The 144,179-nt window shown below is 33.1% G+C and overlaps 6 protein-coding genes and 3 long non-coding RNA genes across 17 annotated transcripts; 5 read left to right on the top strand and 4 right to left on the bottom strand.

Annotated features, from left to right (window-relative positions):
• Positions 1 to 16,965: 16,965 nt before the first annotated feature.
• LOC140056856 (uncharacterized) lies at positions 16,966 to 27,797 on the bottom strand. Of its 3 annotated transcripts, none has more exons than XM_072102360.1 (14): positions 27,698 to 27,797; positions 24,722 to 25,227; positions 23,987 to 24,198; positions 23,440 to 23,611; positions 23,207 to 23,316; positions 22,931 to 23,047; positions 22,399 to 22,677; positions 21,767 to 21,950; positions 21,238 to 21,363; positions 20,725 to 20,831; positions 19,647 to 20,252; positions 19,067 to 19,139; positions 18,812 to 18,883; positions 16,966 to 18,451 (listed from the first exon to the last, which is right to left on the bottom strand). In XM_072102360.1, the coding sequence occupies exons 2-14, from the start codon at positions 25,209 to 25,211 to the stop codon at positions 18,225 to 18,227; spliced, it is 2,775 nt and encodes a 924-aa protein (XP_071958461.1). In that variant the 5' UTR covers positions 25,212 to 25,227; positions 27,698 to 27,797; the 3' UTR covers positions 16,966 to 18,224. The 3 variants fall into 3 exon arrangements, with proteins under 3 accessions (XP_071958461.1, XP_071958462.1, XP_071958463.1); XM_072102361.1 differs by lacking the exon at positions 27,698 to 27,797 and adding an exon at positions 26,408 to 26,432; XM_072102362.1 differs by lacking the exon at positions 19,647 to 20,252.
• An 11,174-nt stretch (positions 27,798 to 38,971) lies between these two features.
• On the top strand, positions 38,972 to 40,621 carry LOC140057810 (uncharacterized). Its single transcript, XR_011846975.1, has 3 exons — positions 38,972 to 39,281; positions 39,891 to 39,995; positions 40,266 to 40,621. It is a non-coding gene; the product is annotated as an uncharacterized lncRNA (long non-coding RNA).
• A 10,172-nt stretch (positions 40,622 to 50,793) lies between these two features.
• LOC140056980 (uncharacterized) lies at positions 50,794 to 52,569 on the top strand. Its single transcript, XM_072102509.1, has 2 exons — positions 50,794 to 50,818; positions 51,289 to 52,569. The coding sequence occupies exon 2, from the start codon at positions 51,301 to 51,303 to the stop codon at positions 52,171 to 52,173; it is 873 nt and encodes a 290-aa protein (XP_071958610.1). The 5' UTR covers positions 50,794 to 50,818; positions 51,289 to 51,300; the 3' UTR covers positions 52,174 to 52,569.
• Positions 52,570 to 56,186: 3,617 nt separating this feature from the next.
• Positions 56,187 to 56,861, top strand: LOC140057658 (uncharacterized). The gene has a single exon (XM_072103377.1). The coding sequence runs from the start codon at positions 56,187 to 56,189 to the stop codon at positions 56,859 to 56,861; it is 675 nt and encodes a 224-aa protein (XP_071959478.1).
• A 3,973-nt stretch (positions 56,862 to 60,834) lies between these two features.
• LOC140056532 (uncharacterized) lies at positions 60,835 to 65,925 on the bottom strand. The gene is made up of 9 exons (XM_072101932.1): positions 65,645 to 65,925; positions 65,048 to 65,154; positions 64,596 to 64,766; positions 64,131 to 64,242; positions 63,457 to 63,620; positions 63,210 to 63,348; positions 62,610 to 62,730; positions 62,058 to 62,195; positions 60,835 to 61,504 (listed from the first exon to the last, which is right to left on the bottom strand). Exons 1-9 carry the CDS (start codon positions 65,840 to 65,842, stop codon positions 61,368 to 61,370), a joined length of 1,287 nt encoding a protein of 428 aa, XP_071958033.1. The 5' UTR covers positions 65,843 to 65,925; the 3' UTR covers positions 60,835 to 61,367.
• A 624-nt stretch (positions 65,926 to 66,549) lies between these two features.
• On the bottom strand, positions 66,550 to 92,128 carry LOC140056614 (omega-amidase NIT2-like). 2 transcript variants are annotated; one of them, XM_072102043.1, is made up of 9 exons: positions 92,041 to 92,128; positions 90,632 to 90,750; positions 90,077 to 90,197; positions 85,017 to 85,105; positions 82,450 to 82,543; positions 81,322 to 81,396; positions 70,333 to 70,411; positions 69,506 to 69,604; positions 66,550 to 68,226 (listed from the first exon to the last, which is right to left on the bottom strand). In XM_072102043.1, exons 1-9 carry the CDS (start codon positions 92,075 to 92,077, stop codon positions 68,079 to 68,081), a joined length of 861 nt encoding a protein of 286 aa, XP_071958144.1. In that variant the 5' UTR covers positions 92,078 to 92,128; the 3' UTR covers positions 66,550 to 68,078. The 2 variants fall into 2 exon arrangements, with proteins under 2 accessions (XP_071958144.1, XP_071958143.1); XM_072102042.1 differs by lacking the exon at positions 92,041 to 92,128 and adding an exon at positions 91,077 to 92,029.
• Positions 92,129 to 93,001: 873 nt separating this feature from the next.
• LOC140056396 (uncharacterized) lies at positions 93,002 to 93,916 on the top strand. Its single transcript, XR_011846750.1, has 3 exons — positions 93,002 to 93,013; positions 93,352 to 93,416; positions 93,808 to 93,916. It is a non-coding gene; the product is annotated as an uncharacterized lncRNA (long non-coding RNA).
• Positions 93,917 to 95,634: 1,718 nt separating this feature from the next.
• Positions 95,635 to 141,533, bottom strand: LOC140056393 (uncharacterized). The gene is made up of 9 exons (XM_072101756.1): positions 141,516 to 141,533; positions 133,625 to 133,696; positions 104,673 to 104,903; positions 103,460 to 103,616; positions 99,423 to 99,544; positions 98,503 to 98,739; positions 96,894 to 97,022; positions 96,470 to 96,551; positions 95,635 to 96,352 (listed from the first exon to the last, which is right to left on the bottom strand). The coding sequence occupies exons 2-8, from the start codon at positions 133,680 to 133,682 to the stop codon at positions 96,508 to 96,510; spliced, it is 978 nt and encodes a 325-aa protein (XP_071957857.1). The 5' UTR covers positions 133,683 to 133,696; positions 141,516 to 141,533; the 3' UTR covers positions 95,635 to 96,352; positions 96,470 to 96,507.
• Positions 106,529 to 126,522, top strand: LOC140056613 (uncharacterized). Of its 6 annotated transcripts, none has more exons than XR_011846785.1 (8): positions 106,529 to 107,357; positions 108,173 to 108,244; positions 108,430 to 108,510; positions 108,822 to 108,885; positions 110,000 to 110,076; positions 110,311 to 110,711; positions 111,074 to 111,542; positions 126,177 to 126,522. It is a non-coding gene; the product is annotated as an uncharacterized lncRNA (long non-coding RNA). The 6 variants fall into 6 exon arrangements; XR_011846787.1 differs by lacking the exon at positions 108,173 to 108,244 and having other exon boundaries at positions 106,529 to 107,364; positions 111,074 to 111,278; positions 111,479 to 111,542; XR_011846784.1 differs by having other exon boundaries at positions 106,529 to 107,364.
• Positions 141,534 to 144,179: the final 2,646 nt, after the last annotated feature.

Raw genomic sequence — 144,179 nt, 5'->3', positions numbered from 1 at the left:
TTTAACCAGTAACTTGAAATGTGTCCCATTTCTGCTTAGCACTAGAAATTGGCCCCAAGCTTGCAGGTACAATTTTATTTGGACAAAATGAGAAGGCTCTAGAATAAAATAAATGTGCAGATATTGCTTTACAGTATGTGAAATATATCTCCAAAAAAATTAATTGATTCATGATTAAAAAATTAATACATTCCATTTTCTAAAGAACAATAGAAATACAGTTTTCTATCAAATGTGTTCATGCAATAGTTCATTACACTTTATTACACAATAATTCTAAACAATGACACCTATTGTATATTTAATTGATATGTTCCACTCCTGCTAGGTTTCTAAACAACAGGAAGTGCCTTTGTTTTCTTTACAGAACTTAACTATCATTATCTTATATTGTCTATTGTTGGTCTAATGGAAAAATAAGAAACAAAACTCATGCAAACTCGCATTCATCAAATCATTGGCAGTAATGCACTTTCATATCTAAACAAAATTACCGAAGGTCAGGCAGGTAAAAATCTGAAATTGCAATTGATAGTGTGCAATTGTAAAAATGAACCTACTGTACAGTATATTATTCACATTAGAATTGTCAAGGGTTGCCATTTTGCCATGTAATACCCAACCATGTCATTTCTGTGTTTTACATATTTATAAGGCCTACAGCTCCCTCATCTGGATAAGGTATCATAACGCAGAAATACATTTTTACATTGCTTTACAAATGGAAAAAATTTACTAATAGTATACTGTACATAAAATTGGTACTGATCAAAAACTGTTAACAGAGAATCTAAAAAAAAATTACATCTATAAAAACAACTCCGGAAATAAAGTAGTTTACTGTGGCCTAGTAGTTCATTAGACTATTAGGCCTACTTTATTTAATTCCAGTTCATTTGAATATTAATTTGTCACCTTAATTTTAAATGGAAATAAATCTTAATTTGAAATTATGTTATAAATATGTAAATTTTAATTGGCTATTTTTAAATTGTCTCAAATCATAAGAAATATTATAGTGAACTATAACATCTTAATAACGTCAAATGTAAATTATAGTAAAAATTTAAAGACATGTTTTGGACATGCAGCCCATCATACTATTAAATTAGATGATATATTTCTTTCTTTACAGTATAAATTTTATGCTTGTCATGTTTTACGTGGTTCTGCATGAAGTATATTTTTTTGTGTTTCTTTGCAAACATCAACTTTATAAAATATTGTAAATTCTAATTTCATCCACCATGCATTTACCCATAACTGATGGCCATCTTGGATAGGGTCATCTTCTATCAATGTAAATTTGGTGTGGTCTAGTTCATCCACTTTTTATTATTGATTGTATCTCTATGGTCTGTAATTGATCAATTATACAACACTCCAAAAATTCCTCATTCTGAATTATACTTTTGCAAAGTGTATATTTTGATAATGTGGTCCTTGATTAGAATCTAAAATTGGCTTAAATTCTGAGACACAGTGGTTTGAACTAGACTGTAAACTGGAGAACCTAATGATCTAAAATAGTTCAATCAAAAGAATGATTTTTTTCAAAGTGAACAGTTTTATTTCATATGTTGGTTTGAATTTTCCATTTCACCAGTTAATTAAGTTGATGTGATTCAATTCATATTGATTAATCTCTAGAAGCACTCATTATTTAATTAATCAATTATGCAAATGTATTAATTTCCATAATTCAGCTTAATTTGTCTACAAACACCCTGCTTGTCATAAACCCATACAATTGAAAACCATATGAATATTAATTATAGAGGATATAAATTCACAGACATACAATTTTTAAATTCTATCTTGTATTTTGTACATTAGCTTTATGTCTCTTTTAAATAATTTTTTAGCATTTTAAACTCTTTTAGAGCTTCTTTTTGTCAATTTTTCATTCTTATCAATTATTGTTTTCATCCGATAATTTGTAATTTTATAGAAAACTTGAATTTATAACTTGGTTTGGTAAGAATCATGTGAAAAGGTGAGGGATGGGAAAGAATCATCAACATCACCATCAGCATAGACTAGCCTACGGTAACTCATATAAAATTAAGGTTTATTATGGCAGGGGGACGGCAGAATTTCTGCTATGGAATATCGAAGTGGAAGTATAGGCAGTTAAATATACAGCAGGAAGCTTATTAAGTTAAGAATCAAAATTTTCGCAGAAAAAAAAAATAGAGCTACCATTTCCATGACAAACCAGATTGAATAGCTACGTATAAGCTGACGCTTCTGATTTTCACGAACAAACTTGTGGAAAATAGGCTTTAAATGTAAAAATCAGCGACTACCTGATAATGACAATAAAATAATAGCATTGCTAGGCTCTGGAGGTAGGACATAGTACTTTTTCAAAACCATCTATACCACTACAAAACAAACATATCAATTAAAGTATTTAACGTTTGACATGACCACAACAACACTATTTCAGCATGTTTACATTCATTAACCACTAATACTCTAAAAAGATAGACAATTGCTCATTTCACGTTTCCAATAACAAAATCATACTTTCAATATCACAGGAAGGTTAGACCTCTGATTTTGTATTATCTTTATAGTTCTTTTCTTTTTTATTAGATTTTAATTGACTACTTTTAGAAGCTTGTTAAGAAATATACATCCTGTCTGTGGTTTTGAATCCACAAAACTTTTTACCTTGTGCACTCGCTTAATTAAAGTGTACATTAGAGTATGTTACAGTAATTTATGTTAATAACAAAAGAGCTCACTGATTCATCCGTTTAAATTTTTATCCGGTATGACATGACTACTACTTTATTTAATTCCATGACTGTTTGTAAAAAAAACTTTTCTCTAAAATTGATATTTGTAGGCCTACCCTATGGTTCATCAACAAAGAGTTTGAATTCAATAATTAAGAGAGTTTACAAAATAACCTAAGCAAATGTTTCTATATTTCATTTTCCAAAAGCCTCAGTTTTTCAATTAAGCAAATTATCTTGAATTAAGACAATCAGACCATGAGAATAGAATTTAGAATTTCGATGTAATGTATGCTTGCATTTTAATGCTCAATTCTTTAACTTTAGTCAAACCCAGTTTAAAATGCTTGTTTTTTCAATACATATAGCTCAATATGTGGTAACATGTCCTCTACATAGTCGCGATTCATTACACATCGCTACAGAGAATCGTCCACTGGGACCAGAGATGTGTAGTCAGTCAAGCGTATTATGGGTTGAATGATCGGGGTGATTACACCAAGTGCTATGATTGTGCAACGTGGTAAATTGCAAGATAATTAACGAAAATAACTCTTTGATGTTGCCTATGAACGAGCCCAGGTAACACACCTGAGATCTGAGAATTGACTCAATGTGTAATGTAGTTTTTTTCAATGTTATTGTCAGTGTCAATTCAATCAATTATCATTTCTCTTTTATAACTGATGTGTCAAAATATAAAATGATTCACATTGGTCATCTCAACAATGACAATGAAAGATACATAGAATGAAATATTGTTACAGTATTTACCATCAAACCTTGGTTTGATGTTATATAACTTACCATATACCATAAATATGTTATGGTTACTGTAGGCCTTATTTTTTTGGCATTTCAGCAACAATTTTATGTTACTTAATTTGTGACCATAATTAATGTATACAGTACGATTTAATCAAAAACTATGGGCCAGAGGCCTAATTGGCCAAAAAAGTTGGGCAATGCACCTGAATTGATGTAGGCTTTATAGTTTTTATTTTAAGCTTTAGTGGCTCTACAGGCATAACATAATTTTTATATTGTTTGATACATTCAACCAACAAAACCATATGCTACAGTATTCAGTATAAATTTCTTGGCATCTCATTTCAAGATTCAATAAATAAACCTGTGACCGCCCCCAGTTACATTGCAACGCATGAATTAATTTACATTCATTCGTCAAAGCTTACCTATTACACAGTGTTTGTATTTAATCTTCAATCAGGTGCTGCTATGTCGCCATATGAAATAAGGACATTGATCCTTCTTCATCATCCCTTCGTAGGATTGGAAGATTACATCAATCATTCGGGACACAGTACATTGGCCTGAGTGCAATGAGTTGGTTCATTGAGATTTTCTGCATTCTGTGAACATTTAAACATAATTTTGTCATTCATTAATGGACCTGCCTAATCACAAAAACACAATATCATTTTAATATTCTGTATTTGAAAAGCATGAGGTGTGGGAAAACAAGATACAGCCTACCTATATCAAAGGGACGCCTTCAGTACCCCAAGTGTCCTCTTATAGGAGTGTACTGAATTAGGGGTTTGCCATAGTGTTAAAACATAATATTGTCTCTTGTGCTTTGATTCAAAAGAAAGTCTATTAAGGGCACGCTAAGTGTGCCCTTAACAGGGTACTGTCCCCTTAATAAGGATGCTAAAAAGGAGATGTTCCTCTATAGTTAGGTAATTTAAAAGGTTTGACCTTAAAGGCATCTAATTTTCTGTTCAAATGTCTTGATTTAATAAGAGAAAATGTATTATAACACCACTGTATCAGGAAACTTCGATTCTAAATTGTGACGTTACCTTGCCGCTGGAGGATGAATGATATTTTTTTAAAGCAAGTATAATGCATTTTGACTCCTGCAGGGTAAGTTTTAACGTATAAAGTACATGATTAACCTACATGATGATAGCCACATTTAGTAGATATTACTTAAGTGAAACCTATGCAATACGAAAGAAATTGCCACAGGGTTTCATAGTACAGTACTGTTTAAAAAAGAGAAATACAAAAATATGGATTGTAATTTGACGCATTTTGTTGTGGTCTTGTGCTAAGCCTAGCATACTTTCTAAGCCATACTAGACGCAACTACTACATGCCTACAACATACAGTATTAAGCCGGTGAACTGTATTGTTTAACCAGGCCTACTGAGATTATCTTTAGGGATAGGTTCAGGTTTCAACCACTATTTAGCTTTGCCAAGACCGTAACCTAAATATAATCTCAGTAGGTGCCAAAATATTATAGCAAGCCTATTTATTTGCCTAGGCCTAATCTAGTGTTTATGTGCTTATATAGAACTGCTGTAGTTAGACTATAGATAGATTATTATTATAAACCTGCCAATCCTAGCTTAGTATTATTAATTAAGCCTAGGCCCTCACTAGGCTAGTCTAGTATTTTTTTTTAGTTAGGCCTAGGCTAGATAGTTACCTTTACTTTAGTAAAGTTAAGAGTAGGCCCTAAAATGAGTTTTAAACTCTTATCTTAGGGTGCCTCTTCTCTCATGTGTGTGCGTTTGTCAAGTTTGTTTATGTTTACACTCATGCTATTGAAAACCAATTCAGGCAGTGAGTTCCACTTTTTAATTACTCTTGTATCAAAAAATGTATTTGAATCAGTTTAGTTGAGTTTCATCTAGGCCTAGGTTTCTTTAATTTGAAAGTTGAGCCTCGAGTGGGTAAAGCAAAGCAAATTGCTTACCTAGGCCTAGGTTGGGCGGAACGGCTAGCTAGGCATAATTTGCCCTAGTAGGTAGGCCTAGGCCCGGATTATTAATTGATTTGTGGAATTACTCCTTGATCTCTTCTAATCTATCCTAGGGCCAAGCTACACTGTGACCTACCTGCTTTATTAGCCTTTTTTAGACTGGGATTAGGCCTAGGGGCTAGGCTAGGCTATGTGTTTTTTTTCACGTAAGTGGAGGTACAGAATTCATCTAACGGCTACTATCCTAGGCTACTACACAGATCATCAGACTACTAGCCTAGCAGCAGCAGTGCAGGCTAGTAGTAGTCTGATGATCTGACTGATGTGAAACGGCACGTGTGTTCTTCAAGAATCAAAACAAAACTAATGAGACGACCACGTGTGATCAAACTTTCGCTTAAAAATGGAAATTGGCGGCAGAATTCTTATGCGTACACTTGAGCCCCTTTCTCACAGATGTGCCTGCAATATACCGGTACAGTGCTGGCGTCGTGCCGGTATCGTTACCGGCATATACCCATTCTCATCGGACTATCGTGCCGGAAATATAACCGGTATATACCGGCTTTCTGTGAGAAAGGAATCGGGCATATTCGGCCAATAAAAAGTCTCTGACAAAATAATTATTGAGGGCGTCCTTTATTGTTATTATTTTTGTCTAGCGATGATATGGCGGCGAATGTTTAGTTACAGATTATTATCTTCCTTTATAGCATATTTATGCAATACATGCTATGTACAGTATATTGTGCATATATTATACAGGTATAGCAATTAATTTGCCGTCATCGGCAATCTGTAAAACACCTTAGAAGGCTGTAGGCCTACAATTTACAAGGCGACGAAAGGTCAGGCACCAACAAACAAAGAGCTAATTAATGGCCTAGCCTAGCGGCCTATATAGATTATGCTACAAATTTCTTCTGGTCCCCTTATTTTAAGCAGCTCTCTTATCTCATTATCCCTCCAGTTCGACATTATTATTGTTAATTGAATTGAATAGGCGCCAAAGTGATACACTTCACTGCGCAAGGTGTCAAAGCCTCGACGGGGAACCCCGGAATATAACGGCGATACGTTCTCACAGAATGCCCGTCTGGCATTGCGGGGAATATCCCTAGAATATTACTAGGTCTAAAGCAGGTCATGTCGATGCCGGCATGGTGCCGGCATGATGCCAAGACGACCCGTTCTCACAGAAAACCATACCGGCATGGTAATGGTATATTCCCGCAATATTCCTGGCACACAACTCTGTGAGAAAGGGGCTAAGCTGAGGTATATATTCTGACGACTCATTCTCTACTTCTCTACGGAGCGCCATTTATGCCTTTATTAACTTCAATAATAGAAATATTGTTTCTATCTGTCCATCTCCATCTTATCGCGTGCTCGGTCATTTCATTAATAACACATCCATACTCCTCTATAACACTATAATCCTCCCACACATTGACTATTGATGTAGTGTTTGGGGAATCAGATCGAATATTGACCGAATACAACCATTCAAAATAGAGCACTTCGCATTATCCTCTCACACCACGAACTAACATTTTTACAACACCTTAAATCTTCATACAGTCCAAGATCGCATGCATCTACAACTGGGCTGCCTTGCCTACAGGTCTGACAAATGGTCTTGCTCCGGAATACCTTGCCCTGCGTCTTGCCAGAATTCCAAATCATCGATGTACCCGAAGTGTCAGTGAGAGGAAATTTGTCGTCCCTTTCCCTAAAACTGAAACTTTTAAGAACAGCTTCATCTATAGAGCACCAACATACCTGAATTTGCTACCCACCAAACTAAGGAATGCGGTAACAATAAATCATTTTAAGTCTGCTCTAAAAAAATATTTAATCCCAAAAGAAAAAACTCAACGTTTTGTATAGTATTAGGTTATATTATATATATTATATATTTTTATATTTTTGGAACATAGTTCATCCATTTTTCATATATGTTTTTTGCATATGCTGTTTAGGGTCATCCTTACAAAATAAGGTTTAATAAAAAAATTAAATAGAAATAAAGTCACTAAATTTTAATATCTTTTCGTATGTTAATACAATGTGCTCAAGTGGACCCAATTTGGCCCCAGTGGAGCACAGTGATATAAAATAGAAATAAAGTCAATAGATTTTAATATCTTTTCGTATAGCCCAAAACACTGTGCTCAAGTGGACACAATTTTGGTACCAGGGGAGCAGTGATATAAAATAGAAATAAAGTCACTCAAGTTTCAATCTTTTCGTATGTTAATACACTGTGCTCAAGTGGACCCAATTTGGCGCCAGTGGATTTTTTTTTTAATAGAAAATAATGAATATTGTTTTTCTTTTATTTTGAAAGAGAGATATTTTGAAGATTGTGAATGTCAAGTGGACCTTTTTTTAAAATCAGAAACAAAGTTGCATGGCATTATTTTCCATTAAATAGACTGCCATAAAACCTCGAAAAGAAGCCCATGTGCTCCTTCATTTTTAGTACTCTTGGGTGGGCTTCTTTTTCACATGGAGTTCTTTTCGAGATTACTTTTGCAAACTAAACGAGAGGAACTGCTTCCCGCCCGGAAAATATTTTATTTACATGATTTGAAAAATCTTCTAATGTAAATAATTAACAGGATCAAAATTTAACGGTGTGGCGTGTTGACCACGAATGACTAACATACCATCTTTACCATAATACACCTGCACAGACTCATTTGCATAACAACGCACGCACATACCAAACTGTTTAAAATAGAGCTACAAGGTACCCGAAAATTACATCTTTTATGTTTTCAAACAACATGCATAAGAATCTTGAGTACCCCACCATGCTTGGGGCTGAGCAAAGACAATTTTGAAAAAAGAGAGCTGTATACAGTAGATTCCCGCCCGAAAAAATGGCGTTACATGATTTGAATGAAACAAACTATATAAGACTCACCAGGACAATATATGAGCTTGTCCCCGGAAAGTGCACCTATTAATTGAAATATAAAATTAAATATTAAGTCATCCATGGTTCAGGCAGAGCAATGAAAATAGAGCCCAGAAAGGCACTTACTTATACTTATTACTATACATAGTCACCTATTATAATTATGATAATGTTAAAATTTCAACTATCCCGATGCGACTTCAACATTTTAGGTGGGGTTTTCTACTTTAAAAACTCGACTTCGGATATGCCTCTGGCCTAGCCCGGCGGCGGATTAAGTCTAAGCTTCGAAATTGGTCTTGAAATCGGCATCATTGCAAATACAGATACAGATACAGATTCATTTATTGTCCAAAATATTAATGGAAATTAAAGTGCTCATAAACTTTGGCTTGCCTAAAATAAATAAATACAAATAAAAAGGGGGACTATATTTGATCTTAATTCACTCTCCATTAACCCCATATAAAAACCATCGGAGACAAACTATCTGTTTAAAACATGTTTATTCTGGGAAGGTGTGGCCATACACACCAGCTACTATGAAGAATCGGACATTTCGCTACCAATGTTGCAACATTGATTAATAAAATCAAAATTTAACAGTGGGGCGCGTTGACCGCGAATGACTAACAATACCATCATTCCCACTACACCTGCACAAACTCATTTGAACGGCATACCAAACTATGATGAGAGATATATTCTCTTCTCAGCACGTAACGCGTAACGAAGATAATTAATTCCTTTTTTACATTAAAATTGAGGCCGCTAAACATAAAATTTACGAGATCAAATACATGTAGCGAAAGCCAAAAAAAAGAGTAAAAATTGTGCTCTCCTTGCCTCAGCACTAAGGCCCTGCAGCAGCATTGGGTTCTTTTCCACCACATCATTACCAGATGCATTGCTAGTGCCTTCTCAAGATGTGTGGTGGAAAGGGGGACGTATAATTCTATGAACCCCAAAACAAAGTGGTCGCATACCTTTAACTCTATTCCACCGACCAGCGTGGGAATTGAACCCACGACCAGCGTGGGAATTGAACCCACGACGTACGTGTTGTCAACACGACGCTCAGGCGACTGAGCTAACTGATCATTTTGGTTTTATCAAGGTTAATAGGATGTTTATGATGTAATGATGAATTACGTAATACACGTATAAATAGACAATTATCAGCTGATCAGTCATGTTTCAGTTTGTGGTGCAACGGGTAATACTCAGTTTTTAGTCATAGTCATATATACTTTATTGTCCATTTAAAAAACAGAAATGTGATTTGAAAACTGGCAAAATACAAAAATATAAAATACAATTTACAAAAACACACACAAAAAGTTAAGAGGCTAAAAATTGTTAAAATTAGATAAAAATTATCGGTTACATTTTACCTTTGTACTCTGGAGTTATATAAGTGTAGAGCATTAGGTACAAACGAGCACCTAAACCGTTTTGTTTTGGTATTAAGTGCATGTAGTCTTATGCCAGAATTCATGAGAGCAAATTGTTTGTGAAGAGGATGTGTTTCATCATCAATGATACTTTTTACTTTTTTTAACACATTTTCTTTATACAAGGATTCAACATCAGGTAAGTGCTCTCCTACTAGTCTAATTGCTCTATTTCCTATTCGATTAAGTTTAATTTTATCTTTTTGCATTGTATTACCATAAAAACAAACATTACAAAAAAGTATTACACTGAGAATTACAGAGTTATAAAACAATTTAAGTATAGTTTTGTCAATTTGTAGGTACTTCATTTTTCTTAAAATAAACATCCTTTGGTTGGCTTTGCATGTGGCTTTATTTACATTATTTATCCAATTTAGCTTATTGTCAATTATACAACCCAGATATTTGTACTCATTTACTACTTCAATCTCATTTTCATTTATAATCAGAGGTTCTAAGGGTTCTTTAATTTTCCTAAAATCAATTTGCATTTCTTTTGTTTTCTTTATGTTTAGTTTCAGGTTGTTATTGCAGCACCAGTGATAAAAATCACATCCTAGTTGTCTATAGCTTGTTTCATCATTGCCAGTAATGTATCCAGTGATGACTGTGTCATCTGCATATTTTACAATACAACATTCATTTGAATTGGCTCTGAAACTGCTGGTGAACAGTGAAAACAACATTGGGGAGATAACAGACCCTTGTGGCGTGCCAATGCTAACAGTTCTTTTATCAGATAAAATACCGTTTAGTTTAACATACTGGAACCTTTTTGTTAAGAAATTATATATCCATGAAGTCAATGTGTCGTTTACGTTCATTTCTTTAAGTTTGCGTACTAATGAACCAGGTTCAACGGTATTAAAAGCACTAGAAAAATCTATATACAAACATCTTACATACGATTTAGGCACATCTAAATGTTGGTAAATATTATGTAAGTGGAAGAGCACAGCATCTTCAACACTTCTATTACTCTGATAGGCAAATTGGAGAGGATCGAGAAACAATTTGGTCTGATCAAGCAACTGCCTAAGTACAATCTTTTCTAGGCACTTACCAACATTGGATGTGATAGCTATTGGCCTATAGTCATTAAGTTCCTTGGGATTTTTTATCTTAGGAATGGGTGAGATACAGGCCGTTTTCCATTGATTGGGCACTGTACCACTTGCTAAACTCTCATTAAAAAGTTTGGTATATATCGGTGCCAACTCTTGGTTGCAGTAATTAATAACACGATTTCCAATTCCATCAGGGCCAGTACTTTTACCAGGCTTTACTTTGGCGAATACATTACGCACATCAACTACATTTATGACTGCATTGTTTACTAATGAAGTCTCATTTTCGCGGATTTCTGTGTCTTCATTTTCATTTTTGGTAACTAATATCTCGGATTCAAAACGACAGAAAAAGTTGTTTAAGTCATTAGCGAAGTTCTCACTTCCATGTACACGCAATATGGTTTCTTTGTAGCCGGTTAGTGTTTTAATTGCTTTCCATGCTGCTTTAGGATTTTTGTCTTTAAATTTATTTTCTAGTGTTTTTTTGTATTTCAGTTTACTATTTCTTATACACTTGTTTATTTCCTTTTGAATTTCCTTGACTTTAGGAGTATCTTTTCCTCTATGCGCTATACGCTTATCTTGTAACAGTTTCCTTAGTTGGTTAGAGATCCATGGTTTTTCATTTGCATATATCTTTTTTGTTACTTTAGGTATAACCATATCAACACAAAAGGATATGTATGCTGAGATTGTAGATACTCTTACATCAAGAGTATCATCAACATCAAGCATAATATCCCAATCAGTACATGCTAGACAGCCACGTAACTTTTCAACCACCTCTGTACTCCACAACTGCTGTTGTATAACTACTGGTTTTGACTGTTTTAATTTTATCTTGTATTTTGGCATAATATGTATATTGTTATGATCAGAATTTCCAAGTTTTGAACAGATTTTGCTTGTATATGCATTTTTCACATTGCAGTAGCATAAGTCCAGTGTAGCACTGCCTCTTGTTTCTACAGAGATTGCTTGTTCATAAGTAGGTAGCACATCCTTCAAAGTGCATTTGTTGAAGTCTCCTAGAATTATTTGTGGAGCATTATTAGTGGTATCAACTGGGATTTGAACCTCTACGGATATTTTTTTTAATGAATATTGTTTTTTTTTTAAAGAGAGATATTTGGAGGGTTAAAAGTGTCAGGCCTAAGCAAGTGGACCTTAAATCCTAAACAAAAGTGTATGGCATTCATTTTTCCATTAAATAGACACCATAACACCCCGAATGTTCCTCATTTTTTAGTACTTTTGGGTACGATGGCTTCTTTTCAACGGGTAAGCTTCTTTTCCGCATGGGGTTCTTTTCAAGATTACTTTTGCAAACTAAAGGAGGGGAGCTTCTAGGTTCCCGCCCGGAAAACTGTATCTTTACATGATTTGAATTTCTAATAAAGATTAACAAATTCAAAATTAAACTCATTTTGTGGCGTGTTCACCGCGAATGACTAACAATGCCATATTCCCCATTACACCTGCACAAACTCATTTGCATAACAACGCACGGCATACCAAACTGTTTAAAATAACTACAAGGTTCCCAGAAATGACACCTATAGTATTTTGAAACATGATATATAAGAGTCTTCACTACCCCACCGTGGTTGGGGCTGAGCAAAGACAATTTTGAAAAAATATTTATTGAAATATGAAATTAAATATTAAGTCTCCTGTTAAGCTCACCATGGTTGGGGCAGAGCTAAGAATGAAAGCTTAGTCCCCGGAAATTATGAAACGAAATATAAAAGTCTTCAGGACCAGCCATACAATGGTGATTGTTTCCCAACTGTGAGACATGCAATGCACGCGGCGTGATGGTAATTCAACAACAAAAAATTATGAAATACAAACAGAGCTAGCACACAAAAGCCTACTTAGTAATTTTAATATTTCTATAATGTAGAAAACAATTAGATTTATCATATCACCTTTGATAATTATAATTTTAAATTTCAACTATCCAGATGCGAATTTTAGGTTTGGTTTTAAAAAACTCGAATTCATATATGCTTCAATTTCGAAGATCTGCTTAAAACATATTTATTTATTTATTTATTTATTCTGCCATAAACTTTTATTCACAACATATAAGTAGGCATACAATATCTTGCATGGAACGGATATTTAAAAATACACTATAATGTGTAATGGTAGAATTACAATTCTAATGTAAAAGATTTACAAAATAAAAATTGAACAGTGTTGTGTGTTGATCGCGAAACTAACAATACCATCTTTCCTAAAGCACATGTGCACACTCATTTGCATAACAAACGGACGGCATACCAAACTACGATAAGATAAAATTAATTCTCTTCTAAACACGTAACGAAGAGAATAAATTCCCTTTTTTAACATTAAAATAAATTGAGGGCGCTAAACATAAAATTTATACAATCAAAACAGTTGGCGAAAGCCAAAAAAAGATGGTAAATGTGCTCTCCCTGCCTCAGCACTAAGGCCCTGCCACAGCCTTTTGGGGTCGTTTCCACCACATCACCAGATGCATTGATGTTGTCGCCTCATGATGTGTGGTGGAAAGGGGGACGTATGATCTGTGAACCCCAAACACAGTGGCTCGCATAGCCTTAACTCTATTCCACCGACCAGCGTGGGAATCGAACCCACGACATACGTGTGTTAACACGACGCTCAGACGACTGAGCTAACTGATCATTTTGGTTTTAGCAAGGTTAATAGGATATTTATGACGTAATGATGAATTACGTAATACATGTATAAATAGACTATTATCAGCTGTTTAGTCATGTTTCAGTTTGTGGTGCAACGGGTAATGCTCAGTTTTGAGTGCTATCAGCTAGGGTTCGAACCTCGACGGATACTTTTTTTATTGTTTTTTTTTTTAAATTTTGTATGGCATTCACTTTTCCATAAAATAGACACCATAAAACCCCAAAAAGAGTCCATGTGTTGCTCATTTTTTTAGTACTCTTGGGTACGGTGGGCTTCTTTTCAACGGGTAAGCTTCTTTTCCGCATGGGGTTCTTTTCAAGATTACTTTTGCAAACTAAAGGAGGGGAACTTCTAGGTTCCCGCCCGTAAAAATTGTATCTTTACATGATTTGAATTTCTAATAAAGATTAACAAAATCAAAATTTAACTTTTAAATTTCATTTTGTGGCGTGTTCCCCGCGAATGACTAACAATGCCATATTCCCCATTACACCTGCACAAACTAATTTGCATAACAACGCACGGCATACCAAACTGTTTAAAATAACTACAAGGTCCCCAGAAATGACACCTATAGTAGTCTGAAACATGATATATAAGTGTCTTCACTACCCCACCGTGATTGGGGCTGAGCAAAGACAATTTTGAAAAAATATTTATTGAAATATGAAATTAAATATTAAGTCTCCTGTTAAGCTCACCAGGGTTGGGGCAGAGCTAAGAATGAAAGCTTATTCCCCAGAAATTATGAAACGAAATATATAAGTCTTCAGGACCAGCCATACAATGGTGATTGTTTCCAAAGTGTGAGACATGCAATGCACGCGGTCGTGACGGTAATTCAACAAAACAAAATTATGAAATACAAACAGAGCTAGCACACAAAAGCCTACTTACTAATTTTAATATTTCTACAATTTAGAAAACAATTACAATTATCACCTTTGATAATTATAATGTTAAATTTCAACTATCCAGATGCGAATTTTAGGTTGGGTTTTAAACAAGGCCAACAGCCATAAGTCGCGTGCTCTCAGAAAAAAAAAATGAACTTTCAAAAAGTAATGTACTTTAAAACTTTTCTGTACAAACAGTTCAAAAGGTACAGAAAAGCGATAAAACGCATAGTGATACCGGACCGACAGACCGACAGACCGACCGACCGACCGACATAGTGAACTATAGAGTCGCGTCCACGTGACTAAAAATATACTATAAAAATGTATTTCTTATTTTATTAAAAAAATCATGAGTCTCCTCTCCTTAATTGCAAATACAAAAAATGATCTGAGCATGTGCAAATGTATATAAAAGCACTCAGATAATGTACAGAGGGCAGTATAATGATATAAGCAGTGAGTTAGGCAGATCATAAGTCAGCTCTCCTTAATTGCCTAAGTCACATAGCTGACTTAGGCAGAAACACAAAAAATATAGTATACTGATATAAGCAGTGAGTTAGGCAGATGATAAGTCAGCTCTCCTTAATTGCCTAAGTCACACAGCTGACTTAGGCAGAAACACAAAAAATATAGTATATTGATATAAGCAGTGAGTTAGGCAGAAAAACAAAACAAAAATTATGAATTATTAGACACTTTTGTTATGAGGCTGTCGATATCATCTATATACAAAAAATGCTACCTTTAAGTAACAAAATTTAATAGCATCAGCTCTTCAGATTAAAATTAACACTGATGATTTTAGAAAAGGAAAGTAGCAATAAAAGAGAAAGAATTTGTAACAAATGGGTTAAAAAATATACTATAAAAATGTATTTCTTATTTTATTTAAAAAATCATGAGTCTCCTCTCCTTAATTGCCTAAGTCACACAGCTGACTTAGGCAGAAACACAAAAAAAAAACGATCTGAGCATGTGCAAATGTATATAAAAGCACTCAGATAATGTACAGAGGGCAGTATAAAGATATAAGCAGTGAGTTAGGCAGATCATAAGTCAGCTCTCCTTAATTGCCTAAGTCACACAGCTGACTTGGGCAGAAACACAACAAATATAGTATATTGATATAAGCAGTGAGTTAGGCAGATCAGAAGTCAGCTCTCCTTAATTGCCTAAGTCACACAGCTGACTTGGGCAGAAACACAACAAATATAGTATATTGATATAAGCAGTGAGTTAGGCAGAAAAACAAAAACAAAAATATGACTTAGACACTTTTGTTAGGAGGCTGTCGATATCATCTATATACAAAAAATGCTACCTTTAAGTAACAAAATTTAATAGCATTAGCTCTTCAGATTAAAATTAACACTGATGATTTTAGAAAAGGAAAGTAGCAATAAAAGAGAAAGAATTTGTAACAAATGGGTTAAAAAATATACTATAAAACTGTATTTCTTATTTTATTTAAAAAATCATGAGTCTCCTCTCCTTAATTGCCTAAGTCCCACAGCTGACTTAGGCAGAAACACAAACAACGATCTGAGCATGTGCAAATGTATATAAAAGCACTCAGATAATGTATAGAGGGCAGTATAATGATATAAGCAGTGAGTTAGGCAGATCATAAGTCAGCTCTCCTTAATTGCCTAAGTCACACAGCTGACTTAGGCAGAAACACAAAAAATATAGTATATTGATATAAGCAGTGAGTTAGGCAGAAAAACAAAAGAAAAATTATGACTTAGACACTTTTGTTATGAGGCTGTCGATATCATCTGTATACAAAAAATGCTACCCTTAAGTAACAAAATTTAATAGCATCAGCTCTTCAGATTAAAATTAACACTGATGGTTTTAGAAAAGGAAAGTAGCAATAAAAGCGAAAGAATTTGTAACAAATGGGTTAAAAAATATACTATAAAAATGTATTTCTTATTTTATTTTAAAAATCATCAGTCTCCTCTCCTTAATTGCCTAAGTCACACAGCTGACTTAGGCACAAACACAAAAAACGATCTGAGCATGTGCAGTGAGTTAGGCAGATCATAAGTCAGCTCTCCTTAATTGCCTAAGTCACACAGCTGACTTAGGCAGAAACACAAAAAATATAGTATATTGATATAAGCAGTGAGTTAGGCAGAAAAACAAAACACAAATTATGACTTAGACACTTTTGTTATGAGGCTGTCGATATCATCTATATACAAAAAATGTTACCTTTATGTAACAAAATTTAATAGCATTAGCTCTTCAGATTAAAATTAACACTGATGATTTTAGAAAAGGAAAGTAGCAATAAAAGAGAAAAAATTTGTAACAAATGGGTTAAAAAATATACTATAAAAATGTATTTCTTATATTATTTAAAAAATCACGAGTCTCCTCTCCCTAATTGCGTAAGTCAAATAGCTTACTTAGGCAGAAACACAAAAAACGATCTGAGCATGTGCAAATGTATATAAAAGCACTCAGATAATGTACAGAGGGCAGTATAATGATATAAGCAGTGAGTTAGGCAGAAAAAAAATTATGACTTAGACACTATACAAAATCATTTTATTTTAATTTTATTCATTTTGCATGCCGGCTCGCACAAAAGTTGAAACCCCACTTGTCGCCCGAAGGACGTGTAGCTTTTTAAAACAAACAAGTAGACTATAAGGTCTACAGTAAAAAGCTTTCAAAGCAAATAAAACAAACATACTATATGTTTCATTCAAAAGGGAAACAAAATTATTATTATGGAACAAATTCTTGAGTTTTCACTGAAATAATCTAAACACTCATCGCAAACAAGAGAACATTCATGTTGCAGCGAATTAGGCCTACATAGTCTAACAAAACGGGTGAGAATTTTGACATATCATTCTTTGAAATTAAATGTTTAAAAGTAAGAGATTCGGGATGACGGTTATAAGACGATGAAATAATATACAGAGCTGATTGTAAATGTTCAGCTGGTTTGTAATTAACAATGTGTACAAAATTCAAGTTATTTTAATAACTTAACTTAAAAATAAGTTACAAACAAGAACATTTAAATCTCTTAAAGATTTAAAATGACTTGTCTCTTCCCATTGGACTGTTTCAGCTGCTTATGCTAAACAATTCAAAACCCTATTTCATTATTTATATGAAATGTACTAAACTTTGATGTTTCATAATGAAACACCAAGTCATTATTTCAATTTTTGAAACACATCATATTTTCATATTATTTTTTTATTATTAACTGCTTCGGTGTTTTATTATTGTTATATTCCTTATAGTTGGGAAAAATCCATTATTTCATTCCGTAGGCCTACATAATGACTTTTGTCATTATGTAAGTATCAGACACTAAATATATGCATCAGAAAAGTAATTTTAATTCATAAGCGTCTATTTTATCGGTGACTTTTTTCTTCAGAATATGTACTGATTTTTTGGCTAAAATGTGACACTGTTCTAGCAATTTAAAATAATATGTATATACATTTCTACAAAAGTATATTGAGGTGAGTAGTAGTATTTGTAGGCCTATAGTCTTGTTTATTTTTTTAATTCATTTATATGTAATTTTACTTTCTATGGATCAGACCAGAGATTCCGAAATAAAAGATTAAATGAATTACCGCTGAAAACAACCCATCGAGGTTTTGCATCATCACATACATGTTGAATTATTTGGATTCTTACTCATCAAATTTTCTTTCCCCATTTTCTGTGAACGTATAGACTATTTGCACGTGCCCCAAGATATGACGGCCATGCTTGTTGTCTGAATGGAAGTACACGCGCACATGGTGGTTGTGCGCATGCACATGTTAAGTGTAACCGGTAAACCGTCATCTCACCCATATGAAGATTAAATGGGTACATTTTAAGTGGATCTGTAAGTAATATCTCCTCTGCCTTTTTCAAAGAATCTAGAAAAAAAAAGATCATTGGTAAATAAGCTTTTTATAGCCAATAGCCATTTGGTATCGTGTCTAACGACAGCAAACAGACTGCAGTATCGTGCCTGGAAGTTCGGTCTACTGCTCTTTGAAATTAGTAGCCTAGTAATACATTTTTCATTAAATAATATTTCGTTTACAATCGGCTCGATTAGTACCGTTCATATTTGACGACAACTTAAATGTTGTGGAAGCAGGAAGCTGATAAAAGACATGAGCAAGTTGGAAATCATTCAGAAATTAACATTTTGAGAATTTCGATAATCTAAAACATTTTCACAAACAAAAACTTTATTTAAATTATTAGTTTTAAAGCATTGATATAATTACCAGAATTATTTCCTTTGCATTCGTCTTCTACAACTTGCTCATATGCGTCGTGATCCATCCCATAATATTTACCTTGAAAACAAATGAGGGTAGATGCAGTTCAGAGATTAAACTAAATTGATTAATATCATCTTTGCTTTAAATTCCATTTTTTTCAGGTAAAACTTTTGTTTCGATTTAATTTTTGGTCAAAGTGGGTAACAATTATGTGACATTAAAATGGAAGGTAGAGTTAACATTAAAATGAATACTTACTGTCAATGTTCATTCTATCACCTTCTACCTCCATCTTGCGATCTACACAGTTCTGTTCGTCTTCGGTTAGAATCTGAAGTAAATCAAGGCCAAAATAATATTATAGTTTAATGTATCAGCACCTTTTTATCATAGGCAAATGTTGCTCTTTTCTGAACTTTATTATAATCTATATTCCCTTACGTCATAACCTAATTGTACACAATATGATTTAAGGGGGAGATGACCTAAGTTTTTCTTGTTGTTTCCTCCTTAGCTTTTCCTACACTTTGTTGACAAGAAGAAAATATGTACTTTATTATGTTATGTTATAAAATGTTGTTCAACATAATCAACAATCAATGCGAAATTATATCGTATGTGTAATACATATCTATGTTTTGTATGTATGTACTTTTTCAATTAGAAATAAGGAACTCCTTATATGTTTATCATTTAAAGTTGTTCTTTGCAAAACTATTTCATTTATAAAAATATACACTATATTATTGGAAACATGTGTATTTAACAACTATATCATAATGCCATGAGCGTATTTTATGACGACCTAATGCCTTACTAATCGAAAGCATAAAACTACCTCCGTTTCTGATGGATAGAACCAGTAAACTGGAAATATCAAATCAATGCCATCACTACCACGATGGAGGCGTGGAACTAATGTACCAGTTGCGATCAAGCGTTGAAGACCACCAGAATCGTGAGGGCCTGCATGTCGCTTTCCCCGATTTCGATAATCATTGCCATTGAGGTTATCTGGCGTTATGACATTCTCAATCCCAGGGTTAGAAACCCCAGAATCTTGCATCATTTCTTCAACTAATTGCAACAATTTGTGTTTCTTTGAATGTTTTGATTGCTTATTTGATTCTTGACTTTGTGTATGTTTTTCTAATTCTTTGGCCTTTTGAGTAACAGTTTTAATTTCGTTATAAGAATCTAAACTATCTGACGCGTGTTCTTTATTATATAAAAAGTTTCCGAGATATGAATCATCACTGGGGTATGTAACAAACATATGTCGGGTTTCCTCTGTTTTTGAAAGTGATGACGCGTCACCGATTCTAGATTCTGTGGGTCTGAGATGTGATGTAGTAGTTGGAACGTAGTCCACAAACTGGTGACCTTTATGCCCATGGTTATTCGTCTCTTTATAGTTTGTAGGTTTTTTTTGGTGTTGTTGTCTCTGTCACAAAATAAACGAATGATACAAGTTAGGAGTATATTCTTTACTACTGTTGATATTTGATAAAATACCATTGCATCGCGTGTGGCACACGGAAAATGCGTGAGACACGCGATTACCAGGTACAGATTGTTATGACACACATCAGCAAAATCATACATCGGATGTAAATGTAGACATATAGAAAAGACCATAACATGTTTATCTATGCCTACGTCATCCTTTGACAAAACAAATAGGTTTAACAACTCTTTTATTCCCTTCTCAATTCGTCTCTTTAACAAACAATTACTTTTAATGAACTGTACATAGGCCTACAATGTATTTGACTTATATCGAATTGTATTGATGTTTTTACATGGTGTTTTTTATTACGAATGTAACGGGGAGCTGAGTCTCACATTTTACAATTATTATGTGACAATAAAGTATATCTATGTCTATAAAGAAGCTATGAATATTTTTATTTTACCCGTCTATTGATCACATATTCTGCTGTACCAGGAAACTTTTTGAGAAAGTTATCAGCTAATACACTTGTATTGACGCTGTGTCTGTACTCATCAGAAGTATGACTTACTAAAAAATAATAAATGTAGGATTTGTTATATAATTTTAGTCTAGTTTTTTAGTCTATAGCTCACCATGTCGGACGGTTGGTCGGTCAGTCGGTTGGTCGGTCGGTAAACAATAACTTGAGCACGCGACTGCAGCCATGTATATGGCCTTGTTAATTGCTGTTTGTGATACAGTGGTGTTGTTTTAATTGTGTAAAATTGTGATTTTCAAGAGATTTCTTTTACTGGATTGGTCACAACAACCTATAGTTGGTTGGCGATCTATCAAATATCTCAAAATCACATTCGTTCGTTCTCGTTTGGTAATGGGAAACGTAAGTCATCTATTTCGATATTATTTTCATGTGACAAAATAAACAATTCTGTTTATAAAGCCTACTGCATTTTATAAAACAAATACAACTTACAAGAGTTATACACGATAGAACCAGGGCTGCCGGTCGAATAGCTCATTGCATAGAGACGTGAATATGAACTAGTGTTGAAACGAACTTTGCAAAAATCCGCCCTACTTTTTGATGACTGGAACGTAGCTACAGTGTAAAGAAAGAACTTGTAACTGATACAATATATATAGAGTTGGGCTGTGGTTAGGGAGACTTATACTCATACAGAAATCCTGTGTTAAATTTCAATTACGAACTATTCACAGTCCGCTGTAGGCCTAATTTAAACGACGAGTACCCGGTTGAAGGGATGAGTGGTGGAAAGAAAGCTGCCTCTTCCTAACATTGCCTTCCTTATCTTCAAACAGGGAAATTTGTAAAATTGTAACTTACTCGTGAAATTCACAAATAATTCCAAGGATTATCACAACAGCTTATTGCTTATTTTACTCAGAATTCGCCATACCACCATTTTACAAAAAAAGTTTTTTAAAGTTACTATATTTAAAGATACTATTTAGTCTTTGGTTAAAAACAATAAAGTACTTACATTTAGTGAATGAGAATTTAGTACTTTTTCCTTCATGATTGAGGCAATCCGAGGCGAAATATAAAAACATATCCTGCCCTGTTCCTTCAATGCTAACTGTGAGTGGAGAACTCTGAATACTTCCCGAATGACGGATAAATGGTTGAATTAGAGGTTCACCTGTCTTGCCATCCAAAACAGTAACCTAGAAAAATAATTTAGAAAAACAAATGATACCAATCGTTATAATAATGTATAGAGCCATCTGTTTGTAGTTTATCTACGGTAATTATCATCACAATATGTCAAAGAATAGATAATGATGAATGGGTTAAAATGGCGGTTAACCCGGACATACAACTCAGTAATCTAGAATTAGGCCTACAATAATATTAATTATAATAATGACAATAAAAGATCTTGATATAACGAATAAGTAGACACATTTCTATTTGCGTAATTGTTTCGTCGTGGTTCCCTAGCGGTACGGTACATTTTCTCGAGACGATCGTTAATCATACCCAACACCTGAACCAGTCACTCCTGAACCGAGAATCGACGGAATTGCGTCTGATGACTTTGATGAAAAAAGACGACGTCATATGCCATACAGATTTATATTTTTGAACTTCGAAGAATGAAGATGAACTTACCTCTGAGTAATAGTAAACTGGAAATGTTGGTCCATGATTGAATATTACTAAAAAATCCGGAACATCGTCATCGTTGAAGAATCCCGGTGCAGGAGTTGCATACGTTTCTGACATTGGCATAGAAAAGTTCCATATCCTTTCATAATTATCACCGTTTATAGCCAATACGGTTGAATTAAAAGTTGCAATAACTATATCCAGTACACTGTCACCTGTTAAATCAAGCAAGACAGGCGGAGTCATGACGCCCTTATATACATCCTTGTACAAGCACCTTGCCTAATTGAAAAGAACTAGCAGTTAGGTTACTATTAAATACATAAACATTGACAAGGATCGTTATGATGTTCATTAGTTTAGTCCAACTGTCTGTCATGGAACCCATGGTACTCTGAAAAGACCCAGTTCATCCTAGGGCGTTTACACATAGCTTAGCATATCCACTCATTTTCTCTAACTATCTAAGGTAATGTGTGGGTGATTTTTAACACACAAAATATTTTTAATAACCAGTCTATAAAAATCCACATACCTCTTGTATCTTGCCGTTAATAACGTCTTGCAGTTTGATTATCCAAAGTGAACCTCCATGTGTTTCACCACCTGTCCCAAAGAGTACAACTTCTTCCCCTTGACTGTTGTAATAGACCTGGGAAATTAAAGAAATAGCAGTACGTACGTGTTAGAATGATTCGTGATAATTAAGTAACAGGCCTACTTGAACTAACCGTAGTATGAGCAAAATGAATAACAACAATAGATATGCATAAACAAATAATAAGCATTATAGGTCAGTTTGTAAACACACCTGAGGTGAATAATACGATTCCATTCCATCAGGAACCTTAGACCACGTGATGAGCTGACCAGTCGCACCACTAAACAGCATTACTCGCCCAGCATAACTGACATTAGCACCTAAAATGTAAAATGTTGCAAATTTTCTAAGAGACTACACCGGTGTTAATTGTCCGGTTTTCAGAGTTTACATCTTCTACAATAGTAGGCCTAATCTTTGGTTGGCATGATTCCTGCCTTTACCTGGTTTCCTTAACGGATCACCTCCATGCACTGTTAGGATGTCTTGAACATCATCACCATCGATGTCGTGGAGGAACTGTGCTGTATAGAAGTTACTGATAGACACCTTAGATGCATGATTGTCGAAAACCCATAATCTCACTCCGTCACTACCGCTTATTAATTCAAACATCTATAAGATTGATATTTAAACACTTTGTATAAATATGCTTGAGTACCACATATTTTGGTTTATTCATTCAATATCGTGAATTAATCTGACTATCAACTTTCTTTGTCCAATAAGTATCGCTGATACTATTTGTCATGGTTTTATAGAAACACTCAACATAAGTAGCCCTAATCTAATTAATAATAATCACAACATAATAAAACTATATATTGCCAATTCCTCTTAAAGTCTGAAGAAGTATTTTGGTATGTTTTGAATAGTGATAAGCCATTTTACTACTTTGGCCAAATTGTTGTGAAAATGCATTTAGAAACACGAATCATTTCCCAATCACTAGCTAGTTTTTAGAAGGGAACTCAATTTCAAACCACTTACCCCCATTCTACCTGAACATACACAGTCGGAGACACCATCTCCAGTGATGTCAGCGTTACAATTCAGAGCAAATACCTCTTGCTCAGACCAGTGTCGCCAAATCTCATTTCCTGTGATACCATCTAATGCAAGCACTCCACCAAAACAGGGTACTTGCCCGTCAAAATAGATTCTACATACGAGGTCTGGATCAGCAAACGGACTACCGGCACCTAAGAGAAGATAAGTTAACTTATACTATACTGAATAAGAAAGATAGTACTCATTTCATTTCAAAAGACATTTATTTTCCTCCATAGCAATACAATACAAAATAATAAACAGAAATGGTAAGGTATATTAAAAATGAAAAAGATGATTGTTGGATATACAAAAGAAAAGTGAATTAAAGAAAATTGGCTATGGAGGAAGGCATAATCCCGAGAAGATGAGGACATCTTGTGCTGGGTATGCCTATGCAAATAAAATGGAAAACAAAATAAGAGTAATTACTGTTAGTTAGCCTCGAACAAGACGACACGCCTGTAACATTCGAGTACAATTTAATATTAAATGAAACATCGAGACGCAGTATACTCGATATTTTACCCTTCGAATTGCATTGCGAATATTTTTATAGTGTCGTTTCAAACGAACTTCATGACGTTTATATCACACATTTTTTGACACAATAGTTGTTTTATATTTGAATCGTGGATTCGTTCATATATTTTTTTCTAATGTCAGAGATCTCACCTGTTGCAAAACCAAGTATAGCATCTAATATACCGTCTTTGTTTACATCTACCAAACGCACTGCAGTTTCTGTAAGAAGCTGTGGAAAATTCTGAACCCATACTTGATGTACCTCTAATTTTGAGCAAACCGGAAAATCAGATGATATACCAGAGTTGGTGTCATTTATAACTTGAATAACTGGCTTTCTATCACTTCCAACATTTGAGTTTCCTCCTGATGAAGAATTATGTTTGATTATGTTTAATATTATAAGAAATCCAGCCAGCATTACAAGCCCGACGACAAATAAGTAAAGACATTTTACACATAGTTCATTTAGACAGCAGCATCGCATCGGTGGTTGCTGTGTTCTAACGGCATGCTTTTTTCTTTCTGGAAACGGATGAGGTGGACTCCTCACAACTGGTGAGGCTGGTCTGTATTCTTCCTCTGAACTAACTTCTTCCAATTGAACTCTATCGTAGGCATACCTTCCCTTGTTGAACATTCTTCATTAGACAATCCTAAAATAAAACAAAATCATAATTTGTAGTTCATATTCCGTTGTATTTGTCCAATAGTAAATGCATGTTGACAAATTTTAAACAACTGTTGAAGGTTAGAAGACCACAATAGGAAAAGATAACAATCTTAAAATATGCAAGAGAGTTACTACAGTATGGTGAATGATTGAATTAACTGAGCTGATTATAGTTTCGTTGGAGGATATAACGGTCTGTTCATTATGACATCTTTTCTTTGAAGCTAAACATTCTTTGGTTACTGTGTAAAATGCACTTCACAGATACATTAACGCCAGACGGCAAAGATCATTTGCATTTACCGCGCGATAACAATAATGAACTTCATCATTATACAATGAGCACTTCCTGTGGTTTACTAGATCCTAAGTAGAGCGTTTATAGGTTATCCTTATTGGGCAGCTGGTAAAGTTCATCATGGTTATAGATTCGACTTTTAAGATCAAAGGTAAATGAACTCATTATTCCGGTATTTAATAATCAATGACTGTTTTATTTATTTAACGGTATAGTATATAAATATATATGCTAGATAGATTAAAATAATTATAATAATATTCTAAAGAAAAACGGTAATAAATAAACAATGATGAATGAAGACGTCAAATATATGATCAAATGACAGATAACATAAAGATAGGGAGGTTCAGTAATAGTACACCAGCTATCATTTCATATTCTAAAATTCAATGGAACGCTCTTTGGCCACTTATTATAATTTAATATTTTTAGTCGCGTGCAGATGCAACTCTACAGCTCACTATGTCGGTCGGTTGGTCGGTCGGTAAACACTAACTCAAATTTGAGCACGCGACTGCAGCCATGTATATGGCCTTGTTTTAAATTTAATTAAATGCTGCATCAAAACAAAGACCAGCATTTCAGAGTAGGCTGATCGCAAGATTCACTGGCACTATTCACTTACACACGGTAAAATGTGTGTTAGAGGAAGGGTGTCACGAAACCTAAGACCACGAAAGCTAAGAGCCCCTAAGACCTAAGATCACGAAAGCTAAGACCCAAGACCTAAGATTACAAATTCTAAGATATACTACAGCTTAAAAACAATACTTGTTTATCCATACACAATTTTAAACACAGTAGGTTTCATTTATTACCATAAATATAATTTAATACTACCGCAAAACATAGATAAACTCACATTATTTTCGCCCGTTGAGTAAATGTATATTTTTTCTTTACAACAAACAAACTTGACGGGTTGTTTGTTGGTATATATTTACTCCAAAGCGTTGGTTCAGAGGATGTTTTTCTTACGCACCTGCCTTTCTTGTATTTTGACTCCAAATTTGTTGACTAACTTTATCCTGAATACCACACTTTAAAATTAGGACTTTGTATAAGTACTTTCAGAAGGAGAAACACATAATAACAAATAAATAAATCCTTTCCCATCCTGATTTTACAGACGTGTTTCTTTGTATACTGTAATGTAACTCCTCGAGCTCCCCATGCTCAATGTTTTTGTTTCTATGGAGCGCCAAAAGAGCAACAATAATAGTACAAGTATAGAAACAGAAAGAAAACGAAACAAAAAAACTTATCATAATTTTTAAGTTAAAATTTATTTGCCAGTATTTATTTCTTCGTACTTGCATGATTATACTATTATCATTACAATTTTAATTTTACATTGTTCCATCCACACTGTAGATGTAATGAACTCCACAGAGTTTTCAGCCCTCTATATAATTTTTGCTCTTTTGACGTTCCATAGAAACAAAAACATTGAACATGGGGTAGGCCTACTTCTAGTGTGCTGTAGGCTAGTCATTTTGTGTGCGAGAAAAACGTCTGTAAAATCATCAATTTAAAAATGTATTTGTTACTTTTTATGTGATTCTTTTTCATGAAAGTGCCAATTCTAAGGTGTGGTATTCAGAATAAATGTTGGGAGTTAAAATACAAGATAAATATTTGTAATCTTAGGTCTTGGGTCTTAGCTTTCATGATCTTAGGTCTTAGGGGGTCTTAGCTTTCGTGGTCTTAGGTTTCGTGACACCCGTTAGAGGAAAGACAGTTTGGTATGAATTTGAGTAACCGTAGGCCTCGTTGGTTTAAGGCTCAATGACATTTTAAACGACTATTGTTATACTAATAAATACTTTCGGATTGTTGAGCGGATCATGTTGAGTAGATTGGCCTATTATGATATTGTTAAACTAAAACTACTGATCTTTTTAAACTAAGGGTAACCTTGGTTTAACTACGAACTTGACGAATGTTCCTTAATCCTAGTATATACGTTTCCAAATTCCAAACTCTCAGCTCTAAGAATCCAAACATGTCACTTCCCTTTACATACTGTTTTAATTTTAACCCTAATATACCAGATAATTGAATTCAGATAAACTTTACACATAATTTATAATAACAATCATTATTTATATAGGCCTAATAGACAAACATTATAGCAAATATTATTACTTACTTTAGTAAGGTGATATATAGGCATCAGCTCTGTGGAACTTCCTTTAGTTGTCGATACTTCCTTCAATTGAACGAATTTAACGACATAAGATGCAGGAATATTATTATAGGCTAAGCATTTCCTTACCTGTTAAATATGGTGGTTGTGGTACACTTACATTTCATAAACTATGGGTGTAGTGAACTGTGACTTTTGTTTATTCGCATTGTTGGAGCATTGTTATTCTTGTCGTAGCCTAAACCACACATGCGTGACGTAGCACGGTAAATAAACATGATACTCTCGGTAGATTGCGCATGCCTACTACTTGAAAAATGGAGGAAACCCCTTCATGCTAGAACCCATCAGATTTTGTAAGTGTCAGTATAAAATTGATTTGATTTAATATGTTGAGATAGACAATGTTGAGCCATGAAATGTGCAAAAAGTCACATTAGTGGATTATAAATTTTTAAAGATGCATATTTGAAGATGGCATGTTTGCACAAATGTGGTTTTGTTTGCACAAATGTGACTTTTTGCGCATTTCACGGCTCAACAGATGACTTTCAAGTTGGCCTGATGATAAAAAAAAAAACGGTACAGGTACAATACAGTAACTACACGTTGACTGAAAATGCAGCCATTGTCTAAACTAATGCTCTGCCCTCCAGAATATTTGAATGACTATATCAAAACGTCGGGGCTGCTACAGAAAAAAAGACCTGGCTGGCATTGTACACAAACCATGGATTAACAATTGGGTAGCTGAAATGTCATGATTAAGCAGCAGTCTTTTTTTCATTTTCAAAACTCCATTATTCTTCAGGCCACTGTAATCTGTTGAAAAGATGTTGAAATGTGTTAATAATAAGCACAGTAGCATAAAACCTAATCAACATTATCACAAAAGTATATTCTTGCCACTTGATTAGTTGATTTCGTATGACGTAGAACTGGTTATTTCGTTCTATTCAATGGTCAGCCCATTTTAACATTTAAGATTGTGGCACTTAAATACAATACACTCTACAGTGGTGTAATTATTTCAGTTTTTAAACACTGAAGCTCAAGTTTGACCAATCACAAGCGACAGTTCAGATGAGGCATCGCTTGTGATTGGTCAAATTACTCGCATTGGACGTACATGACCGTGAGACCTTAATGGGAGCTAAATAATGATATAAACTCATACAGCCAGTTGTCTTCACTAGTTCCAGCCGTCATGAAGTTTGGCAAACTTTTTGTCAAATAGTCCCATACGTCTTTACTGATAAACTCCCACGTTGCACCATGATCCTAAGTGCGCATGTAACTGCGCATGTCCATGTGTATGCCATAGATAAGTCCTGTGAGTTGGTCAGATCCAATGACATTGTGTAGGTTCCTTGGTAGAGGTATTGAAGAATATTTATATTTTTATACATATTATAATGATAATAATATAGGAATATATTTTTCATTTTAACATACGAAAAATATTAATATAGGCCTACGCAATGTGCCTTAAAAAAATCCTTTTTTAAAAATCGAAAGTGAGAAAAAGAGAAAGGCATTGTTGTGTGGGCGCTAAGCATTCAAGGAAGGATGTTTTCACAAAAGAAATGTAGGGGGGGGGGAGTGTAAATGAGTGGTCCAGAGTATCTAATGCTATGTTGAAAATAGTTGGTGTTAGGGGTGTATATGTTATTGCTGGTTCTGGTGTCTTATTTATGAACGATATTATTGGGAGCGAAAAGGTCGTTAAGATGGCAAGGGAGAAGGGAGTGAGTTGCCAAAAGAAACAAAAACACCTTGCTGGGGTGATAATCGCTAATAATCGTTATTTCCGATGCTGTATGCAAGTATTATACAGTACCACCAAAAAACGAAGTGGAAAACATTACTGCCAAATAATCACCCGATAGCCGTCGACTTAAATTGAGAATAACCAAAAAACTGAGAAAAAAGAAGTATTATAATATAGACATTTGATATATAAACTATTGACATGGTCAGAAACACTGTATACAATATATGAGTTCCTGTTAGTTAATTACCTCCATATTCTCAGTGTAAGGGTGACTTTAAACCAAATCCGGATGTCAATCCAGTAGTGTTCACCAAGAAGTCCGTCTTCACTTCATCTCCAATTCCGTAGTAGGTTGTCGAATCTTCTACGTTTTAAAATTACTTTTTATAGCGTTTTTTAATACCGTAGTTAAATGCCTCATCTACTAAAGGACATTAATTATTTTGTTTGCGTAATTATTTCGTTGTGTCCAACCTAATAGTTTGTTGGCAATAATGTGTAAATACAGTTGTTTGAATCTGAATCATATTGTTTTAAACAATTATTCATTATTAATTTAAAGCTTAGTTCGCATTAGAAAAAATACATCCTCGCGTTGTCTTTCATTTACAGAACAGGGAAGATCCGGTAAATTTATTAACAGTCGCCTCTATTTTGAAGCAAAATGAAATAATCTGCGCGCAATGCATGCCGGTATTTAATACTAGCCGCTTAGATTATTATAATCGACTTCTTTTTCAGATTTTTACCCGTTTAAAGACAACGCAAAGATCGCAATATAGGCCCATTTAGGGTTCATTTTTACAAAAAAAAATGACGTAGTCTATACACAATATGTAGGGAATGCGTCTTTTGTAAAGTGTACTCGATGGAACTCTTGTTCGCCAAAAAAACTTTTGCCCATTAATATTATAATAACGTAAATATATCTTATTTCTATCAGCTCATAGTTTAATATGTTACACTCGTGGGCAGAATTTTCTTTTTACTCGAATGAAAGACGCGTGGCGCGTCGTGTGAACGCAAAGTTTCCTCAATTTCTTCAGTACATGCATCATACTACATCTTTACTTTCTTGAAAATAGTATATCAACACAGTAAGGAAGAGAGTATGAATTTTTTGGCCAGCCTGTGGTCCGAAGCCGCTAGACTTTTGGCCAGCCTGTGGTCCCGAGGGCGCTAGAAATATAGCATTAAAATAATTCTTATAGGCCTATAAAAGCTAATTACGATTGACAATTTTTATTGAAACATTGATACTAATCGTTATTTATAAAAAATAATCAGTCCATAAACTGATGCCAATTTTGGATGGGATCGCCGGACGAAATAAAACTGTGTCAATAAACATATATATTTTAAATTCGGCTTGGTTAAGAACTAGCAATCTAAAATCATAAAAATATCCTCTATAAACATTTATTAGTAATTACTTCAGTTCAGTTTTATTGACATTTTGTTTTTGCATATTAATAAAAATGTTATATTTGAATCGTCATCTTTGGTTATTAGTTTAGAGATGTAAGCAGCCAGTTTGTAGTTTAAACGGAACAGCACGTACAAACAAGCAATTATTTTGAAGTAAATCTAACGTGGTATATGATATAGCAGCCAAGAACACAAACACAATTTATTAATTCATTTTAAACTTTATTATCCTTCTTTGTAGTTTAAGTTAGCTTTTACTCTAGAAGAATGAACAATCAATTACTAAGAATATATGCAAATCATTGTAATAAATGTTGAATTGACATAGGCCTATGCTCTAAAGCTAGCTTTTACTCTAGAAGAATGAACAATCAATTATTAAGAATATAGGCAAACAATTGTAATAAACGTCGAATTAACATATTATAATGTTCTAACGTAAGCTTTCACTTTAGAAAAGCATGGAAAAGTTATCTCTAGCGCCCTCACCGAGCGCCGATATGTCTAGCGCCCTCGGACCACAGGCTGGCCAAAAGAAGAACCACAGACTGGCCGTGCGTTTCATGCTAGCGCCCTCGGGACCACAGGCTGGCCAAAAAAGAACCACAGACTGGCTTTTTTATGCAGGATCCTTGTTATCATTTGTATTGCTATTATGATGTAATTGATGACTAAATAAATGTGGAATAAATGAAATTAAGTGTTTCCCGACCCCTTTAGGCCTGAGTGACTCCATTGTCACCAATGGTTTGGAATAGGCTTAACGAAGTAGTCATTTTAAAAATTAATAATTTTAAATAAAAAGAAAATAAAATTTAAAAAGATCACTAAATATTTGTTTTTAAAAATCTATTTATTCTTCAACTACAGTTTAAGTTTAAAAAAAAATCAAGCTAAGATACATAATTTGATAGAAACACAGATCTATAGTGTTTATCAACATAGTAGCGTTGAACGCATTTTTGGTTGCGCTAACAACCACGCAGCGCCATCTATCGTTGTGACGTCACACCGCATAACCCTATACTTGAGCTTGGATATTTTCAGACAAAAATCTAAAAAAAAAGACAGTAAATACAAACTTGGGGCAAGTCTACAGAAAGTACTGTATTGCGATAAATTATTCAAAATTCAATTTTGTTTTCACATGAGTGAATAATTGTTTATTGTTCTTAAATAATATGTTGAATGTCTCGACATGACCCAACGTGCATTTTTGGGCTACTGTCTGGAGCAACTTAAAGTTGCTGTCGTTAGTATGTTCGTATATCCCAAAGATGAAAACAATATGAATTTGAGTTAGTGTGTACCGACATTTAGTGTTTACCGACCGACCAACCGACCGAAATTGCTGAAAATGTCAAACAAGACCGGCCAAAATAATCAGCTTTCGTTATTCGAGTTTTGGCCTTTAACGTCAAATGCATTAATTATTAATACAATTGATTGTAAAGTTAAATTAAATAAGTAATTTATAAATATAATACTGTATTGTATTATGTATATTGTATATAACGATCAATGTTTATGAGTGTAATGGTACAAATAATGGCATGAGGTGAAATATAACCTTTCATCATTCACCAAATGCCATTATTTGTACCATTAAACGAATATAAAACATTCATTATTTGTTTTATATAACATCTAAAATAGATTCCTGTGATTCGAATCAAATAAAAGGTAGGCCTACCAAGGCCTACATTTTCATTCACATTGATTAAAACAGTAACATTTGGTTTTTAATAATGATATTAAATATTATTATTTATATGGATTTTATAAACTTAATTATGTCAACAAACTGCCAAACAATCCTAGGCATGGCAAGGCTAAACAGGCCCATAGCCAGAATGCATCAGAGGGTCCAGGGGGCGAAGGCCCCTGGAAGCTTTGGCTCTCAGAGCAATTTCGGTTGTTTTAATAAGCTTACAGAGACATTTTTTACCTACTAAAATCTGAGTTATGCAGAGAAATTATATAGTACAGTATTATGGAAGTTAGTAGTACAGGCTGATTATGAAATACAGCTTTATTGTTGCAAAAAAGTATATTATATTAGGCCCTTAAATAATTTCTTATCCTATAAACTTAAAAAACAAATACTGTAGTACCGTATATTTCGGTGTACAACTTTCGCACCTGTGTATAAGACGCACCCATAACAGAGACTGAAATATTAGTATTTTTTATGTAGTCGATGCATAAGGCGCACTTATTTCTAGGCCGAAATTTAAACATTTTACAATCAAAACAATGGTATTTTAATAATAAAACAACGATATTTTAGACATATTTATTAGAATCAAATGATTTAATTTTGTTTGATTGCCTTTATTACATTGTAATCAGTCTCTACTTCAACTGAACGTTCAATGAAAAGGGAAATCCCCATATTGTTTCAGTTACGATGCACTGTGTGGGTAGGGCTATCCTATGTCTATTTAAGTAACTTTAATTTCATATTATTTAAATATATACCTTCTTATTGTGTGTATAAAATCAATCCAAATAATGTTCAGTTTTTTGGGCTGATAATGAACCAGGAATATCATGTTGGGTAGGCCTATAGGAAAATCTTTCCTATTTCCATGCATGCATTACAGCAATATGAGGAGAGGAGAGCACTAACCATGTGCTCCTTGCCTGGTGGCCAGCACTGTTGGCCATATACACTATGAGATTAGGAGAAGCTACTTAACACAATAACAACACACTCTTTTAGATATCGCTTGACATACGAACTATTGCCTATACATGATTATAAAATTATGTGATTGTTGACATAGAGATGTAAAAATAATAATAATAATTGTGTTGTTTGTCCAACAATTCTACGTCTTTTAGGGATGCCCATTAATTAATCAAAATCCTAAAAACGATCTAAAGCTATTTTAATGCCTTTTTGAATGAAATTAGTACATATCTCCAAATCGTACACAAAATCTGCTGCTGCATATTGGTGCTTACAAGGAAAACAGGCAAGACAACAGGTGGCGCTGTTGTATTTCACAGTAATTTGTACACTAGATTTTTTTTCATCCGCGAAACGTTTTTTTTTTTCGTACACAAAAATGCTTAAAAAGTACTATTAAACGATCAAATGAATTTATTTAGGTGTTATATAATAATGCGTTATTATAATCTTAAACGTATTTCAAAATAAAATACTAATTATGTTCTAGCCACGTTTTTACTTTTAGTTTACCGGTGAGTCATTTGGTCTACTTTCAAATCGTTTTGCCCTGTTAGAGTATGCAAGACTTTAAATTGTATTTATTAGTACATTAGCCGTAAATAAACTACGCGGATAACTTAGTCATATCATCCTGGACAAAATACATCAAGCTTCGAATTATGAAGGATTTACCGGTATTGATTTTATAACCCGGATGGATAAGATCACCCAATGAAAGGATGCTTTACGTGAACAATATCTAGATTATAGTTAGTTAAATTTCTTACACGCAAGGGCGTTTCAAGGTCAATTATTATAGACAATAAAAAGACAACACAAACAAAATACCATAACACAACTTAACAAGCTAAAAGGGGAAAAAACCGATTAACAAAACAATTCGTAGATAAACAAGATATATAACATGCAAATGGCTAAAATTTCATTTCACGTTAGTTATGTCTTGTATGATGTTCGGTAAGAATGTGCACAATCCAGCGTATGGTTGAATTGAGTGAATACTTTAGCCTTACGTATAGTAGATATAAAGCATATCTTTGATCAACGTAACAATCTGTCGAAACAAGAGAGGCAGGCCATTGCAAAATTGCGTCAGCATAATGAAATCATCATTACACCCGCTGATAAAGGTTCTGCCACTGTCTCTATGGACATCAAATTTTACGAAGAGGAGTCCTTAAGACAGCTAAACAATCCTCTTCATTATAAACTTGCAACAGATCCCACCCCGGAAATTGCGAATATGTGGATGATTTTACATATTATGTGACTGATCTCCCTTCATACATTCAGGACTCCACGGACTTTATCCGCAAAATTAACCAAATTCAAAATTTACCTAATAGTTCTGTTCTACCTTAGATGTTTCATCGTTGTATACTAATATCCCTCACAAATTACAAACAAATTCCAGCAAAAGCGCCTACTAAGAGCTGATTTACGAGAACTGTTCATGTTGATTTAACCAAAAACAATTGTATTATTGGCAATGACCATTACCTCCAAATTCATGGCACAGCGATGGGCACAAAAATGGCTCCATCTTTTGCAAATTTATTTATGGGACAATCTGAGGCCAATTTTATGCCCCTCCAACCTAATAAACCACTTGTTTGGTTTAGATACATTGACGACATCTTCATGATCTTGACACATGCTGAAGATAATCTGGATTCATTTCTTCTGAATATTAATTCAGTCCACCCAACTATCAAACTTACAGCTACTAAATCCACTAGTAGCGTTGACAATAGAAAATGGTACACTCAAAACTGACCTATTCCGTAAACCCACAGACACATCCCCGACACTGTACCAAAAACATACCGTACAGTCAAGCATTATGTATCAGACGTATCTGTTCTTCAGATTTAGATTTTCAGAATCGTACAGAAGAACTAACCGGACATCTCCGGAATAGAAATTACAAGAAGGAATACATTGGAACTGCTATAAAGAAAGCAAAAGATATTCCTCGTGGTCAGACACTGACGTACAAACCACGTCAGCCAAATTCGACCATCATTCAGCCATTGGTCACACCCTCGGTTGCCTTCATTACGAGCTATTATTGAGAAACATATTATTGAGAACATGTCAGAACTGTTTTTCCGGAACCACCCATTATTGGATTTCGTAGACCTCCCAACCTTCGTGATATATTAGTAAGATACACATTTAAGAGTGAAATTAACTCTCATGACAGCCAAAATTTGGGCAGTCACCTTTGCGGCAAATATTGTACAACTTTTTATTGGTTGGCTCTACTGAAAAATTTAATAGTAACCAAACTGGCCGCATTTTTTGGATAAGACAATAAATTAATAAACAAAAAATACGCTCCGTATGAGAATGAAACAACACAGATCAGCTACCAAAACATTAAAGGAGTGGAGCTGTGGCTTGGTGGTTATGATGCTTGGCTACCAATCTAAGGGTCCTGGGTTCAAGTCCTGTCATATGTCAGGGTTTTTTCTCATGACAATTTACAACTCCACTCCCAAAGACTCAATAATAAGTCTTTGTTTATGTAGAGCATCTTGTGTATATGTTTGTCTTGTGAAATTATTAAATAGTTTATCCATCCTGTAATTGGCGGGTTACTCGCTGTTGGATGAGTATGAAATGAAATAAAGATCAACCTGTAGCCAAAAATATTAATTTAGCTGGTCATCACTCGATTGCAAATTTCAGAGTTATTGCAATAGACCACAATGTCAAATGAGCGACAAAAAAAAGTTTGGTTACTCTTACTATATATAACCTAACCCTAACCCATATAATATATAATAGGCAAACAACATTAATTCTAAACCACCCGGTGATATACTGAAATTTAATGAATTAATTTGAAGCTCTCCCCAACCGAGACTCGAACTCTGCTTGATATGCCGTTGTCCTAACCATTAGACCACTGGGCTTTTCAAGGTATAGTTTAAACTCGATTGAATAGCGACTCTTTAACATTCTCGGCGTCGTACGGCGGAACAGCACTAGTCCCACAATTGTACGCACGCGCACCAGAGATCAAATTGATACGCCCTCATCAATAAACACAACAGGCAAACACATTAAATCTAAACCGCCCAGTGATAAACCGAAAATGTATTAATTAATTTGAAACGATACGATGAGGAAATCTGTGTGAATGAGAAATAGTCGCCCCAACCGAGATTCGAACGCGGACCTCCTGCTTGATATGCAGATTTCCTAACCATTAGACCACGGGGCTTTCATGGTGTAGTTCAAACCCAATTGGATTGCGACTCTTTCACATTCATTCATTATGAAACTTAATCCTAGCAAATGTTTAGTTATGAGTGTAAATTTCTCTAGAGAAAATTTTAATCATGTTGTCAACATTGATGGACAGCCGTTACACATTGTGAATAATACTACAATCTTAGGCGTTAACATTAGTTCTGATCTTAAATGGAGCTCTCATATCACTAAAGTGCTTAGCAAAGCTAATGGTAGATTATAATTATATGTTGAAAGTACTTAAGCGATTCAAAATGCCAATTGTTGACTTATTAACTATTTACACTGGGTATGTCAGACCCTTAACTGAATACGCTGATCCTGTTTGGCATTCTGGTCTTACTTAAATTGTGTGGTAATCGAGGAATTGTTTATGTGAATTGATGCATAGGCGTCCATCATATATATTTTAACAGTTTTCTCTTTACGGACACTTTGTAACTACAACTATATAGCTATCCATGTTTGTAGTAGGCTTTTATTACCTCAACAAACACGACGAAAATATTGCATATAAAATTATAAACTTGAAAACATCATGGACAAGTTATTATTTGTTGGATTAGTTTTCACCTGCCTTTGGGCAAATTGCAAATGCCAGACTACTGCTATTCCAGGTGAGTCAGTGATAAATGTTATATATTTTTATATATTATTGTGGTTAATTAAATCTATAGTTTAAAAAATAATTAAGCTGTTTTACCACTTTCATAATTCTTTCATAATGTATGACGCTCTCTCCATATCTCCCCATACTTTACAATATCTTGATTCACAAAAATACCATATTTCAGGATCAGTTTCGACTATAAACAATCTGAGCATTAATGTTGTATATGACAATCAGAAAAACAACATTACATTTTAGGTGAATTATTATTACTAGAGGATGAGCTCGCTTCGCTCTAGGAAGTGTAGACGATGGTTCTCGGAATGATAATGACTCGGGACGCAAAAAGTTTAGAAGGGCATTCTGGCCTGGACAATTTCGGGCGGTTACCATTATTTATTTGTAGTGTTCATACGAATTTTAATATGGCATTCAAACTCAAGGATTACGTGTAAGAATCGTCTTCCTTGTTTCTGGCAACATTTTAAAACGTTACTGTTTGTACACAACTCCGATTTGCTCCAACTTTGGTCAGTATGACTGCTATCCCCCCTCCTTTTTATGTGGTGCATTTTTAGTAAAACATTATGTTAATATTAAAGTTCGTCAATATCTTGTAAGAATCCAAGACAATTCTGGTATTATTGTCCTTGATCTGACCATTTGACAATGTTTTAAATAATTTATGATAAATGTTATCATTTATAAACTGAAGGAACCCTACTTTTGTAAGATAGATGTCAAAGAGCAAACCTGGATATCAAAAATTGATTTGAAATACAAGAGGATACTAATTATGCTGTTATTTTTCTTTGAAATGTGAAGAATAGGTGATGAGATGTCTACAGGGTCGTTTTACAACTGTTTTGCTAAAGCCCTGTCTACACTATCAAACTTTATGTGACAAAAAAATGTGATGTGGCCATATATGGACATGATGATGCCATACTACTACTACTGCTACTGCTACTGCTACTGCTACTGCTACTGCTACTGCTACTGCTACTGCTACTGCTACTGCTACTGCTACTGCTACTACTACTACTACTACTACTACTACTACTACTACTACTACTACTACTACTATTATAATACTATAATACTATGATACTTGGGTACCGGTATATCACTACCATATTTGAGCACATCACACTTTTTTTGTCAAACTAGTTTGATAGTGTAGATAGGCTTTTAGAGTTCATTGCGAGTCATTGCGAGTGTGTTTTTCCAAATATTATTAAACCCAATAATCGAGGATCTCATCATCGTGTCGCGATTATTATAATCTTTATATTATTTATATTACTTATGATAGTGAGTCATTTGTTATTATTATGATTTATTATTACAGGTAACATGCCTGCCAATTGCAGTACAGGTTGGCCAATACTTGATTACAGTAATGTTGACAGTTTTCATGGTTGGACAATGGTATCACCAGATACATCCTTTACCTGTAGTGGTCAGATTACGAGCTGGACATACAGAAGCAGAAATATAAATGGATTTCGAGCTATAGTATTCAGACAGATAGATGATACGCAATATAGAATCGTTGGTGTAAATGATATACCAGCTCCAGCATCTGCAACAGAAGTTACTTATACAGTACCTATATACGAGCGCATTGAAGTTGAGGCAGGGGATGTGATCGGATGGGCAAATGGAGATCCCCCCGTATTAACATATAGTCAAGGAGGATCTACCCTTGTCAGATGGATTGCTGGCAATACAGGCTTGGTTGGTGATGTAATTGTCACTAGCAGATCTGGTTTCCGAAGATACTCCATCAAAGCAGATGTTATCGGTCCACAAGGTACATGATCCATCAATGATTCTTAATGAAATCCTTACTTTCTGTAGTATTCTTATTAAGAATACTACAGAAAGTAAGGATTTCATTAAGAATCATTGATGGATTATAATTGTCTAACGTTCTTTCGAATCAAAATTTGAAGATGTTTCTCATTTCATCAGTTTTCCTTAAGTAGTTTAACATAATGAATGAAAGCAGTGGGAAACTTAACTTATTAACCAGAGTTTATTTTTTATTTCTAATTAATTAATCAATTTGCATGGAAACTTCTCGAGATAATTTCATCAAGCAATCGATCGTTCTTCCTACTCAAAATTTACGCATCCATGGGAATTTTATGAAACGCTTAAAACAATTTGAATTAAAAATTATTATAAGCGTAAGTCATATGCGTGGTTATGAAAAATATATCAAACAAACGAGATAAAATATGACTTTTATGAGCCCTCGATTTTGTTTCACGAAGGCAGCGGTTGTGGAGATATAATTATAATTGTGATTTTGCAATTTTCACTGTAATAATTGTTAACAGCATATTATCACTTTATATACATTGTAAATTAGCAACAATAGATATTTCAAAATTAAAATTGTATGGTACATTTTTAGGTGGATGCGGTTATGGATGCTTAAATGGCGGTACATGTGTTGATACAGACGAGTCTAGTGCATGCGAGTGTCCTCATGGCTTCCTTGGCCCGACTTGTAAGAGAGGTAATTAAAATTCTGTTTATATTTTATTTATTATTTAAATATTGTTTATTTTCATTTTTTAAAACAGAATACACATTATTAATGTTCGTTTTTTGTTTGTTTTTTGACATGCTGGATAATTTAGTTGACTTCTTTAATTGAAAGTGTAGAGTCATGTCTAATACTAGGCCTACATACCGTATAATAATCTATATTAGCGTCTATGTGTAAATGGCCATGCTTAATATAAATTAAGTTTCATTTATGAAATCATCAATGTTTTATTTTCAGTTGTTGGATACTGTGAATGTACCCAGTCACCATAACTCAAGTTCATCAATCAAACCATTTGATTTTACATCTATTCTATTCGAATTGCTCTACTGGAAAATGGATTGATAATTTGTTTTGGTTTATTTTTCCCACCCGAGAATTACTTACTTAAGTATTCTCAAATGTACTTTGTATGAAGTACACATTACGTCAGATTAGGGTAAAACATCTGACCAATTGTTTTTTTTTTTATTGTAAAGCGCTTCAAAAGACATGAATTGAATTTTTAACCACACTAGGCAAATGAAAGAAATGTTGCATTCTATAATTAGCTGTTAAGTAAATTAATAGATATTTTATTGGGTGGCCCAGAATGCACCAGGACGCGATATTTTTAACACGCTAGCTTAGAGAATTTTGTCAAATACACGAAAATATAGTCTGGCGAAATGAGACTAATAATGGCTGACGTCACACAAAGATTCCGGATTTTCACAGCAAATGTTTATTTTGGATGATAAAGAGTAAAACCGTTATTTAACTATTAATATGAAAGCATGGAGTAATAAGATATATATAGGCCTATAAATAACTAAAAGTAATATCTTAATATGGTGGATGTACGTTTGTATTTACTCTATATAGCACCCTCTATAATACTCTATAATATATGTATGTTAAAAGTACAGCATTTATGCAGACAGCATACACTTGCTGATAGTTATACAGATACATACCTATTGACAGTAGCAGAATCGGGTGGGCACTCGTACGTGTTAGTAGACCTACTGATACTCAATAGATGGGTTAAACTCATTAACTGATTTTATATTATTCTGATATACCTTACAAATATTGATCTATTGTTCTTTCTATGGATACCATTACCTGAATTACAGAATTATCCTCTATATTATGGCTTACTTGTTTCAGATATTTTAGAAAATGAAACTGAATACCGTTTAAGATATTTAAAGTACGAAAATAGTGAAGCAGTTTGTGTATAACTTTTTCTATAATATACAAATAAATTAAAAATTATTAAAATGTAGTCATACTTTTCAGAGAACAAGAGAGAAATGTGTGTTTGCAATCATCAGTCAATCACCGATTGAATATATAATTTATATTAGGCCTAATGATCTTTTTTGATTAGTTTGTGAAATAAAAAAAAAGCCGATCGATGTTATTAACATTAATGTAAATTTCACACTATCATTCAGTAAGCTATAGCATAGATAAAAATGTCAGCATTCACATCTTAGTCCCAGTCTTTGAGTTCATCATTTTGAAGGTAAGTTGACGGGTGATTTTTGCATTTGTTTAAATTTACATTTTATATAGATTCATTCATTTATGTTCAGATCGTATACAATGCCTCAAGTACGTATTTGTCTTTGGGCCATCCATTTTAGCGTTTGCTATATGTATGGGCTATCTAGAAGATGTACAAAATATCAACCAGCCGTATATCAGTACCTTACTTATAGTCCCTGATAATGAGCGTACGCAGTGTGGCTTGGACGTTCGACTACTGATCGTGAGATCGAGGTTCGAATCCAACTATCAACGGATTGCTTGTATCCTTAGGCAAGATACTTTACTTACGTTTGCCTCTCAACCCATGTGTATAAATGGGAACCCGGTTAGATCAAGACTTTTGCGCCCAAAAAAATATTGGGGTAATAATGTTCAGTGCTTGGAGGTTTAACAACATTAGGCGCTATATAAATCCAGGATATTATTATTAATAAAAGAACTTAAAAGAAACAACAGGCGATTTAGCTATATATTGTGAGGAGACATGAGATTCAGAACCCTGTTTCTATAAATATATTAAAGAAAACATATTGGAAGGAGAATATCCATACAAAAAAGTGGCTTTAGTAAAAGATATGTCTCATGCAATTATCAAGCAACTAGACATGCTACAAATGGCTATCGACAATCATTTGTAATTCGCAGGTCAGAGAGAGTTTTCAGTTCAATAAAGAATGCACATGTAAGGATGAATAGAATGGAAGACCCTAGGCTGAATATCGGAATCTTTACGCATTCCGAGAAAGTCTGTTATTATGGAGGACCTCCACTATGCGCCTATTCATAATTCCATTAATTCGACCTTAATTTTACATTTTACAAAATGACAAAATCCGGGTCGTGACCCGTACCATCATTAATGTGTACCACCAGTAATTTTGGCGTGGAATGATCCAATGGCACAATATACAATTGTAATAAACTTAAATGAGGTTTCGGACAATTCTTAAAAATTATTTCTCTGTTTTCCCTATTATTATTGTTTTTGTTTTTGTTTTTTTATTAACTGCAAGTTATCAATTTATTACAAGTGAAAAGAGTGTTTTAAAATATTTAATTTAATGCCGTTTGATTACAAACACTTCATTTCAGATCGTATTTATAGGCATACAATGTCGCAAGTACGTATTTGTCTTTGGGCTGTTCCACGTAGTTTCTATGAGCAATCTAGAAGATGTACAATTAACAACCAGCCGTATCTCAGTGCTGCTTTCCTTGTAGGCCCTGACAGTAAAGGGCTGATTGTCACAAGAGTGGAAAGGAACATAAAAGAGACAACATGCGATTTATATACTAATTGTGAGAAAACATGGGAATCACATGTCTGTTCTTATAAGTATATTAAAGAAAATATACTGGAGGCAGAATATCCAGATAAAAAAGCAGTTTTTGTAAAAGATATCTGTTTTGCAGTTACTAAAAAATTAGATATGCACCAAAAGACTATCGACGTGCATTTTTAATTCGCAAGCCAGAAAGAGTATTCGTATCTATGAAAGATGCACATTCTAGGATGAACATAGAAGAGTGTAGGCTAGATATCGAAAACAGTTCAGATATTTTTACGCCTATTTACGCATTTCGAGAAAGTTTGTTGTTGTATGAGCATCTGATAAAAACAGGAATCGAGCCGAAGCCTTTTATTATGGATGCTGATGATCTGCTTGAAAATCCTGAATCTATACTTCGTCAGTTTTGTCAATTTGCCGGTGTAAGATTTAAATGTGTCCGGTGTTTGAAAGTGTCCACTGGACAATTTTCAGCATTGAATAGTGTAATACCAGCTGTTGAAAATGGCTGCAACCACCCGGGCAGCTTTCATCGATAAAAAAGTAGAACCATCGACATCGACATCATATTAACCCCGTAAAAACTAGGGCACTGGACGTTCACCAACTCCCGTTAGGGTAATTATAATTCCTTAGAATACCAACTTGAATCGCAAAATATCAAGTCGATTGGAATAATTATTACTACTAGATGGTACGCTCGCTTCGCTCGCGTACCATAGGTCGTGCCCACAGATGGTGCTCGAATACATAATAATTTCAGCTTAAAAAACTGGCGATTTCAAATGTACGTACCGCAGGCTGTACAGGAACGAATAAATAGACACTGTGATTTATGTACTCAACTAAAATTAGCACCATGGGAATTACTTCCGAAAGAGAAGCTTGTCACAAAATGAGAGCAATTGTTTAAGTCAAATTTAAACAAACTTAATAATTTGTGTTTTGTATGTAACATTAGGGTTGAGGGATGGGGAAGAGGATGGGTGCAAAGAGGAACAATTTTTAAATATATTCTTTATCCATTTAGTAACGAAATATTAATTGTTTTCATGTTTTACAAATAATATACCACTAAACCAGTAAAACATTGCGATGTAATACTTTGTTGAAACTATCACCGTCCTAGTCGATTGAAACTGTACAGTATATGTAACGATACATCAATACGACGTGTATATGTTTATATAATGTAAAACAATTTGTGAAAACCACCTCTATTCGGGGCAAATCATAAATTCGATTTAATCGTCAATAATATTAAATTATCTAACTCAACTTAATTAGTAGGCCTAATGGTTTTCAATTGTTTCTTAGAGCCAATTCATACTTTAAGTTGGTTCCTACCCTACCCACCAAAGTTGTTCTGCGTTTAGGGCATGTGATGCACCGTAGGCCTATCCTCTACTGGCTTTACAACGCTACTCATGCCAGTGATGGAAGGGTGATGATGTGGGTGGTTTAACTGCAATAATAACGATTTGTACATAATATACGGCGATATATTCTTTATCCATTTAGTAACGAAATATTAATTGAACTTATTCAACCTTATGTTCCTAAGCGGTCTCTGAGATCTAGATCTGAGTCTCAAGTTCTTGCCCATATATTTCATCCTTCCACTAAGTTTAATGAAAACCACCTCTATTCGGGGAAAATCATAAATTCGATTTAATCGTCAATAAGTATTAAATTATCTAACTCGACTTAATTAGTAGGCCTAATGGTTTTCAATTGTTTCTTAGGGCCTGTTTCTGCTGCAACTGCTCAAAATACGGTATAAAAATACGGTATAAAATACGGTATTTTTTATACCGTATTTTTTATCCCCCGTTTCTGCTAACAATACTTCTTGGGTGGTCGTGTTAAATTTCATCTTTTTTACCCAAATTGCCATTCATTTATTTGATCGATAATTAAAAGTCGCAATAAAGGAAATTTTACGTCTCACTTTCAACAGCCTAGCCCTAGTGATATGTGATGTTGTGAGAGCACAGAAAACATCGTAATGGGGACAATTAATTCGTTCCCTCCCCGAGTTATTGTATTTTACAATGTTGTACTACTTTCGCAGGCTCTTCAGCTTTGAGTTTACTTGCTTTGGAGACAAGTCTATTCCATACTCCTGCTTTATTTTTTTAGAAATGTCTTTATAAATGTGGTTGTCCCTTTTATTACCTTTTAGTTGGCCAGACATTTTAGCTATTAAAAACAATTATCGTAGGAGGAGATAGGAAAATGCGAAGCCTCCTAGCATTTTTGTGGCGGGTATTTTTCAAGATGGACATCCATTAGACAGTGTATACCACGATCGGAAAACACCCCTATTTGGGGCAAATCGTTGAACCTAAATTCGTTTTAATCGTCAATAACTAATTATCTAACTTAATTTAATTAGTAAACAGGGTTACATCAGGTGGTTAAAATCAGTACCGAAAGTACGAACCAACTTTATATACCATCAAGTAAAAATTCTAGAAGTAAGGCGCGATTTACCGAATTTTGCCCTTACGTAAATTTATATATAGATACTAGATGGTACGCTCGCTTCGCTCGCGTACCATCTAGGTCGTGCCCACAGATGGTTCTCGAATACATAATAATTTCAGCGTTAAAAAACTGGCGATTTCAAATGTACAATAATGCAGGACAATACATGTCGTTTACAGGAACGAATAAATAGACACTGTGATTTATGTACTCAACTAAAATTAGCACCCTGGGAATTACTTCCGAAAGAGAAACTTGTCACAAAATGAGACCAATTGTTTAAAGTCAGATTTAAACAAACTTAATTTGTGTTTTGTATGTAACATTATGGTTGAGGGATGGGGAAGAGGATGGGTGCAAAGAGGAACAATTTTTAAATATATTCTTTATTTTGTAACGAAATATTAATTGTTTTCATGTTTTACAAATAATATACCACTAAACACAGTAAAACATTGCGATGTAATACTTTGTTGAAACTATCACCGTCGTAGTCGATTGAAATAGTACAGTACATCTAACGATACACTACGACGTATGTTTATATATAATGTTCAATTTGTGAAAACCACCTCTATTCGGGGAAAATCATAAATTCGATTTAATCGTCAATAAATATTAAATTATCTAACTCAACTTAATTAGTAGGCCTTATGGTTTTCAATTGTTTCTTGGAGCCAATTCATAATTAAGTTGGTTCCTACCCTACCCACCAAAGTTGTTCTGCGTTTAGGGCATGTGATGCACCGCATAGGCCTATCCTCTACTGGCTTTACAACGCTACTCATGCCAGTGAGGGAAGGGTGATGATGTGGGTGGTTTAAATGCAATAATATAGATGTGTACATAATATACGGCGACTGAAAACGCTAGCTCATTATCCGTTTAAAAAAAATTATATCCAAACCTCTGCAGTACAGATTGGAAAAAAAATGGATCGAATTTCTGTTATGAGTATACATTACTTGCCTTTACGACGCCTGAGGGAATAGACACTTGTGGAACAGAGATTGGAATGTTCCATTCATCGCAAATCAATACATTTATATAAACGTATATTAAATCTATCAAAATAGTATTTTTTAAAGAAAATCGGCCTGTCTTCAACATTATGATGCTGTACTCGAGCTGTTCAACCGGTTTTCAGCCATTAAAAACAATTATCGTAGGAGGAGATAGGAAAATGCGAAGCATCCTCGTCTTCGGGTATTTTTCAAGACGGACTTCCATTAGAAAGTGTATACCACGATCTAAAAACACCCCTATTTGGGGCAAATCGTTGAACCTAAATTCGTTTTAATTGTCAATAACTAATTATCTAACTCAATTTAATTAGTAAACAGGGTTACATCAGGTGGTTAAAATCAGTACCGAGATTCTAACCAACTTTATATACCATCGAGTAAACATTCTAGAAATAACGCGCGATTTACCGATTTTTGCCCTTACGTAAATTTATATATAGATTATTATATCTGGATAAATATAGTCTAATCAAATTAAATTGTTTGTTTTTGATTGAGCATATACAACCTGTTGTCAAACGCGCGATTTACCGATTTTTGCCCTTACGTAAATTTATATATAGATTATTATATCTGGAGAAATATAGTCTAATCAAATTAAATTGTTTGTTTTTGATTGAGTATATACAACCTGTTGTCAATTTGAAGTAAATCGACAACTTGAACAAATATATAGCCTACCGGTACTGAATTATTATTTCTAGGGAATGAATAACACTAAATCATATAGGCATAGGGCCTACCTATTTTCGTTCTCTCGAAATATTATTTCATTGGAATTCGAATTACTAATTCGCGAGAGAACGAAATAATTTCCCTCGAAATTTCGTTCTCTCGATCATTCCTTGTCTCGAAGTAGTAATTCGTTTTTTATATTGTTCAGTTCTTGAAATCTTATTTTGTTCTCCCTAAATATATTTGTTCCCTCTAAATATTTTTCAGTTCTCAAAATATTATTTTGTAATATTCATAATACTGTTACTAATTTAATAATATTAACTGATAACAAAAGTGCTTTAAACAAGTAAGTTCGTCATTGTTAAAGTGAGTTCTTTTTCATTATATTTTTTTTCACAGATGCCTGATTTTGGTTTTATTTAATAAAACATTGAATTGGTTAGTCACAATATTTTTTTTTATTTCTAGAGATTTTACATTATTTATTTATTTATCTAAAATACATTTGAAAAATATTGTTGATGCATATTACCAAAAAATATTTATTTTTTTATATTTTATATGGCAAAATAAACACCTTAATTGCGCATCATAATTATTCGTTCACTCAAGGGTATTTCGGTTTTTTGTTTTTTTCGAATAATCTCTAAAAAAAAAACGTTCACCTCTCCTAAGGGACCACTTCTCATAATCGACTACCTTCCGTAACGACCACCTTTCGCAAATTACCACCTCCATTGAGGTGGTCACTTACGGGAGGTGTAGTCGGTAAAAGAAGTGGTCGTCTACGAGCGGTGGTAGTTTATGAAAAGCAGTCCGTTATGAGAGGTGGTTACCCCTTCAGGAGGTTGTCCATTGGAAGCGGTCCCTTAACAGAGGTAGTCCTTTTTAAATATTAAAGGTGGTCGCTAACAAGGGTGGTTGCTTACGATCAGAGTGCTAAGTTTTGAAAGCCGTCGGCTTTTTTGTGAATTCAAAAAACACCAGATAGCCTATAGATTTATTATGTTAATAATATTATTTGTTTCATTAGTGTTTGAATTCACAAAAAGCCGACGAAATGTGGTCCTTTACTTTATTCCTTGCCGATAGAGAAATGTCACGATATCATTCAGAATTTATGTAGATAATAATTGTCAGCAGTCAATAAGTTCATCATTTTGTAGGTAATTTGACTGGTGATTTTTGCATCGTTGATTCATTGTTTAAATTTAAAATTACAGGTTAATTTTTTGTAATATATTGTCTTTATTCTTCATAATTTCTCTACTGCTTTCACGGTATGTATGAGCAATCAAGATGTAGAATAATTATTATTATTCACTAGCCTATCAGTGCTTTACTTATAATGAGCTACAAGAAACTTGACGTGAATATAGGAATATTTAAGTATATATTTATAAGGAAAACATACTGGAGACATGGATATCCAGATAAAAAAAGTTATGCCTTAACGAGTACTTAACGATTGATATTCTACCAAAGGGCTATGGGTAGGGCCTATAATGGCACTTATAAGAATTGTTTTGTTATAGATGCCTTACAGGTAACAAATGTTTGGATATGCTACTAAAAGCATTTTTTGGGTATTGCGTAAGAATAACATTACTAGCACACACATAAGAAAAGTTTTTTTTAAAGTGCTTTACAGGTAGGCCTACCAAACGTGTGGACATGCTCTGTACTAAAAGGCTATCTTGTGTAATGCGTAAGAATACTAGCAAACACTTCCTTCACTGTCTTTTTTCCCTTCCATGGTAAAGAATATGATAGTCCGTTGATGTAACCTTTTTTCACGCTGCTGCTCTAGCCCGCTACGTCACACGAGATGACTCATTCATTAGATGAAATCAAGCAGCAGTATAGTACTAGACTTTGACATTTTTTTACTCGGGGTACCCGAGTCTAGGACTTACTCATTTTCTCCTCTTCTTCCATCTGGACACTATTGAGTAAAAAGTGCGATTTTTAAAGTATTACTTCTTCCTTATTAGTTGTAGTATTGAGCTGGGATTTGGCATGAATATACTACAGGGACATGTCCTAAAATCTATAGAGCCGGATTTTTAAATTTCAAACCGGATGCAGCCATATGACGTCTCGAAGATGGTACCATATAGCCGTATTTGGTAGGTTATTGATGTGTATGTGACGTCACATCCCGTCTTATGACGTCATTACAGCTTCATTTGCTGTACCCCGAGTATCGCACATTAATTAATTTGTTTAATTAAGAAGCCACAATGTGTGACACACCACACAGCGTAAGGTAGTTATATGCGCCTTCTTGGCGTAGTGATTTATCACGTTTGCTTAACACGCAGAAGGTACCTGGTTCGAACCCGGGCGAAACCGTTTTTTTTTAAACTTTATGGTGAAAAGTACCGTACTGTATACGCAATATGATAATTATACACAGTATATCTTATTTTTTATTATTTTTTAAAATACTTATTTTGTGTAATCGGTAATTATCACTTTTACACATGTTTATTTTGCTTTGTGCTTATTACCATATTTATTTGTGATTTAAATGGATTAAAAAACTTTGTGTAACCCACATATTTAGTGTAAGAGGTTTCGTAGTGTAGTGGTTGTCAAGTCTGCTTAACACGCAGAAGGTCCCGGTTCGAGCCCTGGCGAAACCATGGAGTTACTCCATGGCGAAACCTATTTTTCTTTAACTTTATGGTGAAATATACTGTATACGTAATATGATATAGAGTATATCTCGTTTTATTACTCTGGGTACCTGAGTCTAGGACTCTCTCATCTTTTCCTCTTCTTCTTCCATCCGGACACTATTGAGCAAAAAGTGCGATTTATAAAGTACTACTCCTCCCTTATTCGTTGTAGTATTGACCTCGGATTTAGCATGAATATACTACAGGGACATGTCCTCTAAGCTATAGAGCCGGATTTTTTAATTGCAAACCGGATGCAGCCATATCACGTCTCGAAGATGGTACCGTATAACCGTATTCGGTAGCGCGGTTATTGATGTGTATGTGACGTTACATCCGGTCTTATGACGTCATTACAGCTTCTTTCGCTGTACCCCGAGTATTGCACATTCGTGCTTGTTTAAATGGAAACTCGACTATAATTTATAGGTACCACCTGTTGAATCCAAAAAATGGCTGGGAAAAGAGTCTAACGACAAATCCCAAAGCATTTCTGGTATTTATGAGTCCCATGATATTACTATAATTCGCTGTCAGATAATCATTGAATTATTATCAAAACATTCCATTGAAGTTTTTGTTTGTAGGCCTAATAGGATACTTGAAGTATCTAGGCGTGATGAAGTGACCCCCAGACTTGACCTTAGCAATAATAATAAGCGAGCAGCGTTTTTTGTAAGAAATATTCTTGTTTATATACACACCGTATGACTTGTGGTAAGATAGTATAGGCTATAAAATAATTATAATATTTAAAAAAACACCTAATTGTCCCCAAAAACATTAAAAAATGAAGATTAATAAATAATCAGAATTTAAATAAAGTTAATCCACGGAAAAAAAGAGAAAGGAACTAATATTTTCACCTATAAAACAAAACAAACGGTAAAAACTGTTTCGCGCGTTTACAATTCCAACAACCATGGACCTTTATAGCAACATGGAGGAAATGTATATTTCCTCCATGATAGCAACAACAAAGGAACCGAACGTGTGGCTTACAATTGCACTTTGACCTTGACCGCTGTATGTATTTTTGCAACAATATTTTGGCATGTATTTTAGACAACGTTTTGTAAATTAAGGTTGGTCGTAACGAATGGAAATTTAGGTTTTTTACTTCGCTTTATTGGGCCCACCCCCTTGGCTATAACCTGTAGAGTATACCAGCCTTGGCCGGACGATTACCGTATTACATAATATTATCTAAAATGTAAATGCCTACCAGGCGTAGGCCTTTACCAGTGGTTGTACGCCCTAGTAGTAGGATCTGCTGTAAAACTACCATTGCCTCCGGGGCACTACACTATTGGATGGCATGCTAGGCTATAGGCCTATAATAAAATAGTAGGCCTAGGTCTACATGTACAAACTAATTAGTGTTTATGTGTTTAATGGTAATTAGGAATTTTACACTTTTTAGATATTTTCTATTGCTTCATCTTTTCAATCTAAATTTGAAACAAGTTTTAGAATTTAAATTGGAAAGAAATAGGGTGTAAACATGTTAAGTAAATATTTAAATGTAAACTATTTTATTAAATTTGCATTTCAGATCTGGTATCATATGTCTCAAGTACGTATTTGTCTTTGGGCTCTTCCTCGTAGTGTATCTACATCGTTTACGGTGTGCATGGGAAATCTAGAAGATGTACAAATTATCAACCAGCCGTATCTCAGTGCTTTCCTTGTAGGTTCCGGTGGAGAGGGGACGATTGACACACGCGTGACGAGGAAGATAAAAGAAACAACAGGCAAATTAGTTATGAATTTTGAGGAGACATGGGATTCCGAAGTTTGCTGCTATGAGTATATTAAAGAAAACATACTTGAAGCAGAATATCCAGATAAGAAAGTAGTTTTTGTAAAAGATATGCCTTACGCAGGTACCAAACGATTAGATATGCTACCAAAGTGTTATCGGCATGCATTTTTAATTCGTAGACCAGAAAGAGTATGTATTTCTTTGAAGGATACATATTCCAAAATGAACAGACTGGAAGATGGTAGGATGAATATCGAAAAAGGTTTCGATGTCTTTCCGGAACTCTATGCATTTCGAGAAAGTTTAATATTGTACGAGCATCTGATAAAAACAGGAATCGAACCGAATCCGTTCATTATAGATGCTGATGATCTGCTAGAAAATCCTGAATCTATACTTCGTCAGTTTTGTCAATTTGCCGGCATAACATATACTGATAAACTGTTACAGTGGAAGGGAGGCAAAGAAATACAAAAGCACTGGAAATCGTCTGAAGAAATTCTAAAGTGGGGTGATCTTGGTGGATGGCATAAGAATACATTCTCTAGCACAAACTTCCAAAAACCTGCACCCGTTCCTATTAGATCAGAGATACCTGAAGACGTACAAGAATGTATAGATTTCAGCCTTCCTTTCTATAGAAAAATGTATGAACTACGAGCTAAAATATATTGACACCACGTTTCTAAGCCCATCTGACAATAATCACAGTGCGTGCTGTTACACACAAAATATACCATAGCCCTTCATTAATAGAGATTGTACATTTGTATTATTAAATTGATTATTGGGTTCTTTTATTGATTTACTCAGCAAACTAGCAACAACACCCATTGATCATAAAGTAATAAGTAATTGATAAATACGTAAAATAAAAGCTTATCACCTCGTAAATAAAAAAAAAATAAGAAGACCAGAACGAACTTGAAAAGAGGTATTGGAAGTTTTTGAAAATGTTATCAATTCATATTCTGAGAGCCAGCATTTTACAATGCTGCTGTAAATACATATTTCCTTCCAGTAGGACTTTACTTGCTTAAATAAAACACTGATCAATTTGTCTCCGTAAAAGAGAGATTAAAAGTTGTAACAGAATAAACGTCTTCTTCTTAACCTAGGCAGAGGTTTAGATAGTGTAACTAAATTCGGGCATGAAAACCCCGCAAACTCGAGTCACCCCTTGTAAAAATGAATAAAATATCATAAAAGAAAAATAATGATAATGATTTAAAAACTACAAAACAAAAATAAATAAAATGAAGAAGAAATAAACTTAAACAATCAAAGTTGATTACTGTCACCACACTAACTAGTTCCGCAATAATCAACATGATATTGTGATAACTCATAGAGGATTTCAGCCATATACTATTTCTTTTCATAAACACTGTATTATATTTAATTAAGTTTCTCTTTTGTATATTTTGATTAAGATAGGACCACAATGTAAAACAGATACACTGTTATCTGATTGTTTTATCCTGTATAAATATATTATTTATTATTATTATACAGGTTCTAGACGTAGTTTAGGAAAAATATTTTGGCGCATATGTAGAACGGTGACATGGCAACTTGTTAAAACATTTCACGGCAATTAAAAAAAAACTCACGTCAATTAAAAACAAGGCCAACAGCCATTAAGTCGCGTGCTACAATGCATAGTGATACCGGACCGACAGACAGACCGACAGACAGAGAGACCGACCAACCGACATAGTGAACTATACTGACCGAAATTACTGAACATGTTTAAAAATGTTGAAATGTTTAAAAACATTTATTTTTTTTAATTTACACGTGCGTAGCCTGTCACTTTCGACGTGCTCGTATAACGTAATTTCGAGTTGAAAAGTAAGTCAAGAAAACAGAAATCGGGCAAAAAGAGTGCGCAATAACATTTAACGCGCAGTGCGCGCGCAAAAATATGCGCACTCATGGCAATTTTGTAAACGCTTAAAATTGCCTGAAATGTACTCTTATTTCATCGAAAATAAATTTTGAAAATGTTAAGCGCGCGTACGCATGCGTTACATGCGCTACGCACGTAATTGTATTGCCATGATGATTTATGCCCTGAAATTTATGAGTACCAAATTTTATTTAATTGTGATTCATGGTTGTGAAGATAATGATTACAAACGTGATTTCGTTAAATCGTGCGTAGACCGCGTAATTTTTTATTGCGCACCGTGAAAACATAACCACATTGATTCCTGGCCATAAGGAATATACTGTGAAAAATTGACCTAGCTAGATTAAACTGATATCAAGATAAGGTCAGAAAGCGATAAAACGCATAGTGATACCGGACCGACAGACAGACAGACCGACAGACAGACCGACCGACCGACATAGTGAACTATAGAGTCGCTTCCACGCGACTAAAAACGAAAATTGTCTATTTTTACCTTACAGTAAATTTTTATAAATAAATAATGTTGAATCGATCTCCTTAAAGTTTAAGCTATCAGGCTAAGCCTGGTCCCTAGCGATGTATACGCCATTGATCGTCGGCTAGACCTAGCTAGTAGCTAGACAAAATCAGAATGTCATAAATTATAAAAGTGTATCAAATCCGTTTTGATGGTTACCCATGCGGGGGTGCGGACGCACCATGCCCCCAAAAGGGCAAAAGGGTTGCTTATGCCTCTGGGTCTGAGATTTTCAAAGTATAGTCCTAAATGTAGTTTATGAAGACCTGCAGCTTCAGTTTTCAAAATATTTTTAACTCGGCCCCAACCATGATGGGGCTGATCCTGAAGACATACATTTTGTTTCATATTTCGAAGTTTAAGTCTAATTTCCGGGGACCAAACCTAACTAAGCTCTATTTTTCAAAATGTAATTAGCTCCATCCCAACCATGCATGGTGGGCTTATAATTTCGTTTCACATATCAATGTATAAATGCAATTTCCGGGGACCTATAGCAGCTCAATGTCTCAAAATGTTCTTAGCTCAGCCCTAACTATTGTAGGGCTTGTCCTGAAGACCGTATATATATTTTTTATATTTCGAAGTATATATACGTCCAATTTCCGGGCACCTAACAACTCTGTGTTCCAAAATGTTCTCATCTGGACTTATGTATACTTATAATTTCGTTTCATATATCAATGTATAAATAAAAAAGTTCTTACAGATCAGCCCCCGCTCTATTTTTCAAAATTAACTTATAGATCAGCCTCATGAGAGGTTGTTATAGTCCCGAATTAATTATCACACCATTATATCACTTTGCCGTTACTTGCAAATGGCTAAATTTCAAATGACACAAATGATAACTAACCAATCAAATTGCGAGAATACAAACAGGTGTGTAATTATACAATTTGATACAGCGGAAACAAGACGACGTTTTTTAAAATATTTAATTTGTCGTTTGTTGATTACAAAAAAAAACTTTTCATTTCATATCGTATGGTCGTTCCTGTAATGTAATGGCAGAATTATTATTTTTTTTTATTACAAAATAACTGGACGTGACCCGTACCATCATTAATTTGTACCAGTTAATTTGGCATGGAATAAAACAATGGCACAATATACAATATTGTAATAAACTTAAATGAGGTTTCGGACAATTCTTATTTCTCTCTTTTTCCCTATCACTATAACTGGAAGTAATCAAAGTAATCCAACTTTTAAAAAAAATGTTTTTTTGTATAATTAGCTGTTTGAGTACAAAAACTTCAGATCGTTTAGGCCTACGATGTTTCAAGTACGTATTTGTCTTTGGACCGTCCACGTAGTGTCTCTACTGCTTTAACGGTTTCTATGAGCAATCTAGAAGATGTACAGATTATTAACCAGCCATGACTTATGAAAGAAGATGGAACCCCAAAGACTGTTCTTACAAATACATGAAAGAAAACATACTCGAGGCAGAATATCCAAACAAGAAATGTAATCACCAAGCAACTAGATATGCTACCAATTTTTAATTCGCAGGCCTGAAAAATATTCACATTTATGAAGGATGCACAATCTTGGATGAATAGACTAGAAGACTGTAGGCTTTAGAATCGTAAACGGCTTTCCGAATCTTACGCATTTTGAGAAAGTTTACAGTTGTACGAGTATCTGATTAAAACAGGAAACGAACCGAAGCATTTTATTATGTATGCTGATGATTTGCTTAAAATCTTGAATCTATACTACGTCAGTTTTGTAAATACTGATCAACTATTAAAGTGGGAAAGAGGCAAAGAAATTGGTAAAGACTGAAATCGTCAGAAGAAATCCTGAAGTAGGGTGATGGCATGAGACAACATATTATCACAATTATAACATAGCAAACCAGTATATTGATGTTCAGAATACTACTGTGCACAAATCCAATGGAAAATACAATTATGACCCTATCCACTCCAAGTTATCGAGGATATCTTGTCACACATGTTAAATGTGAAAGTCTTTACAAATGTGCGCCGGCTGCAATGATGGTTTCTTAAACTGCAAAAACTGGACAAGCATCGGTGTAACGATAATTAATAGTGCCCTCTGGAATATGACATCCGGGGTAATACGTTGGAATTTAGTTTAGTTTACTCTGAATAAAACTATTACAATTGTTGATATTATATACAGAAGACTATTTATTAAGATAGAATTAACCATTTAAAAATGTATTACCGTTTTTTTTATTTGCCGCACTGATTTACTTTATCTGTTGTATAAAACAGAATGTCTCAAGTTCGTATTTGTCTTTGGGCCGTTCTTCGTAGTGTCTCTACTACGTTTGCTGTTTCTATGAGCAATCTAGAAGATGTACAAATTATCAACCAGCCTTATATCAGTGCCTTACTTGTAGGCCCTGATAATGAGCGTACGATTACCTCAAGAGTACAGAGGAACTTAAAAGAAACAACAAGCGCTTTAGCTACATATTGCGAGGAGACATGGGATTCCGAAGTTTGCTGTTATCAATATATTAACGAAAACATATTGGAAGCAGAATATCCAGGCAAAAAAGTTGTTTTTGTAAAAGATATGTCTCATGCAATTATCAAACAGCTAGATATGCTACCAAAGGGCTATCGACATGCATTTATAATTCGCAGGCCAGAAAGAGTTTTCAGTTCTATAAAGGATGCACATTTAAAGATGAATAGACTGGAAGATGGCTTTCCGAATCTGTACGCATTCCGAGAAAGTTTGCTGTTGTATGACCATCTGATAAAAACAGGAATCGAAGCGAAGCCTTTTATTATGGATGCCGATGATCTTCTAGAAAATCCTGAATGTATACTTCGTCAGTTTTGTCAATTTTCCGGCATAAGTTATACTGATCAATTGTTAGAGTGGAAGGGAGGAAAGCAAGTCCGAAAATGCTGGAAATCTTCAGAAGAAATTATATAGTGGGCTGATCTTGGAGGCTGGCATAAGAATACATATTCTATCACACACTTTCAAAAACCTGCACCTGTTCCTCTAATATCGGAGATACCTGAAGACGTACAAGAATGTATAGATTTCAGCCTTCCTTTCTATAGAAAATGTATGAACTACGAGCCAAAACCAACTGAGACGAATTACCACATTGATATTAATATTATCATATACAGAATAAGAAATAATTGGGTGATGGATAAGTAATTTGCTAATCAGATAATAAGAAGTAAGTAACTTGGACCATTGAAAAATACAGTATAATTAATCATATTGTCAATAAAAGGGACCTAGATACCACTATTCGGATGGACACATAAGTTAATATGTTGATATATTACCATTACCATTGTTGTTTGTATGCTTTTACAATATTTGAAATAATTGAAGAACAGGTAATGACCGCTGCATTTTTAGCTTGGCTGTTAAAGTATCAGTCGTGGCGGTTGGTTTATCTGACGGAGACCTGGGGCTCCAGAAAGTCCGATGATATAAATTTAAGGGTAGTTTTAGTCACTTTTAAAGATGAAAATCATTAATTGGGCACACTCAGTAAAGTATTTGTTTTTTTTTTGTCAAAAAGAAGTATCATAATTGTATTCATGACAAACATGATCAAGCCTCCTCGACGAGGTGGTGGTTGGGTGAGGGGCTTGTTGACAGGGTGGGGATCTCTCTCCTACGCTGGCGCCACCACTGAAGGCAATGCATAGGTTTACCTTGATATCAGAATTAGTAGTATATTCTATAGTTCTATGTAGAACGTTATAATTTTTATTTAATTCTTTGATTTTGCTTGATGGTAGCGTTCACAAAAAAATAAAAAACAATCATATACTGTAGAAAAAAACCAACAAAACAAAGAAATGTAACATCAAATATAAATTTGCCTCTCTATTTCTAGATTTTAATGTTTTCTATACAACATATATTATAATAGCTTAAGATATATTTAGATGTTTAACTATTTCATTTAAATTGTAAAGGAATTTAAAGTATTTTAATTATAATTGTATACCTCTTTTAATTTTTAATTTTGATGTATGAGCCACTTGTAATGACAGTAATTCATTTCGCTTTTTGGTTAACCATTCATTTTGAGTTTACACTTTCTTTTCTTTTGTTTTATGTATTTGTTCTTTTCTGACGAAATAAAACAAGCAGTCCCCCGGGAACAATTTTAAAAGAGTATCTGTGATTTATTAATATCCGAATAGTAATTATCTTCTATGAATGCAATTTCCTCTGATTCCTTTAACCAGCAGCCCTTCCATATTTCTTTATGCTATAAACGAGGTTCATTTCATGTTTTTGTTTTGGGTGCACGACGCTTTCTATGAAGTTTGGGATTACTGTCTAGATCTAATTCCCTCAAGCTTTCAGGCCTTTCTAACAATAGCTTCATCTATATTATTGAAATTTTTATCTGTTCGGAGTTCTTTGATAATTTAATTCTATTCTAAAATTTGGATTGCTGAAGTGCGTCTTAAGATATATTTCAGACCATAAAGCTGTTCACCTACGTAAAGAGCAAACACGTAGCTGAACAATTCCATTTGACTCCAATTATGCGGGCTTAAAGTGCTTCGCAATTGTAAAATTCTACTGAAACTATTTTCGCGAACTGTCCACCGTGTTGGTCACAGAACTCTTATCCCGTGTGCTGCTATTATTGATGTCGGCTTAAATTTCCCCACCAAGATGCCTTCTCGTTTAGGAGGAAATTTGATATCTTAAGTAGTATCCATGGCATCTGATGATAAGTTTGAACTCTTTGTCAAATCTTTCACTGCCAAACTCAAAGCATGACTAATACCACAATGAGTGAAATGTGCATTTGGTTGCTCTGACGCTATCTGTACCGCCACTCCCTTATACTATTATTAGGTCACCTGCGTCGTAGCATTTCCCCTATAATGTTCGTAGACAGGCTCATTCTTGTAAGTCTGTCTTTGATAGGAGCTGTTATTGTATTATCCTTGATATTGAGGTTTTCAAAAAAGCCTAGAAACTCCTTCCGATTCAGATCTTCATTGACCAACGGGTGCATATTGTAAGATGCTTTTTTTTATTGGATACCGTACACCCCCGTGCATTCGTCTGCAACTATTGAGAAAAACAACCCACTGTGAATTGCTTTGGCAACACGACGTACCATTTTGGATGTCCTGTGATACATATCAGTTTTTGTCCTTGATACTGTTCCTTTTCACAACGACCTTGAATTTTGTTTGTATATTCTAAATAAAATTTCTTCTTTCATGTTAATTCAATTGTCTTCAAAGCCAATAAAATGCTGCGTCTGATCTTAAGAAATTGCAGATCCTTTTATAGTGATGGAAAGGCTCTTTTATATAAGACCATTATTTGGTATAACCTTGAGTTCTGCACTTTTCACTTCTTAATTATTAAGTTTTACCCTGATTATGACGCTAATAACCTTGGTCTTCTGTGTGACCATAGGGTGCTTTACAAGATTATGAACTCCGATTATGACTGTAATTTAATTTCTCTTTTGTTAGCTTTCATGTACCTTGACGTATTTCTGAAAAATCATTTTTTCCGAAAAATTGTTGGAAAGCATTCTGCTAAGTATACACTTTCAAAATAGTTTCATCATAGTAAAAAATAATCCTATTGGTTTTTAGAATCGATAATTGGTGACGTCACAAGATTATTGAAATATCGAGTTACAAGTAATGGGCACTGAAATAAATAGTGTATTATTACACGGATGTGTCTTCACATAGCCAGAGATGGAAGCAGACAGTTATTGGTCAATATTGTACAACGTGTTACATACTTAGATACCGCATTTTATATATATATTTTATAAAGCATTTTATGGTCAATATTGTACAACGTGTTACATACTATTTTTGTTACACCAAATACAACAATTATATTATTTCTAAGTCACATTGTACCTTTCTGTTGTTATTTGAATGTCAATGATATCCATGTCAAAGTGACGTATAGAGTTGGCTTTATAAATCTAACTACAATAATGGGTCTAAAACATTACCATCAAATCACATAATTCTGTATACAATAAAATTAGAATATATTTCTTATAATGTAAATGGCACATAAGCCTATATTACACATAGTTAGACTACCTACAGTATGAGCAGTTCACAATTCCATGTGGCGGTCAAATATATAACCTTTTTATAATTCATAATAAATCACATTAATTCAAAATAAATTACTATTCAATCGGATCCCCAACGAATTTTGTGTTTTGATTGAGTTCAAGTTCAAGTTTAAAAAACATTTATTTATTCAACAATGGCATTATACAGTATAATATAATTATAGGTGTGTACATAAATGAAAACATAGTAATAAGCCATCATTTGGGGTCTTCTCTAGAAGAAAACAAGTTTCTTGTCTCGAGAAAGACCCCAGAAACAATAGACATACATTTAAACTAATACAATTTACTACATAAAATAATAAATAAAAACAAAAAAACGATGAAATAAAAATAGATACTTTCAGTGTACTACAATGAGGTGTTCCAAAAGGTGGCAAAAAATGAGCCACATGCATTTCTGGTCACACAATGATAAAAATCAAATACACAGAAATAATAAAATTGAGGTCATAAGTCAAAGATGAATTTTAGAAATTTGACAACATACAGCATGCTCCAAATATTTATAAAACACAATGTTTAAACTTTCCTTTTATATTAGCACACAAGGGCACTTTTTAGTCGCGTGCGACGTGACTCTGCAGCTCACCATGTCGGTCGGTAAACACTAACCTAAATTTGAGCACGCAACTGCAGCCAAGTATATGTCCTTGTTTGACATAGGGAACTGGACTAAGGCCTATGGACCAGTTTCTATTAAAAAATCACAAGACAACAGGTTTCTTTGAAATCGGTTTTATAAAAATATTGCGTTGTAGCTAAAAATTGCAAGGAAATATGGTATTTAAATCAATCTCTTCTGTTTATTATATCATTTTTTGCCTTTAACTGAGCCATATTCATCTGAAATGTTTGTGTACCTTTTTTTTTATGTGAATGTGATTTTCAAATTTACATTTAAATTCAGTAGGCATCTTTGAGACTGAAATTGTGATCGTGTAAAATACAGTACATAATCAAAATAGTATATGAATTAAACTTTGAAGCGTAATATTCTCAACATACATACTGTGTAAGGTAAAGAATATGGAGTAGAACATTAAGAATAGTTAAAGATATCTGCTGCCTAGTATGAACATGAATAGACTAGATGCATTTTTGTTGACCTTGCTATCCTTTTCTGTCAGCTAAGCATGTGTTTACACAGTTATCTTCCTTTCAGCAATTAACTGTGGTTTACCTTTTAAGCCCATCACAACAAAAATAAACACAAAAATATATTTTGTATTCGTTATTTTGCAACTCCTACAACCATGTAATTCCTAATTGAGTTTATGACTATGACCTCGGATTGCAATTCTCATCTAAGAATGTGTTTACACGCCGACCACTTCAACCTGCTTGTTGACCTCTGAGTAATGCATATTCACCAAGTACTTAGTCATGTCCACATTCATTTTACTGAGTTCCCTGAGATAGTCTTCTTCCGCTTTGTTCCTTGCTTCTTCAAGATCTAAAACAATGAAGTAAACAATACAGTTAAAAGAAAAATATTTTTTCTAAAACATTTTCAGTACATACCCCAAATTACAAGAAATATATGTATAAATAAGAGTAGATAATATATCTGCAAAAACACAAAATAATCTGCATACCAGGAAGATGCCCACATTCAATTGGTTGGTACTGTAGGTCTACACTAGGCCCAGGAACTACTAGACCCAAAACTAGTGTACAGGATTCTTTGTTAAGAAACAAGCAGATTTGATTTTTTCTCCTTTTATTTTTCGCTGGAGGCAATTCCACTGTCTAGAGTAGTGTAATAAATTTACCTTTAGATAGGCCCAGTCTCCTTCAGCTGATTGTACACATGCCTAGGGCTATGCACAGTACACAGTAGTTACATGGTCTTATGTGCAAAATGCTAAAAGGTGAAATTCCCTTTTTTTTTATAGAAACATTAATGGTGCTTTTGGGTTTTTTAAGCCAAGTGCAAAATGTACAACAGTAACTTTACTTTCTGGGTACTATGTGAAAAAAGAACAAACATATTGAAATGGATATACCTAGTTGAGTTTGCATGTCCAGCTGGGTAATTTCCACATTATGCTGGTGATCTAGGCTAGCTAGTTGCAGGTCATGGTCTTGTGTCATTCTGTCTAGAGCTTGAGCATGTTGGTGATTGGATACTTGCATTTCATGCTCTGTAAAGGCAAAACAAAAATAGTGGTGAATGACGGCCATTATTTCAAAGGATAAAGATTATAGTACAGATTTAAATGATTATTATACCAGGTTCTACAGTACAGTTGTGAGTAATCAGACAGACAAACAGACACACGATCAACTACATATACTTCCTTGGCGGAGGTAAATAAGCCAAATGCTAAATCAAAACGATAAAGTAAAACAGCCAGAAAAATTAGCAGAGCTTTCAGGCAGTAGGCCTTTATCAGTGAGAGTACTTGAGACAAAATTGAGAATTTTATATATACACTGTTTATAAACTTTTCTAATGTAGGCTAATACAGTAGTATTGATAAAGAATAAACAATGTACAATCTTCATTTACTAAACTCTGGAATATTACTGAGCATTAAATGCTCTTAAGTTCTTACTTAATTTGGTTCTTGATTCATCCCGTTGAAGTTTGAACTGATTCAGTCTCTGCTCGCGTTCCTCAACCTCTGTGCTCAGTCTCAGCTGTGTTCGTGATTTGATGGCATTGTCTTGCATATTCTAATTGCGACAAATAGAAAATAATTTTTATTTAGGCAAATTACCGATTTAGAATATTCGTTCACAATAACTAGGAAATTTAGGGTCAGGGTGGTTACCCGTCCTAAAAGAACCCTCTTTACAATGAAAACCTTTCTAGTACAATTCTGGTAATTTTGATACGCTATGCCTATCGAAAGGATTGCCTACTGTATGGATACGTGCACAAATGTGTATAACTGTACTGTACAAATTCTCTCAAGTAAAGATACCCGCCCTATCTTTGTTTTGTTGACAATAGTTTTTATACTGTATATTATCTAATATTAGAGAACGTGGGGGAAGGCTGGTTTTAGGTCAAATCATACTTTTGTATTTTTGTACTTTTTTTCCATATGTCTGTAGTTAGGCCGAATCTCTGTTGTAATTACGGACGTTCAGTAGTACTTGAGAACCTCAACTTTACAGTAGGCAAACCTTTTCAAATGTGGTTACTGTACCTGCAGCTGTGAGCTAGCCTGATACCCTCGGTACACAACCTTATTGATTTCAAAGCCAATACGTTCAGCCCTTTGAACAAGCTGTGGGTAGCATTTAAGACAGCTTAAATCACTGCTCTGTCCAAGAAAAGCTGTATAACTGAAGAAAAAAAAATTGTACAAAAATGGGCAACAAATGAGCTCTGGAGGAAAGCTTATCTTGCATGAATAAATTTGCCTATAAATGAAAAACGGGTTTTATGCTTACGTAAGGTTGGATGCAAATGCCACCATGTCAGCACATAAAGCATTGATGATGTCTGCGATTGGGTCATGGGTCAATGTAAGCATGGTAACAGGATCTTTTAACTCGTAAAATATCATGACCTTCAAGGTCAAAGTTGTGTCATCCTTAGTCCTGACATCAGTTACCTAGAAAAGAAAATATATTATATCTAAAATAATTAGCAAGTAATAAAGATATTTGTCCACTGCCATATACAGTATTACGATCGAGTGGGTATTTGGGCCTGGGTATGAATTTAGCATAAATTAGGGGGAGGGGGTGGGATAAATACTCGATAATATAAACATGATTTCATGTACATAGTATAGACCTAGACCTACTGGTACAAGGTGGAAGAGTAGATTAAATGTTTGGAAAGATAAATTGTGGTGGTTGGGAAAAGAAACAACAGATTTAGTTATCTCACTCGTGATGTTCCTTTCTGTCACAGAGATAGTGTAAAGATCCAGTCAGACGTCATACCATACAGTACCACCATCAAAGTTCCAGTTCTCCATATATCAAGCCTACTACAGTAGTTCTATTCCGTCTTATTTTCTCATGTTACAATTATTGTATATTCTTTATTATCAATGGGCAATTTTTTGATTGCCTATACATACTGTACTACAATTTAATATATTACTTTTACGTACATTGTAGTACATATTCTCTGGAATGATTGTCAGTTTAGTGAACTTGCGTTGGTATGCTACGATTTTTGTCCTGTCAGTATCTGATGGTCCATGCCAGGTAAACTCATGCAGCCTAAAGTTTCAGAAAATTCAAAGAGTTGAGCAGATGGTACAAATCAATGTAGACCACTGGGTTGACAGATTGTCAGGGCCTTTGATGTGAACAAGTAAATTACAACTTAAGGAAAATCCTTAAACATAAGTTAGTTTTGAAGGGAAGCATTCATGTTTGAATGGTGATAATGCAGTGGCGTAACGCAGAGGACAAAAGCCCATAGTTTAGCCCTCTTAACACTAGTTGTATTGGGGCTGATTATGCTCTGGAGCTGCTTATGCTTTGGGGCTCGATGTTTAGCCAGTGACCTCTCCACTGACCATATGACTAGAGAGCTTTTTTCAAAATTTGTGTTTTGTTTTATTACTTACCACTCCTCTGCTTCCGGAATGAACACTAGGGGGCCTTTAACTAGTCTTCTTGTGACAACATTGTCCTTTGCTTTTTTGTATACAACAAGCAGCTGAGTAGCATCCAATATGACTGCATTTTTCACAGTTATATCATTATGAAGATATGGGTTTAAGAACACCTGACAGGGTCTGTTGAGAAAAAAAAATTGCAGATGTTATTCTAAACATGCTCTGATTGGTCAATAGTTTTAGCTTTGTAAGTTATACTACCGTACATAATATATATAGTAGAAATTTTCTTAACAGTAGTAGAATTTTACTCAATTCAATGTACGAAGACATCATAGAAAAAAAATCTGAGCATTTTGAACAAAAATTAATTTAGCTTGTAATCAGTTGTTTACCAGTCATTGAGTAAATTGCATACAATTTTATTTGCAACAAAAATATGAGAATTTAATGTTGATTACCCAGGTTTATGTTTAACAAGACCATCTTTGTCATGGATCACCAGATACTCTTTTTGCGTAGCCGTGTAATGTCTCAAAAAAGTTAGACGTTTCTTATACAAAAAAACCTGTTCATAAAAAAAAGACACAAAACTAAAACAATATTTAATATCATTTTTTATTTAAACTGCCTGAGATACATTTTGATATTGAAAAGTCAGGACGATATATAGAAAACAAGCAATGTATAGGCCTACATTTCTTATTTCTTTAGTACATAATCTTTAATTACTATTATAGTATAGTATACTATTCAGTATTCCCCTTTTCACTGCTGAAGCAGTTTGGGCAAGACTCAGTCTAGCTTAGCCTAATCAGTAGGCTACTGCACCATACGTTTTCTCGTTAGATATGATGTTTAATATAGTGTAGGCTAGGCCCACATTGTGAAAGTATCAAGCCTACCCGGCCAGCTAGGTAGACTAGAGCTAGGCCAGGGGGAGGGGTCTACTACTAGACTCCAGATTATAAATAGAAGAAGGCCTACCCTAGCGGCGTCTGAAATCTTTGAATATTTTACAATAAAACATAAATTAACTTTATTAAAAGTAAACTAACCCTTTGTGGTCCTACTATAAGCTCTGCTTTACCTAAATTGTCAATAACTATAGCTTGGCGGCCCTCAGGTACGGTTTTATACTTCATTTTTGCTGACGAACTCCGAACAAATGCATGTAGGAAGTACTGTACGAAAGAGATGTGTTGTTGTTTGAGTCTTGCGCTATAAATAGATATGACATCATCGATGTTGGACATTTTTTTTATCGATGACACCGCAACAACCAATCAACTTCAAGCACATGTTTTCATTACAGTAATAACAATTAAATACTGTATATGTGTATTGTATGTTTGTGATGTATTGTCCACGTAGTGTTTTCCTTCTACACTTTCAGAAAATTAGGTAATTAAGTTACAAAGCCTAGGTAAAAACATTTGCGAGTGTTGCGAGAAACATAAAATCGTTTCAAAAGCAGTTTAAGCCACCTTTTGTTGTTTTGATAAAATGGATAATATGACAATAAAATACCCCTAAAAGAATCAATTAATTTAGACTAAACGTATCAATCTAGACTTCATCCCTCTAAGGTGTACAGTAAAAATCACATACATTTTAATTTAAAATGATTCAATTAATTAAGTTGAGTTTGCATGTCTAGAGCAAGCATGACTGGGCAACACATCTTTTGAAGACACTTGTCTATTTTTATCATCATATTTTAAACTGAGCAGTCGATGGCATAACTGCATACCATCTTCTTCATAGCAGCTAGCTGGGCAAACTTTTAAATGATTGAATGGCATTATCCTTATGAATACATGGTTGTCCTATTTTCGGAAAGTGTTTGGATTCTGTATGCTTGAAAAAAAAAATCCTTATTTTGACTTCTATCAATAATGGTTTTAACACTGTACTTTCTTTCAAACGAAAAAGTAACAACAATATCACATATACACATACATACAGTTATAACTCAGTTGAAACAATTCAACTCTTTATTATTATTATTATATATCCCAAAAAACAAAATGTAAATTATCAATTACATATTAAGTATTGATTCAAAGTTGTCTACCTTCACAGTTTTCCAAGACAACTTCGTGGCTATCAAAAAGCTAAAGACTACCTATTAGATATCTTCCAGAGTCTTTGTATGCCATCATTATCATACCATTTTACTGGTAATAAATATTTTGAAACAAAACAACAGTTTACATAAATACATGCTTATGCCTGTGCCTACATTTTTTGTTTTAAAGTTTGTGTAATATATTTTTTTGTCAATGTAAAAGAGTTTCCCAATAAAATAATTGTCAGTGTCATCATTTATATTTAACAACTGTAAACAAAAGTAAATTGAAATATTGACTAAAATTATTAAACTGGTCGCAATGGAAGTAAAATCTTCTTCATATAGACACATGTGGTGTCTGGTGAGAACTTGTCCCTTAACTTGTACTGTAGATGGTTTGTTGGCCATTACAATATCAGCACCAATGGTATCTTCTTCGTATACACATGGTGTCTGGTAAGAACTTGTTCCAGACTATGAAGGTACAGCAGTTTGTTTGTTGGCCAGCCATTCTACAATATCAGCACCAATGATATCTTCTTCGTATACACATGGTGTCTGGTAAGAAATTGTTCCAGACTATGAAGGTACAGCAGTTTGTTTGTTGGCCATTCTACAATATCAGCACCAATGATATCTTCTTCGTATACACATGGTGTCTGGTGAGAACTTGTCCAGACTATGAAGGTACAGCAGTTTGTTTGTTGGCCATTCTACAATATCAGCACCAATAATATCTTCTTCGTATACACATGGTGTTTGGTGAGAACTTGTCCCAGATTATGAAGGTACAGAAGATTGTTTGTTGACCATTCTACAATATCAGCAGCACCTTCTTCACACACAAGGTAAGAAATTGTCCCAGACTATGAAGGTACAGAGTAGATTTTTTGTTAGCCATTCTACAATATCAAAATCAATGATATCTGAAGGTTTTCTTCATTATGTTTTGTGTTCTTTCAATACATGTTTATTTGAAACAAAATCTGTTAATGGAAGACAGTGTCCTCGTATTACAGATGCCTCAATGGAGTGAATCTCCTGTACTGTAGAGTAGGACGAAGCAAAAAACAAAAATAAGAAATAAAAAATGTATATTTTCTGGAATTGTGATCAAAAAGAAAATAAATATTAAAAGTCTATGCACACTTTCGCAAATAATTGCTCCAATTGGAGAAGTCTTGTAAAGTGCGCTATCGCAACACGTTCAGCGTTTGTGATGAGTGAAGCTATCAGTATCAACTCTATTACATCACATGTAGACGATAGTAATTTAGTATATAAATTAAATATAATAGTATATATCGCATCAATCCTAAAAGTTTACATCCAAATTAACAAATCCATCCAGCAATAATTGCAGCTTAAGATATATATAAATTCAATATATTAAAATGTTTAAGTAGCAAGCTGATGAATCATTCAACAGCACTACTTAAATTATAAACGTCTGTACGCTTCTGGAACTGGACTGGTACTTGTTGTCGAACATCTTCCAGATATCGGATATCCAGGTCAGCGTAAATTATGTCTTCCATGTGTCCGGCTTTGGCAACTACCTCACCCCTAAATCAAAAGAAAAATAAAATGTTTATAATCAAGTTAAAGATGCAATTAGAAAATGTAGAGAAAAGAAATAGCAAAATATTATCTAAAGCGTGGTTCCCACTAGAACGCAACGCAAGGACGTAAACGCAACGCAAGCGTTTTAACCAATGACAAGCGAAGTTATAGACAGTTACCAATCATAAGCGAATAAAACATCGCTTGTGATTGGTCAATTCACTTGCGTTGCGTTACGTCCTTGCGTTGCGTCGCTAGTGGCAACCACGCTTAACATTACTTTTAGTTTTTAATCAATCAATCAAATTAAAGTTTATTTCCCTTTTCTCAATAAAAATGTCTCAACATAACAGTTAAATGTAGGTAAATTAAGACGGCCAAATCATTGAAGTAAAACAAACATTAATAAGATTCAAAAACTTCAAAATCGCGCTATGCGTGTTGTTCTTCAAGCTCCGCCTCGCACCAGCACTCACATTCTTCTAACATCTCTACACATCATGAATGTGTCACAGAGGGTGCAGTACCAGGTAGGCTGCCTAGCTTTTAAAGCCATGAACAATATTGCCCCTCGATACATCACCCAACGATTTTCCACTGTTCCGATACACTCTATGAGGACTAGGGCTGCTTCCAGGGGAGACTTACTGGTACCCAAAGTTAAATTGGAATGTTTCCGGCGCTCTTTTATTTATTCTGCTTGTATTTTATATAATGTATTACCTTCTGTTTTGAAAGAATGTACTAATATTAACTCGTTTAAATTTAATTTTAAAAAACACATTTTATCGTAATTTTTTTTTTTTTTTTTTTGGATGATTATTTTTTTATATAATAGTTTTTAATTTTAATGTATATAGTAGATTCGTATTAGTTAAGTATAGTTTTATATATTTTGTCATTTTCAAGAGGGCCCCTGAATATCAGCTGGCCTGCGGGTTCAGCTGGAAGGGTTACCCTCTATAAATAAAGTTGAAATAAATAAATAAATAAATTGAAAGCAAAAGCTTGAGATAGGCTACACAGGAACCCAGAACATACTTAAACACTTTGAAACAAGGTTAATAGAATGTCTTCTACTGTATTTATCTAATGTGCAAAAAATAATGCAATATACAATTAATGAAACTTTCGAAAGAAAGGAATCAGAAGATAGAAGAGGGAGATAGATATAGTGATAAAAAAACCATATTTTTAATTAGAACCAAAATTCCACCCTTTAAAAAATTCATGTTCTAATCCAATTGATGATAACCAAAAATAAAAAATGACCAATACTGACCAAGGATTAACGATTGTACTGTGCCCCCACGCCACATAGGAAGCACTCTCATCCCGAGCTGGAGAGATTGCAGAAACGTACAACTGGTTATCAAGCGCCCTGATTAAAAAATTAAAGTGAATGGTAACATTTATTCATATAATTTTCTTTTGTATGGTGAAAAACATTTTTTTTTACAAAAAGCAATCAATATTTACTGCATCATGTATTCTAAATGAGTATTGTGAAATTTAAATATATAATTTATTTTAAAATGACCATTAACAAAAATTGATTTTGACTGAAAATATATGTATATTTTTATAGCAGGCTAATTTGATATTCATAGGCAGATTTAAAGTGGTTTATAGTTCTCGCACTGAAATACAATTAAAGCCTTGTTCGCACTGTACTTGAAAAATAGTAAATTTACCCAATGTCATTGGTAAATTTAGGTTTGCACTTGGCTAATTTCACAAAAATCTAACTGTGATGTAAAAATCATGCATTTTCGGATTGGATTTACTGAGACCAATTGGTAAGTTCTACTCGGTAGATAGTTGTTCGGTATAAGTAACCATTGGGGTTGGTTAATTTAAATTTTAAGGGAATTGTAGCCAGTGTTTGGATTGGACTTTTCTTGGTCAATTTAGCTGTTGACCAAATTAAGTCCAGTGCGATCTCAGCTTTTGACTTGCTTGCTTTCTTTTCATAAAGTGAAATATAGTTTTTTCTTTTTGAGTGAATACTGCTCAAGTATAATTTCTAAAATGAATCTAAGCCGAATCATTGTTTAGACCGAAGACTAAGGTCCCATTTCTATATTTTATGGTTGTCTCAAACATTACCTTGCCTTCTGTAACAGCTCCCAATGAGCTGGACCCGTAGTCATGTTGAAAGCACCTGGGAAAAGTAGTAGACCACAGCCTAAAGATAAACAAACACACAACATCAATCCACATAAAGATTTTACATATAGAGTAATATATTTTCAGTACAATTCAATTACTCTTCTGCCTCTTCTTGTTTGTTTTACCAGTTTGTCTTGTTTTGTTTCTGTTTGTCCAAACTTCAATATGATTACAACTTCTTAACTGGCTACCCGGTTTTTTTTTGGATATAACCAGGCATTTTATTAGACATGTCTCAAGAACCATTTCTCATCATCAGTACAATAGTAATCAGCCGACAGTTCTTATCTTAATATGGAAGGACCTTGATAGTGCCGAATGCTTTACTGTTCTGGATTCTGCAGATTCCGCACTTAAACTTAAAGAAAACCCTGCATCTCTTAAAGGACAACTTGACCGAGGACCTTATTAGGGATGTACATATGATTTCAGAACAATCGCGAGATTAAGGATATCGCAGCACGCGCTCGCCATACAGCCGTCACCGTGACATCGCAAAAAATCAATATAAGCAAAATAAACAATAAAAAAAAACATTAATATTTTTTACGATTTATTTACAAAGTGTGTACTAGAATTTTTTGCGAATTGTCAGAACACTCATTACGTAAATTTTGCGATGCACCTGTGACGTCACAGCAATTTACGGCAACGGCTGTACGGCGAGCGCGTATATCCTTAATTTCGCGATGGTTCTGAAATAATATGTACATCCCTAATACGTTGTTAAAATATGGTCCTCGGTCAAGTTGTCCTTTAACAAACAAACTTTCATACACTTGCTATTCGATTGATGACGTTGTCTGCTTATTGTATTTATTTATATGCTAATTAATTGCCACATTTACATACAGTTGTTCAGATGGTACTGTATATAAGAACTGTCAGCTGCTTAATATTGTACATACTACTTGTATTACATTGTACTATACTGTATTGTGCCCAATTGTTTATTTATGCACATTCTAAAATGTTATCAAACATTAAAAGATATGAACTATGTTGACATTTTAAGTTGATGCAAACCTCCCGGGAAATAAGTTACTTGTAACAGTCAATAATAATGCATTGAATTTACCTTGCTTCATTAAGTTTAATTGTCTAATAACATTAATGACCCGAAGCTTTTAATTAATTAAGGGTTGTATATCACACATCCTCCTTAGGATATTCAGATAGACAGATTTGATTGAAGCATACATTTTGGCATTTTGTTTAGACTTGTGTATATTCTGGAGTAAATGTAAGAAAACTGACAAATGTGTGCCTAGCAATATGGCGTAATGGTAAGGAATCTGACATGCATTTGCAAGGCATTGGTTCAAGACTGGTCCATTTTATACATTGCTTGTTAGGCAAATAATTAAAATTAAATTAAAAAGTTACAAAAATGTCTATGTAATTGTAACGTATAATTTTGTTTTAATATAAAAAAATAAATAATGGCAAATTACAAATGACAATGCTGTGGCTGGATCTCAATAGCGGTAAAAAAATAAAATTTAAAATAAAAATGATAAATTAAAAGAGCCAGAAATTAATTGCAGAGCTTTCAGATAAAACTCTTTCCTCAGTGCAAGCATAATTATGATAAACAAGTAGTATTACTTATTTATTGTGTTATATGAGAATGAATACTGTACATGGCTGAATGGCCCAAAGAGAAAAAAAAGATTGAAATAGTGCGCAATTTTGTCAATTTATCAGTAATTTTGATAGGAGCGACAGTTCATGTTTAACATACTCTAATGAGTCTCAAGGTGTAAACATTAAGAGAAAAATTCCAGCATAATGCAGGATTGGAACAGAACATAATGTGAACAGAAAAATCAACAACTCACCTAAACAAGTAGTACATTTCAAAATGATTTGACTGCAGTTACTGCAGTAACTAAATTTTGTTGACATGTAAGGCCAACACAGACAAGTGGTAACGGTAAACTGAAAACCCAAGATTGTCCGATGTAGAATCGATATCTATCCTGAGCGAATACGCTCGACCCCTGTCCACTCCATGTTTTGTGTATTATGGTCATAAGAAATTCTACATTTTTGTTTTCTGTTTTCTGTTTACCGTTTACTGCTTACCTCTTGTCTGTATAAATTGGTATTCATATACACAGTTTATTAGTAATGAACTCATAAACTTCCACATTGAAACAAAATATAATAGTTACATTATTGGAGTGTTTGTACAGTGTTTGTGCAGTGTTTGTGCAGTGTTTGTGCAGTGTTTGTGCAGTGTTTGTACAGTGTTTGTACAGTGTTTGTACAGTGTTTGTGCAGTGTTTGTGCAGTGTTTTCACTGCAGGAACTGCAGTAGAATAACAATGTTAAACTAACAAACTTAAAATGTCTCAAATTAAAAATCATGTTATGGAATTATTCTAATTTTTAGCTAACCATTATTTGTAGTCGCAGTATGGTGGACAATATGCATACTTCAATACAATATTATAATTAATTTACAATACCATACTTCTTTTTTAAATTATAACATTTTTCCAGTTTCTTTCAGGTGACATTATGATATACCGTAATTATTTTGAATTAAAAACATGATTCCTTCTGAACAAAATTTATTGATTAGCTATTTTAGCCATAATGATCTTCTTTAACTGAAAATGTAAAATAATGTATATTTTAAATATAAGGAAGAAAAAAACTTTACACTCTCACCATTTTATTGAAATATATTGTGTAAATATTCAGTTATAATAATAAGAAGCCACACTAGGAATACTATAATATTAATGTAATATTAATTATTATAACATAATTTTAAAGCTGTAATTACGGTATACCTTCAAAACCAATAATTTAAATCTTAAAACTCTTAAAAATAATGCACTTAATTATGCTATATAACACCTTGTACAAAGCACAGTTAAGAATAGACGATCTATAGATAAGTCCAATCTGTGTCTACACAGACTTGCAGTATGTATATTTAAACCCTTGTGTGTGTTTATTCCATTAAGGTTTTACCCATAGGCTAGAATCGCTGCGATATGGATGCAGCTCCTGTAGGTAAGTGCTTCGTTTGCGGTTCAGTGAAAGCTTATAGGTCGTTTACCTTTCTTTGCTAATTTTGCATATTTCACTTCTACAGTATCTACAATTGCTTATCTACTTAAATACAAAAAATTCTAAAAATTAGCAAAAAAAATTGTTTTAAAGGTGTACTCTGGAATTACAAATATAATGTGTTTGTTGGTGAGATGAAATGAAGTGACAAAACAGAATTTAATTAATTTAAATACAATAATATTAGGATGTTTTGCTATATTTAGAAATAAATACTAAATTAGTGACAATACAAGTTATAAATGTATGACAATTATTCTACTGCAGTTAGTTACTGCAGTAACTAAATTTTGTTTACTTATTATTCAGCAAGATTTAGTTTTGTATTTTATACATCCACTGTTTTTTTATGTTGAGATAAAATCTTGTGTTACCTCAGTAAGGCGTCATCTCCACTAAATATTGGACGGATTGTACTGCAGCTGGTCGCGATATCTATTGTATTGTGACATCCTTCTGGACGCAGCTAAAATATTGCGTCCGAGGGACTACAGATTAATCACAATTATTCCGTTTTAGTGCGTCCATGAATAGCTCCGCCCCTCATTATGTGGTTGACTGATTTCAAGTTGTTGTTATGGAACTTCGCTTGATCGCGACCCACGGCGCCCAGATGGGCCCCTTGACTTGTCTGACTTTAATCAACAAATATACGTAGTAGTAAGGCAAACAAATAATAAATACGTGAATACGGCTGCTTCGCTTCCCTGTGTTGGCTTTCTAACATTTGATTTGACCTTTTGATCACGCACAATTGTGTGTAACAACAGTCAACATGACCAACTTCGACTTACTTCGTCCAGTTGCGATAGTTTCCGTGTACTGTAGAACATGTGATTTATAACCGTCAATGACACACTGCTGCGTTTGACTCCGACCACCCTCGCCGGATTGCAACCTAGATTTTTGTAGGAACGCACACTTGTCTAGCGGTGTCCCTTTGTGGGAATGGTTCAACATTGGCGGTTTACGCGTGATATATCATGTTCCATCCAGGGACCAAAATGCGTAGTTACTTTCTATCAGGCGCTACAGAGCAAAAGAGTACGAATTATGTTTACGATCTAGTTCAAATTTTTAATTTACGATTAACTCGATTTATACCCAGGTGGGGTACCTAAAATAGACGTTTCATTGCAGGCCTACTGTATAGGCCTACATAACTAAACTAGAAACATGCTATTTTCGTTTAGCCAACATCTTTTTATTAAGCTACGTTATTAAATGTTCAATGTCCTGTATGTCATGAATTTCTCTCGTACTAGCCTACTTGAGATAGTAAGTCCCGAAATGGTACGCATAAACCTGGGAGGTAATAAACTGATTTCGCCCGATGGAAAAGGGTCTGTTATTTGTTGCGGGGAATATTTGGTTTGTTCCGCCAGTCACGCATGCCACCGGACCTCGTCGACATGTAATGTGTTTTGAAAATAACAAGTAGGTTATTTTTTTATTTATTTATTTTTATTTCAACAATCTTTACCGAGGGTGGTCCATCCAGCCGAAGCTGATCATTAGGGACCCTCACAAAAATACATTATAACGAGACATAAACATGTAACAACAAAATAAATTTAAAATGAATATAATTTAATATTTACATAAAATAAAACAAATTTATTTATTATTATTTTTGTACAACATTATTTCGATCGGATCGTCGGCTTTTGTATCTGTTTTGGAATCCCATTTTCTCTTTAGATAAAAATATTATTCTCTATTATTGACTTGTATATATTATCTGGTATGAGACTGGCCATTGTGTGGTTTTTACGTGTAATACACTATGGTGACTGAGTTCAAAATATTTTCCGATAAATTTTAGGAGATCCAAATTTTTTTTTGTAAATCATACAAACAGGATTGCTAATCCTTTAAGAACATTTGACAGTAGAAACTATTTCCATTACGATCGACAGTCCGTTACGAGTATAGCCGCCGCGCTATATTATATCTGTTGGCTTCCGTTTTCCTGCACACAATACAATCCCCCTTTATTTATTATCAATACGTTTAATGTTCTTAATCATCTGCCTGAAGACAGTGGTACTTAATTAACCATGTACAGTAGGACTGTACCACTTTACTGAGTAGTGAGTTTTTAAATTGTAACAAATAAGCCGAAGGGGATAGATAGATGTTCCCTATAGTTTAATAAACGCCTGTCAAAACTTCACAAACAACAAGCGGGTGAATTTACGCGTATCAAAATCCTATACATTAAATCAAATTAAATTTTAAAATTACGAATCACAAATTAAAAACTCTTGTCTCTCGTACAAAAATGAAGTTTTTTGGACAAGTAATTCTCTCGTGTTTGGACTTCTGAGTACCAGGTCGCCGGCTTTTGAAAATTTCCCCTATCTTTTAACACTAGCAGTTCATTAAAAAAACTGATTTTGAGATCATTTTATATCAATGCCGACAGTGTTTCTTATGATTAAGAATTTAAAACAACTAGGTAATTAATTAAACATAACAATGCCGAAACAGCCATAACAATTAAAATAATAAATAATAACAGAGTTACATTGTAAAAGCCTTCCTAAAATAGATGCTTTTCTGCGATTTTTGGAAAACGCCCGGATTGTTGGGTACAAATAATTGTAATAATATTATTATTTGTCAGCGATCGGAGATATCCGTTTCTTTGTTTAATTTGAAGATATTGTTTGTATTTTCTAATTGCATTGATATTATTCTGTATGGGTAAAAAAGATAGTATTGGGACCAGAAAAAAATTATAAAAAAATACTTTTGAAATAAAAATGAATTCACAGTAAATGTAATAACGCACAAATTGAAATAGTTCTATGATCTTATGTTCACGTTGTTAATTTTTTAGACATTAACATTATTATTAAAGCTCTGTCTACACTATCAAACTTTAATTTGCGGGAATTTGTCTACAATTGCTCGTTTTACAGGAGGCCGGTTTCGTTTTTACTCGAAGTGTCAATTAACAAATTTGTCAATAGTCTTGAAGGTTTGTGATTGCTTGTATTTAACATGATGCTGACGACAAGAAAGATATGCTACAAATAAATTCAATGAGACCGGAACTGTATCTGTAACAATGTAGCCTAAAGTGGACTCCTCCAACTTTCAGTGCTTTTTCGAGCAAATGAAACAACTGGGCGTTTCGATTTTGTGAGCGTTACAATAAATTATATTAAATAAATCTTAAGAGTAATTTTACCATAGATTGACCACCGTTGTTTGAAGTTTTTTACCTAAGTACCTTAGTAAGGAAAAAAATTCCTCAGCAGGACCAGGGATTTGAACTGTGAAAAGCTGGATATACACCAAACTCGCATTCACAAGGTTTTGGTGCAATTAGCCTAATCACACTCAGAACTAAGACACAAAAATAAAAAACAAATGTTGAATGAAATCGTATGTTATAGGGGACGTATACTTTAGTTATTGTTATGGTTTGAACGCACTAGTTGTAAATTACAGCCAACGTTTCACCATATAGATATTATAATATTTCTATGGTTTTCACCAATGACAACTGTCAAGCTAGAGAAAGCAATATAATTATAATATCCATTTTAGTAAAGAAAACGGCAAAATGTTCTCAACCTTTTATTTATCATTGTCATATTATTGATGTTGTGATTCTCTGTGTTTAGAGAAGGATGCTTTAGACCAGGTCCGCCTTATTATTAGCCAATCAAAATTGTATAATTTTTGGAGGGAAAATGTTATCCTCCTCTGAAGCCTAAAATTTGCATATCCAGTATAAAAGTGGAATGTAATAGATATTAAGGGAGAAGAGAGAATAAGATCAGAGTAGATAAACGGAAAGATGATAAAGAAAATAAGGCTTGACTGGTACAGTGGTAGAAAGATGTATTAATCGAATTACAAGGAATAAAAGTTATAGTTGAGTTAAATATACTTTTTGTATGAGTTATCATTCAGTGACAGCAGTGTACGTCGCGTGGAAATATATACGCCTGAGAAAGCTCGGAACCAACTAAGATAAATTCACTACAATCATTTACAGGAAAATGTGTGTATGACTACCGTTTTTGGCTCTTTAGGTCGTCAGAACTGCCTTTTCCAAAGCTGATTTTTTGTTGGGTGGTATACTCATACAGTACTAATTTTCTTAGATATCATGTTAACAGTAAAATAAAGTATGCACCCTACCCGCATTAACAATATAAACAAATAAAGATTTCATTAATTAGGATCAGACTTAGAGAGGCAGGCCTGTCTCAGAAAGATTATCCTTGATAAGATGAATTCGGTGGTTTTACATTCCAAATCAGATAAAAGACCCTTAAGTTAAAGGAAAATAGATTTATGTGTACACGTAACATTCAAATTTAAACATTGTACGGTACGTATTCACTACAATGTTGTATTATTTATCTTGTAGCAGATGTTGTACCAAAATAATAATGTCTTTGAAATGAATCTGTCTGTAATCTTTTGTAACATTTTAGTTTATGCTGATTAAGATATACCTCAGCTGATTTCCCACCGTTGTTGGACGTAGGCCTATGTCTGAGAATTTTGAAAATAATTTGTGGTCCGCGAGTTTCCCATAAATTGCAGCCAATAGAAGCGAGCCTACAGAACCAAGTTTAACATTCGCGATCTTTATTCGACTTCTAAAAATTATTGTCTGTTGTTGGCCTACTGCAATTTCGATTGAAATTGTTACGTACATCAACTAACGCCCGTATTCTTAAACCGGACTTTAGTCGTAGTTTGAGCTAAAACTAAAAAAATGACGTCATTTTAATTCATAAACCGAACTTCAACTAAATCACCGACTAAATCAGGCCAACCTCGACTAAATCGAGACGGATTTTGATCGATTTTTTTAGTCCTGGAGGGAGCAGGCTAAATGGTCGACTAAATGGTTTTTAAACGATGTTTATAAAAAACGTAACAGTTATTGAGTTGTTATATTGGCCAGATATTGAAGAATGAAATATCTATATTTATATTAGCTTAATTAAATATACATTGGTATAAGTTATAATAATGAAAATCATCTTTATTTACAACTGTATACAAATTACATTATTTTCTTCGCGCAAGTCCGACTTGAGCTACGTCACGCCATAGCGACAATGGGAGATGCGGCAATTCACCACGCGATGGAATGTTTAGGGGGCCTAGCGCTTTCTTGTCACGCTTTGAAGTGCGTGGTTCGTCGCGATCATACTTTGTTGGGGGCCTAGAAAATATAAAAGTTACCGTACCGCCATGGTTCCTAAATATATTTTGAAGATTTTTTTTGTTGTTAATCAAATATACTTCACTGTTAAATTAATACTGATATTGTTCTAATAATTAACGATTAAAATTATTTTTCATGTATATAGTCCTGATGCGTAAAAAGTGTTGTAAGAAATGGAAAGTGATATCAATGCGCAAAATTTCGTCTGCTCCTCAAATACTCTCTTGTCATTGGCCAATGTATAGCCTTTGTTACCCAGACGTGTGCAACTCGACTAAAAGCTCGACTTCATTAAGTCGAACTGCAAACTTCGACTACTTCATTTTTTAATCGAATTTGAAGTAATAGCTCGAACTACGACTTTTTCAAGTCGAACTTCGAACTACGACTAAAGTCCGGTTTAAGAATACGGGCGTAAGAATAATGACAACAATTGTAACATGATTACAGAATAACCCACTTTTTAAAATTATATAAAAAAAAGAAATGAAAAATTACATAATTAAATTACCATAGAATTTGGCACATAGCAAAAAAAGAAAGACTAAAAATCGATAAACAAATACTGACACTAAAATGACAAATTTTCACATTATGATATTTGGCACAACGAGTTGCAAGGGTCACCAGAGCATGGTGGTGAGGTCTTTTGAATTATCACACATTATTACAATGAATAATCAATCGTTGATGTCTGGTGTTGTGCCAAAAAAAAAACAACGACTTTCTAGCATTGATGTAATGGTGTGCTAATTGTTAATGTAATGTTGCTGCTGCTAAAGTTAATTAAAATTACTACCAGTTAAGTAAAATATTTGTTGGACGAGTGTGTATCCGACAAACCATTATAGCTCATGGCATATGTATTATTTTCACTTTATAAAAGTAGTTCTACTCGCTTTGTAATTAGTTACAGGAAAGTATTGTACGGGCAATTAGACAACGTATTCTGATATTAATCATTGCTTTTATTTGGGTTATTGTTAAAAACAATTATTTTAGTTCCAATGTTGTATAGTCAATGATTTACCAAATAGACTAGTCAAGTTATACATTTTAAACAAACATTTATGTTTCATGTTTAGGCTGTTTTAACTGTGCTGGTATTGATATTTATTAATATAAGTGTGTATAGGTTTATAGTATAAACATCAGTGATGCCTATTGTAGTATCACTTCATCAAGTAGGCCTACATACAATCATGAACAGGTGTACATAATGAACAACTTATTAGACAAGGATGTATATTAAAAAAAAGCAGTCAGTAACAAAAGCCAAGGCAATTAAGCGAAAATTCAATGGCTTCTGAAATTAACAATTTAACAGCTGTGTCAAATAGCTTCATATAAACCGTGTCGAAATACAAAAGGATTATAATACAAAAGGTTAATACTGTAATTAGAATTGCTATCCCACACTACAAAATTAATAAAACGCTTGTGTCATTTATCCGTCATACGTTAACCATGGAGTAAAGAATATTCCATGCGTTAACAAAATAAAGGTTTACTATTTTTAATAATGTTAATGAATGTTTGTTTTATAAAGGCGAATGGCAAAAAAAAAAATCAGAAAAGGCATCACAAAAATACAATTTATATTCACATAAAAACAAGATATTACGGAAGACCATGGAGTCTCCATACAAAAATATGACATTTTTGATACGCCGTACGTACACAAACAGGTCGCAAACCGGCGAAGGTAGTCGGGAGCAGACGCAGCGTGTTGACCGAATTTATTATCACATGATCTACATTCTATAGTACACGCATACTATCGCGACCGGACGAAGTAAATCGAAGTTTATAGCCATGTTATTATTACTTACTTACTATTATTACTAATTATTTGTTTTATACACGATGGTGCGTGATCAAAAGGTCAAATCACTCTTTATAGAATGCTGACACAAACCGAAGAATATTATTTAACTTGTCTCTAAATATAACTTTTTATTGAGGAATTTGGCGATCTGGTTCAATTGTCATACAAAATGTAGGCCTATACAGTAGGCCTGTAATACAACATTTATTGTAGGTGTACCCCACTGTACAGAGAGGGTTAATCGTAAATGTGTGTACTCTTTTGCTGTGTAGCGTACATACAAAGTACACGAGGTACGCGTCGGTAAACTTCGTCTGGAAAGTAACTACGTATTTTGGTCCCTGGATGGAACATGATATATGACGCGTAAACCGCAAGGAGCCGGACCCAGTGTTGAACCATTTGTACAAAGGGACACCTCGCGTTCCCCGAACGGACGATCGAAGTAGCCTAGTTTCGCGACTGCCTGGCTACCCGGTGACATCACACAACACACAACAGTCGAAAGCGGACGCAAGGCGACGCACCAGAGTTCGATAAATCGTTCAACGTACAGAAGCGACCGGTCGCAAGTTTCTGTGTCGGTATTGAAGGGCTGGGCTACAACTGGAATCCTCATGATGTAAATTAGAATTTAATGAGATAAATTAATTTACGGTCGCGTGCAGACGGACTGCTATTTTTAGACGCGATACACTTCGTCCGATATTTAGTGGAGATGACGCCTAGTGAAATATAGTTACTGCAGTAACTAAAATAGTTTATTGTGTTTTTAAAAAGCAATAATAAATATGTTTAACTTTACCCTCTTTGCAATATATTTGAGCCATCTCTGCAAATCGCATGTCATAACATATACCAACTCCAACCCTGCAAAAAGCTGAAATCAAATAAAATTCATGTATTTGTACAGTAATTATGGAAAGAAAAAATTGCTATTTATTGTCAAACAAGTTGATTGATTGAGTAGAAGACAGGGGTATCATATCCCACAGTCATAATATCAGCACTAAAAATGTTGTTCACTTTTCTGCCATACCGTATGTATTTCTTATGGTAGAACAAGTCAATTCTCAAATAAACTGAGTGTGCATTAACAGAACATAGTGCATCTTTCGAAAAGAGTAGTAGTAGTAGTAGTTTTCCAAAAAGAATTATGGAAAAACAATGAAATTGAAGTAGTTACTTTTTTGTGCATCTATGTACACAAGACCAATGGCTAAAGGTACCATCCGAAGGACAAGAGAATGTGAGTTTAAAAACATCTTTTATTGTGCATCTATGTCCACAAGACCAAAGGCTCAATGTACCACCCCCGAATGACAAGGGAATATGAGTTTAAAAACATCTTTAATGGTTTCCTATTGACATTTCTTAAATATATGCCTATTACTATTAGCAACAGCCAGACTTTAAATAACATACAATTGATTAACAGTCAGTTTATTTGGAAATGGATTGAATATTTCGTTCCTAGAAAGATTGAATCCTCTATTTAACTTTGCAGTCATTCTTTTAAATCATGAAATATTCTAACCATTCAACTCATAAACAGTCATTATTTATATAAATAAATACAGTATTGTTAAATAATTTAAAATATTGAAGATGTTTATAAAGATATATGCATAGTGCTTTTCAAAATAATATCACAACACAATAAGCACAAGAGCTTTTAAGTGCTGACTCAGTTTAATGCTTATTTTTTAATACGCTATAATGTTTTATTTTGCCTCTAACATTCATTTAATGGTTTATGACTGTGCTATTAAAATCTATTAATATATTCTTAATATTACAAATCATAAAGTTGTTTAACACTGTGTGCATACCTAAATATCACATAGCCTATGAAGGAATATGATGTTAGGTTAAAAACAAAACAAAAACAACTGTTTGAAATTCAGAAAAAAAAATCCCTGTAAAAACTTACGTGTATCAAATGTTAAAAAGTTATTTCCAGCTGAAAGTACCTCAGATTCTTTAAATGTTATTCTACCGGGAACATTGATGTCAAACAGATGCATCTGAAATAAACAGAAATCGCGTATCATACTATAAATCAAAAGTATGTACTATCATATCTAAATTATTCTATTGCAGTTAACTATATGTTTTTAATGCAACAACATATGATATTAGGTTGCATCTATGTAAAAGTTTGAGTCAGTCAATTCAATAAACAACAGTTTATGCAAGCACGTAGTTAGGATTTTTACAAAAGGGTTAAAACATGCCATGTACCCTACACATTTGTATTTATTTTAAAGAAAAACAAATCTAGATTAAAAAGAACAAAAAAAAACATTTAACATACTTTAAAAGACTGATTGAAACATGATTACAATGGTTCAATATTTCTTTTATTCCTTTTCTTGAAAACAAAATTACCTACCTATGCCTATATTGTTGGGCCTGTTACAACAACATAACCTTTTCTTTTTGGCCAAACTTAATTTTAACACAAGAGTCGCTTATTCCATACGCAGCTTTTATAGTGTAATAAACAATATTGTTCATATAGGATTACAACAATGTTAAATTGCATTTCTTTGATTTCCTTTGTCATAATAATCATTAACTACCTTTGGAGTAAGTATATAAACCCCAGAGGCTTCTGTTAACATGACATAAACCTAGAAAATATTCAATAGCATGTGGCTATGCATAGGAAGAAAATAATATGCAACGCTCAAGTAAAAACCTTTTACATTGAAGTCTCTTCCACAACCATTTTTGCTTTCTTCTAAAGCTCTGTCTCCACTATCAAACTATTGACCAAAAGTGTGATGTGCCCAAATATGGTAGTGATATGACATCATAGTGTTCATATGGGCACATCAATTTTGTTTTGGTCACATAAAGTTTTATAGAGTAGACACAGACTAACAGAAAGATATATTATGGGAATAGGAGGTGGGGAGGGATGGGCTAGTGCCTATTACTAACTAACAACCACAAATTATTCAATTTAACTCATTAACAGTGTTTGAAATTTGTCCTAATTGTTCAAAGAAAAAATAAAATACAAAACTACAAAAAGAAAAAAAAATAATTACAGTACACCACAATAAAAAATGAAATAAAAATACAAATAATTTGAAAATAGTGGAAGATTATATCCAGCATGGAAACAGGTTTATTTTAACTCCACTCGTCACTTCAAATTAATTCTAAGCAATTATTCTTGCTGGATCTTACTTCCCTTCGGTAATAACCTCTACATTGCGTGTGTTCTGGTTTCTTAACGTTTTAACCCACAGGGAACAAATATCAACCAATAACCACAAGTGCAGCGGTTATCACATTTCATTGTAATTAAACAATAATTAGTGTGAATATAGCCATTAAGATTCACATACAGTAGTTGTCTAGATATTAGGGAGGTTTCGCAACCTTACGAATACGATAACGAAAACGTCATACATTTGTGAAACTTTTGAGCTGATCCCCATTTCATATTCGTAAAGCGTATTCGTGTTGACGAATATCACCAGTCATATTCGTAACTACAAAACGAGTATAGTTTTTGATCTATTTTGAACATTTTGCATTTGAATCAGGAATGATTCATGATTATAATATAATTATAGATTTATTGAAAGTAATTTACTAAAGTAATTTACTAAAATACCAAGTCAATTTTGATAAATAGCAGTTTTTCAGTCCTCACTCGCTTTGATGTTACGCTAGGCCTAGGCAGCCAAGCACCAAGCAACACGTACCTGCGCTTTGCTCAAATTTACCGCAGTCATATTTTGGCCGCGCCTCAATATTTCGTTGCCATGCGAAACAGATTTTTTTATGGCTTACGAAAACGAATACGTGTGCGTGACGTATCCGTTTTCGTTATCGTATTCGTAAGATTGCGAAACCTCTCTATTAAGATGACATTGCCTATAATATTCACAATGTAGTTCACATACAAATCTTCCTGCATTTACAGCAGTCAGTACAAAAACTGTACACCCTGTCCATTTTTATCGGCATACAGTAGGTATAGTTTTAAAGGACTATCTTTAAAAATTTTAGAAACACATTTTCTAACTATCACATGGTGGTCTTTAAAGAAATGATGGAAAAAATTAACGTAAAGAAATATTTATTGCTTAAATTGTAAAAAGTCTTTCAAGTTCAAAAGATGTGTATTACAGTAATCATTTTTATTTTGAAACATTTTGATTATGTTGTTTACTTTCTGTAGTAATTTCTGTGACAACCTTTTGTATATAAATGAATGTATTTTAACGAAAAAAGGATGATTTGATAAAATTAAAAAAGGATGATCCCACAAAAGACAAAAAAAGCAGGTGTAGGTTAAAATCTCATAAAATGCTTGTATTAATCTATAAATTTGCCTTTAAGTCATTATCATTATTTCCATACTTTTATTTGTGCAAAAACTTTTGTTCTGAAGTTTGTCTGCGATTCTCTCTATGGAAGGAAATAAGTATAAATCATTTATCTGCAATTTAGAAAATATACAATGTCAAAACTCACCTTACGATACTTTCCAATTAGGCTACCTTCTGGACTAAATACAGTACATGTGTTATATAATTTGCCATTTTCTCTTTCTGGTATCGAACCTGTATAATATAATAAAGTCAGTAATAAATGTTGGCGTATTCACTGTACAATATCTCATCTCTTTTTCATACCACGGGTATAAAATAATAAATGTCTTTTTCCATCCAAAGAGTACACCTCTCATAAAACTACAGTATGGACATTGGGGAGACTCTCTTATAGCTTCGTTCCCACTAGGACATAACGCAAGAATTATAGATGTATTGTCCACCAAAAACAACATGACAAATTATGATTAATAAAATCAGACTTTATAGTTTAAAAACAGTTAATTACATTCGCAGACAAACACACTACGAAAAATAATGTTATCACTTATAAAATTACAAAATAAATAGTTAAATCCAACAAAAAATTGACTTTTTTTTGTTTTGTTTTTTTTCAGGTAAATAATTAATTTTTTTATCCAATTTTAGTCAAAGTAAAAAACAATTATGTGACATTATTAAAATGGCATATTCACCAACAAAACTTTTTTTTCAATGGGACAATATATATCTTTAAGAATGCAGTCAGTAATTCTTATTACTGTGGATAATTTCTAATAAATTGGCAAGTGATCTATACTTTATTTCACAGAAATGATTTTTTAGGAAGTTAATGGCAAAGGTAATGCATTGATCAGTAAAAGCTATTTATTTTGATAAGCAGTTTGATTTCTTGACATGTATGTAGGAATTCAATATCTTTTGATTGAATTTTTATTAGGTTTTTAGGAATTAATATATTGCAATAATGTAGTAGCTAATTACTAAATTTATTTTTATTCCCATGACAATGTTTGAGAGCCATGATTATCTTGATTAAAATTTCTTTATTTTATATATTTTCTTTTAGCAAAGCATACATTATAACACATTTAAATATATTTTTGCCTATATAAAAATGATCATACCAAAGTGTAATAGTAATAACTTTGACCAAAAATTTAATTGAAAAAAAAAGTATTACATGAAAAGCGGTAATTTTTAAAATAGTGAATTGACTGGCAATGGGTTTTTAGTTCATTTTAACCATTTATTTTGTCTTTTTATAAGTGAAAACATTTCTCCAATGACTGATTTTAGTCTAATTTGAATATTAAATCTTCATTTTTTTTATGTTTTTGAGACAATACATCATTAATAATTAAACATCTAGTTAGCCCTATCCTTATATGTAAAACTTGAAATAATAATAATAATAGGAAAACAGTCTATATTGTATCCCCTTAATTTGCGAATTGATAAAATAAATATTGAGTGCATACTGTAGGCTTATTATTGCTTATTGGTTTATTGTTAAATCATTTGACATGCTTTCTAAAATCAAAGGTAAATTTTGTCCTTTTTTTTCTATTTGTCATTTATCACTACTTTAAAAAAATTAATGATAAACACCATTGTCTATTGATTTGTATAGGCTACAACTAATGCATGGTGCTATACAAGCCTACAGTTATGGATTTATTGACAGTTAAGCCGATTTTCCACTAGGCGAATTTGTTCGCGCGAATCGAAAGCGCCAGCTTGTACGCATGTGTATTCATGTTTACATCTTCCACATCCTTCTCTACGCATGCTTATTAGCTGACGCCTTCGATTCGGGCGAACAAATTCGCTTAGTGGAAAATCGGCTTTAGTATCTCCCCATCTATCTCCCAGCTGTTCAAAGTCTATGTACTATAACCAGAATTAAGATTTAATTGCGTTTGATATTCGACAAAGTCAATGTATTTGACACCGTTCTAAAATCTTTGATATAGCTATTAACTCAATTAGTAAGTATCTGCAATCTGCACTGATATTTCAATTTTTGTTTAGTGAATATTTTATTGTATTTCGTGTTTTCAATTAATATTGTATAATAAATTATATGGCGAGTTATAAGAGCAGAATTGTTATTGCTACAAAAAAAATATAGTTTGAATCATAAATTAATGTATTTTGTCGAAATTGTAAAAATCAATGCGACATCGTTCTAATTATTCTTTAAATCTATCTATCACAATTTTGAAAATGATTGTTTGTATCCTCAAATTCACAGTATATACAATTAATGAAATACATGATGAAAAACATTTTTTTTTTTCAATTAGTTTTAACAATTTAAATATATTTGACATTCAAAATTGTTCATTAATAAACATTTTATGAAAGATTCTATAAAACGTATTAAGATACACAAAATCGAAAGAAACTGAAATCATACTGTACTCATATTTATCACAAAAGAGCTGGTTAACCGTAAAATGATAATAAACATTATTTCAGCAATATAATTAAGTTCATCTAAAATAGACAAGAAATTTTCAGCACAAAAACATTAAAAATACTAGAAAAATCAATATTATTTAAACACAGAGATGTGTCACATTAAAAGTGTCTGTACATTTTAATTATTTTAAATTGAAGAAAACCTTTTAAATATATATATAAAGTTGGCCCGACGTGTTGTTTATTATGTACTACTTCTGTCAACACATGAAAGTGTGTTGAAAGGATTAGAGAAGGACATAGATCTTAATCTATTGGTGCAAAAATAAAATTGAACTTCTGTTTAAATAATGTGTATCTATACTTCCGATAGATTGCTATTCCATCTCAAAAGCATTTGTTGAAAGATACGCTTCAATGGGGAACAACATCCCAGGCGGAAAAACATCCCAGGGTGAACAACATCCCAGGGAGAACAACAGCCCAGGGGGAACAACATCCCAGGCGGAACAACATCCCAGGCGGAACAACATCACAGGCGGAACAACATCCCAGGCGTAACAACAACCCAGAGGGAACAACAACCCAGGGGTAATAGCAACTCAGCTGGAACAGCAACCCAGGGGAACAACAGCCCAGAGGAAACAGCAGTTTCAGGGGGAACAACAGCTCTAGGAGGAACAACAACAAAATAAGAAACAACGGTCCAGGGGAATAACAGCTTTAAGGGAGACAACAATCCTATATCGATCATCAGTGTATGTATGTATAGTAAAGTACGTTAATTAAATTTTGTTTTTGTTGTATGTGTGTACAGCTTGCTAAAAGCAAATATTCTCTCCCAAATGTATATACGTTGAAAGATATCTTCCACTTAATACAACGGCAACAATATTTTTAGATTTCTCATCTCATTACCATGCTACTAATAAGATGTCAAGCTCCCTGTGATGTACTCTACAAGAGGTGATCCGCAACATACCTAGCATAACCTGTTAAGAGGTTGTTATGTCACAAAGGTCTAGTTTTTTTTTATGCAACTAGGTTTATAATATAACTGTGTTGCAATTATTATAATTGGGTCAACAAATAGAACAACACAATTTACGGATTTAAAATGCTGTTTTAATGATGTATATTAAACGTTCTTGTTTTGCTTTAATTTATATAGTTTAGTAGACAAATAGGTAATTTATTTTTAATATGCAAATGGTGAATTGTAATTATGAGGCCTCATTACAAAAGTGATATGCATCATATTTGATGAAAGAGCAAGATGCTTCTGTTGAATAGGCCAATGAAGTACAGTATGGTATGGCACTGGGGTTTGGTGGGTAAATTTCTTTACAACGTTAAGGTTAAGTGTCACAATCCCGGTGCTGCTCAATATAGTATAATAGTACTAGGATAATTACTTTAAGGACAACCGACTCTAGAACAACTATCCTCAATGCAAGGCCGTATCGAGAGGTTAAAAACAAATGAGGCAAAGATGCTTTAAATATAATTATTAATATAAAATATGACAATCTCTGCTGGGATATATAGGTGGGTGGTGAAAATTGAAAGGCTGGCTATTGCCCTGCAAAATGACAACTTACTCTCCCAGTCCATTGGGTTGCAGAAATGTTAAGGGGTAGTTGTCAAGGGATTGTAAAAATTAATTATAAAACATGGGTTTTTTGTTCATTAAAAATGCTTGCATCAATTTGTTTGAACACTCACTGACTGACAAAAGCTTTTCAAACCTCTACACTTTCCTCTGAAATATTCAAGAGGTTATACTGTAAAACTTGACTTGATCTTGATAACAGTGAATGTCAGCACCCATAAGTGCTATCAGAAACTACTGAAACGTTTCCGCATTCAAAGCAAGCGTAATAATATCAAGTCTGCCGGTTAAAAATCTAATTGAGTGAAACTAATATCTGTAGTATCAAATATTTATCAGGAATAAAATCGATTGCATATATTTTCATTCGGTAATCGACCATGTAGTTCCATCAACAATGTTAGTTTTGCAATGAATAATTTACGTAATGTTCGCATATTTAGTTTCACTGGTTAAGTTTTGGTGAGCGCAGACAGTTCTTATGAATTTCTTAATGAAAATATAACATGTCATTACTTTAAACCAAGTGTACAAAATAAAAAATTCTATAGGAAATTCTGAAAATGAAAAGGCTCTCTGAGTTGAGAACACACCAAAAAACCAATTAATAATAATATAGGCTCTTTGTTGTACAAGGTTAGACTGTATAGCTTTATGATCTAGATAAGGGGAGATTAGTAAAATGATCGAATAAATACAGTGCGTTTAAAAAGAAATAAAAAGCCTAAAACTAAAGCAGAATTTTGATTATAAAGTCTCATTTAGATTTGTTTAATATTATTCTAGTAGAAAGTTAGTTTTGTATTTGGCTAATTAATGTATTTTGGATATAATCACAATGTTTATTCATTTAATTATTTTCATACGTTCAAGTTTGGAGTCGCAGAAGCAAGAAACCACTTTTTTTTTTTAGATTGCCCTTAATAAATTAAAATCATAAACAAAATAACAGACGTTGTTTCCAGCTTCCAGAGTGAAAGCAAACTGTATAAGATGATGAAGGTGATGATAATGATGATGATGTCAATAATGATTATGATGTCAATGATGATGTTGATGATGATGTCATCATAATAATGATTATGATTTCAATGATAATGGTGTCAATAATAATAATGATGTCAATAATGATGATGAAGTATTAATAATAATGAATCACTTACCTCCAACTAAATATACTTTGTTTTCTTTGGCTGCATTTGCAAGTGCTCGACTAGTATCCCCTGGAATTCTCTCAGCATAATCTGCAAAGTAGCTGGTACCATATGGGCAATTAAAACATTCCTTTAAAAAAAAACACATGTAACACATTCAAGCTACTTTCACATCGCATCTATATTTGATCCGGCTCCCTTAGAAAAATATCGCGAGCTTTCACGTCAGCGCACGAATTGGGTTATCTGGTCAAGCGAGGACGTTCATACTCACTGTTCAATCATACAATTTCACTTTGCTTAGAATTCGGAGTCTGAACAGGTACTTGAAGTTGAAAATGTATTGTATGTAATGACTCATTTCTTTATGTTTTAAAGAGTGGTGTCAGATGATTTTTAATAAATAACTGTATTAAAAAAAATATAGTACTTTAATAAAATAAAAATAAAAAAAACTTTCCCTGCATTTTATTCAGAAATGTATGCTTATGGGTATTTTGTATCTGGCCTAAAGTAGAATTTGATTATTGATTTATTTTAAAACTCAATGATGTGGAAACTTACTGGTAGTGCTACTATTTTGGCACCGTTTTTTGCAGCATCAGCAATACGACACACAGCATTCTTAACATTATCTGCTTTGTTTGCCGTAACAGCCAACTGAATCAGACCCAGTCGAAACACTAAAATAAAAACATTAACAAAATCATTATATTTTTAAAAATAATAATTAATTAATGTCATAATTTATGATAATAGTATGAGAAAGCAGATAGAGCTATTTCTCCCTTATGAAAGATAAACACAGGTTGAGGACACCTCATACGCCCTTTACCCACCCTGTACAGCAGGGACAGAACCAAGAGAGCATTTAGCTGTCAGGGGGAGAGGGAGCGTGTGACCTAAGTCACCCCTGTGAAAAATCATCTGACACAATTCATTAATATGAGATCTTGTTGAATGATTACCACAATGCATTAAAATAATTAATTCCAAGTTGTTATCGTACATGTACATGGTATATGGCAATCCATTGAAACTTGCATTTGTGAGTGTTCGTTCTGGGGACATCTACCTGCTAACAACGCTTGCTGACTCCAACTCTGCTTCATTATGTTATTGTACTTCAAGTTTTTAGCTTTTGCTAACACACCGCTACTCTTCCCCCCAGAGGAGCAGACTCCGTCAAGACAAAACATTATTGAACATTCAAACAAAAATAAATATTAGAATTTTCCGCAAAAAAATATTTTCCATCTAGTCAGTTATATGAACAATAAAATGATGTTAGTTTTGCAATGTCAGCATATTCAGAATGTAAGATCCAAATTAAAAGTTGCTAAGCTCTATTAAGTTGTAGTCAAGCCAGCTTGATGTAACAACTATATTGTTCAAAAATCTGCATCATCCCAAATAACACTGAAATATGTGGCACCTACTGTTTTTGACCTCCTGAGATTGAAAATTCTAATTTTAGTTTACACAAACCGTAATATCTATAAACAACATACAGTATAATAAATCATGATTGCACCATACATACATTACAATAATAATCAATACAAATCAATAGTATTGATCTTTTAACAACAAAAAAGTTGTCAATAATCAATAAACAGGAAACGTAATATCCATTCAAGGCAGAGTCATTAAAAACACATCAAATTGCAAAAACGTGGGCCTATTTTAGTTTAGTAGTTGCGTTGAAACAAATTTCCCGGCTAGGCTAATCATCTAGGCTTATCTTCTGTTGTAGGCCTACACCACCACCATCAACTGAAGACCGCGGGACAGTGCTAAGAATAACACAGAGTCATCATTCATAAGCCTGAGAAAAGTTCATCGATAACACCTTCTCCAACTTTTATTATTTGACGGAGCTTCGGCTAAATCAGATGCAGCAACACAACAACTGATTCAATTTGTCAATAATCATATTAAATAGATGAACAAATGTGTCATTCGTCACTTACCCGCTGATTGGGAAGAAGCAATAGCTGCAGCCATCATGACCTAAGCACAAGTCGATATCGCCACAAATCGTCCTGCAAGTGAGGCCATTGGCTCATTGGCTGACAAAAATAGGCGGAGTTCATTAATATTTATTTGAACGGCCTAATTATAATAATTTAAATTTTAATGAAATAAAAAACTTTTCCAATAGATTTTTGGATGAAATATTTTTTTATATAAGAAATTAGCATTTATTTATTTGGATTTACACATTTAGATGTATTCTTGAAAATAACAATACAAATCATGGGAGGAATTTCTTTTTTACCTACATGTGAAATAAATACAAAAGTAGAAAAAAAAAAGATTTACATAACAGAAAAGTAATTGGAAAGAAAGGAAGATAAACGCTAATCAAATTATTGATTATATCAACTATCAATTATATTATTTTTTTCACAAATAAATAAATTGTGTAAAATCATTATGTAGAACGTTATGGAAAAATAGATAATCTTTATTGATATCGATGCCATGTCAGTTTGTGTTGTTTTGTGTTCGTTTTTAATCTGTACATAATTAGACCTAGTTTATTTTAATTATTTTTATTTCTTTTTTATTTACAAAAGTGTATGTTCAAATACATTTTCATTATTTGTATTATTTATTGTCGTTTTGAAAATTTTTTGTTTTGCTCATTGTTCTTTGAAAAGGGTATCATTTTCCAAGGTTATTGTAGTCCATACAAAATTGACTGGTAATTATGATATAATATTAATAATGTCTATCATCCGACCATAAAAAAGGTGAAACTACGCCATCAACGTTGGTTGCTAAATGAATCCAACACGCACTTCCGTTTCTTGCGCGCATACTTCCATACGCGCGCGTGTGTTACGACGATACGATGGTAACGAGAGGAGCTCCCCGACAACTAAACAAAACAAAACTTGGATAGACTTTCAAGAATTCACACGCAATCTACAAAGCTCAGTAAGTTTCTATACTTAATTCGGACTTTTACATTAAAATTAATTATTAAACAATTAGGCATTTTACTTTATGTTAATAAATTATGTTTGGCTATAAATTTATAGATCAAAAATCACATTCCTGCTAGAAATTGCTTACCTAGAATTGAAAGAAAGACACGACATGTTGATGCTCTTATGGATAAATGAACATTATTTTTGTCCATGACGATCTCAACCCGTAGATTAGAGGCCGCTTATACATAAAACGGACTCACGGATTCTATTATAGGCCTTCTTAATAAAGTAAATCATGAGAATAGTGTTTAATATGTATCAATGTTATGTTTTATATTTCAGATTGAATACTTTCATTGGATATAATAAAACAATTGTTTTTCTACTACTACTTCTCCAGCAGAGAGGTAAGAATATTTTTCATATGTTTTTCACTATTCTGTTGTACAAGTTGGGCAAGATTATAACAAGGCCAACAGCCATAAGTCGCGTGCTAAAACGCATAGTGATACCGGACCGACAGACAGACCGACAGACCGGCAGACCGACAGACCGACCGACCGACATAGTGAACTACCGTATAGAGTCGCGTCCACGCGACTAAAAATACAAGATAAAATAGATCATTATTATGAAGTTCACTCTACATCATTTGTTTCTGATTGGATCACCGTGAGGAGTAAACATGCATAATCATGTCATGAGACGTTATAATATTTTTTAATTATTATGATGATTTAAATTAAATATTCAGTTGCTTATTTGAATTTACACATTATTTATATCTTGTTTCTTCAGAATGCCTAGAAGGTGGAAGAACATTTTAAAAGGTTGGAAAGCAACCAGAAATTGCTTTAAAAATAGGTAATTATACATTGATGGCCTATCAGTATGAAGATGCTAATAATGTACGAAAAGCAGTAGGGGAAGAAAGTGAATAAAGGAAGTTTTAAATGTTTATAATATTTATTTTTAGCCGGACAGCCATTTCAGGCTTCTGTAGAAAATATGTCATGTGCTGCTTTCAAAATTCCAACGATGATGAGAAAACGGAAAATGATTATCAAAAATCTAAAGCCTGGTTAAACGTTCCACCTGCCCTAAGAATTATAATTATTCGAATAATATATGGACTTGCTATCATCACACTACCTCAAACATCGGCTATCGCATATGAAAATCAAGAATTGCCATTTGACATTGACAACTACATGATAAGTGGATTTGCAAGAGATCTTCTTATTCTGGATGGACGTGCCTTTGGACGTAGACACGGCGAACCTGACTCAATGGTGGCTCTTACCTGGATAAGAAAATGGTGCTTCCTGGACGTTATCAATAATGTACCGGCAATTGGATACACACCAGATAGAAGGGATAGAAACATCCTTACGACGAATGGATATTGCTCAAGTCTTTCTAGCCTAAACCTCTCTTCACTGACATCTTATTATCAACCACCAAGATTTGACAGCACGAACAAAGATAACAGCGATGTAGAGCCTGCTGACTTCAAGATTTCATCAGCTTCAGAACACTGGATGAAATGCATGACTATCGAAATCAAAGTAATGGATGAAAAGCTTCCGAATAATGTTAAATGGTTTACATCTGATCGTCTGTATCCAGCAACGAATGACAAACATCAGGTAGGTTGAATTGAATTTAAAGTCTGACATTGTAATGTATAACCGTATTAATCCATTTTATAAGCTACTATCCGGAGAATTATTTAACTGGTACTATTTTTTAGACTGGACATAATACCACAAAAAATACTGTAATATATCGACATTACGGGCCTATACCTTGATATAATGTTATATTTTTTGCACATTATAGGTAGTACTTGGCACTGGTACATATGGAAAAGTTTTACTTCATCGTTTTGAAGTTTCTAATGGTGAACTCGTGGCTGTTAAGGCTATCACAACAACCAATCAATCGGGAAAATTCAATCGGTTCATCGACAAGCTGACAGTGTTATTTGAAGCTAGAATAATGATGGTTCTGTATCAGGAGAGTGACGTGTTTCCACGGGTTTATGGCGTTTGTGAAGCAGTTACCTCAGACACACAATGGGCCATTGTTATGGAATTTGTTGGCGACTCAACATCATTCAAATCAACATCACTAATGAAAGCTTTGGCAAGTGGTTCCCCACATATTACCACGATTGATTGTTTTCACATTATTTTGGACATCGCAGAAGGAATCGAGATACTACAGAAGAATAGTTTGATTCACAATGACCTGGCTAGCCGCAATATTCTCCTTTACAACAAGGCTCCTCGTATCTCCGCAAAAAAATTGTTGACTTTGGCTCAGTTTGCACCGCAGAAGCACCGTTTGATTTCTTTCAGTTGAACAATACCGACAAAGCTGATGTCTTCGACCTACAGCAAGATCACCCGGAACATGCACCAGAGCTGTATAACATTAACACACTACCGACCTTTGCCTCAGACATCTACAGTTTTGGTGTCATAATTGAAGGAATTGCTGTCAACAAAGCATTACTGCCGCTAATGGATATCAGTGGACCCTGCCTTCATTCCAGACCAGAACAAAGACCAGCCATCGAAGACTTAATTGATCACATTGAATACGAATTATTTAATTTCACTAAGAATCAACATTAATATTGTTTATTGCTAATAATAATATATTCATTATGATGTTTATAGTCACGTTTATACAACATAAATACATTACATTTTAACAGAAAGTGAATGAATTATCCATTGTCAACACAATCTTAATAAAAGACGATTTTGAATATGCCATTTTGTATAGTTATTTCTTCAGTAGAATAAGACCCGAAACAATAATGTTTTCACTCATAAAATGACAAAATAAACAGTTAAATTCAACCAAACACTCATTGGCTGGCATATGTATTTCTTTCTGTCTGTTGAATGTAGTTGAATTTAGGTCTTTTGCATTTGAAGAGCAGTTTGAATGATAGGAGTAGTATTGTGCACATGTGCAATTTAAATATTGGTCCGTCCCTATAAAATCTTTATTACAATATTACATACTATTAAATCATACGTTTACACAAAATTTAATTGATGGGCCTATAACAAACATCAACATACAAAAAAAGATGTATGGCCACAGTGCAAAATAAAACTCTACGAAAAAATAAAAATAGCAACTACTGTACTACTAACAATAATAATAACAACAATAGGTAAGTGACAGTCATTACTATGATACCAGGATAAACAAAAGTTCGTTTCAGTAAATATGGATGAAAGTTCATCAGAAGATGTTTTTCTTCCTTTTATACCAACAGACATGAATTCCAATACTGAAATAACGTCTAGTCGCTGGTCTCCTAGAATTAAAGAAGAAATGAAATGATTAAATTAAAACCATGAAAATATCAATCTAAAATACTATCCATAAATAAAGGGAGAAACCTTGATTACGTTAATGCCTAATAAATACAAACCTTTTTATTTTGAGCATGTTTTTCAACCAAAGAATCAGTTATGGTGAATTGCAAGGACACGTTATAATAATTGGATTAAAACCTGAAAATAAAAATATATTATTTTGAAACAGCTTTTAATTGGATAATTTTTTCCATTTACTATTATGATTACCGTTATTTTATATCAGTTTAATTTGAATAATAATGTCAGTAAAACCAAGATTCGATAATAACGAATACAAAAAAATAATGACAGGCTGCTTACTGTTATCAGATATTGTAAGTATCGATTTGTTCAAATTCTAAACATGATTGAAGATATAATAATTTTCAAAACAATAATTCTGTCATTCTTATACTAGGGCAACATAATCATAATATTCTTATATTCCAGATTGTATTTCTTATTTAAGGATGTTTTGTTTATTATTTGAATATTTACCGGATGTAGGCCTATATGTCTTACAAGTGCGTCCAGTATATCCGCTGGTACAAGCACAGGTGAAAAGTGAACTCGTCGAAGTTAGCGAACAATTCCCAGAATTTTGACACGGATTCGGATTGCAAGCATCTAGGTAAAAAGAAAAAAAATAATCTTCATAACTAGAGATGTAAGAGCAACTGGTCTTAACTCGTTTAGCTGCTTAGTACTATTGTTTTTGTGTACTGGAATTATAGTGTATTTTTTCATAGTTTCGGTATCATGCATAACTTTGGCGAAGAACACCACATAGTTGGTCCGAACAAAAAAAATAACGTTTTACCCTCATCTCCCTAAGATAGTGGTGCTTAATTAACCACGAAGGGCCATATTACTTTACTGAGATGTATTTACAGATATAAATAAACAATTGCACATACTTTTATGCTGGTATTAAACAGTATACTGCAAATAGTAAAATACCTCTACATTTATTATATCAACTAACGATATTTTCAGTTGACTAACAATAGAAATAACTTTGAAAATTGTAAGAAAAAAGTCAAAGGGATGCGGGCTGTTCCCTATAGTACAATGGACGAGCCTGTCAAATCGCCAGAAACAAGCGGGTGAATTAAAAAAACTACGTGTAGGCCTATAAAATAACAAATAACAAATTATAACTTTTGCCTCTTGTATAACAATAAAGTTTTTTGGACAAGTAATTCTTGAGAAAATGAAATTTCAGTTTACTTCTTGTTACTTTAAAACTGCTCGGTAATAATTGTCTCCTATCTTTTAACAGGTACGTAGGCTATATTGTGCTAACAGACAAACAAACAAACAAACATACAATGCAAACAAACAAAGCAAGTATACCAGGAAATATTCGATCAGAGTACAAATATTTTGTTATTGTTCACCGAACATTAGTATCATGTACAGTACATAGCAAAAAGGCTTCAAAGCGTAAATGGTAAACTTGTGTACTATGTCCAAGGCCCGTCATCGGCATCTCGTTATGGACGGTGGATCGCAATTACGTAGGAATCTATATTATAAATATACGTAAGGGCAAAATTCGGTAAATCGCGCAATACTTCTAGAAAGTTGGTTCGTACTTTTGGTACTGATTTTAACCACCTGATCTAACTCTGTTTACTAATTAAATTAATTTAGATAATTAGTTATTATCTTGATTGAAGGTTTGCATTGCGAAATCAAATGTTGATATAAAGTTTGCGGTACACTACGTATATTAGTTCTGAAAAGAACTGTTGAGTTTTTTTATTATTAGTTAGCCTATTAACAATTAAATCGAATTTAGGTTCAAAGATTTGCCTCAAAGAGGGATGTTTTCCAATCGTGGTATACACTGTCTAATAGATGTCCATCTTAAAAAAATACCCGCACATAATAATACGAGGATGCTTCGCATCTCCTTCTACAATAATTATTTTTAATAGCTGAAAACCGGTTGAACAGCTTGAGTACAGCATCATAATGTTGAAGACAGGCCGATTTTCTTGAGATTAGTCAATGTGAATACTTTAATATTTAAAAGAAATATACAATGAAAGAAAAAGTATTACAAGGTATAATTTGTTTTAAGTGTACATTATCTGCTTACCTGGGCCTATATATACGCCAGTGATAAAGGGAAAATCATCAACGATGTTATGTACTTGTCCATTCCTTATATCAATACTGATCATGCCATCGAGAGTTGAAACGTAAAGATAGTTTTCATAAATTTCAATATCGTACATGAACGGCGTTATTCGAGCAACGGTTTCTCTGTTGGTTCCGTCGAGGTTAGCTTTCTCAATTATCTTAGCTCGTGGATCACACCAATACATCTTCCCATCTTGAAAACAAAATATAATAATGAATAGTGTGATGGAGGTAGTTTTATGGCAGATGGGTACCATAATGTAACGAATGCAGTGTACAGTTGAATTTCGAGCGGCCCCCTCGCGTAAGCGAAACTCTCTTAACGGCCACATATTCAAAAGCCCGTTGTTCTCAATATATAATAAATTTGATACCTCCTGTACTTTATCTAATAAAAAGTTTATCTCCCATAAACGGCCACCCAAAAATCCTGAATAGATGAAAAGCACGAAAAGTTGTCATTCATTCATTACATCTTTTATTTTGGAATATCTGATTCCATCCGTAGAAAGTAAAATTAGATAAAAACAAAGTGTATTGACTTTTTACAACAAAAATACAATTTAATACGTATTAAGTACTTAACAACCAAAACCATACAACGACAAGATTTCAATCGATTCAGTTCAAAACCATTTTAAGGTAAATTTTTTAATTAATTATTTTCTATCCACTCTAACATTTTCATATAAAGATATTATGGAACCACGTCAGGTCAAGTTCAATATTGAATATCGAAACGTGGCAGGCTGAAGACGCTTGATCTTTGACAAGATCGCCTAAAAATCGTTCCTGAACTGACATTTATTGTAAACAAGATCGAGTAAAAGAAAGAAAGTATCGTTTGTAAAATAAAACCCAGTTGTAAAAACTTACCGACAGGCGATAAAGCAATTCCTATTGGAAGTTGCACTCCAGTCACTATTGTTTCTCTGTTACTTGTGTCATTTAACTGAGCTCGCTCAATCTTTTCATTTTCGATGCCCCAGTACAGATATCTAAGGAAATATAATTTATGGTAAGAGTATTTTATATTGCGCTTTCTTTATATTTTTTTTATAATAAAAAGTAGGAAGGGCACTTCATATGATACAGTATAGTGTGTTTTTTAGTTGGCTAAGTATAACATTTTAAATCCACCACTATTGTCTACATTCTTTACAACATGTACAGTTATTATTTATAGTAGCCTACTGTATTTCAAGTCAAATTCTAAATGTATTACCTAATATTTTTAGTAAAAGTTTAAACAGAAATAGATTATATTACACGCAGTTTTCAGATATAGGCTATTTTCTGTTTCCTCTGTCTAAAACCAGAGCTTTAATTTAACTCGTTCACTCTCAGTTTATACTTGCCGCCTAAAAGGAACATAAAAACTAATATTCACTTATTGCGGATCTTGTAGTCAATGTTTACGTAAAATTTATAACGTGTGGTTCACAAAGAATGTCAGTCATTTATATGAACTGATTAGTGCACATGAAAAAATGATACTAATTTATTGTTATAGTTTATAAAATATTTGATCTTTATTGTTCGAGGTTCAATGTACAAGGTAATTAATTAAGGTAATTACGTAATCTACTGTTATAAATGATTCATTGTGGCTATACACATGATACTGTGGTTATCAAACAGGGTGCTACACTTATATATATTTTATTCTATTCTATAGATGTTAACATTAAATGTCTATTTCAATAAAAATTCGATTCAATCAAATCACTTTTTTCGTTTAGGTAAAAGATACAAAACGTTTCTAACCAGACATATAATAAAGGTATCTAAATAAAAATAAAAAATTAACCTTCTTATTACCGAGTTTGCTATAGAAAGAGAGAGAGAGCGCGCCATTTCTTTGAAACAACATTACTTTGTAGAACAGCATTTTTGTATTACTCAGGGAGATTTTATCCCTTTATCGTAAAGATAAAATGAGAAAATAAGTTTACGCCTTAGCAAAAGGGTATTCTTATTTTTATTTTGTACTTCAATGAAACTTCGCACCTTTGTTAATTAAGTACAGTATTGTTCTATTATAATGCAACATTTTTATTAAAAACAACCCACTGGAACACTTTCAATTTGAACATAAACATGACAGGTTTTATGAAAATCATACATTATTTACACATACCACATACCACACAAAATGTTTATTTATTTATTTGTCTCAAAATAGAAAAAACACCAAGGTAATGTAAATAAATACTGCTTCAGCTATCGTTTTTTTTTAAATAAAAAAAGTGTAATTTTTCTCCCTTTTTTTGTTGTTGGCTGTCTCTACAAATCTACGCGTCCGAATTCGCTTGCATATGGCCACAATTTTTTTTTCTAAAAACAAAATGCACTAAATAATGCATATGTTTTTTGTCTTTATTTCATGTTAAACATAAATAAGAATTCGGGGCGTGCTTCAATGGAGTAAAGACGGTTTATTTACAATGGAGCACCAAAATAACTGCAGAATAAAAACGGTGGTAAATATTGCAAAATTGCAATCAGAACATTTCTTTATTGATGCATTTAATTGATGTTTGCGTTGAAATTTAAAAACTTACTATGTAAACTGGAAAACAAAACAATTAAGAAAAAAAATCCTTTACCACGCTGATGAATAAGTGGGAATTGCAGCGCTCCTAAAATAGCTTAACTACATTTATTTTTCAAAATTGAGATTTTTGTTTCATTTGACTATTGGGGGTATACTCTATCACTTGAATTGACCAGTTATCCTAAAATATGTCTATGAATATGACATTTATAATAATAATTGGGGCTTATCTACAAACACCATAGAAAAAAATTTGAAAAAAGGCCTCAGCTACCAGCAATTGAAAATCAGTTAGCAGTATGATGAATATATAATGAAGCAGATGAATGTTTTCAGGAGAAAAGCTTCTTTTATAACTTACAACACCAACTTACCTGATCTAAATAACATTTATAATTCATTTAAACTAAAATTATTAAATGTTTTGTTAAATTTTGATCAAAAACCAAACAAAATAACTGCAAAATTCTCTATTTTCGAAGTATGTCCCGCCATTTATAAGTACAAATAAGATATGTTTTAGTAATGTACTTCTGAAATATCTTCATTTGAAAATAAAATACTACATGAACTTTTGTAAAAAAAAACCAAAATACACGTTTTGGTCAATTACTCAAAAGTAGCTTTTGTAAATAAAACATTTTCTCAAAGTAGTGTAGAACAGATCACCCGAAAATTGCAATACTTAGAAACTTGATATGATCATTCAAAAGTTACAGTCAATGGATAAACGGATAAAGAATTAAGAATCCCGGTTAAGTAAATTTATAACAAGTCAAATGTATTATTTTTCGTTGATTTCGAAAAGGCCTATGTTGGTCGGTCGGTTGGTCGGTAAACACTAACTCAAATTTCAGCACGCGACTGCAGCAATGTATATGACCTGGTTGAAACCAACTTCTCAAAACATTTTTTAAACAATTTGGCGGGTTTTATAGAGATATTCTATCCGCCTGGAGTGAATATAACTTTGTAGAACTTGGTACCGTTAATGAAAGCAGTACTTTAGTTTAGGCGAGCGCGTTGGAAAATCATTTGATGTCACCGTCGATACGTATACATCTATTCAATAATCCATGATTTAAGATTTGGACAAATGACAATTAAGATGAATAGTTAATTAATTATATTTGACTACAGCAATTACCATCATGTCTGTATTTCGCTTTATGTAGGCTTAATTATTAAAAGAAAGGATCAATACGAGGATTATAAGAAACCATGGTTTCGTTGAAAGAAATCTAAATATACTGTAATGGGACACAGAATACGATATTCACAATACAAATGTGTGAGAGAGCATTCCAAGAATTTACAACTCGCCAATGCATGATTTACAAAATCATCATAAAAAACTCAAAATAATTGTTCTTCTGTATGGATACTAGTTTTTTGATTCCCTTAATTCAACTCGCTCTTTTCTTAACGACTTTTTCACCATTTCGTTCGCGTGTTGTCTTGCCTGGAGAAATAAAGACCCGTTCCCATCTTTTAAGTTTATTGATTTTATTGTCGTCCCTCAAAAACTTTTTGTCTATATTTTGAACAGTGACAATCAGGATACCACTACCGACTGAATTAACTTCATCACTAATTAGTTTATTTAGTTTCCCATAATTGACATGTTCGCTGCTACTGTTATTAGTTAATTTCATATCAATTTCACTAGATAGTAAATCAGCCTTTGACTCCAGTTTCTCACATTGTTTTTGGACATTAAGTACCACAGACATAACATTATTACCAATCCAGTCTACAAGACTTGTAATATCGATGAAATGAAACTGGTCCATTTCTTGATCTTTTAAATTTGCTATAGTTTGCTATAATAGTAGATACTAATAATAATTTGCTTTAATAGTAGAATTCAATTCACTAGAAACCCCTTGACAATTACAGTGAAACCATAACTGTTTTATTAGACTGGTCTTTAAGTTTTGCTTCCGAAGCCGACACCATGGCTCATAAATAACCCTGAAGTCTTACTGTCACGCTACTCCACCAGGTGACTTAATTTGGCCTAAGCCTAGACAAAATCCGACCAAAAACAACTTAAAGAGAAACCATCCACAATTCAAAAATCCCAATTTAGAATAAAAGGAGAACCATCTATTGATCAATGTAAATATTTATGTGAACTTTGGGGGAAAAAAAATAAAGAATCATGCTAATATAAAGTTGCAAAGGATACCACAACTCGAACACACGTCTGCGCTCTCCTGCGCCCTCATCAATTCCGAGACCTCTTAGTCAATACCCTGTCCCTAATTTTTGTTTTAAACGTATATTCAAATATTAATTTATTATTTATTTATTGATTATTAACATAATGTAAGTAATTTATCAAACGACTTACCCGATAGTTGTATCTAAAGCAATTCCACTTACAAGACGTAAAGGATTGGCTTCAAGTAGAACTGTTCTATTTGTTCCGTCAAGGTTTATCACCTCTACTCCTGTATCTACCCAATAAAGTTTCCTTCCAATTTCATCAACGACTAAATCAAACACGTCTGAAATAATTATAATACTGATAATGATAATGAAGAGGTGACGTGACAAGAGGATAAAACCAAGGGCTGGAAAGAGAAGATCCTACATGGAGAGTTTGTGCGACAAACAGCAGATGTATCAGGACACGAATCTTGGAGATGGCTTAGGAATATTTTTTTTTAATAAGGAGACAGAAGGCTTGATACCATAGTCTAGGGCCTGTGTCAGATTTGTATGCATTTAATTTAGGAGAGAATATCTCAACTGTTATAGGATAATTTGACCCCAACGAACAACATGGAATGTGTGCCAAATTCGCTAACCGGCGCAAACATACCCCAAATTGGGGTCAATGTGTGGTTCTTATATCTCGACAACCACTTGTCGTACAGATTTGCCTTTGGTGTCGAATTGTTCAAAATGTACATGTTTATATTCAGTCTAACACAACTTTTACCAAAAAATGATCGGAAATGCTTTTACTTACCTTTGACCAATGAACAAAAAACACATTTTCGTGTTAAATTATTCTTTAAAATGCCAATGGACAAACTGTATGGTATCAAATAGCATCACATAATTAAAGATTTTCAATACAAGTTGAATTATTCATGCTTATTTTGTGACGTTTCATGAGGGGTCCCCAACTTATGTACGAAAAAAAAATCGCGCCCCAGATAGCGAATTTGGCACACATTCCATGTTGTTCGTTGGGGTCAAATTATCCTATAACAGTTGAGATATTCTCTCCTAAATTAAATGCATACAAATCTGACCCAGGTCCTAGACTACCAGCTGTTCCAGAACGAATACAGTAAATAGATAAGACTTCAGAAACACCGTTATGTAGATTGTGTGAATGCAAGATGCTAGCCCCAGCGAGAGTATAGAAAGCGTCATGACAAACCACTGCGGGTACACTGGGAGGTTTGCAGAAAATACACGTATGGTCATTTAAAATCCATAAAACGTAACGCACAATACTTGACTTTATACTAGTCTACAATTAAATGTTACCTACATATTTGGATTACTCGATAGAAAACAAAAAAATCATTATACTATTATAATGTTACCTCCAGTAGATTGAAAAGGTTCATGTTGTTCAGTTTCAAATGAATACCGCTGAATGTTGTTTAGATCATGGTCAGACCAGAATATGGTTAATGTTTTGGAATCATAACCAACAGCATATGTACTTGTTGTACTATCAATGACTTTAGTCAGTTTTAAAGTCGCGTCTCCACTCATACTTATGTTTGAAATGAAAATTCCCGGAGCCATTCTAGTCACAAACATAATATCACCTATAACGTAAGAATCAAAATAATATAACAATAACGATAACAACTTATACTTTTATTACATTGCACCATGGTTTATTCAATGTACTATTTGAAGAGTATAATATAGGATATAATGGTAAAAGGTCTCTACTATACATACAGTACGCCTACTATAAAGTTGAATAGATTTAAATCGCATCAATTTACATTTTACAGAAGTATAATATGACAAAATAAATGCCACCTCATGTGTTTAAAATTAATTTCAATTAATTTTTCAATTTTTTTCTCAAAATAACATACATATATAAAATTGCATATAAATACAATGAAAAGTAGTTCAGTCATGTGGGGGAGAGTCAGAATGACTTTAAGTTTGACCTACCATAACATTAAAAACAATACGAAGAAAAAAACACATAAACTAATAATATATATAAAAAAAAGGGACAATTTCTATTTAATCACTGCACTTTATCCAATTTTAACTGGTCTTATGAAATATCGTGAATAAAAATACTGAAAGATGAGGGCGTATCAATTTGATCTCTGTTGCGCGTGCGTACAACTGGGGACTAGTGCTGTTCCGCCGTACCACGCCGAGAATGTTAAAGAGTCCTTATCCAATCGAGTTCGAACAATACCATGAAAACCCCAGTGGTCTAATGGTTAGGACATCTGCATATCAAGCAGGTGGTCCGAGTTCGCGTCTCGGTTGGGGCGACTTTTTCTCATTCTCACAGATTTCCTCATCTTTATCATTTCAAATTAATTAATTAAGTATATCAGTATATATCCGGGCGGTTTAGAATTAATGTTCTTTGCCTCTTGCCTTCACTGATGAAGGGCTAGTGTTGCCCGAAAGCTCTGCTAACTTTTCTGGCTGTTTACTTTATCGTTTTGATTTAGCTTTTCGCTTTTTATTTTTGTATCTCCATTGAGATCCAGCCACTGATACCCACAGCATTGTCATTTTTTTCAGTAATTTGTCTTTGGATTTATATATATATACCTGTATATATATATATATATATATATATATATATATATATATATATATATATATATATATATATATATATATATATATATATATATATATATATATATATATAGAACTCAACGGCCTTTGCTACGATGGATATATAGTGCTATTTCTCAAATGGCCTTTGCTACTTTGCATTTTGACCTGTAACGTATATGTTTTCCTATTCAATTACATTGCTCATCGATAGGAGCAAACGGCCAAAAGCGTCTTGAGAATTTAAATTTTTAAATTACGATAACTTTTGTAAAAATGATCGAAATTTGATCGGATAACCACATTTATAAAGACAATTTAATAGAGTTTACCCTATCATCAGCTTATATTTTCTTATCACGCACTTTTTGAAATATTGGTTTCTGAATCATGCCTACTTATCGGGTAGTAGTTTTGATAGGCCTGATTTGACAACAACCAACCTAAACCGTCTTGAACTTCTAATTTTTTTTTTACTTATCCGATTTGAAATTTCTTTGTTGTATACGATAGAAGATCATATAAAGAACGTGTATACGAAATTTCATCGATTTATCTTAATTTTAAGTTACTTTAAAAAAATAATTCTATATTGAATTTTTTCGCGAAAAATTGGGATGTCATTTTGCTACGTACCAAAACTCAAATAGTCATTGCGTTTAACGTATTTACTCAATAAATGTAATTTTTGTACAATGTGTTCATATATATTGTTGGATTATGTGTGCCAAATTTGGATTTATAAAACTAAAAAAATTCGGAGATATTAAAAAAATATTGCTCATTTTGGCCGTTTGCTACGTATTTTCTTAATTTTGAAAATGCTTTTACAACGTGGTTACTTTACGAAAACAAACTATTTTTAGGTATGTTAGTCTATGTTTAACATACTATCGATCTGCTATTTTGATTTTTTGAATTTAAGCGTGTTTATATTTTTAATAAAAACCGACTTTTTTTAGATTTTGTGGTCGCTAGAACTCAAATATAATTGTCTCGTTCACTCAAAGTTTATTATAAATGTAAAATGACTTATTAAAATATCTTTATTATCATTAAATTGCAATTTACATAATGAAAAGCTTTATTTTCATTATTAGTCATCATTTAGTTAGCAAATGATTATTTTAAAAGTATATATTACAATTTTTCGGAATTTTGTTATCATTTTAAAATTGGAAAACGTTTCAAATTTAAGGACTTGTGGCAGGTCTTGTATTAAATTACGATTTATTTTGTTTAACATTTTAGAAACAAAAATTCCTTTAATGTGTGTAATCATTAAAACATTCTGCATCCACCACACGTTGATTTTATTGATTTATATAGTTTTAAAACAATTAAATTGGCGATTAAATGTCACGAAATTTAAAAATCCTAAGCATTTTCACTGGAACCACAGCATCCTAGGCCCAACAGCATCGACAGCCTACAGCAAACTATAGATAAACCAGGTATACCGTAAGTTTTTATTTATTTTTGTTGTAATATAGATTTTTAAATAGTTATAGTTCAATGTTATATATTTAATGTTGTTATCTGACTCTCTGGCGGTAATCTATGAGAGGTAAATTAGGGGCCTAGGCCTTAGGTCTATGATGCACATAAAATGCCAAACCTTGTGTGCAGCCGGGGGGCTGCTGCGCCCGGCCCAGGCGGCCTAATTAGGCTTACCGCTTAGGCCTCGGTCTACATTAGGCCTAGGCCCTAGTGTCTGTTTACAGGTTTGTAAGTCCATAAACAGAGTAGGCCTAGACCTAACTTTTCTGGAATCTAGGCATAGGATAGGCACTGACTAGGCCTATGTCTAGAAATAAGCATGGCCTATTATTTATAGCTTTAGCCTGGAAGCCAAGCTTACTAGGCCTAAGGGCCTAGGCCTAGTAGGCCTAGCCTACTCCTACCTAGCCTGTCTTAGGCTAGGCTAGGCCTAGAGGTAGTACTCAGTGCTAGAAGCCTGCCTAGGCCTAGATGTAGCCTACATCCTAAAACTAGACTAGGCCTAGGCTAGAACCTCTAGTAAAGGCTTTGACAGTTTTCTAGGCCCTACCTAGCCTACATTATGTATGTTAGGGCCTATCTGACTTCTAGCATAGGCCTAGCCTAGACATTTTTACAGAAGGTGTACTGTAGGTTTCCCTTCTACATCATTAACAGCTAGCTTAGAACAATCCCTGCATTAAATCAAGCATCCATCCCAAATATTTTTAACATTCACGAATTAAACATACTATTATGATTTACAAATACAAAGCAAATTAATTTTTAGTTTTAGTGTCCGGTTTGGATTATTCAATCAACTACTCAATTTCTGATGACTCAATAATCAACTTAACTTCAGGTATTTTAAGTCCCAAGCTTATTCAACTTATGTTTAATGTGACTAACAACATTTGAAAATAACAATTACTCCTTAAAACTATAAATAAACATTAATTCAATCCAAATAATGGTAGCAAAAGAGATGTTATGAAATAGTAACTATTAAATACTGTTGGTGTTGACTGTATTCAGTTTTTTTTTCAGTGAAACACATTATGGTACAAATGGAGAAAAATATATCTAGAAGAGAGGAAAATAACAAGATGAAGGAGCAGGAAAAATATGGTATACTTATCTGTATGGCGATTTTCATACACATTAATTCATGTTAAAACAAAATGACTATTAAACTATTTTAAGCCCAATTAAATACAACAAAGCACTCAAGTCAATGCCATGAAATGTAATTTAACAGGTGTCTTAAATTAATTCTAAAGCCAATACAAAGCAAATACATTGACAATTAAAATGAAGTGAGAAAAGTGTAATGTAACACTCAGAATTGTTAGAAATATAATATAAATAAAATACAAAATTAAAACTTTTATTTTAGACAACTTCTAATGTTTATTAAAATGTGCTTTTTCATTTTTCAGTTACTGCTGTGGTTTCAAACATCCTTCACTTCACATACAAGTTAATGGCTTATTAATAATTAAGGTAATCAGTAAACTCATTATAAATGTTTTGCTTTAATTTACTAACAATGTTTCATTTATCTACTAACCATACATAAACACACTCACACACCAACATACACAAAACACCTTTTAGAATAGCTTGTATTTAATGTAGGACAAAATTAAACATAACAATGTAGTTGTAGGACAAAATTAAACACAACAAAAGTTTGATCTAGGCTTATTAGTTGTAGGACAAAATTCAACATCAATAAAGCTTAGTTAGTTGCTTAAAATTAAACGGAGGAATACAGTTCAGTTTAGTTTATATTTACTGTATAGGGAAAAAAAATAACAGAGGAATGAAGTTTAGTTTTAGTTGGTTGTTGGACAAAAATGAACAGTTTGGTTAATTGTTGTATTACAAATGCAGACACAGCAATACAGTTCAGTTTAGTTATTTACTGTAGGAAAAAATAAACACATAAACATTGCAGTTTATTTAGTTAATTGTAGGAAAAAATTGGTTTAGAAATCATTTATTGACACAACATTAAACTAGTTAGACATGTATAGGGGTACAGTTATTATAGAACACAATTAAGAGTACATATTTAGACAATCTGAAAGTATAATTGGTTGAGAAATCATCTATTAAACAAACCAATAATACAGGACATTCAAGTAGTTAGACATGTGTAGTGGTACAGTTATTATAGAAGACAATTAAGAGTACATATTTTAGACAATCTGAAAGTGTAATTGGTTGAGAAATCATCTATTAAATCACTCAACAATACAGGACATTCAAGTAGTTAGACATGTGTAGGGGTACAGTTATAGAACACAATTAGGAGTAAATATTTTAGACAATCTGAAAGTATAATTGGTTGAGAAATCATCTATAAAACAACCCAACAATACAAGACATTCAAGTAGTTAGACATGTGTAGGGGTACAGTTATTATAGGACACAATTAGGAGTTTGTTGTAGGACACAATTAAACACAGCAGTTTAGTTTAGTTAGAACAAGCCCCGCATTAAATCAGTAATCAAGCATCCATCGTAAATATTTTAAACATAATTTTGTAATACTATTTTCATGAATTAAAAATACTATATGACTTATATTATAATGCAAATAAATTTTTAGTTTTAGTGTCCGGTTTGGAGTATTCAATCAACTAGCCTATTCAATTTCTGATGACTCAAAACTCAACTTAACTTCAGGTATTTTAAGTCCCATGCTTAATCAACGTTTTAATGTTACTAACAACATATGAAAATACAATTATTTTTAGGTCATAAAAATAACAATTACTCCTTAAAATTATAAATAAAGTAATAAATAATAATAATTCAATGCAAATAATGGTAGTAGGCCTAGTGGTAACAAAAGAGATTTCTTAAAATAGTAACTATTGAATGCTGTTGGTGTTGACTGTATTCAGTTTTTTTTTTCAGTGAAAAACATGATGGTACAAATGGAAAAAAGGTCTAGAAGAGAGGAAAATAACAAGATGAAGGAGCAGAAAATATATGGTTGAATATATGACTAAAATCATACCTTACATTAAAACAATCAATTAAATTAATATTTTATATTACAATAAAGGATGAAATCAATGGTAGGACATGTAATGAGGCCAGTCAAACTAATAACATATAGTATTGAAATAGAGTAAATGTAAAATAAAGAGGTAATTTAGGTGGAAAAATGATAATAAAAAAAATGCTAGTACTACAAGTAAAAATGTTTATTCACATATTTTTTTTATTAATTATATTTTCAGCCTCTGCTATGATTAGTACCAAGTATTGTTGCTTTCAACAAGTCTTACTTCACAATTTGATGTCTTTTAAAGGTAATTGGTCATCTCAATATTGCTTCACGCTTTAAACCATCAGATAATAGTAATAATTGTAGCAGTACAATTAGAAATTAAATTTACATTACATTTATCAAACAAAATGTCTAATGTGATTAGTTGACAACACAATTACAAAAGACAGTAAAAAAGTAGTTAATTTGAAATGCCCAAATTCAATTTAGCTTTCCCTTCTATATCAGCTGTTCTTGTTTGGGTACATTGTTAAAAATCACAATATATGATACACAGAAATACAGTCTGTTTAGGTCATAAAAATGAATAATGCATTAAAAATGTTATTAGTTTTATTAGTACTGTATACTAATGACTAAATATAATGGGTTTTTTTTAAACAGTGATAATGGATAAGAAAGAGGATAATCTAGAAGTGGAAGTGGAAACAAGATGAATAATACATTTAGGAAGGAAAAAAAGGAGATGGTTGAATATAACTAATAGTCTTATTTTCATACACATTAATTCATGTTAAAACAAGATGACCATTAAACAATTTTAAGCCCAGTTAAATACAACAAAGCACCCAAGTCAATGGCTAGAAATGTAATTTAACAGGTTTCTTAAATTAATTCTAAAGCCAATACAAAGCAAATACATTTACAATTAAAAATGAAGCGAGAAAAGTGTAATGTAACACATCTGAGAATTGTTAGTAAAGTATTACATTTCAAACCCAAAATTAAAACTTTTTTTTAGACAACTTCTAATGTTTATTAAAATGTGCTTTTTCATTTTTTTTTCAGTTACTGCTGTGGTTTTAGACATCCTCCACTTCACTTACAAGTTAATGGCTTATTAATAATTAAGGTAATCAGTAAACTCATTATAAATGTTTTGCTTTAATTTACTAACAATGTTTCATTTATCTACTAACCATACATAAACACACTCACACACCAACATACACAAAACACCTTTTAGAATAGCTTGTATTTAATGTAGAACAAATTAAATCTTCTTGTACTAGACTAAAGTTAAACTCAGAAATGCAGTCAGTTTAGTTAATTACTGTAGGGAAAAATTAAAAACAGCAATACAGTTCAGTTAGTTGTTGTAGGACAAAATTAAACTAAGGAATACAGTTTAGTTTAGTTATTTACTGTAGGGAAAAATTAGAAGCAGCAATGTAGTTTAGTTGGTTGTAGAACATATTTAAACAGGGGAATACAGTTCAGTTTAGTTATTTTCTGTATAGGAAAACAATTAAAAACATCAATTCAGTTTAGTATAGTTTAGTTAATTGTACTGTAGGACAAATTTAAACACAGCAATGGAATTTAGTTGGTTGTGAAACAAAAGTGAACATAGTTTAGTTTGGTTAATTGTTGAAGGACAAATGTAGACACAACAATGTAGTTTAGTTTAGTTGGTTGTAGAACAAAATTAAACCGAGCAATTCAGTTTATCTATTGAACAACCCAATAATACAGGACATTCAAGTAGTTAGACATGTGTAGGGGTACAGTTATTATAGAACACAATTAAGAGTAAATTGTAGTTTTTATCAATTGGTTGTAGAAGAAATTTAAACACAGCAATGCAGTTTAGGTTAGTTAGTTGTTTATGGCAAAATTAAACACAGGAATCCAGTTCAGTTTAGTTAGTTGTATGAGAAATTTAAACACAGCAATGCAGTTCAGTTTAGTTAGTTGTAGAAGAAATTTAAACACAGCAATGCAGTTCAGTTTAGTTAGTTGTTTAGGGCAAAATTAAACACAGGATTGCAGTTCAGTTTAGTTGGAATTGTAGGTGAAATATAAACACAGCAATACAGTTCAGTTTAGTTAGTTGTTTAGGGCAAAATAAAACAACAAATCTAACAGTGTAATTGGTTGAGAAATCATCTATTGAACAACCCAATAATACAGGACATTAAAGTAGTCAGACATGTGTAGGGGGACAGTTATTATAGAGCACAATTAAGAGTACATATTTTAGACAAATCTAACAGTACTATTTGTTGAAAAATCATCTATTGAACAACCCAATAATACAGGACATTCAAGTAGTTAGACATGTGTAGGGGTACAGTTATTATAGAACACAATTAAGAGTAAATTGTAGTTTTTATCAATTGGTTGTAGAAGAAATTTAAACACAGCAATGCAGTTCAGTTTAGTTAGTTGTTTAGGGCAAAATAAAACAACAAATCTAACAGTGTAATTGGTTGAGAAATTATCTATTGAACAACCCAATAATACAGAACATTCAAGTAGTTAGACATGTGTAGGGGTAAAGTTATTATAGAACACAATTAAGAGTACATATTTTAGACAAATCTAAAAGTCTAATTGATTGAGAAATTATCTATTGAACAACCCAATAATACAGGACATTCAAGTAGTTAGACATGTGTAGGGGTAAAGTTATTATAGAACACAAATTAAGAGTAAATTGTAGTTTTTATCAATTGGTTGTAGAAGAAATTTAAACACAGCAATGCAGTTCAGGTTAGTTAGATGTTTAGGGCAAAATTAAACACAGGATTGCAGTTCAGTTTAGTTGGTTGTAGGTGAAATTTAAACATAGCAATACAGTTCAGTTTAGTTAGTTGTTTAGGGCAAAATAAAACAGCAAATCTGACAGTGTAATTGGTTGAGAAATCATCTATTGGACAACACAATAATACAGGACATTCAAGTAGTGCAAAGGGCAAACTTAAACACAGGAATGCAGTTCAGTTTAGTTGGTTGTATGAGAAATTTAAACACAGCAATGCAGTTCAGTTTAGTTAGTTGTTAAGGGCAAAATTAAACATAGGAATGCAGTTCAGTTTAGTTGGTTGTATGAGAAACTTAAACACAGCAATGCAGTTCAGGTTAGTTAGATGTTTAGGGCAAAATTAAACACAGGATTGCAGTTCAGTTTAGTTGGTTGTAGGTGAAATTTAAACATAGCAATACAGTTCAGTTTAGTTAGTTGTTTAGGGCAAAATAAAACAGCAAATCTGACAGTGTAATTGGTTGAGAAATCATCTATTGGACAACACAATAATACAGGACATTCAAGTAGTTTTAGTTGGTTGTATGAGAAATTTAAACACAGCAATGCAGTTCAGTTTAGTTAGTTGTTAAGGGCAAAATTAAACACAGGAATGCAGTTCAGTTTAGTTGGTTGTATGAGAAATTTAAACACAGCAATGCAGTTCAGTTTAGTTAGTTGTTAAGGGCAAAATTAAACATAGGAATGCAGTTCAGTTTAGTTGGTTGTATGAGAAACTTAAACACAGCAATGCAGTTCAGTTTAATTGGTTGTATGAGAAATTTAAACACAGCAATGCAGTTCAGTTTAGTTGGTTGTATGAGAAATTTAAACACAGCAATGCGGTTCAGTTCAGTTTAGTTGGTTGTATGAGAAATTTAAACACAGCAATGCAGTTCAGTTTAGTTAGTTGCTTTAGGACAAAGTTAAACAAGGAATTCAGTTTAGTTAATTACTTACCACAAAATTAAACAGAGGAATGCAGTTTAATTTAGTTAGTTGTTTAGGGCAAAATAAAACACAGCACATCTAACAGTAAAATTGGTTGAGAAATCATCTGTAGAACAACTAAAAAATACAGGACATTCAAGTACTTAGATAGGTATAGGGGTACAGTTATTATAGAACACAATTAAGAGTACATATTTTAGACAAATCTAAAAGTATAATTGGTTGAAAAATCATCCATTAAACAACCCAATAATTTAGGACATTCAAGTAGTTAGACATGTGTAGGGGTAATAGTTATTATAGAACACAATTAGGATTACATATTTTAGAAAAATCTAACAGTATAATTGGTTGAGACATTTTTGGTTGTAGGACACAATCATAGCAGTTCAGTTTAGTTTAGTTGGTTGTAGGACACAATCACAGCACTTTAGTTTAGTTGGTTGTAGAACAAAATTAAACAGAGCAATTCAGTTTAGTTTAGTTGGTTGTAGGACAAAATTAAACACAGCAGCTTAGTTTAGTTTAGTTGGTTGTAGAACACAATTTAACACAGCAGCACAGTTTAGTTTAGTAATTAAACAGAGAAATTTAGTTTAGTTGGTTTTAGGACACAATTAAACACAGCAGTTCAGTTTAGTTTAGAACAAAATAAACAGAGAAATTCAGTTTAGTTTAGTTGGTTGTAGGACACAATTTAACAAAGTAATTCAGTTTATTTTATTTGGTTGTAGAACAACATTAAACACAGCAATTCTAATTTAGCTTAGTTGGCTGTAGGACACAATTAAACAGAGTAATTCAGTTTAGTTGGTTGTAGGACACAATTAAACAGAGCAATTCAGTTTAGTTTAGTTGGTTGTAGGACACAATTAAACAGAGCAATTCAGTTTAGTTTAGTTGGTTGTAGGACACAATTAAACAGAGCAATTCAGTTTAGTTTAGTTGGTTTTAGGACACAATTAAACAGAGCAATTCAGTTTAGTTTAGTTGGTTGTAGGACACAATTAAACAGAGCAATTCAGTTTAGTTTAGTTGGTTTTAGGACACAATTAAACACAGCAGTTCAGCTCAGTTCAGTTTAGTTGTTTGTAGAACAAAATGAAACAGAGCAATTCAGTTTAGTTTAGTTGGTTGTAGGACACAATTAAACACAGCAATTCAGTTCAGTTTAGTTGTTTGTAGAACAAAATGAAACAGAGCAATTCAGTTTAGTTTAGTTGGTTGTAGGACACAATTAAACACAGCAATTCAGTTTAGTTTAGTTGGTTGTAGGACACAATTAAACACAGCAATTCAGTTTAGTTTAGTTGGTTGTAGGACACAATTAAACACAGCAATTCAGTTTAGTTTAGTTGGTTGTAGGACACAATTAAACAGAGCAATTCAGTTTAGTTTAGTTGGTTGTAGAACACAATTAAACACAGCAATTCAGTTTAGTTTAGTTGGTTGTAGGACACAATTAAACAGAGCAATTCAGGTTAGTTTAGTTGGTTGTAGGACACAATTAAACACAGCAATTCAGTTTAGTTTAGTTGGTTGTAGGACACAATTAAACAGAGCAATTCAGTTTAGTTTAGTTGGTTGTAGGACACAATTAAACACAGCAATTCAGTTTAGTTTAGTTGGTTGTAGGACACAATTAAACAGAGCAATTCAGTTTAGTTTAGTTGGTTGTAGGACACAATTAAACAGAGCAATTCAGGTTAGTTTAGTTGGTTGTAGGACACAATTAAACAGAGCAATTCAGTTTAGTTTAGTTTAGTTGGTTGTAGGACACAATTAAACACAGCATTTCAGTTTAGTCTAGTTGGTTGTAGAACAAAATTAAACCGAGCAATTCAGTTTAGATTAGTTGGTTGTAGGACACAATTAAACAAAGCAATTCATCTATTAGCCAAAACAATAATACAGAGCATTCAAATATTTAGACATGTGTAGGGGTACAGTTATTATAGAACATCATTAAGGGTACATATTTTAGACAAATCTAAAAGTATAACTGGTTAAGAAATTGTCTAGTAGACAACACAATAATACAGAACATTCAAATATTTAGACTTTTGTAATTCAGTTTAGTTTAGTTGGTTGTAAGACACAATTAAACATAGCAATTCAGTTTAGTTTAGTTGGTTGTAAGACAAAATTAAATAGAGAAGTTTATTTAAGTTGGTTGTAGAACAAAATTAAACAGAGCAATTCAGTTTAGTTTAGTTGGTTGTAGGACAAAATTAAACACAGCAGTTCAGGTTATAGGACACAATTAAGAGTAAATATTTGAGACAAATCTAACAGAATAATTGGTTGAGAAATCTATCTATCTAATCTATTAGACAACACAATATTACAGCACATTCAAGTAGTTAAACATGTGTAGGGGTAGAGTTCTTATAGAACCCATTTGGGAGTACATATTTTAAACAAATCTAACAGTATAATTGGTTGAGAAATCATCTATAGAACAATCCAATAATACAGGACATTCAAGTATTTAGACATGTGTAGGGGTACAGTTATTGTAGAGCACAATTAAGAGTACATTGTAGTTTGATCTATTGGTTGTAGGATAAATTTAAACACAGCAATGCAGTTCAGTTTAGTTAGTTGTTTAGGGCAAAATTAAACACAGGAATGCAGTTAATTTTAGTTGGTTGTAGGAGAAATTTAAACAGAGCAATGCAGTTTAGTTTAGTTAGTTGTTAAGGGCAAAATTAAACATAGGAATGCAGTTCCGTTTAGTTGGTTGTATGAGAAATTTAAACACAGCAATGCAGTTCAGTTTAGTTAGTTGTTAAGGGCAAAATTAAACATAGGAATGCAGTTCAGTTTAGTTGGTTGTATGAGAAATTTAAACACAGGAATGCAGTTCAATTAAGTTAGTTGTTAAGGGCAAAATTAAACATAGGAATGCAGTTCAGTTTAGTTGGTTGTATTAGAAATTTAAACACAGCAATGCAGTTCAGTTTAGTTAGTTGTTAAGGGCAAAATTAAACATAGGAATGCAGTTCAGTTTAGTTGGTTGTATGAGAAATTTAAACACAGCAATGCAGTTCAGTTTAGTTAGTTGTTAAGGGCAAAATTAAACACAGGAATTCAGTTTAGTTTAGTTGGTTGTAGGACAAAATTAAACACAGCAGCTTAGTTTAGTTTAGTTGGTTGTAGAACACAATTTAACACAGCAGCGCAGTTTAGTTTAGTAATTAAACAGAGAAATTTAGTTTAGTTGGTTTTAGGACACAATTAAACACAGCAGTTCAGTTTAGTTTAGAAAAAAATAAACAGAGAAATTCAGTTTAGTTTAGTTGGTTGTAGGACACAATTTAACAGAGTAATTCAGTTTATTTTATTTGGTTGTAGAACAACATTAAACACAGCAATTCTAATTTAGCTTAGTTGGCTGTAGGACACAATTAAACAGAGTAATTCAGTTTAGTTGGTTGTAGGACACAATTAAACAGAGCAATTCAGTTTAGTTTAGTTGGTTGTAGGACACAATTAAACAGAGCAATTCAGTTTAGTTTAGTTGGTTGTAGGACACAATTAAACAGAGCAATTCAGTTTAGTTTAGTTGGTTTTAGGACACAATTAAATAGAGCAATTCAGTTTAGTTTAGTTGGTTGTAGGACACAATTAAACAGAGCAATTCAGTTTAGTTTAGTTGGTTTTAGGACACAATTAAACACAGCAGTTCAGCTCAGTTCAGTTTAGTTGTTTGTAGAACAAAATGAAACAGAGCAATTCAGTTTAGTTTAGTTGGTTGTAGGACACAATTAAACACAGCAATTCAGTTCAGTTTAGTTGTTTGTAGAACAAAATGAAACAGAGCAATTCAGTTTAGTTTAGTTGGTTGTAGGACACAATTAAACACAGCAATTCAGTTTAGTTTAGTTGGTTGTAGGACACAATTAAACACAGCAATTCAGTTTAGTTTATTTGGTTGTAGGACACAATTAAACAGAGCAATTCAGGTTAGTTTAGTTGGTTGTAGGACACAATTAAACACAGCAATTCAGTTTAGTTTAGTTGGTTGTAGGACACAATTAAACAGAGCAATTCAGTTTAGTTTAGTTTAGTTGGTTGTAGGACACAATTAAACACAGCATTTCAGTTTAGTCTAGTTGGTTGTAGAACAAAATTAAACAGAGCAATTCAGTTTAGATTAGTTGGTTGTAGGACACAATTAAACACAGCAATTCATCTATTAGCCAAAACAATAATACAGAGCATTCAAATATTTAGACATGTGTAGGGGTACAGTTATTATAGAACATCATTAAGGGTACATATTTTAGACAAATCTAAAAGTATAACTGGTTAAGAAATTGTCTAGTAGACAACACAATAATACAGAACATTTAAATATTTAGACTTTTGTAATTCAGTTTAGTTTAGTTGGTTGTAAGACACAATTAAACATAGCAATTCAGTTTAGTTTAGTTGGTTGTAAGACAAAATTAAATAGAGAAGTTTATTTAAGTTGGTTGTAGAACAAAATTAAACAGAGCAATTCAGTTTAATTTAGTTGGTTGTAGGACAAAATTAAACACAGCAGTTTAGGTTATAGGACACAATTAAGAGTAAATATTTAAGACAAATCTAACAGAATAATTGGTTGAGAAATCTATCTATCTAATCTATTAGACAACACAATATTACAGCACATTCAAGTAGTTAAACATGTGTAGGGGTAGAGTTCTTATAGAACCCATTTGGGAGTACATATTTTAAACAAATCTAACAGTATAATTGGTTGAGAAATCATCTATAGAACAATCCAATAATACAGGACATTCAAGTATTTAGACATGTGTAGGGGTACAGTTATTATAGAGCACAATTAAGAGTACATTGTAGTTTGATCTATTGGTTGTAGGATAAATTTAAACACAGCAATGCAGTTCAGTTTAGTTGGTTGTAGGACACAATTAAACACAGCAATTCAGTTTAGTTTAGTTGGTTGTAGGACACAATTAAACAGAGCAATTCAGGTTAGTTTAGTTGGTTGTAGGACACAATTAAACACAGCAATTCAGTTTAGTTTAGTTGGTTGTAGGACACAATTAAACAGAGCAATTCAGTTTAGTTTAGTTGGTTGTAGAACACAATTAAACACAGCAATTCAGTTTAGTTTAGTTGGTTGTAGGACACAATTAAACAGAGCAATTCAGGTTAGTTTAGTTGGTTGTAGGACACAATTAAACACAGCAATTCAGTTTAGTTTAGTTGGTTGTAGGACACAATTAAACAGAGCAATTCAGTTTAGTTTAGTTGGTTGTAGGACACAATTAAACACAGCAATTCAGTTTAGTTTAGTTGGTTGTAGGACACAATTAAACAGAGCAATTCAGTTTAGTTTAGTTGGTTGTAGGACACAATTAAACAGAGCAATTCAGGTTAGTTTAGTTGGTTGTAGGACACAATTAAACACAGCAATTCAGTTTAGTTTAGTTGGTTGTAGGACACAATTAAACACAGCAATTCAGTTTAGTTTAGTTGGTTGTAGGACACAATTAAACAGAGCAATTCAGTTTAGTTTAGTTTAGTTGGTTGTAGGACACAATTAAACACAGCATTTCAGTTTAGTCTAGTTGGTTGTAGAACAAAATTAAACCGAGCAATTCAGTTTAGATTAGTTGGTTGTAGGACACAATTAAACAAAGCAATTCATCTATTAGCCAAAACAATAATACAGAGCATTCAAATATTTAGACATGTGTAGGGGTACAGTTATTATAGAACATCATTAAGGGTACATATTTTAGACAAATCTAAAAGTATAACTGGTTAAGAAATTGTCTAGTAGACAACACAATAATACAGAACATTCAAATATTTAGACTTTTGTAATTCAGTTTAGTTTAGTTGGTTGTAAGACACAATTAAACATAGCAATTCAGTTTAGTTTAGTTGGTTGTAAGACAAAATTAAATAGAGAAGTTTATTTAAGTTGGTTGTAGAACAAAATTAAACAGAGCAATTCAGTTTAGTTTAGTTTGTTGTTGGACAAAATTAAACACAGCAGTTCAGGTTATAGGACACAATTAAGAGTAAATATTTGAGACAAATCTAACAGAATAATTGGTTGAGAAATCTATCTATCTAATCTATTAGACAACACAATATTACAGCACATTCAAGTAGTTAAACATGTGTAGGGGTAGAGTTCTTATAGAACCCATTTGGGAGTACATATTTTAAACAAATCTAACAGTATAATTGGTTGAGAAATCATCTATAGAACAATCCAATAATACAGGACATTCAAGTATTTAGACATGTGTAGGGGTACAGTTATTGTAGAGCACAATTAAGAGTACATTGTAGTTTGATCTATTGGTTGTAGGATAAATTTAAACACAGCAATGCAGTTCAGTTTAGTTAGTTGTTTAGGGCAAAATTAAACACAGGAATGCAGTTAATTTTAGTTGGTTGTAGGAGAAATTTAAACAGAGCAATGCAGTTTAGTTTAGTTAGTTGTTAAGGGCAAAATTAAACATAGGAATGCAGTTCCGTTTAGTTGGTTGTATGAGAAATTTAAACACAGCAATGCAGTTCAGTTTAGTTAGTTGTTTAGGGCAAAATTAAACACAGGAATGCAGTTCAGTTTAGTTGGTTGTATGAGAAATTTAAACACAGCAATGCAGTTCAGTTTAGTTAGTTGTTAAGGGCAAAATTAAACATAGGAATGCAGTTCAGTTTAGTTGGTTGTATGAGAAATTTAAACACAGGAATGCAGTTCAATTAAGTTAGTTGTTAAGGGCAAAATTAAACATAGGAATGCAGTTCAGTTTAGTTGGTTGTATTAGAAATTTAAACACAGCAATGCAGTTCAGTTTAGTTAGTTGTTAAGGGCAAAATTAAACATAGGAATGCAGTTCAGTTTAGTTGGTTGTATGAGAATTTTAAACACAGCAATGCAGTTCAGTTTAGTTAGTTGTTAAGGGCAAAATTAAACACAGGAATTCAGTTTAGTTTAGTTGGTTGTAGGACAAAATTAAACACAGCAGCTTAGTTTAGTTTAGTTGGTTGTAGAACACAATTTAACACAGCAGCACAGTTTAGTTTAGTAATTAAACAGAGAAATTTAGTTTAGTTGGTTTTAGGACACAATTAAACACAGCAGTTCAGTTTAGTTTAGAAAAAAATAAACAGAGAAATTCAGTTTAGTTTAGTTGGTTGTAGGACACAATTTAACAGAGTAATTCAGTTTATTTTATTTGGTTGTAAAACAACATTAAACACAGCAATTCTAATTTAGCTTAGTTGGCTGTAGGACACAATTAAACAGAGTAATTCAGTTTAGTTGGTTGTAGGACACAATTAAACAGAGCAATTCAGTTTAGTTTAGTTGGTTGTAGGACACAATTAAACAGAGCAATTCAGTTTAGTTTAGTTGGTTGTAGGACACAATTAAACAGAGCAATTCAGTTTAGTTTAGTTGGTTTTAGGACACAATTAAATAGAGCAATTCAGTTTAGTTTAGTTGGTTGTAGGACACAATTAAACAGAGCAATTCAGTTTAGTTTAGTTGGTTTTAGGACACAATTAAACACAGCAGTTCAGCTCAGTTCAGTTTAGTTGTTTGTAGAACAAAATGAAACAGAGCAATTCAGTTTAGTTTAGTTGGTTGTAGGACAAAATTAAACACAGCAGTTCAGGTTATAGGACACAATTAAGAGTAAATATTTAAGACAAATCTAACAGAATAATTGGTTGAGAAATCTATCTATCTAATCTATTAGACAACACAATATTACAGCACATTCAAGTAGTTAAACATGTGTAGGGGTAGAGTTCTTATAGAACCCATTTGGGAGTACATATTTTAAACAAATCTAACAGTATAATTGGTTGAGAAATCATCTATAGAACAATCCAATAATACAGGACATTCAAGTATTTAGACATGTGTAGGGGTACAGTTATTATAGAGCACAATTAAGAGTACATTGTAGTTTGATCTATTGGTTGTAGGATAAATTTAAACACAGCAATGCAGTTCAGTTTAGTTAGTTGTTTAGGGCAAAATTAAACACAGGAATGCAGTTAATTTTAGTTGGTTGTAGGAGAAATTTAAACAGAGCAATGCAGTTTAGTTTAGTTAGTTGTTAAGGGCAAAACTAAACATAGGAATGCAGTTCCGTTTAGTTGGTTGTATGAGAAATTTAAACACAGCAATGCAGTTCAGTTTAGTTAGTTGTTTAGGGCAAAATTAAACACAGGAATGCAGTTCAGTTTAGTTGGTGGTATGAGAAATTTAAACACAGCAATGCAGTTCAGTTTAGTTAGTTGTTAAGGGCAAAATTAAACATAGGAATGCAGTTCAGTTTAGTTGGTTGTATGAGAAATTTAAACACAGCAATGCAGTTCAATTAAGTTAGTTGTTAAGGGCAAAATTAAACATAGGAATGCAGTTCAGTTTAGTTGGTTGTATGAGAAATTTAAACACAGCAATGCAGTTCAGTTTAGTTAGTTGTTAAGGGCAAAATTAAACATAGGAATGCAGTTCAGTTTAGTTGGTTGTATGAGAAATTTAAACACAGCAATGCAGTTCAGTTTAGTTAGTTGTTAAGGGCAAAATTAAACACAGGAATGCAGTTCAGTTTAGTTGGTTGTATGAGAAATTTAAACACAGCAATGCAGTTCAGTTTAGTTAGTTGTTAAGGGCAAAATTAAACATAGGAATGCAGTTCAGTTTAGTTGGTTGTATGAGAAACTTAAACACAGCAATGCAGTTCAGTTTAGTTGGTTGTATGAGAAATTTAAACACAGCAATGCAGTTCAGTTTAGTTGGTTGTATGAGAAATTTAAACACAGCAATGCAGTTCAGTTTAGTTGGTTGTATGAGAAATTTAAACACAGCAATGCAGTTCAGTTTAGTTAGTTGCTTTAGGACAAAGTTAAACAAGGAATTCAGTTTAGTTAATTACTTACCACAAAATTAAACAGAGGAATGCAGTTCAATTTAGTTAGTTGTTTAGGGCAAAATAAAACACAGCACATCTAACAGTATAATTGGTTGAGAAATCAACTGTAGAACAACTAAAAAATACAGGACATTCAAGTACTTAGATAGGTATAGGGGTACAGTTATTATAGAACACAATTAAGAGTACATATTTTAGACAAATCTAAAAGTATAATTGGTTGAAAAATCATCCATTAAACAACCCAATAATACAGGACTTTCAAGTAGTTAGACATGTGTAGGGGTACAGTTATTATATAACCCATTTTGGAGTACATATTTGACAACTCTAACAGTATAATTGGTTGAGAAAACATCTATTGAACAACCAAATGGACATTCAAGTAGACATGTGTAAGGATACAGTTAATATAGAACACAATTAAGAGTACATATTTTAGACAAATCTAACAGAATAATAATACAGGACATTCAAGTAGTTAGACATGTGTAGGGGTAATAGTTATTATAGAACACAATTAGGATTACATATTTTAGAAAAATCTAACAGTATAATTGGTTGAGACATTTTTGGTTGTAGGACACAATCACAGCAGTTCAGTTTAGTTTAGTTAGTTGTAGGACACAATCACAGCAGTTTAGTTTAGTTGGTTGTAGAACAAAATTAAACAGAGCAATTCAGTTTAGTTTAGTTGGTTGTAGGACAAAATTAAACACAGCAGCTTAGTTTAGTTTAGTTGGTTGTAGAACACAATTTAACACAGCAGCACAGTTTAGTTGGTTGTAGGACACAATTAAACATAGCAATTCAGTTTAGTTTAGTTGGTTGTAGGACACAATTAAACATAGCAGTTCAGTTTAGATTAGTTGGTTGTAGGACACAATTAAACACAGCAATTCATCTATTAGCCAAAACAATAATACAGAGCATTCAAATATTTAGACATATGTAGGGGTACAGTTATTGTAGACAACAATTAAGATAATATATTTTAGACAAATTTAAAAGTATAATTGGTTGGGAAATTATCTAGTAGACAACAAAACAATACAGAACATTCAAATATTTAGACATGTGTAGGGGTACAGTTATTATAGAACATCATTAAGGGTACATATTTTAGACAAATCTAAAAGTATAATTGGTTAAGAAATTATCTAGTAGACAACACAATAATACAGAACATTCATATATTTAGACTTCTGCAATTCAGTTTAGTTTAGTTGGTTGTAAGACACAATTAAACATAGCAATTCAGTTTAGTTTAGTTGGTTGTAAGACAAAATTAAATAGAGAAGTTTATTTAAGTTGGTTGTAGAACAAAATTAAACAGAGCAATTCAGTTTAGTTTAATTGGTTGTAGGACAAAATTAAACACAGCAGTTCAGGTTATAGGACACAATTAAGAGTAAATATTTGAGACAAATCTAACAGAATAATTGGTTGAGAAATCTATCTATCTAATCTATTAGACAACACAATATTACAGCACATTCAAGTAGTTAAACATGTGTAGGGGTAGAGTTCTTATAGAACCCATTTGGGAGTACATATTTTAAACATATTTAACAGAATAATTGGTTAAGAAATTATCTATTAGACAACACAATAATACAGAGCATTCAAGTAGTTAAACATGTGTAGGGGTACAGTTATTATAGAACACAATTAAGAGTACATTGTAGTTTGATCTATTGGTTGTAGGATAAATTTAAACACAGCAATGCAGTTCAGTTTAGTTAGTTGCTTAAGGACAAAGTTAAACAAAGGAATTCAGTTTAGTTTTGTTAGTTCTTACAACAAAATTAAAGAGAGGAATGCAGTTTAATTTAGTTAGTTGTTTAGAGCAAAATAAAAAACAGCAAATCTAACACTATAATTGGTTAAGAACTTTTAGACAAAACAATTATACATGGTACAGTTATTATAGAACACAATTAGGAGTAAATATTTTAGACAAATCTGAAGTATAATTAGTTGAGAAATTCTATATGAACCAACCCAATAATACAGGACATTCAAGTTGTTAGACATGTGTAGGGGTACAGTTATTATAGAGCACAATTAAGACTCGAGTACATATTTTAGAAAAATCTAACAGTATAATTTGGTTGAGAAATCATCTAATAGACAGCACAATAATACAGGAAATTCTAGTAGTTCACATTTGTAGGGAGGGGTACAGATATTATAGAACACAATTAGGAGTACATATTTTAGACAAATCTAACATTAAAACTGGTTGAGTAATCATCTATAGAACAACCCAACAATACAGGACATTCAAGTAGTTAGACATGTATAGGGGTACAGTTATTATAGCACACAATTAAGAGTACATATTTTAGACAAATCTGAAGTATAATTAGTTGATAAATCATCTATTGAACAACTCAACAATACAAGACATTCAAGTAGTTAGGTTACAGTTATTATAGAGCACAATTTAGAGTAAATATTTTAGACAAATTTAACAGTAGAATTTGAGAAATAACCTATTGAACAACCCAATAATACACATTTCACATTTAACTAGTTACACGTGTGTAGGGGTACAGTTATTATAGCACACAATTTTAGACAAAAAATTTGTTTAGAAATCATCCATTAGACAACACAACGACACAGGACATTCAAGAAGTTAGACATCTGTGGGGATACAGTTATTATACAGCACGATTAAGAGTACAGCTGTATTTTAGACAAATCTAACAGAATAATTTGTTTAGAAATCATCTGGTAAACAACACAACAGTACAGAACATTTAAGTAGTTAGACATCTGTAGGGGTACAGTTATTATAAAACATATATACTAGACAAATCTACCAATACAACTGTTTGAAAAATCATTTATTAGACAATAAAACAATACAGGACACTTAACTAATTTCTTAGAAAAAAACACTTACCAATTTAATTATACACCCAAATGCAAAAACCAAAAGTAACTATTGTTAAACAACTGTACTTTTAGTAGTATTATTGATACAATTTTAATGTTTGCAGTCAATTAAATGAACACTTAACATGCTTATTGTGAAACCTGGTTAAATCCTGCAATATTCTTCTACCCACAGTGTGTTGCTGTTTGGACTGTCATTGAAGGAGCATTTTCATAGAATGAGCATACTGAAGTAGAAGTCTAAATGTATTCACCTATTCATTTGAAACTCATCAACATTATACAGCAGCAGCTCCATAGTGTTTGGTTGCATGAATGATTGGCCAGGACTTGTATTCAATGACATTTTTTAACAAACGTTACATAGATGCTTACATAGGCCTTAATTCTTTAGCCTTTCCAGGTTAAACTATTAATTGTGTTACCTTTTATAAGAAATAATTATTTTGAATTAATTTAAGCTCTTCCCTTACAGTTTGTTTTTTAGTATTTTGTAAGTTTTATTTTAATTTGTCATTAAATTAAATCAAAGATGAAATAAAGTTATAAAAGTTGTCTTCAATTCTGTGTGCACCTGCTTTTATCTAATACATACAGCTACAGATGAAGGCTGCAGTGGGGTTCTAGTCATTCCATTTATTACTATTCTCTCCTTATTTTGCTCACACTGGGCCACTATTTAAAAAGCTCATCATCCTAAAGTTAAATGACTTGCATTAATTTTATTAATCTTCAGTGTTCATGTTTTTGGAAGACAGTACATCTTTAAGTCAATGTAATTAGTTTTTTTAAACTGGTTATATATACTTGTTAAACCTTATTTCTGATTTACTTTAAACTGAAACCTTTTGTTTTGCTGAAAAGGGTTAAGTCATGACAAGTGCTTTTGCACTTCTGGACTTGATCCTGACTGCCATAATTATGAGGTTTACTACATTAAACATGAATTAAAAATGAATTATGAGAACCCTAGCACATGGTGATGTTTATGGATGGAGTTGTTGATTTTCTTGTCCATAATTCTTGTAACATCCAAAGTTGTATAACACTGCATCAGTGTTGTCCACAGCGTAGGTCTATTAGTGTCTGTCAACATATGGTTTTTATTATATAAAATGTTGTCAACTACATGTTATTAACATGCTCCAATGTTATTTTCTATTTATTTTCGACCAAAAACAAGTTAAAAAAACAATCTTGTATTTTCAATGTATTCAATTATAATCTCTATTCATCCGTTTAAAAAGAAATATAACATCATGTTTGCATGTACTTGATAACATTTTGTCATACAAACTTACTTGGTGTAGATTACTGTAGAAGCTTACTAAACTTAATCTAGGTACTTGGAAATAGTAACCCACCCCACACTCAGCTTTGTACGTCACTAATTTATTGAGAAAAATACAAAACTACAGTAAAGTAAACACATTTGCTGATTTACCTTTATTAATTAGTTTTTATTAATGATTTTGACACCTTTTTTCAAGTTAAACACAGGCCTACTACTATCATATGCTATTTATTACTGTATTTTGTATTCTCATCATCATCTTTTATTATTAGTATTTCTGCGCAGCGTCAGCTACATCATCTTCATTGATTCCAGACAAGACAAATATTCTTCCACTACCAACATTATTAGTTGGTTATTATTATCAGCTAACTTCTAGGATGGGCTTTAAAACTTTCACATCTGTTTATATTAATATATTATAATATCACAACCTGAAAGAAATAAAATAATTAGGCCTATTAAACAATTTGCATAACACATTTAGAAATAAAATTAAACACAGGTATTAGTTATTACTAAAAGGTACTGTAGTGTAAAACACATACAGCATAAAAAAGCCTTCATAAGGCCTGGCCTAGTCCTATATTAGCCTACATACAGGCCCTACCTAGCTAGGGCCTACCTACCTATGTAGGCTACAGGCCTAGTAGGTTAGGCCTAAGCCTAGGTTCTCTATTAAGCTAGGCCTAGTAGCCTCCTACTACTAGGCTAGGCTTGCCTATGATGAGCCCTGGCTAGGCCTAGGCCTAGCCTCTAGGCCGGGCCTACTAGCTAGGCCTAGGCCTAGGCTATAATCAAATGATTTATTTGATTTGAAAAGACTTCCAGTCTGACAACAAAGCCCCGATATATGGGTAAAAACCCTACCTGCCTAGGCTCCTAGCCTATGTTTGGTACAAAATATACAAAATTACGTACATTAATTATTTTTTATAAATAAATAAAGTTGTTGGAAAGCCTGAAATCCGTGGCAAATGGCAAATCATAATTTCATCGCACATCACATTTCCTTTCATTTTTCGACGAAGAAATAACGGAAGTGACGTCACATGGGCAATGAAAACTCCAACGTAGCAAACGTCCATAGCCAACGTAGCAAAATGACAGTAGCAAACGGCCAAAAAGTCTTGAATTCGTAGCAATCGGCCATTTGAGTTCTTCAGAACGTAGCAATCGGCCATTTGAGTTCTTCAGAACGTAGCAATCGGCCAACAAGATCTGGATATATATATATATATATATATATATATATATATATATATATATATATATATATATATATATATATATATATAATCAAAGAGCTGCATAGGCAGGATATAGAAAAAAATCAAGATCAAATAAGTTAAAACTGCCTCAATATAGATTTATTTTAACGACATGTTTCGGGCATAGCCCATCATCAGGTGAAAAGAATTGTAACAAAGGATAACATATATAAGTCACAAAATTACATAATAAAACAAATCAACCAATCAAAGATGTTAACAAACAAAAGGCATAGTTATAAAGGCACGCCTCCAAAAGCTATGGTGTACAAAGCAGGAATGGTTGCTTATAAAGCAGGAAATTTAAAACAAAGACAAAAGCTTCAAGTGTAAATAATTGTTAATATGTGAATGTCTCTGGCAAAATTAATGTTTAAAGGATCTAAATTGTACATTTATGCCGGTAGGGGCAAGAGTGCCAAGCTTTACAATTATTCTTTCTTCTATAATTCTACGAGATGTCTCAGAACCATTACATACTTTAACACCAGAAATAGTAATATCCGAAAGGGAATGCTCATTATTACAAAAATGGGTGGCTACAGGTAATCCGGGAGTCTTTAGTTTAATAGACCTTAAATGTTCTACAAACCTATCACCTAACCTGCGTTTAGTTTCACCAATATAAAGCATATTACATTTAGTACACGAAATACAATAAACTAGATTTCTAGTGGTGCACGTAATACGATCTGTGATCACATAATTACCAGAAGGTCCTACTATTTGGTTTGAACATGAAACGTAATTACATGTCGAACATCTATTTCTATTACATTTGAATGTTCCAATTGATTCATTACCTTTGTTTTGTAATTTAGATTTAACTGAAGTGTCTTTAATGCTTTGATCACGTCTGTAAGCTATCATGGGTGGTTCTTGAAAAATATCTTTTGTAGCGGATTTATCTTCAGTCAAAATTGAAAAGTTATCGCGAACAATGTTAATAACCTTCTTATTCATAGGATGATACGTGAGGACTATATATATAACGTTCATCATAATCTAGAAAGCAAATCATTCTTATATACAAATTTAAATTTTAAAGTTGTAGATGTAGTTTTTTTTTTTATCTTATGTGGGATGTAGATGTAGTTGTAGTTTTAATATCTACATTGAATTCCATAAATTAGCTTCTCATGAATTTAATAGAGTTCTTGATCAAATTATTTGTACATTTATGTAAACGATGGAATTGCGTGTATTATGAATACATGGTAGGCCTACGCGAGCAAAGATGGTTCTCGAATACACTGTAATTTCAGCGTGAAAAACTGGCAATTTTAAATGTACGTACCGCTGCAGGACACAATAATACATGCCATCACAAAATGAATCAAAATTTTTTATTTATAAGTATTTACAGTATTGCAATACTATATCTAAAGGTATTAAGTTTAACCTTAAATGGCTAATAAATGTACCTACTTGTGTTAAACCAAATAATAATAATACGGGAGAGACGGGAATGTTCCATTCATCGCAAATCAATACATTTGTATAAACGTATATTCAATCTATCAAAATAGTATTTTATTTAATTTTCAGTTATTTGAGAAAATCTGCCTGTCTTCAACATTATCATGCTGTACTCATGCTGTTGAACCGGTTTTCAGCTATTAAAAACAATTATCGTAGAAGGAAAATTCGAAGCATCCTCGTATTATTGTGTTCGGGTATTTTTCAAGATGGACATCCATTAGACAGTGTATAACACGATCGGAAAACACCCCTATTTAGGCAAATCGTAACCTAAATTCGTTTTTAATCGTCAAATCATTTCAATGTTTTAAATGTATTTTATTTTTTAAAAGGTTTTAAACACGTTTTTTAAACGTTTCTGTGTAGAAATAAATGTTCAAATTGAACAAGGTTTGCATCAAAACGTTATAATAACAAAAGTAAAAACGTAGCCGATAATGTTGCCATGAAGAGGATGATTGGTGTGTTCAATAAATAGCATGAAACACATCGGCAAGCCGTTCGCTGTAGAACGAGTCAAGCATTTGATTAGAAAAACCAATTACTTTCTCCTGTCTAACCAGCACCTTCTCAATTCGGTCTTTATCCCTTACTGATATTCCCAGCCCAGCCCAACATACAATATCCCAAAATAGAACATCACTTACTATTTAAACATTCTATAGTACAAATATCCTGCTTTACCCCAAACGAACCGAGTTTCCTCAAGCAGTATATTTAACTTCTTAACTATAATGGTCAACATTTCCACCCATTTAAACTTAAGCCTATTATACACGTCATAATTGATTAATTCATTTAATGTACTGTATACTATTATTATTTCTTTTATTTCTTTTATTATGTTTTCGAAAATCTCTCCGCATTTCTTTCGTTTCATTTATGTTTTGTTCAAGAAATTGTTGCCACAAAAATCGAATAATTTTAGAAAGGTACAGAGAAGAATCGTTGTTATTAATAAGCTTAAGCCGGGTACATATAATTATGTCAATGAATCTGCATCTGTATCTACAATCGTTTCATTTATTTACATTTAGCCTAATGCATTAAATGTAAATGTATCAGGTAATCAGTAAAACAAATAAACTTATAATTATGTCCATGAATCTTCAATTATGCTCGTCTACTGATGTCAGGTTCTTGGGTTCAAATCCATTCTTAGTTTATCCCTTACAAATAAAAAAATATGATTTATCTATATACCGATAGAGATTGGGCCGATGTCTTGTACAACGTAAAAACTAAATCGGCCCCTCTTATAAGAACTTTCTATCGAATGATTGTTTTCTTGTGTTAATTAAATTAAAGAAATTACAGTAGTTCGTTTACCATTTTTGTTGAAAATTAATTGCGAATAAAGTGGTGGTAAGTCAGGTGAAGAGGGGTTTCCCAACATTCCTTTTACATATTTCACACCATTATAGAGTGTAGGTAATTTAACCGATTGTAATCGGTAAAGGTAAAGTCGAAACCTAAGCTAATGCTAACGGCCGTGGTGCCCATCTCCATTTCCATTTCCTTAGCGTTTGGACCAGACTCCACTAAGTGTGTATGTTTGTAGAGTTGGGGGGGGGGGGGGTACGCCACTCATCTTGCACAAACGAGTCTGATTTACCTTCCCAGTACTTTTTACACACTGGTACCCATTTCTATCCCCTAGGTGGGAGGAACAATGTGGATAAAGAATCTTGCTCAAGAATCTTGCTCAATGACTCAACACTGCAGTGACCGGACTGGGCTTGAACCGGCAACCTTTTGATTGCAAGTCCAATGCTCTAACCACTGCGCCACAGTGCTCCAGTTGTTTTGAAGTTTACATATTTTAATTTCCAATGTATTGTATAGTACTTAGGATGTTTTAATTCCGATTGTAGCCTACTGTAGTTTTTACTATTTTTTTTATTCCAATTGTACTGTAGTATTTAGTTGTTTTGTAATTTCGATTGTACTGTAGTATTTAGTTTAGTTGTTTTGTAATTTACCATGTTCTAATTCTAATTGTATTGTAGTATTTAGGATGTTTAATTCCGATTGTACTGTAGATTTAATTTTTTATTTTTCACGGTTGATTCTCGTCCTTTGATTGGTTAACTTGACGCGAATTAAAGACTGCGGAAGTGAAGTCACGATGTCTGTGAGGACTGCATGTTCAACACACCGGAAAGTAATGTATTCCAATTTTATGGAACAGTATTGATGCTTCTATTCGTAATTCATCATCTGTCAAAGTATTTAAAAAGTTGTATAACAATAATTTGCTCTTCACTTATCAATGAGTGTTACAAATATGTTTACATTTACATTGTTCTTTTGCTTTTTTGGTTTTATCGCACTATCTTTGAGTTCATTGCCAACATGTTTAGCTAGTATTGTGTCGTCCTGTGCTTCAATTATGTTTGTTTCATGTATTAATTATTTTGTTAAGGTGGCCAAATACTGTACGAGCTTTGCTCTTTTTTGGTCATCCTTCCATTTTTGCATATATTCATTACTTGTTTATATTGGAAAATAAAAACTGAAACTGAAACTGAAACTGAAACTGTATTGAAATTCTTTGAATTAGGTTGAATAAACACTCTTTTTTATTTAATAAACATGTAATATCATAATTATTTGATTGAATTTTACAATGTTGATATACAAAATATATTACTAATAACCGTAATTTTTAAGTTCATCCAATTTCCTACTGAGGTCGCAATTTATTTACTTCGTTGGTGGCTAAAAATATTATTTTCGGCGATGTTTTGGACCCTATATTTCAAAAACTACAAGTCAGATTTTCATAATTCTTTCTTTATTTTAATATTGATACAACATATCAACAAGCAATGTATGCTATTAACTTTTAATGTTGCATCGTTATCCCTAGGTAGTAGGCCTAGGCATATACTGGGCCTACAGTATATGTGGGCCCGGGTCAAATTAGGGATTAATTAATGCTCTCTACCCAGGAATAATGTTTTTGTTCCGTACAGTAGGCTAGACTATAATTATTTACACAAGATATTTACTACTGATTGTTAAACAAAAATAATTGATATAAAAAAACATTATATCTGAAGAAAGAACAATGTCATTGATTAAAATTGTTAGTCAAAAAGTCGAGCGGCGTTTTATTTGTACGAAATATTTCTTGTTTTAATTTTGTTCACAACAATTTTAATTTTGCTTATATAGGGGTACTACGATTCGATTTGGCGTAGTCATTTTTACGTACGTGTATGTTTATTCGCAATTTTAAGAAATGTATTTACATAGCTTTTAAGTATATTATCGATGTCTTCATAAAGTGTTATATCTTCCCAATATTCATTTTCAATATCATATTTAAATTCATTCTCATTTTTTTGTAGTTCCTACTTATTTTAAACTGGTAAAACTCGAAGACAGTCTCATAAATGATAAAGGAGTACTACAAAAAAGTGTCTTTAAGCATAATTAATGGAAATTATCCTATAGTTGGTTTAATTACAGGCGCTGGACATGGGAAAGAATAAAATTGAAGGAATAATAAGAACTTTAAGTCATATCGTCCGTAGACAATTTTTGTTAAAGCATGTCGAAAGTACTTACCAAAACATAATCCTGTACTTAGAGCATACATAGTCAATCTTAAAAGTAGGACAACCATCGTGTTAGTTACTTCTATAACAGAAAATAAAATATATTATAACATACCTGTATATATTGGATTGGTCGCATCACGTGCCGTTCAGTACTAATTCTACCTAACGGAAAATTGCAATCTAATGTTGATAATGATGGCATTAATGCATGCTTTTGAAAATGTTCAGTCTCGTGAGGTTGTTGTCTGATCCACGTTTGTAGTGGATCATATTGAAAGCAATGATCTGTTCACTAAAAGACAACACGTTTTTCGAAAAGAGAGATCATGCAATCCCATTTTCGAATGGTCTGTGAAATACTAACTACCATTTAACATAGACAAATGTAGCATTTTGGTAGAAGAGATAATATTAAGTTTCAATATAAAATGGACCGTGTTGTAATCCCTATCCTAATCCCTATAATCCCGAACATAATAATAATAATAATAATAATAATAATAATAATAATAACAACTTTATTTAAAAACGGATGCAACACTTGAATCACCATATTGGTGTTTTTCACAAGGCCGTTACTTACTACAAAACTATTTATACTATTACATTATAATATTAAGTTATCATTTACAGTCCAAAAAAAAAAAAAAAAAAAAAAAAAATTGCATTTGAGTTTATAGCATTTAAACTATTCCATAGCTTTGCGCCAGAATACGAGAAACTTTTCTTTTTATACTCAGTGTTTGCCTTATGTAAACTTAGAATATCTTTTGATCTAGTATTATATGTTTGTTTGCGTTTATAGAATCTGATTCTTAAGTAGGATGGTGTCAAGTTATTCAATATTTTATACATTGTGACTGCTTCGTTGTAATATTGTTTTTCTTCTAAATTAGGCCAATTTAAATCTTTGAGCGCCTGTGAGCTAGAGTCATACCTAGATGTATGTGTAAATATTTTAGCCGCTCTATTTTGGAGTACTTGGAGTTTATATTTGAGGGTTTGGTTACAACGACCCCATACTACATAGGTGTCAAAATTGATGATAAGACTATAGTAAGCCTATACATGGAATATTGCAGTCCTGTTTGGTAGCATATTTTTCTGAAAGAATCTGACAAGCTAGAAAAATTCAGCAGCGTACATCAAGAATGATAATAGATTTAAAACAATACGATTAAGCCAACGGCTCATTAAGTTGCACTTACCTACCCAGGGATATAGAAGGTCAAAATCGGCAACTATTCATGTTTTCAAAATGTTCAGGGGTATTGATAGATGCAACTCTGAGAATTTCTTTGAGTTGAACACAATTTTAAAATGTGTAAATCTCGTAGGGCCTACTCATCTAAGAAATAGGCAGAACTTGTTCTCAACATCGGTTATTGACTTATGGAACAACTAATTCAAAAGCCTTTAGTTTTAGAGAAGTTTTGGAAGCATCATTCATAAACGAATCGGTTATAGAATATAGTGACACACAAGCACTGTTTGTAACGTGTAAGTAAAGTTTACTTCAGTTTCATAACATGTCGACTTTTTCAACATAAAAAGGGGGTTACTGTACATTTATTTTACTGTTACGAGTTGCATATTGTGATTTAATAACGTTCTTTAATCTTAGTAAAGCTAAAATCGTTAGTTAGTCTAAATAAAATATCAATCAAATCACATACGTAGTTTCAATCAGCTTAGTAAAAACATTGAAATTAGCTAAACGCTGGCGGTGGCAGTGGCTAACGGAAAAAGCATATGGCAGTCAAAGCAGGGAGTTGCCTGGTCAAAGTGGTAGGTAAAGGACATACATTTAAATTTCCCAACATCCAGGCCAAGATCCCAAGTCTTCGCCCAGTCGGCATAGTCCAGTCAATCTACCGATAGACCCAAAACAAATTGCAATAGTTTCCGAACCTTTTTTATTTGATTCTATATGTTCCTGGAAGAAACATTTCCAAAATCTACCAAAATCGGTTCAGTGGAACATACTTTTTTAAGGGGTCAAGAGGTCATGAGGGTCAAATTATATATTTGTATATCTCAGTAACCGCTTGGCCGAACTTGGTAATTTTGGTGTCAAACAATTCAGAAGACCCATATTTATATTCACTCTAATGAAAGTTTTTTTATCAAAAATGACCGGAGTCCATGTTTTTGACCTTTGACCTATTATTTTGGCATATTCATATCTCGGTAACCACTGGGCGTAAACAAGCGTTTTTGGTGTCAAAATACCCAGAAGGTCTATGTTTATATTCACTCTAATGAAAACGTTTTGTGTATTATGACCAGACGACATCATTTTGACCTTTGACATATATTCATTATTTTATATTATTTCACTAATTAAATTTGTTGTATCTCGGTGACCAATAGTCGTAACTTCGTAATTTTTGTGTTAATCAATTCAGAAGACCCTTATTTATATTCACTCTAATAAAACTTTTTACAAAAAAATGACCGGAAACTACTCTTTTGACCTTTGACCTATTATATTGGTATATTCATATCTTTGTAACCAATGGGCGTAGATGAGCATTTTTTGTGTCAAACAACTCAGAAGGATATCCACTCTAATAAAAAATGTCTGTGTATATAGTCAATGCGAAAGTAATTATTTTTACCTTTGATGTCTATCCAGAAAACGTTTAGTAATTGGGGCAATATATTGGTGTTATATTTCTTCATAGATCAGCACCCAAGATAACATTTAACTATTCATTATTCTGTTTATATTTACTCTAAAAACACACAAAACAAATCAAATATGGTATCATCCTGCCTTGGCTGATCTTCCATCCATATTTATCTGGAGGTACATTTTCTTCATTTCCAAGCCAAATTTTAACTTGTTGGTACACCCTTAGACTATGATACTTTGCCGCTGATGCCGTTGGGGGTAAAGAACGTGGATGAACTGCTTTAGTACTGCATGTAGTCTTTTCATGAAATTTACGAAACCTCAATTCATCTAGGTTCTCATTATCGCTGCTACCATACAAAGACAAAATGGCATTATTACCCGCTGCAATTGCCTCCTGTCTGTTTGCCTTACAAGTCATAAACACTTTGGCTTGTTCAGAAAATAAACAGTCACTTCTTACTTTAGTTACTGCTTTGATTTTCCCAATACCAAAAAATCGCGATGTCGTGTCACATCCAAGGAACGCGTGACAAAATAGGATATATTTACAAACATCGCTGCCAAGGTCAAGTCTTGTTGCCGCAATGTTCCAATATCGTTGCACCTTTTTAGTTTCTTTCCTTTGGTTTGGCTTGAACCATACATTATGTTTGGTGTGACCACCATGGTGGATAAGGAGGACCAGGATATCTGTATCATCTGCGATGACAACCGTGCCTATTTGTTCTGCGTAGGACAGAGCCATCTTCGACACAAGATAGTCAGCGTCAGCTTCTGCGTGGTGAACAGTACAACCTTCTTTTTCAAGACTATTTCCCAAAATCTTAATGAATCTTTGTTTGTTTTGAACGTTTGACAGAAATTCTTCTTTTTTGGTTTGTAAGGTCATAGATTGGTCAAAGTGTACAGCTACACCACCACCACCACTTCTCCTTGTATGTGTACAGTCTTTTGTACTTAGTGAGTTATCGTACCCATCAAAAACAGCAATGGGTTTTCCATATTTGTGAGAAACATATTTAGTGTATACTCTCATAATGTCACCCCTGAAGCCCCTCTTGTCCATGGAATTTTATGAAGTAGTGCTCCTCCATCTAAGACGTACTGAATTTGATCAGGAGGTTCTGGAGCAACCTCGATTGCTGTTGACCACAAACTATCAGCTAAACTAGCTTTATTTGCAGACCTCATCATATCTGGTGATTCAAACAATCTAAATATATCTGATACATTATCGCATCTTGTGCCGGCAGTTACAAGTCGTTGAAATAGAAGTAAAGGATCTACATTGACCACATCATCTTTTATCTTCAATGCGCTTTTAGAGTTCATTGTAATGGATTGGCTCTTTTTCCGAAATGTGTAGTCGGCGACCTTTTGGTTTGTCATTGATTGCACAATTTGTTGACCTACACAGGGCCGTAGCCAGGATCTGTCAAGGGGGGGGGGGGGGGTTCGGACACTAAGTATTTGGGTCACTGTCCCACTGTCACTGTGTTTCCCTTGTGGCCCAGGCAACAGCCTTAATTTCATACTAAATGTTGTTTCTGCCACTAAATTGAAATTGAGTTCCATTTCATCGTATACCATCCGGACACGGAACTTGATAGGCTTAGTCATAAAGTAGTTACAGAGTTGCAGGGCATTTTATCATTGTTGAATGTTTTGATATTAGCCTAATTGTTAAAACGACCTTCACAACCAAAATATTTCTTTGTAATAAAACCTATTTTAAATGGAACGCTATAAAAATAATCCTCTGCTTTATCAGAGCATGCATACCTAATAACCAGACAAGAACGTGTCTTTATTACCTTTTACTATCAATCTATTTTCAAGTCACGCAATCCATTTTTCAACAATATAGTAGTATAATAACATTTTGGTTGAATAGTGAGGGATTAGTTACAGTTTGACTTTGAATAAACAATTGGTAATTTACTGAAAATCCAAAATGAACTTGTGTTATAATACAAAAAAAAATTATTCAATCAAAGAAACGCTCTACTACACATGAGAAATAGATGTCGGTCGATAAACTTCTGACGACGACTAAAACAACGACAATCAGCTAAATGTTAGTAATTTTATTTCATCTCTGGCTTGTTACATTTTTCATGACACATTACCGGACTTCCCCCTCCTCTCGCAATGAACGACAGTACAGATCCTCCCTATCTAGGCTCGTGTATGTAGCATACTACTACGTTATTCACAAATTACGCACGCATAGCAGTGTTACTAGAACCATCACAGATTACCTCTAATGGATCAATCATTCACACATGATTTAAAAAATTCATCGACAAACGAAATATAGCCTATATTCATTCCTTTTAAATATTAGCCATATTGCCAAGGCTAATAATCGATTTGTCCATAATTATTGCGTTTTGCCGGGGGTTTTCCATAATCTAAGGGCAATTTTTAGGCCAAATCATAATTGTGCGTATAGTGTTGTATTTCCCTATTTATTTTCATTTCCGTACGTTCGTCGTAAATAGGCCGAATTTCCGTAGTAATTTATAGACGTTCCAAAACTTGAACCGTGTTATACCGGTAACAGAGCAAAGTTTGCTTCTTTCTGCAAATTTCCTATCATTATTTTCTTTGTTTTATTTGGAGTGTGGTTTAAAACAACACTTTTGTAAAGTTTATAGTGGATAAATGAAAATGAATTTTTGGAAAATGTGGTTTTAACATCTGACTTTATTTAGCATTTTTAAATGAATTAAAATTCCAAATTATACAATTTAACCTTTTGCTCAATATATTTATAGCAACTGCTTCATATTTTTTGTACAACTTTTTAAAATTATTAATTGATAATTAATTTACATTAATTGAGTACAGTTATTAGAATGTATTACCGTACCAAAAGTACCTTAATCGGAGACTTCCCCGCGACGTTTGCATTGAACGAAAAAAAAATTATCATAAATTTACGTGCGAGAGTACTATTTGCGGCCATCTAGGGGTGTCATTTAACAATTTGCTTGCTCAAATACTCAGTGTCTACAGCCCTGGAGTCTTTGGGCAACCCTCTTAAAATAGTCCTGTGACCGCCCCTGATAGCTCTATCTATATTTATTTACAGCAATTTGTTGAGGAAACTAAATATATCAATGTAAATAGGTGGTATTGGTACAGTTGAGTAGGCCTACGTATCGGCTGGTGGTCTAGAAAAAAATAATCGAATGCCATAGGCCTAATGTAAACTACAGTACATGATACCATAGATATTATAGTGTAATATATTAAATTCACTATAATCCTCTATGATGATGATACACTATACTTCATAGCCACACATAAATATTGTAGGTAACCGCAGCGTTCCATTTTTTGATGTACGTCGGAAGGCTATATACTTTATGCATGCTGACTGCCAGTGATCGAAACAATAGGTACGCGGTTGTCTAACGGTGTTCTTTGTACGATTCGTTCGTGCTCAAGCTCGCGTCAATATCATGTTACATCCTGGGACCAAAAATTCGTATTATTTTTCAGGTGAAAATCGGCAACCAATTCATTTGTTTAACAATAAGGTATGAGTTATTCACGGACGAGTTTACAAATTTTTCAATTTACAAACAACCTTTTGTATTGTGGGGCATTTTCAGAGATGAGGGTGTGGTGAGGTATTGTGGATGTCGGGGATAGGGGTTCACAGTCGGTTATGGGGAGGGGGGGGGGGTCGCTGTAAAGGGGATTCGCCCGAACCATACAACCCCCCCCCCCTGGCTACGGGCCTGCTACATGCTTGGCATTGTCACAGTCTACATTGATATGTGCCGTCACTCCAGTTGCAATGTTTGTCAGTGATTTTGTACTGTCTGTATTGAATGGATTTCGCTGTGTCAGATACCTTGATATGTCTTGTACATCACTGAGGTCCTTCATCTTTCTGGCATATGTTGTTTCTTTATGTTGTTCACTGGTAGTATACAACACGTTAGTGAACTCTTGCATTGAATGATTGATCTTGGCGCAGACTGGAGTTGAAAGGACCCAGACAAGTCGTTGAATTTTTTTTTTTTTTTGTTAGACCTCCTCTTGTTTTTATGCTACGCATAAGACACTGTTCTATGGCAAGATCAGTTGATATTCCAGCCCAACGTCTGTCAGATCGCCGCACTTATTATTTGGTCAAATTTAAAATGTTATACTCGAGACCCGAGATTTATTCATGACAACGGTCAAAATAATGATTTTCGGTTATATTGTACATTTGCATTTGTTTTCATTAGAGTAAATATAAACAAATATACTGGTATAATAGGTCAAAGGTCAAAAACATAGTTTCTATCCATTTTTAAAAAAACTTTTTCATTAGGCCTATAGTGAATATAAATATATGAGTCTTCTGAATCTTTTGACACAAAATTGACGAAGTTGTGCTTAGTGGTTACTGAGATATAAAAAATGTAGTTACTGAGAAATCTAAAATAATGAATATGTGTCAAAGGTCAAAATAATGACTTCCGGTCATTTTACACGAATCTTTTCCATTAGAACTAATATAAACATTGACCTTATGAGTAGTTTGACGCAAATAACGCTCATCTACGCCCACTGGTTACTAAGATACGAATATACGAAAATATACAATAAAATAGGTCAAAGGTCAAAAACATGCTTTCCTGTAATTTTTGGTAAAAAGGTTTCATTAGAGTACATATAAATATGGGTCTTCTGAGTAGTTAAACACCAAAATTAACATGCTACGCCTAGTAGTTTTCAAAATAGAAAAATGTGTAATTTGACCCCTATGACCTTAAAACCCCTTAAAAAGTATGTTCCATTGAACCGATTTTGGTAGATGCTTATAGAATCAAATAAAAAAGGTTTGGAAACTATTGCAATTTGTTTTGGGTTACGCCCTTTTTTGTCATAGATTGACTGGACTAGCAAGACGTGAATAATTTTCCTGCAACTGAAGGGCATCCAGAGGGGAAGAAATAATGTTTGAATAATTTAATATTATCGTCAAATAAAAGTGAATCAGAATATTTAAAATGAAATGGAAGATCGATCGTTAATGAATAAATTAAATTAAATATCAGAGTACCTAGAATCTACCCATGCGTGACATCCACTCGGAAAACTGGCCATTAATAGTAACGACCTTCTGTTGCCTATTTCGTAAAATCACTAAACCACTTCAAAAGAGAAAATCCAAACTTAGATATTAAAAAAATAAGAAAATACATGAGAACAGAATAAAAAGCTTTTGAGAAATCGGTATAAATCACACCACATTGCTTCTTGTCATTCAAAGCATCATATGTAGCGGCAGAGACTAGCACTGCAAGGTTGGTTTGACAGAACCTTCTAGTCAAAAAAAAAATGCTGGTTTAGACTCAAAACATATGAAACATGATGTGAAACAAAGTAATAAACTAATCTTTCAAAACAGAGAATTGAGTGATACTAATCAAAATAGAGATTGTCTTAGTTATAATCTGACAGTAAATTCCTCTTTTAGATGTTATAAAAAAATATTTAAAACAAATAATGAATGTTTTTATATTCGTGCTATAGTATAAATAATTTCATGTTTACTCTTTATCTCTTGAAATTATTTGTACCATCACACTCATAATCATTCATTATTTGTACGTTTTGTATACTATTAAACATAACGATAATTTGAAGTAGGTCTACTCACTCAGACACCTTATTTCCACCAAAATCCTACTGAAATGGAACGTTTAATGCTTTTTAGGGATTGAGTAAGAATGTTCATGGTCCACTGCTGCAATTGTAACACACCATACACCTTTTCTATTTGTCATGATCAAAAGTATGAATTAGCTTTGAAGTTATTGTCTCTATTTATCGAGAACGATGGTAGCCCTTTTTTGTCTCTCTTGAAATTTTAGAAAGCTTATAGGATATAATGAGATAATATTGTTGAAGGCGAAATCGCCGGTTAATCACTTTGGAAAAAGTAGCGACTCTTTAACATCGCCAAAGGCAAATAACTGAGAAAAAAAAATTAATTAGTGATACTGTTTTTAACCTAAAATGTCTTATGAATAAATTAGCCTTGCACCGTGACACATGGGTTTAACGGTTAACATAAAAAAAAAAAAATTGGTTTTTTATAAAGAGGGGTAAATAAAAAAAAAACCGATCGTTAATTTATTTAAATGTTTTAATTACGTTAAGTTATATCGAATACAACTGTTTACAAACAAAAAAGACCCCTTTTTCTTTAAATATGATATAAAAACGCTTAATATTCTGTGCCTGATGCAGGCGGTCCGAGTTTGAGTTTCGGTTGGGGAGACTTTTTCTCATTCTCACAGATTTCCTAATCTTTATCGTTTAAAATGAATTAATTCAATTTCAGTATATCACGGTGCGGTTTAGAATTACTGTTCTTTGCCTGATTTGCTTTTTATTAGTTGTATGTGTCTGGCGGGATTAGAACCTGTGACCTACGTTTACAGGGTGAGTATCATACCACTAGACCACAGAGCCATGGTATTATCACAGATTTTCACCTACCAGATATAGTCTCTCATACAACAAACGCCCTCACAATCAGTGGAGGCCTAACTAAGTCAGAATAAATTCCAACTTTAATATGCACCGGTTTTTACTCGGGGGTACTCAAGTCTAGGACTCATCTTCTCTTCCATCTGGACACTATTGAGCCAACTTTTGCCAATTCAAGTCCTACTAGTACTAGTAGTTGTCTGACGGCTCTGAAACATGCCATGCATATATATAATATATAATATATATATATATATATATATATATATATATAATACTACTAGGGTAATAGATGAACAAAGTTATAGAGAGAAACATGTTCGTATTTCAACCGGATGCAGAATTATGACGCCATAAACATGATACCAATCGAAAAAAAGTGCGATTTATAAAGTACTACTCCTTCCTTATTCGTTGTAGTATTGAGCTGGTATTTGCCATGAATATACTAAAGGGACATGTTCTTAAAGCTATAGCCGGATTTTTAAATTTCAAACCGAATGCAGCCATATGACGTCTCGAAGATGGTACCGTATAGCCATATTTGTTAGCGAGGTTATTGATGCATGGAGGTATACCTCCATGATTGATGTGTATGTGACGTCACATCCCGTCTTATGACGTCATTACAGCTTCTTTTGCTGTACTCCGAGTATCGCACATTCGTGCTTGTTTAAATAATACAGGCCCGTATGCAGCATTTATAATGGGGGGGGTGCGAGCGAAGCGAGCAACAATGGCTGGGGGCCAGGGGGCCGCCAAGGGCCCCCGGTCAGGGTCCAGGGGCCGAAGGCCCTGGAAAAATTTGCGTTATTTGACGTTCTAAAGACTGATGTAAGACTCTCTGTTGTGGCTTGGGCTAGTTGAACGATGGACACCAGAACTTAACGCTTTCATGATGAGGCCAACTCAGCAGGGGTGGCGCCAGGATCTTCCCGACGCGGGGGCTACATTCCCCGACGAGGGGGCTATGCGAGCGAAGCGAGCATCACTAGGCTGAGGGCCAGGGGCCGCCAAGGGCCCCCGGTGGGTCCAGGAGGCGAAGCCCCCGGAAGCAACGCGTTCTAGCGTCATTTGAGGTCTTTTTAATCAGATTTAGGGTAGCCATTTTTTCCATTTTTTATAATGCATAAATAAAATACTGCGTGCAAAAAAACGATGCGCGATGACTGTTTCAATCCATATTTTTTCAATTTAAAAAATAAAAGTTCAAAGAAAATTTTGAAAAAAAGAGTTGGAGGTCCCGGAAATTGGACTTATTATACTTCAAAACATGAAAAAAAATATATAAGTCCCTATCATGGGTTGTGACTGAGCTAAGAAATGCTTGAAAAATAGAGATGTTAGGTCCCGGAAAATGTACTTCTTGTTCTTCGAAATATGACCAGCTTTATTGTTGGGGCTGAGCTAAGAA

This window comes from Antedon mediterranea, chromosome 8 (genome assembly GCF_964355755.1).
Source record: "Antedon mediterranea chromosome 8, ecAntMedi1.1, whole genome shotgun sequence".
In the NCBI taxonomy this organism is placed as follows: domain Eukaryota; kingdom Metazoa; phylum Echinodermata; class Crinoidea; order Comatulida; family Antedonidae; genus Antedon; species Antedon mediterranea.
This window is presented reverse-complemented; position numbering and strand designations above follow the sequence as displayed.

Bases quoted from the DNA above. Each gene is read 5' to 3' on its own strand.
- LOC140056856 (XM_072102360.1), bottom strand. From the start codon at position 25,211: ATGTTCAACAAGGGAAGGTATGCCTACGATAGAGTTCAATTGGAAGAA. The intron at 20,832-21,237 runs GTAAGTTGTATT...ATTATTTTTTAG, and splicing joins TTCTATCGTGTATAACTCTT to TAAGTCATACTTCTGATGAG. The intron at 20,253-20,724 runs GTAAAATAAAAA...ATTTTGTGACAG, and splicing joins AATATGTGATCAATAGACGG to AGACAACAACACCAAAAAAA.
- LOC140056980 (XM_072102509.1), top strand. From the start codon at position 51,301: ATGTCTCAAGTACGTATTTGTCTTTGGGCTCTTCCTCGTAGTGTATCT.
- LOC140057658 (XM_072103377.1), top strand. From the start codon at position 56,187: ATGTCTCAAGTTCGTATTTGTCTTTGGGCCGTTCTTCGTAGTGTCTCT.
- LOC140056532 (XM_072101932.1), bottom strand. From the start codon at position 65,842: ATGTCCAACATCGATGATGTCATATCTATTTATAGCGCAAGACTCAAA. The intron at 62,196-62,609 runs GTAAGAACTTAA...TTGCCTTTACAG, and splicing joins TGAATCAAGAACCAAATTAA to AGCATGAAATGCAAGTATCC. The intron at 61,505-62,057 runs GTATATCCATTT...TCATTGTTTTAG, and splicing joins GGACATGCAAACTCAACTAG to ATCTTGAAGAAGCAAGGAAC.
- LOC140056614 (XM_072102042.1), bottom strand. From the start codon at position 91,266: ATGTTTTGTCTTGACGGAGTCTGCTCCTCTGGGGGGAAGAGTAGCGGT. The intron at 70,412-81,321 runs GTAAAGTTAAAC...GTTTATCTTTAG, and splicing joins TCAAATATATTGCAAAGAGG to GCTGTGGTCTACTACTTTTC. The intron at 69,605-70,332 runs GTAATGTTTGAG...TTTTTTAATCAG, and splicing joins GAGCTGTTACAGAAGGCAAG to GGCGCTTGATAACCAGTTGT.
- LOC140056393 (XM_072101756.1), bottom strand. From the start codon at position 133,682: ATGGTTGTCCTACTTTTAAGATTGACTATGTATGCTCTAAGTACAGGA. The intron at 103,617-104,672 runs GTAACATTATAA...TAATTATTTCAG, and splicing joins ACCTTTTCAATCTACTGGAG to ACGTGTTTGATTTAGTCGTT. The intron at 98,740-99,422 runs GTAAGTTTTTAC...TTTGTTTTCAAG, and splicing joins AATTGCTTTATCGCCTGTCG to ATGGGAAGATGTATTGGTGT.